We start from the raw sequence: 124,822 nt of genomic DNA, 5'->3' as shown, positions 1-124,822 counted from the left end.
TGTCTGCGGCCGGCGAAACACAAAACCCTTCTTTTTGCGCTTCTCGGAAAACGGTAATAAGGTTGAGAGATTGATGGAAGGCGGCGATGCTATTCTCCGTATCATTTCAAAAAGAAAAAAAAACTAACAGAAAACAAGAGTGGCTTTCATCATTTCGCAACTGTCAGAGTCTGATGGGTTGACCATGTGTGGACTCTCCGTCCATCCGTCACGCCTCCGTCTCACCGCGTCTGAAGTCCACGTCCACCTGCACGTAAAACTAACACGCTAAATCATCACGACTTGTCGCAAGGGAATCCACTTTGGACTCTTTTTTTTTGGGGGGGGGGGCGCCTTCTCCACCCATCCCGCTCAGCATCACGGCTTATCGTCTAAAAACGTAACTTCAAATCATGTAAACATTTTCACTTTTCTTGCCTCCAAATATGACAACATATTATTGAAAAAGAATTCAGAGGTTTTAAGACTTTTGGCAAACAATTTTTCTCGTCGCAAAAAAGACTGTTTGCGACCGTTAAAAAAGAAAAATCCGGTATGACCGCTTGCGATCTTGAACGAACCAAAATTACAACTTCAACATCATAACAAACATTTTCCTCATAACACGACGATGTTACTCTCTCTAATGACTGTTATTCTTTTGTGTAGGATTGAACGTTACCATAATTGTGAGGTAACAGCGGTGGTATTAAGCGGTGGATTAAGTCCCCACTGAATGCCGAGAAACTAAACGTACTGCCGACGACTGCTGAAATCCACCGGCACGTACAGTAGCTAGCTTGCCATACGTCTCTCTGGTAAAGGCATTAGCTTACGGCATGGCAGGAAGTGGCGAGTCAGTTCGGTCCGTAAAGGTAAAAACTGCTGAGCGGGCGCAACGTCTGCGCCTTCCCGCTCCTACGAAGCCGGCGTGGCATCTCCGATATCCTCACTTTAGCATATGTGGCTTTCGTCCTTCCTGATGAAAGACAAACTGTACGTGGCGCTAGCTTGTTTTTCGCCGTCATGAAAGGACCTGCTCCCACAGAGAAGAATGTGATCGCGATTACTAAACGAAGCCCACGAATGGAGCTGGACCGAACTGCTAGCCGCGCTTCAACTATTTGCCAAAAGTTGTTGACAACTTCGAATTTTAGGCATTTTAAAGTAACGGGGCAAATGATGGTGAGTCCACTGGATTTGTGGAGGTGGGCGGGCCCCACACAGACGTCCTGTAATACCAATAAATAAATGTACTTTGGCCGCGCCGATCACCTGCATGGCTTTCATGTAGACCACGTGCCACCTCCCCCGCTGAATTTAACGGAAATGGGTGGTTCAATTGGCCGCGAATCAAATCAGCTGTGTTCACTCCCACAATGGCGCAAACGCCTATTTCTAACTGCGCCCGACAACGAAATGACCAAAACAAACTCCTCTGCACGGCCAACAACTTTTCCATCCAGAAATTGCAGAACGTGACCTTTCGAGTCCAGTTTATTTGAAAGCCGCAAAAGTACTCCGATGTGCGTCTGTGAAGCACGTACAATAGCTGAAACCTCCCGAAAAAGTGCTTCCTGTTGCAGTGAAACGCGTCAGCTTGGGAATGTATGGTGGGAACGCGTGGAGAATGAAAACCAGGTGCTTGCTCACTCACCATGTTGTTGTTGTTGTTGTTGTTGTTTCATGGTCACCCAGAGGCCGAGACCCCGTACATGAAATGTCTGTAATGGCCGACGGACGTGTTCGGGCTTTGACCACAAAAGGTTGACACCCACACACCTGGACCTCCACTTTGACATGTTCACTGCTTTTCCGGGAAGCAATAAAAGAGTCCGATCCTCGTCTCTTGAGAGTACAAGCTGTTTTAATGGTGGCCTTTTAGCAGATTGTAACAATTTGCTTTGTTTGTCGAAATAAGGCGAACTTATTCCTGTAATACAATACTGTCTTCGCGGAATATTATGGAGTTTTTCCTGTGATAGCAGTTATTTTTTTCTCATAATAAAAAGGACTTATTTTTATAAATTTTTTAAAAAATGTTAATATTCTACATTCATACCAGTTTTTAAAACTACATTTTTGGTCATAATATTACAACATTATTTCCTCCATATTTTTTTTCACACAAGATTACGGTAGTATTCCTGGAAACACACTTTGTCAGAATATTGTGGCAATATTTTATATACAGTATATATTTTAAATTGTCATCTGACAGCATTATTCCTGGAATACTACCACTTAAAAAAAAAACAAAAAAAAAAAACGATTGCGTTAGTTTAGCAATAATCCAACCTTTTCTTGCAATATTCCAACTGTGATGTTGTAATCGCAACACCACATCTTACTTCTTAAAGTCTTACTGGAAGTGAATCATTTTAATTTCTTTGAGAAATGTCACTTGATTCTCCCAGGAAAGGTTTCTTGGGGTTTACGGGGAAGCAATAAAAGGCCCAATCCTTGTCTCGTCTGAGACAGAAGAAGCTTGTTAAAAAAAAAAAAAAGGAGGAGGCCTGAAGTGAGGGAAGGAATGACGAAGGCAGACGGCAATCACAACATTTGAAAAAACAATTAAGAAATGCAGAGAATATGCCCTGAGGCACTCCTAGTTCACCGTACGTGCATGACATTGCGTTGTTTTACTCAGGCAGATACCAAAATATATTTTCGCCTCCTGAATTGGTGTCTCAACATGCAAGTTGCTCTGGTTTACCAGATTTTTTTTTGTTCTCACGTACGAGAAAAAATGTTTTGTGACCGTGAACTCAACTCACTTCACGGAAAGTTAGCATTTATCATCTTATCAACTATGATACTCCACAGTGCTATTTTATTTGAAAAAAAAAAAATACACATTGAAACAATTTATGCTTTTTTGGGGGGTTGAGGGGGGGGTGCGAACAGATGTTTGGTATTTCAATAAGGAAATGATTTGAGATGAGGTTTCTCATTCGTGTTAATTCCCATGGAAAGTTTCCAATTCAAAATTTTTCAACTCCAAGTAGCAATTATGACAGGAACTGAATGAAAGAGCCAAAATGCACTCTAAGGGTTTGTAAGAGTGATATTTAATGGGATCATGATTGTCTTTGGGGGAGGTTAAACATTTAATTGGATTAGGGGACAAAAAAAGTACAAGCGCTCCTACATTGACTCCCAAAAACTACATACTGCTTTAAATACACGACAGAGGGAGGAGAAAAAAAATAGATTTTAGCTGTCACGACTTGTGACAAATGACAGATTTGTTTTTTCATCCCCAAGGTTGTCCGAAGGGCTGGCATATATTATACAGACATTGTGTCTTCTTTTTTTGTGTGTGTGTGTTCTCTTTTTTCCTTTTTCCCCTTGTATCATCTGGTCTTCTCACTGATTAGTCTTTAGAGGCTAAAGTGACCTCAGCATGACTCATTTTGCCAGCCTCCCCCGCACCCACCACCCCAACATCAAGCCCCCTTAAGGGCCCTAACAACATGGCTACACACACATACACGCACACGCACACACACGCACACACACAAATAAACACAAACGCAAACAGGCAAGGTACTATGGTTGTGACCTTACTGGGGAAGCGGCTAGGTTAGCTTGGAGCTAATGTCACAGCGAGCTAGTTGTGGAAGTGGCCAAACGTTTTCCAATGTAAATTCTAAAAGAGAAAAACAAAAAAGGAATGAGAGAAGGAGCGAGGAAACAAAAAAATGATTCTTAATATCACTGCCATAGAAGCTTTCTCGATTGAAATGAATTCAAATGTCAACCCGGCCACGCCGACAGGAAATGCAACCGCCTCGTAGCATCGGACGCTAAGGAAGTTGTGTCACGTTCGTACCCGATGCCCAGCGTGAGGAGATGCGAGGCCAGCAGCGAGGGGACGAGGACGAGGAGTACGTCGGACGAAAAGATCCCTCTCTTCTTCATCACCTCCGTCTTACGAATGCTGAGTGAACTCGATTGCTTTGGGTGCTGGAACACAAACTCCCTGCAGGATACCACCAAAATATCACGTCAACGTCAAGAGTGAGGAGAGCTGGCCATTGCATCACTGTCCAATGAAAAGAATGTATCGGCGTGGGTTGTGATTTTTAAACGGAGCACCTGACAAAAATGATTCAACTCAAACAAAAACAACTAGTTATAAATAAAATAAAAATAGTGTTAAATTATTACAACATTGAAATGAAATGCAAAACTGAACACAAAATGAAAAAAGCAACAACACTTTTTTAAAATCAAAAAGGTTTGTCACACTGTATTTTGTTTGTGTATTTCTGTGACCCAAAAAATGAATCCAAGTAAATAAAATGAAATAACTACAACCAATGCTTCTAGAGAAATAGATTATTACTTCCACAATATTTTGGATTTTGTTTTGAAGTGTTCTCTTACTTGGGTGGCATGTTTTCAGGCCTGCTGGACCAGTCCCACACCCAATCGGTGTCCACTCTCCTGTCATTCTCTTCCTGTTCACATCATCACAAAGGGATCAGATGAGCATTCCATCCATCCATCCATCCATCCAGCTCATGTCTATATCCCGCTGAGCCGCGAAGGTTCGTGAACGGAGCGAACATTGATGTTTCGTCAGGGTTCGTTTAAGGTCGCAAAGAGGAGAAATCAATATTCACTTTGTTTGCTAACACTTGCGAACCTTCACCGCTCAGTGGAAAACGGATGTGACAATATTTATCGAGCTAGCTAAAGTATCCAGTGAGCTACATACAGTACAGCTGTGTCCAAATTCACAAGGTTGGGTGTTCCAAAGGCCGCGTTTTTGACCGCATGATGTCACATCCGGTGCGACTCTACCGCAAGTGGTTTTACAAATTCCTAAAAGACAATTCATAGGCTTGTTCCTTCTCCTTCAAAGAACTTCATGGGCTCCACTTCATGTAGCCGCATAAACCTTGGTCAATTTGGATGGGCTTAATGTGAATGTGTGGTCGGGTCGCGCCGGAAGTGACGTAATGCGACCGGAAACGTGGCCTTTGGTGGACCCAACCCGTGAATTTGGAGACAATGTATGCTTACAACAGCTAGCTAGCTAGCTAGCTAAAAAGTGAAAGTCCATTCAACATCAACATTTTCAAATACGGGGCTGTGATTTGCACCTGTATGGTGATGCAGTCACTGTCTGGATCACTAGGAGGTCTGGGGGAGTCAGTCGTCTTTGGGGTCCCGACCTGCGGGGGACTGCAGTCAATGAGCAGACATTATTGTTCAGAATTTAGCCAATATCGACAACTAAGAATCACCCATGCATCAATTTTCTGTCGTGCTTGTTGCCTCATAAGTGTCATGGGCACTCTGGAGACCGACCCAAACTTTGTCTTGTGCTCACCCGCGCTTTGTTACTTCCCGTTTACCTCGTGTCTCATTACGTCTCATCGCCAGTTCATGGCACATTGTGGTCACTTTCTAGCGTTTGTTATTCACTGTGAGCTTTCAAACCGTATGACTTTTGACTTCTACTTTTTGTTTCACATTTTTGGCTACCTCTGCCTATGTTAGCTAACCAGCTAATGTCCTGAAAAGTGTTATTTATTTATTTTGTAATTGTTTTTGGTCTTCGAGTGAATTAACCAACACAAAAACTGAAGTACAGGTAAATAATACATATTGAAACAACCACAAAAAATACAAACTATCAGCTTTTAGAAAAGGAGTTGTATGTTTACATTCAACCATCAGCTGCTGGAGCCAACGGAAATGATGTCACGCACATCGTGATCGGGAGATTACAAATATCAACGTCCCGGTGAGGAACAAAAGGGGATAAAACTCTAAACCGCTTCTACTCTCAGCAATCGGACCACAAACTTGATACGCTTTGGGACCACCAACAGGTCACCGGTGGAGCAGCAGGCGGACTTTGAAACAAAGGCCTAAAGACACCGAGACTGCTAGGAGAATTTCAAGGTCACCAGCTGGTTTTTGATGGCAACGTCTGTGGTTGTACCTCATGGACATTTCTACTCAAACTATCGAGAGCGGGGGGGGGGGGGGGGGAATGTTTGACGACGTGCTTTGTAACGCGGGGCCGGCGTTGCTACCTGTCTCGGTTCCTCTCGCACTCCAGCTGCGCCTCCAGCAGGATCCTCTCCAGCTCCCCCTGCAGGGCAGATGAAATGCTGTCCTCCGGCCCCGTCAGACTCTCACTGCGGCTCACGGTGGCGATCAACTCCTCAAGTTCCACCCAGGAGCCTGCACGGGGGAAAATACACATAAGTCACCACATACTAAGATAAAAATGCTAAATTCTTGAAAAGTTATGAATTAATTTTTGTGAAAAAAAATTTTCAGACATTTTTTTGGAGACTATTACAAAATTCAACATGTTTTGCACATAAGAAGCTTTTTGTCATGAAAAAAAAAACGTGTTCCACTTACATCCGCTTATAAATACTTTTAAAAACATCAACCTTCTTCAACTGAAATTCACATTTCTTCCTCTTTTTTCTGACTGTGGCGTTAATGTCGCTCGGCCGCTTCGCAGATGCTTTTGAATGCATGCCGAGCCATTGAGAGCCATCAATGAAAATCAAATGAACACACGCAGCCATGAAAGGACTCAATGGACACAAAAGGTTCATGGGGTTCATACACACACACGTATAGAGACACACAACACACACACATGGACGGTGGTGTTGGCGCCCGACTCAACAGTAAGCAGGCCTGACAGCATGCTCGCTTACGTAAGATCTTATTTCTGTTGGGAGATTAGCCATTCACCCTCTTATGTCCGCCCTCTTGTTTGTGCACAACGTTTCCAGCCAATCGCAACCGTTCTCCACTTACGTGATGTCGTGTTTGTGTGTGTATATTCTGTGTGTGTGTGTGTGTGTGTGTGAGTGTCATGACTGCGCACATTGAGGGGAGGGAAGAGGAATCTGTGCCATTGCCCTAGTTTGGCTTTTTTTTTGTTTGGGTCCCGACAGAAGAGATTTATGACATAACTGCTTTGCTGATCTATCTGCAATGATTCTTGTGCTGCATTGCTGCGTTGTTGTGGGACATCAAAGACCTTATGCAACTCAATCAACACCGTTTAAAAATTATTTTTTTTTCTTTAGCTAATAATAAGATGGCAAATATAGACAACAACAAACAAACCGCCATGTGAGGCTCATCAAGAGAAAGTTAGCAACCTCGCCAAAATAGCATACTAGGTCCTAGTGTGTTATTTCGACTCATTTCTGTCTTGACCCGCTTGGGAGTTAAACCTTCCCTCGGAGGGCCGTCGAAACCGCAAACATTTTGTTAGCGTCTCGTCGCATGATTATTTGTACACAACAAATTATTGGATAAGTCCAATTATAATGTGAGTGTAAAACAGGATCACTTAAAAAAATCTCATTTCTTATTTATGACACATGGCGCACATTTTCGCAAGGATCATGCAAGTTGACACACGTGATTTGCTTTCGCGGGGCCACATAAAATGACGTGGCGGGCCAGATGTGGCCCCCGGGCCTCGAGTTTGACATCTGTGCACTGGGACGTACTTGTGGAATTCACATGTGACATACCGGCCAATTGGAATGGCCAGGGCTAGACTGTCCCCGCCCCCTCCCCAATAGAAAAATTAATAAAAATATTAATTAATAGCCTGATTTCGTTCAAACAACTGCGATAGGTGTTGGTCCGCGAGGTTGGAGCGCTCGCCTGCAAGCGAGCTATAAGCGTCAGGAAATCTGCTCCTCTCAATTGGCTTACTGAGATACACGCAGGTGAGTCAGCGAATCCGTTTAGACGACAACGGCGTCAGTGGTGGCAACAATAATAGTGGAGTTGTGATGTCATCATGAGGTCATTATTAATGAAAAAAAAAATGATATTGAGAGTAAGGCTAAATTGACTCCTTTTCAAGACGTGAACATTAAAATATATTCAAGAAAAAGATGCGCATGGTGTTGGTCGAGAACCAGCGGAAATTTGTTTCCGTGCCTAAGTATATTTTTCAGAAATCTGTACTGGACTTATTTTTTCGGATGACAATGACTTTTCACTCTGTACATTTGAAAAATTGACATTTACTTTTTGCTTCGTGACTTCAGCTCAGAAGTTAAAGCATCGGTGCATCTTTGTCGCATTTAAAAATATTTTTAAATTAATTAAAAATATATTTAAAATATTTCCCCCCAAAATGCACGACTCCACTCTCACCCTTTTACCAATTTCTTCTTGTAATTTCACAATGTTATATTTACATTTTATTGCCATGAAATGACATGAAAGATTTCTTTTCGGTTTTATCCCCGATAGGTAAAAAAAAAAAAATCTCATATTGTTATCACCCAAATGTTTTTCCACAAAATGTTCATTCATTAAAACAAAACAAAACTTTAGTCTATAAAATTCGGATAATTTTGGTGATATGACCAGACTCAAGTTGCAATCATTTAGGAAATGTTTACAGCAATGTGTCTCCACTTCATAATTTTACAATGACTCTTATTTATCCATAAGTGTTGCTGCCCTCTTCAAAGACGATAACGTGAAAGAGTAGCTAGGCAGTGGGGTGAGGGAAAGCATCACTCACCATAGAGACTGTCCTCTGGTGTCTGCTGGCCGGACATGTTTGGGTCTTGCTGGGACAGCGGGGGGCCTTCCTGGAGGAGGGCTTGCAAAAGACGGCGAGGAACGACTGATTCCCTCGGGGCAGCTTTGCGCCTGGTGGAAGCCTAAAAAGACCCAAAAAAAAAAGGCTGGACTAATCCACGCTGGCGATCGTGGCACCCTCCTCCCCCCTCCCCCTCTGGCCACGTGTCGGTTAAATGAAGCATCCCATTCAAATTTGAATCTAAGAATGAGCACAAGATGGACACCAGGCAAAATCCGCCGCTCATCAGTTATATAATTTATTTGGAGACAGATCAACGTAAGAGAGTTAGATAAGGAAAGGGTATTTTAAATTCTTTTTGCACAAGATTCTAAAAACCACAATATCAGGGTTCATCATTTGAAGACATAATTTTTTTTTTGCCAGACTGCAAATGAGATGAAAACAAATCAACAGCGCCTCTGCTGGTTGCAACCAAGTAGTGCACTCCATTTTGCATCCATTGCTTCAAGACGTGATTAATGAAACACCACTGCACAATCGACAGCATTTTTACCGGTCCATATTGATCAACGGCCCACGCATCAATCAGCGTGGCCCGCAATATTTTCCTTTTTTCAAAATAAGCCCCTTGGACGGTACTTTCGACTCACGCCAACAAGGTGATTGCCAGCCAAAGTTGCATTTGCCCCCCGGTGACATCATCAGGGAACAGCTCCCCCGCCTGCCATCCACGAATTGCTCTTTCACATTAGCATCAGATTGCATTTCATCATTTGGGGATTCATCATTTGATCTCGATTTTCTTTCACAGTTCCATTTTGAGTCTCTCTAGTCACCGGCGTATTAAATTAAATTACTTTGTTTGTATCTGCGCACATTTCGCCCCCAGCAATAAAGCCCATTCTGATGATTGTCGCGTTATATTCCTAATGGATTGCCATTTAGGCAACAGAGCACTTCTGCCCACTTTTTTTTTTCTTCTTCGCATCTCAAATTCCCTCAATTGATTATTACCAAAAAATGAGGCGCATGTGAAGTGTAAATGCGGAACGCCCGAGAGAGATGAAAACACAATCTACACAGGAATGTTAATGTCATTCCGGTGGTAGAGGAGGTGTGGGGGTGTGGGGGGGAGGAACAAGTGATGGTAGCTGATAAAAAAGGGGAATAAGATGTCTCACTTCTGGAGGCGTTTAGGGGAAGATGTTATCCGTCTATGTTAGCGTTGTCGCCGCACTCCTCGGGTGACGACGTGATGATGAAGAGGTCGACTGAACGCAACCAGGAAAGAAAATCAGAGGAAATCAGCTTGTCGTCAGAACTTCGGAAAAGAAAATTTGCTTCCCCGTCTAGTGGAACAAAAACTTCAACATCCAGAAACGGTACTTCGTTCTTTTCTTGTGGCCCCGTCAAAACGGCCAAATTTGGGGGAAAAAAAAATTAAAAATTGCAATGTATTTTCCAAAATCTCTTCAAAAGGAAAGACAAGTGCCATTGATTGCACCGAATCAATTCTCTTCTTCATTGCTGCCATCCTCAAGATCCCGTCGACACACTTGATTGCGCCGAACATTGGCAAAGGGCTCCTCGTAGTATCTGGAGACCTGATCATTAACGCCGATTTCTCTCGTGAACTGTTTCACGCAATCAACTGGAGGCAAAACAGATGAAGCCTCACCATACTTGACCCTCGCTTTCAAGCACAATCGAAGCTAATTTTGTTTTTGTTTTTTTCGAAGCGGCGAGTTCACCTGAAATCACTGGTGGAAGGAAGCCGTGTTTGAGAACGTACGTGATAACGTTAAATGTGTATCGGAATGTGATTGGCTTCAAAGGAGGTGGTGCTCGCTAGCAGTAAAATGTTCATGGAACATGACGGTTTCTGAAATCGAGCCTTTATTTTGAAAGCATTTTTTTTTACAAAGGAATGAGAGCGACTTAAACGTTCACTTTGGATCCAAATCGATTTTCGGACATTGAAAAAAAATTAATAAACAAGCACCGAGGACTTATTTGAATGGTCGTAACACAAACTGGCCAGGCCGAGTCACTACAGACAAACAAATTTAGTTGACCCCCCACCCCCCACCTTATCAGAACTTGGTTCACGTGAACACTACATTTGTTTTCATTCCACATCCGTACATCAAAACAACTAATATGAGAGCTGAAACAGTAAAGTGATGATTTCATGCGGCGGTTTAACCCCCCCCCCCACCCCTCCCACCCCGCATGTCTCTATTATCCTGCCGGTCACGCTTCCCTGCCACTGCTCCCGCTCATATGGGAGATATCTGTAAAAGAATCCCACCTGTCTGTTCCCATCTGTGTTCCCCCTCTCCCCTCGCATTATGCCCTGTCCAATATGGAACGAAAGTGATGTAACTAAAAATGGGGGGTCGGGGAACACATGATTTCATGAAAGTAATTTGAAAAGAATGAACTACAAGAAAAATTACATTTTTTGTATTCAAGGAAAGTTTAATTTAACCATAGTTTAAAAAACTAATAAAAATACTTTATATATATTATATATATACACAGTAATTACAGGTACATAGAGTATATATATTTTTGGGGGGGTCTTCTACTATGCAGCATAACACCTAAATGCCGCTTCATCTCTGGGCTCCACTAAATTGACACAAGGCACCCCACCCCCCCTGTCATACATTTTCAACATGATTTCTTCACATTGTCTTATGATTTTTTTTTCATACAATATCGTTTTCATTGAAAATTTTGACTTGGAAAATTGCTTTGATATTTAGCATGAGGACATTTGGTCATTTGTTCACAACCTTTGTGCTTTCCTCTGCCGTTGACCTTGGCGTCTTGCCAAGCTCCTCCCCCTCCACCCGCCTAAATTAAATGTCCTGCCCCTCATTTCCCCCATTTCACCCCCCCCCCCTCCCTACCCCCAACCCCCTCCCCGCAGCTCTACATACTCTGCTTTTTAATTCGACTCCACCTTCCCCCTTGCTTTAAAAGGACACAAGGGGGAGGTCGCATGGCGACACCCGAGAGGAGGTCACGACGGACGGAGCGATGCGAAGTGTGGCGAGGAGGGAAAGGGGGGCGCGGGAAGGGGGGGGGGAGTGTTGGGGTAACCACAGCGCCGCTGATGTAAGGAGGAGAGCAGGGGAGCTGAAACACATGAGAGGATAACTGCCTGTTTGCACACTCTTGTCGTCTTGCTCCCCCTCCTGTCCGTTTCACTTCCACTCGCAGCGCTCCAACCGCCAAGGAAGCCAGCTCCCAGGGATGCCCACCAAGGTCCCCACGTGAAGGGGAGACCGAAGCGGGGAGGGTGTGGGCGGGGGGAGGGGGGGAGCGGGGGACAGAGAGCGAAAGGGAGACGGGAGACATCCGGAGGAGGACGGAAGAAGGCGGCGGCGGGAATAACGAGCAACGCCGTGAGGGATGCGAGGACCGGAGAGAGATGCGGTACGTGCGACTCAGCTCTGCATCACCGTGGCGATATGCCCGGCTATACTAAATAGCCTCTTCTTTGGACATCTTTTACTCCCGCGTTGTGCGTGTGTGTGCCCCCCCTCCCCTCCATCATGTTTCGATTCAAAGACATCACTGATATTTTTTCTTTGTTGTTGCCACAAGAGGTGTCATGTGCTCAGAGCCTGGTTGCTTGGCTGCCTCGTGTTTGCTGGTGCGCGCAAAGATAACCGGAGGGGGGGGTGGGGGGGGGGGGTGGACTTTATTGCGGATGGGACTTATTTTCTGAGACTGTGCAGCTTTACGGGATGCTCCGGCGAGCAAGACGTTTCCGTTGGTGCGAGCGCTGCAGATTCCAGCACCGTGCTTCCTTTGCATATATGTCACTCCTTGCGTGTGGATTTAGAGAGGGGGTATCCACAAAGTTTCACGGGGGGACGCAGGGGGGGGCGGGGGGGGCAAGAAAACACTGACTGAGGGAATCCCATTAGTATAGTTACGATCGTGTGTGTGTGTCCGTCCGCGCACGCTACGCTAGGTGGTACCGAACAGTGCCTTTTGAATTGTGTTGTTTATTGTCAGATTGTAAACACACATTATCATCATATATTTTTAATTCCACATCTTATTTAAGAAATGTGTTGTTGCGTCATATAAAATTGGAAACATTTTTTTTCTCAACTTGATATAAAATTTTGAATTGGAACAGTTTAATGGGAAATACATTTTTAAAAAATATTTAGTATTCTTAAATGTAATTAACTTGTGGTTGATTGATATCTAATTTTACACCAAAACACTGGACAGTTACTCTTACTTTTTTAGTCTTTCAGTTTTGTTCATGCATCATTTTGTCCTACCATTTATCATTTCTTACTGATTTAATATAGTTATTTATTTAATTAATTATTTGGGTTCCTTAGTTTTTTAACTTAACACTAAATACTGTATCTCTTACTTTTTTGGGTGCTCTCTTATCACCTTTCAATTGGTTACCACGCGGTGTTTTAAACATTTTTTTATAATATTAAAATGTTCATGTAATTAATACTGTATTTTATTTAATGTGTTAAATTTCTTACCTGATATATTTTAATTTTTTTCAATTTCACACATTATTTCAAACGTATCTCTATTATTTTTTATCTCGTTTAAAAATGAAACTATTTTATTTTAGACAGGCAGCTGCTCACCTGAACATGGCGCTCAACATTCGAAGGATCGAGTACTCGCAGGGCCGTTTGGATGAGTGCCTCACGGGTCACAACAGTCGAACAGGAGCTAAAAATACAGCCGCTGTTTAACAATGCTCCGAGAAAAACAACAACGACAACAAAAAACAGCAATTAATATGTCGTCTAAGAAACGAATATGCTTACTTTGGATTCCCTTGGCACAAAATATTGACCGCTGTTGTCGAAGTGCGCTCGTCACAATCTATTAGCTTGCTTCGGATGGGATTTTCATCTGAAACACGCCGCTGTGGGTCCACGGCGGACAGATGGGACAAATCTATGCTGGCGCTCACGTCCCCCGGAAAAGTTGGAAGCAATCTGAACTTCCTTGGGGAAAAGCAGAGTGATTACAACTGCCACTCAAATCAACACAAATTCTCAGCTTAAAGTGTAAAGATGTGTGCCAGAGAGGTAAGATAAACAATCCGGCGTGTGTGGAAATGCTACAAAGACGTCGGAACCTCTTCAGCCAAATTGCGGTCGTGCCTTCCAGATATCCATTATTTGCAGGAATCCAAATTAAAATGCTATTTGAACTCCTTGGCAGCAAAACAATGCGCGTGTGGAACCATCTAATGATTTTTATCCGCTCTTATGTTCAAAGGCAAAGTTGAGCTCACAAACATTTGCCCGTGCCGACGCGCAGCAGACACGCGCCGTCATTAGCATTCACCCGGAGTGCTCCAATTATCACTCTCCTTACGCTTCTGTTTTTCTCTCCGTGACAAGCCCGAGGGAAACATTTAGTTTTTTCAGCAGCTAAATGCTCCGCTATGTTCCCATCGAGTTTCGCTAACTTTCCCCGGACTTCCTACGGTGGCGAGGAAATAACGCTCACAACGTCCAGATTGCCCTAAGCCACACCCCCTTATCAATTAACCAATCAGGTATTGAGTAGAGCCAGGTACAGTGTTCACTAGAGCGATTTCTGAGCAAGATGCTGCCAAAGTCTTGTCTGATAGTAAAGTAGAGCTTTGGCGCCATCCTGTGGCAAATTGGTGCCAAGGAACTTTGCATTGGAAATGTCACATCTCACGTTTTCTGGACGTGCTGCGGTGACATTCCGCAAGACATGACGACTTAATATAACAATAATCGCATGCATAGATTCTTTATCCACTGCAAAGTATGACGATCACATACTGCAGCCTAACGAGAGTTCTGATTGACTCCATGTAGTCATGTCTTTATTATACTGCCACCAAGTGGTCAAGGTGTGAAAATCAGAGGGCGCAGCGCAATACTCATTGAATTGAAGCAAAAAAAATGGCAAAAGTTGCTTAGATCTCAACAATAATCAATCATGTCATCACAAGTATAATATTGTCGGATGCTATTTTTCCTGTTAAAAAGAAATTGGGGGGTGTGGGGGGGGGGGCTGGAACAGATTAATGGCACTTCTTGTCATTTCAATGGGGAAAGATGATTTGAGATATAAGAGCATGTTGAGTTGCAAGTGTAATCACGGAAGAAACTAAAGTCGTGTCAAGCATCCCGAACGCCTCCTTGCTGTCCCCTTTGCGTGTTTTTTGCATTTCAACATCCTTGCCAGTTGCAGCGCGTCAAATAAAACAAGCCCACCTCCCCCACGAGGCTTCCCAATGCTGAGCTGACAAAATAACAATCTGCAAGCACATCTCGAAACGACGCAAAGGCTCGGTGTGCGTCGCGGTTGTAAATCCGTGCGACGGCGGCGTGTTTGCCGAGCCCAATCGCTGATGATTTCGCTTTTCTTAGTTCCTCTACAGTTCCTCCTTAAACGCCCTGACACGCTGATGCTCCTGATTTACCACTCCACTGAACCCGAGCCGTGACATTTCCTCTTTGTGCTCCCCACCCTCCCCTGGTTGCCTTGTCTTTTACCGCCTCCTCCATCACACTTGGTCGGACTTGTCTCGCTTGGTCTCGCAACGTCACTAAATATAACCGAGCGTGTCTACCTACTCTCCTTCAAACCTCTTCCGCTATTTGCCGCCTCCTCCGAATCTTCGCGCTGCGTGACAAATCAGACCATGTCCGGGCGATATGACAAGACTTTTTGTTGTTGTTGCTGTTGTAGCACAACAAAAGAACACACTGCACCTTCTAACCTGTGCCACAAAGGTCGTACTAGTTTTAGCTAGAACGGTGATTGCCACATTGGGGCTCCACAAATAATTTGCCATCAATTATGTCGCGTCATTTGGGTGAACGGAATAAATGTCATATTGGATTGGTGTGATCACACACGAATAAACTGCATATCCAAAGAAAATAACAAAAGGTCATTTGAAAGGTCAAACTGCCCAAAAACACGTGATGTTCACTGAAGACCAGATCGTGCCAAAGTATGAACGTGGGTGTGAATCGTTGTTTGAATATGTGCCAGAGAGAATGGCGAGCGACCAGTCAATGACGTACCGCGCCTCGAGGCTTCATGCTCACTCGTGAGGACAAGAGCTATATAAGAGGAATGAAGAAATTTATCGTCGTTATTACGAATTACTCGGGCCTGACTGATAAGTGATTTTGTAGGCCGACGCCAATTGCAATATTTGACAAAATTCCGATCAATTGAAAAAAACAAAACATGATGAGTAAAGTAATTCATTCTTTTTTTTGTGGTGCTTTAATGCTGGTGAAAACTGATTAACAGGAAGAAAAAAAATCAGACATGTTCATTCGGCATTTGCAAGTTTAAAGGAAGAGGAATTAAATTTTTTTTTAAAGGCCACTTGGATCAAATTCAAGACTACTAAATATGACCACTGAGAGTGGACAAATTACGGATTGACTGTCATTCGTAAGGATAATTAAGGACCTCATTTGGGAAAATAAAAATGAAGACTTTTTTTTTGAAGGATCGTCAGAAATCCTGGAAAACGTGTCCAATTCCCAAATCGTTTGAGTGCTGTCACCATAAATGCACAAGATGAGTCTTGTGCATTCAAGACTACTAAATATGACCACTGAGAGTGGACAAATTACGGATTGACTGTCATTCGTGAGGATAATTAAGGACCTCATTTGGGAAAATAAAAATGAAGACTTTTTTTTTTGAAGGATCATCAGAAATCCTGGAAAACGTGTACAATTCCCAAATCGTTTAAGCGCTGTCACCATAAATGCACAAGATGAGTCTTAAAAGCGAGATGAGACGAGACCTGATATCATCAGGAGCGGGAACGCTGACAGAAAAGCCTCCTGCGAATGGGTAAGCAGCCGGCGAGCAGGCTGTGGTGAAGCTTAAATAATAACCTCCGAGAGTTATGAGCCCAACTGTGGCATTATGCGCTCACACACCTTCTTCCTCTTGCCCGGTGATTTATCTCCAGCCTGCCAATAAACCTCAACATGAAAATGTCACATGTAGGGAAGGGCCGGCCTGGGCCGCGGGAGCCAGCCGGGGTATGCATTCATTAAATTGTCGGCGTAAATTTTTTGATCTGGAGGGGCGCAGGGGGGTGGAAGCGTGAGGTTCTAATGGTGGCGGTGGGTCCAATGTAAAATTGCGTTGTAGCGTCGGCGGGAGCGAGAGTGATACAAGTGGCATGGCATGATAAGAAGATGGAAGAAAGATAGAAGGGAGAGGATGAGGATGACACCGTGGGGGGAATGATGAAAGGGGGAACGGTCACGTGAATGGCGGGATGGAGCCTGAGAGGCAAATCTGTCAGGGTGAAGGTTGAAACGTATTTTTTTTCTTTTCGCCCTTACAAGAAAGCCAGACGACTTGAGAGATACGGGATGTTAATGAAAAATCAGAAGGACGGCAACATGGTTGAAGCCACGAAAGATTAAAGTAGAAAAATCCAAGGTCAGAATACGGTCTATTAAAGCAGCAGCCGCGAATAAGTGGCTTTGCCAGGCTCCACCGACAGAGAGGGAGTATTTTTATTTTTATTTTTATTTTTTTTACAAGGAGACCTTGGTTATTGATGGGAGTTGCGTCCGTCCCTACAGCGGTAACAAACCCAAATTTGTGCACAAGCTGGAACTTAAGCTTATGCAATAGGAAAGTGATAAGTACAGGAAAACTATTCATGGGGGTTGGGGACTGAGCAGGGAAATAACTATATGGCAAACTATGACTGAATAGAATTTCCAAATCATCTTACATTATGATCAAGCAAGAATCAAATGTCTTGATTTTTCAACAAAAAAAATGGACCCCCGCTATTCGCGGAGAATAGGGTGGAGGCTAGCGAAAAGTGGCATATAATTGATGCCCATCGGGGTGAGGTGTAACCCTTTCAACGCACCAAAAAAAAAAAAAAAAACCCTGTAACCTGATAACATGATAAGCTGTCCACTGTAGTAGCCGCTGTCCCTGAAAGGGTTCAAAAAACTAATTTTGAAAAACACTGATCAACTTCCACAAAATGAGGTTTGCTTCCCCGCTGGTAACCCTTTGCGTCAATCAGTACCCAAGAAGCAGCTCACAGTTTCGAAAAGGTTGGCGACCCCGATATGAACGTGAATCTTATGTAATATAATCGTAGTTCTATACTTTCGAAAATTCCCTCTTGCAGATAAAAACCATTCTGGCAGGATACGGTTCTCGACTCTGCATGACCACGTAGCCGTACAGCACGGCTAAAAAATAAAATCCATCCATCCATTTTCAACAGCGCTTATCCTGAAAAGTTGCTGGAGCCTATCCTAGCTGACTTTGGGCGGAAGGCAAACTAAGACTCCGAACCGGTCGCAGGGCACATAGAGAGACAAACGACCATTCACACCCACATCCACGCCGTGAACCGATCCCACGTCAGGCGAGTGGACCACCCCGAATTAAATACAACAAAAAAAAATCATTCCAAAGTTGGTGATCATTAAATATTTTCGATTCGGTCTCTGTGCACAGCCTGGTATCAAATAGCTCACGGACCGGTGCCGGTGCGTGGTCTGGGAGTTGGGGTTGCTGATCTTTTTTTTTTTGTTGCATTTGGAGGGAATTTCTGGTTTGAAAGATGAGACTCTTGAATGTCTATGGACAGATGGTCAAGTGTGCGTCACGTGTGCACTGGGTGCTCGCCATGCCCTTGTTGCATGGTCACAGAAGCCAGTCCTAAGTAAAGTATCACGTCCTCCAATCGGAAATTTGCACAAGCACCGCTCACGGCTCCAAAAGCTAACATCGCAGTGACGTCGGTGCAACATGAGAATCATTTCCTGCCGCTCTGCCAATATTACGGCCCATTAAGGTGGGTGATGCGGGGTCGCCATGGCAATGACAGAGCCTCCGTTCCCGTATCATGTCATCGAAACAATTGCGATGTTGCGATTCCAAGACGATATGACTCCTACCGCCATTAAACTGCTGTTGTTGCGTCGGAGCAGGTTGACCTTGTTAAGTATGCGCTCCCCCCGTATACTTTTGCCCTTGTACCCGGGGATGATTTAGTAGTCCAGGTGAATCATCGTAAGCGGCTCATCGCCGATAAGAACATAAAAATAAACAGGAATCACCGTCATTCATCCCTAAATCCATTAGCGTATACGAGCGTGCGCCGTTGATATTTGGCCTCGGGGCTAAGTCTTTAATCATTGTTCCTCCCAATAAGTGTGCTTTTGCGTGGATGTGACAAAGATGCTTCCCCCCCCCACCCCTTGCGAGCTGCAGAGAGAAAGAGAGAGGCGTAAATAAAAAGTGTCAGGCCCTCGGGTGTCGCTTCCTCGCTCGCTCTCGAAATGACCTGGAAGCTGCGAAGGCGTCACTAATTACCGCGGCCGCAGAGTATGAACGGTGGGGGGGAGGGAGTCAGTTAGGAGAGGTTATCGGATGGCAGAGGTGTCAAAAGTACTCACAAGTGGTATTTCAGTAAAAGTGTCTGTGAAATTAACTCCTTAAAAAAAAGTACAACCTGAAATGTTCCTGTCAGTTTCATATAATACAAGAAAAATTAGCTATGCCAATGGCTAACGTCAACTTGCTAACGGAAGTTAGCTAATGATGAAAACTGAAAAATAAAACTATGCATTACCTCCGTTTTGTTTTTTTAAACAGATACATGATTTTTGTAAACAGAGCGTGGCAATTTTGAGGCTGACAAAGGACAATGCAGACGCCGCAAATCATTCTTGGAAATGACAACATGGAGCAATTCCCTTCAAAAAGCCAATTGTAAAATGTGTTCGTGTGCCCTGGTTCACGTCGCCGCTGTCCCTATTTTGACGGGCTCACAATAGCCAAAGCTCTCAATCAATCAAGATCCCCATCGCCGTTAGCTGTAAGTTGTGCAGTCATCGGCCCTGGTGACAAAAAAATCTATTTTCGAGAAAACACAGACAATTATTTTTAAATGTAGGAAATAACGAAGTGCGTCAGAGAAAGGAATACTCCACTAAAGTACACATAACGTAACTGAATCGACTTCAGTTAACCGAGTCTTGGTCACACCCACCGAGTGTCAGCGGGACGGACGGAAAATTGGAGGGGGAGGGGGTGTCGCGGCTGACGCGGTGTCGAATTGTGAAGTGACGAGAGCACGGCCGAGCGTGGCGGACGGACTGTCACGCGGCGAGCAGATGAATCAGGGAAGGGTGGTGTCAACGCGGCGCATCATCAAGACGCCCGGAAACGCCGCCGCCGACTCCCAAACATGGCGGAAAGGAGAAATGACGTACGCACGCACGCATGTGAGGGATATGACGAGAGTCACAACATGCTGCGTTGAGTCACGTCGGTGCCGCCACGGTGACACGAGTCCACGTACATAAACGGCGTCGCCCGCAGTCTGCGTGAATGAGCTTTAATTACAATCTCCATTCCCTCGCGATTGTGTTCGTCAAGTCTTTTCTTTTGCCACCTCCACCCTGTCATTACATTGGCTGATTGATCTGTTCTTCCTCCATTCTGCGTTGACCCGGCTCCTCATGCATTTTTAAAACCGCAGCCTACCTTATCGCTTCTTCATTATGCCGAGGGAGAAGCGTGCTGTGTTTCAATGGAATCGCAATAATATGGGAACAATTACAGTCTCTCACACCTCCCCCTCTCTCTCTCTTTTTGTTTTTAATAGGAGGTTCTACTGTATTGAGCCACAAGGAAATGACTCGGTGAAAGAAGGGCCAAAAGAAGAAAAGAGTTTTGAAGGGGAGGGCAATAAAACCAAGAAAGCGAGAGCCACAAAAGCCGAATGACGCAGGGCGTGATGGAGAGCCGAGCGGGTCCGGTCTATAACTTGGCCGTCCTTCCTTCTGATGGCCCGGAGGACAACGCAATTGGAGAGGTCGAATAGCCAATGTGATGGACACAAAACCGAAGGACAGGTTGCATCCCCCATGCTTATTCGCTTGGAATCTTTCCCGCAGATGAATGGGGAGCGAGAGCAACAGGAGGCATGAGGCTGTTTGAAGAATATTTAGACTGCACGCATTTATTTTTATACAGGTAAAAGATAAAGGACTTTATCATCTCGACCTGTGAATATGACTTTTCCTTGGGTTAAAGACGAGGGATAACCTGTGCACGAGCCCCCCCAAAAAAACAGTTGTTATTCCATAGGCCGGTCAACACAAAGTCCAGATCTCTTGCTGTTTCAATGCCGATAAATCAAACGGAAATTCAATTTCCTTGGTGATGCACTGACACGCCGGGCCTTTTGCGTCAGATCCGCCTGCCCGCAGAGTTGTTGGATGTTGGGGGAGAGCGAGTGGACAAAGCAATGGTGAGCAAAGAGCCCAACCTCTTGCTGACGGGCCAAAGCAACGGCAAAAGTGCCCTGGTCGAAAAATCCGGGACAATGACCGTGCGTTCTGTGCTTCTCAATCGGGACTCCCCGGATATTGAGAGCCGCCTGAGGCGGCGCCGCAACCGCACCCACCAGGTCCGCTTCAAAGACCTGGAGGATGGCAGCAGCAGCAGCGGCAACAGCGGCACGGGTGAGAACAGCAGCCATCAGAAGCCGACGGCGGATTGCGACAGTCCTCATCCTCTGCACAAACACGGCAGCAAGTCCCCCAAGGGACCGTGGGGGGATCGGGATGGACCACGAACCGGCAGCCTACCAGGTCAGACCTCTGTGGTAGGGGCAGTGCGTGGTGACATGGCGAGTACAATAGAGGTTGTGGCCGCTTTCTTGGCCAGGGCCCCTCCCCATCCACTGACGCCAGGGCCCACACGTCGATGCTGGGCACCGCCGCAGACCAACTCCTTGACCTTGCCAATGACGCGCAAGCCAAGCACCAGCACAGCCATCCAGACCTCGCCATGCCTGAAAAAGTCTCTCTCCTCCACACACACCCGTAGTCACAGCGTGGGAGATTCTTTGGGCATAGACGGCGATGATGAACACGACTCCCAGGATGAGTACCTTTCACACAACCACGTGGCCCTCCTTGGCTCCAAGGATCTGAATTGTCCTGAAGGGCCTGTGGATCGAACTGGGCTTGAACGGAGGTCGAAATCCTCCAAGGTGGAAATGAAATCAACCGTCGCTGTCACAAAAAACTCCAGGCACAGTTGTCCTCCATCGGTCCTTCACAACACCGAGCCATTCCGTTGCACGACCCCATCCTGCCGAGATGGCCCCAAGCGGCAGGGCAGTGTTACTCCCTCGCTGGTCCGGAGGAGAAAGCGTCTGAATAGGACAACGAGCGATCCCGGAAAAGAAGTGCACTATTGCACCACCCCTACTCAGACTGAAAGCCCTCATTCAACACTGCCGGCTACAAACGCCAGACTTTGCGTTTCGCGAGTTCAAAACGAGTGCACGTCTGCCTGTTTAAAATATTGTACGACACAAAGTCAAACGGAGGACAGACAACAGTCTGAAGTCCAGATTCAAAACAGAGACTCCAATTCGACCATCCCTTTAGATATTGCTCAGCGCACCACTCGGATACAAACGGACTCTCTCTTGCCTTTGCCTCCAGACCATCAACCATCCCGGACACAAACCTCTTGCCCCGGTCCTTCTCCTCCTCCGCCACAATCGACAAACTCAGATCACTTTCAAGTTGTGAGTCCCGTGCCTCCGAATGGGATACAGGACCCTCCCCCCTCACAAATAACTACCGTGCCTTACTCGACATCTCCGCCCCCCGCAAGGGCACCAACACAGAGCCCCGATGAATGCAAAGAGCCATCAATCGAGCCGGCTCGCGTCCCCCCACCAACTCCCTCGGCACCCCTGCCCAGTTCTTGCTCCGCACCCACTGTGATCCCGCAGCCCATCTCATACTATACTCACGTCACCCCGTCGGCGTTTTCCAGTGCACCGTTCGTCCAGTCTGATCCATTGCCGGCTACACCGGCATGCCTGACTGCGAACTGCGCCTCCCCCGTCCCAAACATGACATCCCCAATTCCCCTCACCTGTCCGACCCCTTCTCCATGTGACTCCATAAACCAAACCAGTGCTCAACCACAGCCACCAAATGCCTCTCCGGCTCCAAATCAAACACCACTTACAATCGTGACACAAGCCGCTTTGTCTTGCACCTCCATCTCTTATTTCGCTGCAAGCCATGCAGCAGACCCTAACCAAAATCCTCCTAGCCCTATGCGTACCACCCTTATCCAAACTGTAGCTCACTGTAACATTCCATGTCAAGCTTTGCATCCCGCCTCCTCGGCCGGCATAGGCATAGCACCCTACTCCTCTTCGGTACCCAAACTAACAACAAGCACATTGCCGCTGCCACTGAGCAATCTTCCAAACGCGACACCAACAAAAGCCGTCCCTCTGTACTCGTTTCGAGCCGCACCGCCGTACACGCCTCCCTCTCAGGTGCCCTTGAATGCTCAGGATAAGAGGGGCATTCGACTACCACCTCCCGCACCGCCGCCGCCGCCCTACACGCCACGTAAAAAAGGAAATGACCCGCCGGAGGCTGCAGTCCGAGCGCCCGTGCTCAAGACAGAGAGCAAGGCCATCGAGAAGGAGAAAGAAGCTGCGAAATGCGCAGACACGCCCAAAGTCTGTGAGGGAGTCGGCTCTCCTAAGCACAGGGCTAAAACTCCACCAGTTTGTGCGGCAAAGGCAGAAAAGCCATCCACTCCCGCCAAGGCCTGTTTTAAGCCCAGCTGTCTCAGCTCAGCCCAGGCTCAGCTTGGGGTACTACACAAAATGCTCTGCGCGGGATCCAACGCTCCCTGCAGCCAACACGTTCTCCCTCCAAACCAGCAGGGATGTTCTGGGGCCAAGGGTTGCGTCGTGTCCGGGGAGAAAGCCCTGAGCCCCACCCAAGCTGACACGCTGAGACAGGTCAAGGAGATTCTGGGGGGTTTAATGTCCGGAGCCAGGTGTAAGTTGGACCCGGCCCGAGTTACAGAGAAGCTCTTGGGCCCCAACGGGCCCTTGCATGACATTCGCAGCCTGCAGAACCATCTCCACAGTCTGGAGGGCGTCCTGGAGACCAGCCAGAATACGATCAAGATCCTATTGGATGTCATTCAAGATTTGGAGAAGAAGGAGGCTGAGCGAGACGGGTGAGGCGAAAAATTATTATTTCTAGTCCGTATGTCTGCCTCACAGTTCTGAGGTTTGAGGTTCAGATCTTGGCTCCGGTAACATACATTGTTATGTGGCATTGGCATCAGCTCACTCATGGCCCGAATAACGATCGGCGTGAGAGAAAATGGATGGTTCACATGGACACAAGCATCACAGATGAAAGATATACTTGAGAAAAAATAAGACACCATTCTCGGTAAAGCCGTACTTTAAGGTAAACATGAATACGGTGAATTTAGCATCATCTATTTAAACCTAGGGAGAGACTTCAGTCAGATTGGATGATGAAACAATTATGACATCTACTTTACTGTCTTAACCTCCATTTTAGGCCAAAATAAATGAAGGCATATTTTCACAGAAGTTGGATTTACGATCCAGGATTGTTGTGTGTAATCCTCTAGAGATAAGAGCGTAAATTCAACAATAATGTCGAAGCTTACTAAACTGGAGGTTAAATCAAGCCGCTAGTCTGGGTTTAAGCATTGAAGCTTGAGGTCAAATGGGAGCTTAGCCATATTTCAACGTGTAAATATATGACCAGACGCTTCGGGCTAATAGAGCTGTAAACCCGAGCTAGGCGGGGGCCTCTACGGGACCGGGTGTTGGGCGAGGGAGCCATCTGGTCGTCTGCAGCCTGACGTGAAGAAGACTCAGTAGGAATATATAAGTGATGAAGGACTGCTCGTGTGCAAAGTCAATGCCAGCGTGACATGAGAGTACCTGCCGTTTTATTCCGTGACAGCTAATATTGCACGCTCAAGGAGACAGACGCTCAAATGTAAAAATCTAATATTGACTCTTAGGTGAACCAAACAGCGGGATTTTGAAACTTCGATGGCAATTGCACATTTTTGTCCTTGAAGGGTTTGCATTCTCCAAGCAGACCAGGAGAAGCTTATCTGTCATTTTATCTCCGTTGGACTTGATTGCAATGGTCTTCTGACTGGATTAAAATAACATCTCTAAAGGGCTAATCGTTTATTGAAATAAACATAGATTAAGTTGATAATCAATTAGTTATGGATTCATCAATGCACCTCAAACTGAACCGTCTTATGAGTAGTAAAAGGATAACCTAGCACAGGGACCTTGAGCCGGATATCGACGATATCCAATAAACGATCAAACAGCTTTACATCGACGATCCCGCTCAACTATTTATACCTCAGACAACTTTTAACCGAGCACAAAGTAAACATGGCGAGCCCCCCTCCCCCCCGAAGGCAAACACCGCGTTGGAGCAGATTGAGCGTCAAGAGGAGGAACATGAAATATCGCCTGGCAGGAGGCACGGAGGGTTGGGGGCGGAGGGAGCATCTGTAGTTATTTTGACGAGCTCTCATGTCAGTCATGCCACAGAAAGTATTCCTGACGCATCAGTCAAAACGTCAGACTTTTTGATCGACGGACCGCCGCGCTGCCGTGAGGGTGGGGGGGGGGGGATAAATAAATAAATACATCGGCGTCTCCATCTCACGTCGGCGGTTTGGGATGTCGCTAAAACTCTCATTTTCGTTTAATAAATCTTCTTAGTCATCTCTGACGCCTTATCGCCGCAACGCGATGAGAGATACGGTTGGCGTCTGAGGCGTGTAATCCCAAGGGCGCATCGATGCCGACGCGACGCGGACTTTGGCGGTTTCTCGCCGCCGTTTTGCGTGCTCCGGCATCGGAACGCGGTGATGGGGCTCGGTATAATGCACGCAGACTTTTACCTCATAAGCATTATTTTATGCCTGGAGTGATGTAGTGACTCATGAGTTACATAACAGTTGGAGGAGGAAGGGTAGGAGATATGGTTGGGCTGAGTAGCGCTCATTAAAAAATGATCAGGGGATTGATAAAAAAAAATTTTGTGTGTTCGCTCAGTAGAGAGATAAAAACACGCTTGCACGCTCACGCATACGCACGTACGCGATCATTCACACACTCTCAGCCACTCTCACGGGCCCTCTCACTTAAACACACACTCAGCCCCCCCCTCCGTGCACAAGCTCGGTTCTCCCGCACACGCACAAATATGCATGCACACACTAACATCCTTTTGCCCCCTGATATGTCATCTCAATGCTTTTCCATAGAAGACATTCATACCGAACCGGTCAGGACATTGAGAACTGCGGGACCTGCAGAGACTGCGCGTGCATCATCTACAGGTATGGGAATGCAAGGTTTAAGTGACACAATTCGGATTATTTGTTTTTGCTCTCAAGTGTCAAATTTCGGATATGCGTCATGATCCCATAGACAGAACCCCCCCCCCCCCCCCCCCCCAAACCAAAACACACGGGCTTGGATATCTTCAGATCGGATTCACCTGCAAATGTGGATAAAAATCCAAAATTTAAAGAATATCTGTTCTTTGGGGTGCTGGAACGGATTAATGGCATTATAATTCATTTCGATAGGGAAAATGTATTTGGTTCTTGGTCAGATAAATAATTAAAAGCCCTTTGTGCATGCAGATTGTTTCATGCAATATATGGGATACGTATGACTTGACATGGACAAGAAACAGTCAATCGCCCCCAAAATAAAATAAAAATCGGACGCACACATTCGGTTGAAACTCCGCACTTGGACCTGCAGTGTAAAAATCAACCTTCGTGTGGTTATTTGCCGCGTCCCTCGTATTATATGTTCAGGCAACGAGAGCACATTGCGTGTCTCGGCGCGCAGTTATTGTGCATCGCGCTGTCATTGCGGATCACATCACGTTTGGGGAATTTGGTCGTATGGTTTCATTGCCGCGACGGGCGCGGAGTCGCTTCTCCGAGTCACGGCGCGCTTGAGTGTCCGTGGTGAAACCTGCAACGTAGCGTGCGGAATTATAATTTAATGAAAGGAAAATGCCTTATAAACTGGTAGGCAAAATGGTTGACAAGCCAGGACGGTTCTGGGAGAAAATCTTTTGGACAGATAAGGCAAAAGTGGGGCATTTGAATTAGCATGGAGGAAGCTCGGTTATGATCTGGGGCTGCTTTGCCACATCCAGCACAGGATGTCTTGAATCTTTGCAAGGTGCAGTAAAATGTCTAAACTCTCAAAGACATTCTGGGGCAAAACGGCCAGAGTCAGGAAGCTTGCTCATGCGTCCTGTAATGCAGTGGTCCCCAACCACCGAGGCATTTGCTACCTGGCCAAAAATCCGCAGTCTTTCTTTGTTTCTTTTTGTAGCGGAGCATGTAGGTCCAAAATGTCCATCGTCATCCAAAATACTTTCCGCCCGTTTCGCAAAAACTTTCAGATCAGGAATATTAATCTTCCTAACCGCTTGATCCTCACTAGGGTCGCGGGGGGTGCTGGAGCCTATCCCAGCCGTCTTCGGGCAGTAGGCGGGGGACACCCTGGATCAGTTGCCAGCCAATCGCAGGGCACACATAAACGAACAACCATCCACGCTCACACTCACACCTAGGGACAATTTAGAGTGTTCAATCAGCCTGCCACGCATGTTTTTGGAATGTGGGAGGAAACCGGAGCACCCGGAGAAAACCCACGCAGGCCCGGGGAGAACATGCAAACTCCACACAGGGAGGCCGGAGCTGGAATCGAACCCGGTACCTCTGCACTGTGAAGCCGACGTGCTAACCACAGGATTACCGGGCCGCCCAGATCAGGAATACACAACAGCTATTTTTGTTGGAGCCTTTCTGTTTAACAACCAAACCAAAATAGGGTTATTAGTGCGGGAGCAAGCAGCGCAGGGGAAAGAGAGCCGACGCGCACATGACTAGCAGCAACAAATCTCATTTTAATTGCGATGGAGGTGATTTAGGCTTTCACCTCGACATCTCAGAGCGGAAACATGTCAGGCAAACAATGTCATACCTCTTCGGCAACCGAAACATAATGAACAGCTTCGGGTTGGTCATCCATCCTCTTAAGTGAGAGTCTGGGGGAAGGTGGCAGGTACACGAGTTGGACTGATGGCGTAACGCAATTAGATTTAGAGGCGCGTTCATCGCCTCATTATCCAGGCAGGCTAAAAGAAATGGTTCCCATGGCTATGCGAGATAATTGACATTAGTCTGATTGGCAAACAAATGCAATCATTCCCCAAGTCAACCTACTACATGATCACAACATTGTTCGGGATCTACGCAATGATTTGTTTGTGTCCCCCAACCTATTTTTGTGCCACAGACACGTTTCACGTCAACCAATGGTATGACGATCTGGCATCAAGATATAGAAAAATGTCCGATTGTAGCGAATATAGTTGCTGTAATTACTGGGAGCCTCAAAATAGCATGTCAATAATGTACTAATATACAAAATGTAAAACTAAATAGTAAAAATGAAATTTTACTCATCTACTGTCTATGACTCAGTAATTTGATTACTTGTGCTGCTGCACCATTTGTGTTCAGATATCGGTTCCTTACAACGTGACAACACAGCCACATAGATGCCATTCATTTGCCTTTCACATTAAGTGGTATTTAAGATAGTGGACATTAAAAGATTGTGATACCCCCCCCCCCTAATTCTCTTTGTTTTACGTTTAGCTGGACAGTAAATTTCTATTGGGAGTGGTGTAAGACTACTTGAAGCCTCTTTTTTTCCCCCCCAGCTTAGGTTTCACTGATGAAGTTCAGTGTCACCACACAGGGCTCGTATCTCAAATTTTTGCTCACAAGTCAAAGTCAAAGGCATCATCCGAACGCCGATTTGCGATACATTAGCAATGCCAGCTTGAAGTCATTGAAATTAATGATTGTGTTGTCACTGCCTAGTGTGGAGCGTCAGTGTAAATACAGCCATATTAGATAGGCAACTCTAAAATATATAGATTTTTTTTCCCATTATAACCACAAATATACTCCAGCTTTCCAAATTTGACACTCAGTGTGGGGTTAAAAGAATGGAGTTCGTCGAAAGAGTCATATAGTAGTAGTCGAGAGCTCTCAGCTTGAAAGTAAATTGACATTCATCCGGGCAGATGGAACCCATACAGAGCAGGAGCACCCACTTTTTAGGAAGTGATCATACACGCACGCGGATTTGAAATGATTCGGGGGCATTTCTTGCGCTCCCTTAATCAGACATTAGTCATCATCGACACACCGCGCTTTCACGGATCAGATGAGACGATTGCGCCGGGGTCGTCTCATCTGTCAAGCCTCCTGCTAATGCATGATGGGGTGGATTGTCTGCTTGGCCAAGACGATGGGGGAAGAAAAAAGCAGAGTGGTAGTTGGGGTGGGGTGGTGGTGGTAAATGAGCAGTGTGATGGAGAAGCCGTATCATTTGACAGGACAGATTCCATCAATCCCCCCCCCACAAAAAAAAGAGAGAAGAAGAGGAGCTTGAGCACATTACATCAGTGGAGATGAAACGGAGGAGGGGAAAAAAAAAGAGTTTGGAGGAATGCGAGTGATTTCAGAGCAGAATGTTGCCTTCACCCCGCTTTGACCCAGCTGGAACATCAAATGCAACACAACTTTTTTTTTGAAAGCTCCCGAAACACATCAATCCTTTCGCTATCTTTACGGCTTATCCTTTGTGAGCTTTGGAAACGCATTTCAGCAACCATTTTGCATCCTGCACAGGCCGTGCCTTCCTTATTTATACAAAAGCAGCATTTTGGGATTGCCCAAAAAACTATACAGTGGTCACTTGACTTTACTTCGTTTCATCAATCAGTTCACTTAGTCGCCGGAACTAAGTATCGGCGCAGGTAACGTGACTTCATAATAACGTTTATTTTTCGTCGGCAGACATTTTACTGAACACGTCCCATGATGCATTGTGTTGAAGTGTGTGCGTGGCTTTGTTCTCTCAACTTCTTTCCAGGGCAGAACTTATGTAAACTGCTGATGCCACTTTGCATGCAAATGCAACTTGCAACAGAACATTACATTTTGAACACTTTGTACTGTGGGGGTGTGGGGATCCCCTCGCGACGTAATTAAACATTTGATTCGTTCAGGCTTCGAAAATAAATAAATAAATAAAAGCGTCTTATTACGGCGAGAATAATGCACGGCACGTCCAACACTATTTATCGGGCATCGGTGGCGCATTAATCGCGTATTAATATGTAGAATCCGATCGTGTGACCATGCAGGAGAGTTAATTAGCAACCCCCCCACCCCACCACACCCCACCCCCTCGGTGTCATCATTCTTGTTACTAATGGCCCAACGTGAGAGTAAAGTGGATCCTAACAAGGAGCTGTTGTGCTTAATCCCTGTGGAGTGCGGCCTAATCAGATCTGTACTCTGCTGCTTTATCTCTGCTCCTTCTCACTCGGTTGCTCCATCACGCATTTGGCTGGGGGGGGGGGGGGGGAATGAGGGGGTATTCCAACAAGCGAACCGCTTGCACCTCGATTAATGACTCTCAGGACCCGACGTTTGCGGCCAAAGTCAAAGTCCAGCCGGTGTTTTGCCTTTTTTTCCACAGGCAATCCCTCATCGCCCACGTTGAGAGGTAGATAATTGAGAAAAGGCTTCAGCGGGGGCGATTCCAGAACATTTTTTTTTTTTTTTAAATCACAACACACGCTGCACAAATAAACCGCCCACGACGTTAAGTCAAAGCTAACAACTTGACTGCTCACGCTGTACAAGCGGGCATTGTGGGTCGGTAGCGACTATTCTGCATAAATCCCGATGCTGATGGTCGTGCATACGTAAAATAAAATTAAAAATGAATAAAAATCAAAATTTCGGATATAAAAGTCCGAAAGAAAAATCTAAACTGGTGCGACTGGGCTGAGTTTTTAATCGTGGCCTGGGGCTGTGAATCTGAACACACCCGTCGGGAAAGAGGAAAAGTAAATCTATTCAAAACGATGCATCAGTCCACAAACACGGATGATGACGATGACACGTCCGGCGATAAGCGAGCGTGCCGTTTTGGGCCGCGCGCTGACAGTCTTACGCCGCTGCGCAAATTAAGTTCATTGCCTCAGTGCACTGCATGTCCCAAACGGAAGATAACGCGTATTGACTTTTTGTTTTTGTTACATCATGAAACAAAACTGTCTGCCCTCGGTTTAAGGGTCTATTTTGCACGCGTAGATACAAAATGGACTGTTCTGGCCCCAGATCTGACTCCTTCGTCCAAGTGCAACGACGGCGAGCCGATTTTCGTACCGTTTCAGTTGCGCGCTGTCATTTACAGTGTCTGATTCTCAATATTGTCATTTGTCCGCACCGCCATTTGCAGGCGATCAGATTGCATTCCTCTACATACCCATAACCTGTATTCGATTGGGTTGCCGTGGTAACTCTATTCCTTCTATACCAGGGGTGTCAAACATACGGCCCGCGGGCCGGAACCGGCCCCCAAGGAGGTTCAATCCGGCCTGCGGGATGATTTAAAAGTGAAAAAAAAAATGCATAAAAGACACAGAATGAATATTTTAAATAAAATGCAATTCGTGGATTATCCACTAGGGAGCAAACTGTTTTGATCACATTAGAAGACAACATTGTTTTGATCGGGGAAGAAAACAGCGGTCTGTCACCGTCGGTGATAGACCCAACGCAGCAAATGATATGAAAGCGCCAATCAATGCTTCTTGAGACCAAAACAAAGGAAAAAGATGATATTATGGTGATTCATAGCACAGTATGGTATAATGTTAATGGTTCGGCCCATTTGACATCTACCGAGTCCGTATGTGGCCCACAATGTGAAATGAGTTTGACACCCCTGTTCTAAACACTTGACACGACCAGTTGCTCCACCGTTCGCCTCCGCCGTACCTCACTTCAAAAGTCTCATTTCTGGTTTTTATTGAGAAACTATTCCTTGTCTTTGTGCAACACAAGTTCGAAGTCGACAGGTCTTCTCAGCCTCTCACAAGTACTCGGGAACAAGTTCCGAAGCGTGTCTCATTTGTCGAGTGCAGCTCTGATAAGCATATGCGTGCCAGGCACAGCAGCGCTACGCCAGAGGACTCCTTCACCGGGGCCTTCCAACACACGTAGGACCGGAGCTTTTTTTTGACTCACGCGAAATCGACGGGGAGTGATGTCGATGAACAATTTGTGACAGCGCCTACAGTAGCGACTCATCTCCCCGCCACTCTTACCGCGCACCCGTCATGAATCAGCTCTCCCTGACGCACATCCGCACTGACACGACATTCCTTCCTCGCACGCTGCCCTTCGATTGCCATCGACCAGAAAAGGCAGTTTGAGGAAGCGCGGCCGGGAAATTGGGTTAACTCTCCAGAGCTCAACTTTTTTCCTCTCTACACGCAGTCTTCTATTCACCGTAGCCCCCTTTTCAGATAACTAACGGAGTCAAATACTCGGGCGGCGTTAAAACCTAATTACATCGGCTTCCGGGCTTTAAAAAGTAATAATGAAGTGGGGAGGGATGACACCTGGGTCGAGGATGGACGGATGGATTTGACAAAGTGCTTTATCGATACGTCAATGACTGATTGTAAGAATTACTGACAGATGGAGAGTGTGGCACTTTGATTTGCGAGCGGGGCAATTGACGGGGTTTTCATAATTACAGACAACCGCATAAGCAGAGTGATGGATGGCAGCCGGATGGATGAATGGACGACGGGCGAACGGATGGCCCGAATTGGGCGATCGTCGGGTTGATCGCGCCTCTCGCATCACCATTCGTTCACTTCGCAAAGTGGCCCAGGGAGGCGTTTCAGGCGTCAACCGGCTCTCCACCGTTGTTACAACATTTTGCCCGCAGCTGCTGACAGCTCCCTCATTGTCTGAGATTCATCCAGGGGAACGCCGCATTTCACACAACGCAAAGGAGCGGACCGTCCCCGGTCCAATAGATAGCTTTCGGTCTCGCATCCTTCACACACCAAATGCGCTTTCGACTTCTTGCGCCTTCGCTATAAGTCTATTTCACACCCAAAGGCTGCGGTGGGAAGGTGGCGGGGGGGAGTGAGGATCCAAAGCCCCGTCTGCTGGAACGGGAGCAGCATGTGAGGGGAGAGGAAAAGGCAGCTACCTGCAGTTTGCCCGCCTTCCATCAAAGCCAAAAGGAAACGGGAACACGAGGCAAGCTTTATTCAGGGGAAACCCACACGTGCGCTATAAATAACGGGCATGCAAATGAGCGGCAGCCGCGTCATTTAGACAAGCGCAAGCAAATTACCAGATGAAGCCATACGCCGTGTTCACGGTCACCGGGATATTTCGGAAGCACAATCCCGCCTCGGGCCGTTCATTAAACATTGACAATCCTCTGACATTACCATAACCGCCAGTGAAAAGAGCCCACTTCCTGGGAGATAAGATGAATTCCCAAGAAAGTAGCAAGGTTAAAAGGGAGGAGGAGACGGCGAACGGCGTTTCTGTATTTGAAGAGGCAATGAGGCGAAGCGAATAGAACCGAGATGAATTTTAAGAGGCAACTCTTTCGGGGGACCGACCGGGCTCTCTTTCCGAAGAATGACATTCATATTTGAATATTATGCAAATCGCCGAGTACGTCCAATGCAAACACGCGGCATCCGTGTAGAAAGTCGGAGTTGATAAATGGGAGAGCTGGTTTCTTATCGTCTGCAATCAATCTACCGTTTTTTTTTTGCAGTGTCATCGCGTGATTTGATTTGATTATATATATATCATTCATTCATTCATTCATCTTCCGAGCCGCTTGATCCCCACTCGGGTCGCGGGGGGTGCTGGAGCCTATCCCAGCCGTCTCCGGGCAGTAGGCGGGGGACACCCTGAATCGGTTGCCAGCCAATCGCAGGGCACACAGAAACGAACAACCATCCGCTCTCACACTCACACCTAGGGACAATTTAGAGTGTTCAGTCAGCCTGCCACGCATGTTTTTGGAATGTGGGAGGAAACCGGAGCACCCGGAGAAAACCCACGCAGGCCCGGGGAGAACATGCAAACTCCACACAGGGAGGCCGGAACTGGAATTGAACCCGGTACCTCTGCACAGTGAAGCCGACGTGCTAACCACTGGACTACCAGGCCGCCCATATATCATTCAGTACCAACCAATTCTGGACCAAGTCTGAAAAGACGTTTAAAAACGTCTTTGAGAGTGAATGAGTTTTAAGCACACAAACTTTTCCCAACACGCTTAACCTATTGCAAGTAGGAACAAATCGAAAAGCAGCTTGCTCGATTTGACTTATTCTCTGCCCTGTGTTGGAAGCCAAAGTTAGTTTCAATTCAACTCGTATGTCTACTGTCATTCAAACAAAACCGTTTCACCCCAACCAAGTCTTTTTTTCGTGCCCACTCTTCTCTCGTTGTGCTTTGTACGTCGAACAAGTCATGCCCCCCTCCCTCCCTCCGGCCCGTCAAATCCCCCCGACGGCTGCTGGTTGATTTCACCCTCGCAGTTCAGAACGAGGCTGACGCCTTGGGTGCATATCCTCGTCCCCTTGCGAGGCGCCTGTTGCGCGGCGGCTCAGCCCTGAAGTGAAGATGGATTACTGCAGAAGAACTGCCTGGCCTGCCCTTTTACACGTTGCTCCCACACACACACACACACACACACACACACACACCGCTTCTCCATTATCCGCCTCATCCGCGGTGCAGCGCACGCACGCACGCACACAAAGCAGCAGGTCTGGAAGCTCTGACAGAGTCGTTAGAGAAAGGTCAAAGTCAAGAATCTGACAAATCTTTCTTCAGAGAGTGAAAATACGTCTCTCACATTCATTTATACTGAAAGCGCAGCAGCTTGTAGGTGTTGGGTTTCTATTCCTTTCTATTTATCTCGTCTTCACTCGGCCGCCTCCGCGTGTTATTGGTCGGAGGAGGCCATGCGTAGTTGTCGGATGATCAATGTCCCGTCCGATATAGACGGACGGCGTGTTGGAAAGAGCAAAACAAATCCCAAAGATTGCCTCCGTGTCAAGCGGCTCCGGGGACTTAACCTTGTTCATCGAAAGGTGGGTCGGTCGGCATCAGGATGCTCAACTAAAGAGCCTTTGATTTTCATTGCGCGTAATGTAGCAACTAGCATGTATGTATATGGACGCAGGAAGGAATTAAAATCTCTTTTCCGCCACTTCAGTTTATCGGCACGGAAAGCGCAGCAATGTCACTGGATCGGAATGATTCAACTTTAACCCCACTGCCAAATTTCCCCTTTTGGATGCAAATCCGACATTTCATTGTAGTTAACCCCACTTTCCGCATCTCAACCCCTCTACCTAGCAACCAATCGCACTGCTGTCGAGAATGACTTTGTGCCAAACAACAAATCTTCAAGATAGATTACACATCTGTCGACAATTCCGTACGGATCACCGGATGGAACCCTCCCGCCAGCAAATTGACAGAAAAATAACAACCCCCCCTCGACGAGTTCACCGAACGCCCGATTGCACCGTCCCATCAAACAACCAAGTGCAAAAAAAAACGATTGACAGCCTCGCACCAAACAACCTATTGGAGCGATGTCAACAATTCTCCCCGGAACGAACTTATCACGCCAACGTATCAACCCTACCATGACGCTAACTCGGTGGCAAACAATCAACTGCATCAGTTATCATACCTCCCTCACTGACAACATCCCCCGCAGGAAGAAAAAAACAAAACAAAACAAACGATCTGATAGCCTGCCTGCAAATTTGCCGAAATGATCCACCTGCACAGGACCAATTCCGCTCCTCATCAACAAGTTTGGCCGGACAACCTATCGCCCCCTACGCGTCATCAACAATTGATTGTGCCACCTGCCAACAGTTTGACACCAAACAATCGATGGCGTCACCGTCTGACGGGATTCTATTTTACCTCATGAAGTGCGCATATACAGTATTCGTAAAAAAAAAATACCGGGCGGCCCGGTAGTCCAGTGGTTAGCACGTCGGCTTCACAGTGCAGAGGTACCGGGTTCGATTCCAGCTCCGGCCTCCCTGTGTGGAGTTTGCATGTTCTCCCCGGGCCTGCGTGGGTTTTCTCCGGGTGCTCCGGTTTCCTCCCACATTCCAAAGACGTGCGTGGCAGGCTGATTGAACACTCTAAATTGTCCCTAGGTGTGAGTGTGAGTGCGAATGGTTGTTCGTCTCTGTGTGCCCTGCGATTGGCTGGCAACCGATTCAGGGTGTCCCCCGCCTACTGCCCGGAGACAGCTGGGATAGGCTCCAGCACCCCCCGCGACCCTAGTGAGGATCAAGCGGCTCGGAAGATGAATGAATGAATGAATGAATGAATAAAAAAAAAAAATCTCATTCACTCCCAAAGACGTTTTTAAACAAACCCTGACTGTGGAAGTTATGATAAACAATGACAACTCGGCCTAGTATGCAGTTTGCCAAGGTGTGGAAGTGATAACTGTTAATTCAAGTCATCTAGATATCGCGATTGTGATGACGGGGTCAATAGTAGCTCAGTAGTACCAACGTATGTTAAAGTGGATTCATTTGAATGCGTGGAACTGGCGGTAAGACGAAAGTCATTCATGTTACCACGGAATCACGTTGATCAAACTGCGGTGGCCACGTAGTTCCGCCCCGGCGCGGTTCTTTGTCTTATATGTGAGTTTTCAGGATCGCTTGTGCGAGCGAGGCTGATGAAAGCACAACGACAATGTAGTAACTCTACAGTTTCATCAACCGTTAAATCCTTTTCGTCCGACGGGGACTCTAAATAAAACAGTGACCGGTGTTGAGCACACTTGAAAAATCTCCACTGCCGGGCAAACGACTATAAATCCAATCTATCCCGGTGAGGTTACAATAATCCTTTCACAAAATGGTGCAGCCGCCATGTCCGGTGTTTGTTTTATGTGACAGATGTACTGCCGGGCTTGAAAAACATGAGCGGCCAAGAGGTGCGAGGGGAGGGAGGACTAAAAAAAAAATAAAGGGAGCGCTTGTTTTGTCGTAATCACAGAGCTCCCAACTGGCGCCGACGCCGGGAGCCAGATGGTGCCCATCACCGTGAGGAGGTGGGACGAGGGGGGCACTGCCTCATGTGGATGATGTGTCATATAAATACTAATCACGCTTGAAACCCGCCCACTGCTAAACGAGATCCCGAAAGCTCCTCTACTCGCACCCGCTCACTCCTGACGCTCGACAGTGGTGGGAAACGAGTACAAATACTTCATTAATGTAACTAAGTAGATTTCTCTTTCACTGAATTTTCACGAAACAGATACCTGTACTCTGGACTTCTCATTTTGTTGTTAAAACAAAAAAGGTTGCGATTCACTTCAAGTTCATTTGACTAATTTTCATAAATTGTACTAGATTTGTACACATTTATTATTTGAACCCTTTCAGAGACAGAGGTTACGACAGTGGACAGTTTATCATGTAATGAGGTTATAGGAGGCATCTATTTGAGAGGAGGCCTTCATTTAATACCCTTGACTGAGGCTGAAATCGAAAGTACAACAATGACAATAAATAAATAAATAATAACTTCTTCAGAATGCGATTTCCTTCGTGTCTGGTTTTCTCCCCGTCTATTCTCGGCTGCGTGACACAGCAGCTCCCCCTCGAGCGCCAATGAAACACTCAGCTGTCAAATCTTTCCCATTTAAGCAGTGATCAGTCAATACCTCAATAATGCACGCGCCGCATCATTTAGCAGCCATTTTATCATCCTCATACCCGCGCCATGCAAAAAAATAAAACAGACCCCAGTCGGAGAACGCGCGGCGTTTCCATCACAGCAACGTGGGGATAAATCACTTCAGTGGGCGCCTGCTGGCTTGACTTGTTAGGACAGACTGTGTGTCAGCACACCTCAACGCATATGTTGCACTAAATTTGTCCCACAATAGAGACGGCCGGCCGAGAGGCTGAAATAGTAGATTTCGCTCCGGTTTCCTCAATAGCAGCAATCCTGGCAAGAAGTGCCACTTCAATGCCTTTGTACACACGTACAAAATCTCACACTTTGTTAAAGTTACATCCCGTGTAAGATTCTATCCACTTGCACCGTAACGACTGCACTTGAAAATGCAGGAATAATGCAGACCGCATTGCTCATTGAAAACCAGCAAGGTATCCGAGAAGCGCTACAAAAAGGTGGCAAGCGGCGAGCTAACGGTGCACTTTGGGGTTGCGGGCGGAAATATTCCCCGGGAGTGCAACCAAACAAGCCAGACCTAAAATAATAATTGCTAATATGAGACTCGCCAGGAAAGGGAACACCAAATGAATGCTAATGTGACACCGGAATGTTTATATCAGTGGTCGCCACCAAATAGCCCCTCAGGCTACTTGGAGAGTCGGCACTTGTAAATTGAAGCCGATTTACACGGTACAGGAGAAGTGAACCAATTTCTTTTTTTTCCCCCATCAATGGACACTACAGCTTCTTGTATACTTTCACAACTTAGCTCCTGGCAGACGTGTGCACATTTTGAGCATGACATCTCTGATCCACTGGTGAAAGGACACATGGATTTGCTCCTCTTTCATTGATAGCTGCTTCAAACATCACGACGTGTGCTGGAATATGGTCATGATTGCTCAACTGTCAATGTTTTAGGTTACATGTCGTGTTAAATTCCCATATTTCGCTGTTGTGAAAGCGCTATATAAATAAAGATGTACTGTATTTTACATAAATGCTAATTGTTAGCATGTCAAGAAGGCGCATTCCGACGAATGTTAGCATTAAGATGGCGGGGTTATTTTTCGATAGTTGTTTGGCTGCTTGACATACACGACGTTTAATTGTTTTTGTTTTATGTTTAGTTTGACAGAAACCTCTACAGGGAATGACATGACACAGCTTGAGGCCCAAAGATGGCTCTTATCTTGAAAAACATGAACGTGGGATCACTTGTGTTTCAAGGCACGATAGAGCGCCCGAAATGCAGTTCCTGAAACGTTTGGCTTTGCCAGATATCACTAAGCGCTCTCATCTTTTAACACTTAGCTGTTTGTCCAAACTCGAGCTTTGTCGGGTGATCTTCGCCGCCACTCGTTCCCGCGTGACACAATTCACTAAACGGGTCGCCCCGAGCAGTCGGCGACAGATGCCTGGCGCGTCAGCTGGGACTCCTCCCAAAGTAAACCAAAGCGGTGAGCGGAAATTTGAGGGGGAACAGATTCCCCCCCCCCACGGAGCGGCTGGATCACAGCTGCCAGTCTCGCTTTTGGCTGCTGTCGTCGTGTATTGGACCTTGGTTCATTTATACACTTTGCACAGCATCCACCCCGTCGCAAATAGAGTCCACAGAGTAATCGAGGACAGGACCACAATGGCGGGTTTTCAGCTGGAACCCCCGACTGCGTTTATTTCCTTACGTTTCCTCGGCAATCAATCATCCTTTCGCTCGCTCTTTGCAAAGCTATTTGACGCGGCGCCTGATCTTTAACCCGCACCATTATTCATCAGCTGTCAGTAAACAACTTTTTTTTGGGGGGGGGGTCCTATTTATTCATCGACACTTCAGTGTCAGTGTGTCTGTGCTTGCTCTGAAAACATTCCAGAAAGGGTCTCGAAGTTGCTAATAAGGTCATAGGCAATATACAGATATAAATACTTGGATACAACCCTGAGGTGGCCATTTTGAAGTAAGGAGCAAAAATTCATAAATCGAGTAAACCACAGATACTGAAAAAAAAAAATGCATTTGCATTTGCATTTGTGATCTACCACTGACGAAACCATGATGAAAAGACAATGAGAGGGATGGACACAAAGGTTTTTGGATATACTCTGACACAAAGCCTGGACCATCAACAACTGCTTGGACGGCCTCCAAATATTCTCAACAATAACGCATTGCTGTCTCAAGCCGTGATACGTTGAGGCGTAATACAATCCGACTGCGTTTAGCATCCGGCGATTCGCTAGAATTAAAAGATGAATTCCACTGCTACCTTCGATGACTGGATGATGGGTTCCCGAGGGATTATTTATACGCGTGGAGGCCTTTTCCTTGTTCAGTCGCCTCGTCCTCTCATTCCGCCTCGTTGTTGCCGTTGCGTGTTCTGTTCTTCAAGTTTCACTTCATTTCAATTTTCTCCAATCCTCCGGGGGATTTGATCAGTGGCTCGATGCAACGGTGATGGTTTTGCTGTGAAAGAACAAGAAAGCACCTCAGTGTTCATGGCAGGGTGATGCAGTCCCTTTTATTGCAGCAGGAATAACACCTGCTACACAAAGCACCCGCAACAAAAAATGCGTCCAAATTTAATCTGTGTATGTTGCACAAACAGCACATTTGATATTAAGTTGTACTTGATTTGACTTTTACTCCCTTACAAAAATGCTTGCATACTATTAAGCAATGCTGGATGGGTAATTTTGACAAATGAGGTTAGACTGGAATCCCCAATGACAATCATGTTGGCAGATCATTTGATCCGCGGTGAACGCTAAGAGCAGGTGGAGGTATGCGCTGGAGAGGAGGGAAATCAAGAGTGAGACAGGACATATGTGCTTGAATGAGAGGAGTGGAGGGGGAAGAATAATGACCCCCAGTGAGTTAAAAAAAAAAGTGTTGGGTTGTTGATTTCCGGCCTTGCGGGAATAAACCTGAGCATCCTCCACCAGGCCCTGCATCGCCTCAACATGTCCTTGTATTTATTCCCAGCATCTGCTGCTGCTGCCGTGTGATGAGAAACACTCGCTAACTAGGCCACCGCATAATAATAAGTGAGAATAGCAGCAAAGGAACGGTTTGAAAAAAAAGAGAGAGAGAGAGAGAGAGAGAAAGTGGGTGCACAGCAGGAAGCAGCTCACCGCAAGCTGATATTGGTCACATGACTGAGCAACATCCAGTGGCCGTTATTTCTTGTCTTTTCAATCCATGAGTTTATGCCGTCTGAAGTGTTAGCGAGTATGCGTGCTTCAATGTTAGCTTTCAATGCCGTTTGGTTACCTCTAATTTAATCATGCTGTTACAGATTGTCTTATCCAAGTTATTAACTTTCTGTTTTTTGTTAGCTTGATAGCAGTCTGAGCCGGTATTAACCAACATTTAGTAAACAAAGGACTCTGTGTGACCGACCGCTGCCTTAGCTTCTGGTGCTAGCTTCATTAGTCGCCCTATGCTTGACATTAGCAACACATGATGGTTAAAGTTTATTATATGCATTTATTTCTTTGTGTGTAGAATTCTACATTCTCTTTTTGTATCAAATCCCTTCAACTCGATAGGACTCCACGCCAATTGACCATTTGCAGCTGTTTGATGAGGAGCGCTGAGTGATAACGTAGACTGCTAGCTTAGCTTCGTGTGTTAGCTCCAACGTCCATATGCTAAACCAATAGCAAGTAGTGATACTCCAAGCATATTGACATATTTGTCTCATTTTTCCATGTTCAACATACCGATTATCAAAAGATATTCAGATACTGTACGTATTAGAATTCATCAATATGTCTGTAAGGGTCATTTCCTGTATTTGCATTTAATGGTCACATTACGCTCAGGGGATTGTTTTTCTTTCCCTGGAACTGTGGCCTTAGACAAGGGGCAATGAATTTTCAACAATTTGAAATACCAATCACTGTTCAGACAAAAGCTCCAGGCTTCTGCCAGAGAGCAAAAAAAAAAAAAAAAAAAAAAAAAAAAGAAAATCGACTCGACTACACTTTACATTTGGTTGGGGTTAATCAGTGACACTTTTAAATGGTGGCCTATTTAAAGTGATCGGTGAATTCCCAACACTGCCACATCCCAGTTAAAAGATTTTGAGCACACTTGTGCAACCGCATTACTTCAGTTACTACTTCCTGTTGCAAAAATATTTTCATGAAAAATTCAATTTAAGGCGGGCAGGTTCTTGGTGGTATTACGAACTGGGGTGTGTAGACTTTTTATATGCAACGCATCAACACTTGTGTGACTGACCAACAATATTTTTATGCCACTCCAGCGTCGAACACGACTTTCGTCTTCAGGAAGGGCAGGTGGTCCGCACGTGGAAGGTGGGCGATCCTCCCGAGGGTTCGCCGCAGACTTCATCCCCTCCATCCAGCACGCCCAGCCAACAGGACTCGCCCCAGGCCGTGCGCCCCGTTGCACCCACCAAGAAGAACAGGAAAAAATGCTTCTGGTTCCTCTGAAAAAAAAAAAGGAGACTTTTGCAACTGCAATACTCCCGTGGACGGCTGATTTCATGAGCGGAGAGGACGATGACATGCCGATACACAAAAGGGAAACAAAAAACAGTGGGACGACGAAACAAAGGTTGAGATTTGAGCGCCTTTTTGTTGGGTGGTGACGACAAACTGACAATGCCCCGATGTGCTTTTAGAGCTCTCCAAAAAAAAAAAAAAAAAGGCCTCTTCAGCTTTGTTATGGCGCGGGACGGTCGCTTCAAGTGCAATATGACTAAGCAATGATGAGATGTCAAGAGGATGAAAACAGATGATCGACACGACACACAAAAAATTAGGGATAGTCGGATTTCAGGTGAGATGTCAGAATGAACCTAAAATGCGCCAGAACATGTTGAGATGAACTTCATTTGACCTTCTCTTCATGCTTGATGGCACACGTCCAACTGCGGAGTGCTTCGGTAGTTTTTGAACAACTTGCTGTTCTCTAACCAGGAGCCGAAGTGCAAAATGACAAGTCGACCAATTCATTTCCAAGAACGTCCACTTGCGGTCTTTGTCGTCGCAACCTGCTGATGACACACAAAGCTCATGAATGTTGTCTCGGTCTTGTGATGACAACATTTGCATTTTGCCCTTCAACTGCGTGGTTAGAAAACAGCAAGTGTTGCTCAAAGTACACAAACACTGCAACATGCGCCGTCAAAATTTAGACAATGAAATTCACATATAAAGGTCATGGTGCATTAAAGTTCATCCTGAAATTTCCGGAAAGAAAGTCAACGTCCCCAATTTTCTTTGTGTATTAAAAAAAAAAAATCTATATATCCAGTCAAATATTTAAAAAAGAATTTGGAGTCATCATCATTATGGACTAATGAGGGTCAGAACACCAGCTTTTATATTCAGACATTGAATATATAACATCAAAGACTTGTGTTTAAATATTTAAAAAAAAAATATATATATATATATACATCTTTTACTATTCAAATTGTGGGAGAAACCATTGTGCATTTCCAAATGAGCAATCACTCACTTGCCCTTGCCACACTCCACACGTTATAAGCAAAGTACATTTCCATGAAAAAGTATTTAAGAGGCTCCTGTGCACATTCTGCCATGTTATATTTCAGATATGGATTAATGCTCTATTAAAAAAAAAAAAGTATTTTACCACAGCTGCTCAGGGGTGTGGCCTCATTCTTTCACCCTTTGACGCTGGTAGCACAAGTACTGTTTATGCACGTCGGCGTAGGTTACGAAAACCACGTGGCGTTAAATGTTTCACTCTGGATTCATTTCGGAAGACTCGATTGATCAGATTGGCGAATGCTTTGCTGCATCAAAATGGAGAGTGAGGAGTCATGGTTGGCAGTGGAAAGGTTAGCTAGAATTTTTGTTTTTTTGTGACTTTCACAATTATCACCTCCTACGCCCACCCCCAAAAAAATGTTCATGTTCATTGGGGGGTTTCCAAAAATATTCAAAACATGAATTAGGCGACGATGCTGTCACACGAATGATTTTATGAAATGACAACTTTTGGGCCATTATACTGAAATAATGTACCGGTAGTTCATTATTCACACAATTTTTGCCGGTACAGTATCGTAAACCGAGGACCCCCCCAAACTAAGTTCACAGGAAATAATTTGTGGGTCATCGTGGACAGCATTTTTTTTAAGTGGGCTTTCCTTTGGCAAATAAACATGTCAAAACATGAAGAAAAATGGCCGTTTCTAAAGATGAAATGTCCATGCGGCTGCGCTCTGAACCAGACCAGCTCTAAATGATTTTCTGTCCTTTTCACTCACACAGCCTACTTTCCTGGACACTGCAGGGCAACACGAAGGAAATTAAGCCTCAGCTGTTTGACGGCTGTGAGAAGTCCCAAATATTACTACTTAGTGATTCATGACACACATAAGCTGCTTTTCGCGATGCTCCGAGGTGCTGTGACCTTATGGCCTCCTTTTAGTTTGAGGGAAAGCAAAAAAACTTTGTGGAACTCGTTTTGTGGCTAATTTTTGTGATTGGCTCAAACTAAGTTTTGTCTTTTGCCAAATCAAAGGGATTCGGACTTTATTTTTTGTGCTAGCCCTGCCTGAACACAAACATCAATAGAAGTTTGTTGGACAAAACATACGTACGACCACCTCCATTCAAACCAGGGGTATCGCACTTCAACCTTGTCGCAGCGTCGTCAGGACACCACGTGCCATCTCCTGTGCAGCAGGCCACGTTCACAGGGCCGCGGACTTGTCAGTCATTAATCTGCCACCATGTAGCCTGTAATCCTCCCGACAGAGTGCAGTGCGCTTACAGCAGGCGGCGAGAATCTGAGCCCAGCCTGGAGTGCTGAACAAAAGGAAGGCAAGAGAAAAAGAGTGCTTCAGAATCCGTACATGCACGTGGCGGGATGGCGTGTGTGTGTGTGCTAATTATTTTATCGGCAATCCAGCTCTTCAGCATCGCAGTGGGGGAAGAAGAGTCACATTGGCGACACGTTTTATTTTTGAGGCCTCCATCGACGACGAGTAAGAGTATCAACGTCGGAGCGGTACAATTCGGCGTGACGTCAGGAGGAGTGTGCCGAACAAGCACGCCCCCGGGCGTCAACAAGTGTGCACAATGACTGTGTGAAAACCACAAGTGGCCCAGTATGCTGAGGAGAAGTTAATACATGTAGCCAGTGGCGTTTTTATGTTTGGATTATGACAATACAGCAGCGCAGCGCATTAGGGCCACACTGTACAACAAACAAACAAAAAAAATACGCTGAGAAATCAGAATGTAATTTGACAAGCATATTGCTTTATACTTTCTTTTTATTCGGAAAAAAAAGTGTATACAGCGGACTCGACGAAAATTAAAATAGGGCCGCCAAAAACAACACTAGCAAAAATGCACATAATTGACACCCATTATAAATGCAATAAAAGTAAATAAGTACAAATTTTAATGCCCCCCCCCCCAAAAAAAACAATTAAATGAACATTTAATCCATCTGTATGGGGTTAAAGCATGTGGTATGGGCAAAAAATAAAATAAAAGTAAAAAAATGTTTTTTAAATTGCCTGTCTACAGTATATAGCCAATTAAGTACAAATATTAAATGAGATTGTTAAAAAAAAAAAAGTTTAAAAGCGCAAGAGATCCATGCCAACATTTGATGCAATTTAAAGCAATAAATGATGCGACGCAAACGTCTCTTCTGCGGCAATCGGCAATGACGCTCATAAACAAACCCTCGAGTCACACTTGAAAGAACCCTTTCGTCTTTCAACTCGGATCGGAGACTCATTAGTGACAGACTGAAAAGGAGAAATGTGGACGGAATGCACTCGCTCGCACCACGCGGGGATGTTCAATACAGGACCGCATTCAAAAGTACCCGCTGCGAGATGGCCTGCCAAACCTCCTGATGCGTTGCTTCAACCCTTTCAAGCACCCTGTAACCTGACAACGTGATAGGATGTCCACTGTAGTCACCACTGTCCCTGAAAGGGTTAAACAAACAAAACATGAGAAGAATTCTCCTCTTAACAGACACACACACACACACAATAGTATATTAAATATGTACATTTGTTAGAAAATGTGATTTTTTTTGGGTGCCTGTGTAATCAAGCTAGCAGTTAGCATGGCTGTCTCACAAGTCAGATATGTGCTGCTCGAGGCTACAAAAGCAATCCAGTTGTGCAAGGGATTAAAGCTGTTTTTATAACAGTGGATTGAAGAGGACGATATGAAAAATAAGATACAGTCGACTCCCGTATGTGTCTGACTTTTTGGCGTTTAAAACTCTTATCTGCCATGACACTTTGAACAAAGCATATGTGGTAGTGAGGTGGTTCTTATATACGGGAAGGTCTCCGACAATTATTTCCATTGGAAAGTGTCACCGCTTGAAAGCGAGCGCTCCTCTTGAACATCAAAACGTATCGGCGTCTCTCTGAAGACGCCTTGGCCAACTTCAAAGTTTTTTTCGCTTCGTTTACGTTCCGCCGAGCCGGCTGAGAGCCGCGTTGCATCACAAACCCGCTCGCTGTCGATCACAGCTTGGCAGTAATGGCTCGCATCCATGTCGGGTGTCTGGGGAAGACGCTTGCTGAAGGAACAAACAAAACAAGAGGGTAGGTCATCGCAAACCTGCTCCTTTAATGACCCTCCTCTGACTGGTTGCCGGATTTATCCTCATTAAAAATGAATCCTTTTTCCTCAAAGCGCTTTATTCCCTGCTCGGATCAGGACAAGACGACTTGTGCTGGCTTGTAGTCTTGTTGCGGTGCTTTTAATTTAAATGATTGTGTACATTTTGTATTGTTACAGCAGTTCACATCTCCATGCTTTAATCCTTCCAGGGACCGCGGTAGCGGTTATTATGTGTTTGTTACGTGTTGTCAGGTTACATTGTGCAGGAAAGGGTTAAAAATGTACCATATTTCCACAGATAGGATATTGATGAGTGACATTTGGGGAAAAAGAACACCTCCCTCAAGTTTCAATGAACACTTCGGGGCACATTTCGACGAACAACTAAAGGCCGATGAAGCAATCAATCGACAACAAATCGATCATCAAATTCATCAAAAATTATTTCGATTCATCATTTAGAGCAGGGATGGGCATAAATGATTTCAAAATATTTGTAAAATATTGAGAAAAAAAAATCTGTAAGATTCTCACCTATGAGAAAATGGCGGAACGTCACATGACCGAAGACGAAAAACAAGTTAGCGAAATCCCCGTGAATGGCGCGATAGTTAGCATAACTACAGGCTGACGGCGTGATGATGTAAACTCAAAAATTGAGTTTTATTGATATCTGCTGAAAATGTTTTTCGGTGCGTGTTCAAATAAGCTGACAATATGTTCAAAAAGGTGTGGTGAAAATTTGCTGAAGCCGTGTGGGAGGGGTATTTTTAGATTGTTTTGTTTTCATATGATCTCGCTACATCATCGCCATGAAGCTATCTCGGGGGCGGGCGGGGGGGGGGGGGTGTCTAGGATGGAACTCCAGCGGCGAATGTGCAAATCGGAGCATTGGGAATATGGTGTAGATGACTCCAAAACAATTGTCGGTTATCTCTGTAGGCGTCCCTGATCGAGTCCTTTCTACAGGACAGGAGATGATAAAATGATGGAAAGAGGCTTAGAGCGTGCACAAAATGTGAGCAGCGGTTGGTGATTAGAGCTCATCAGAATGATTTAAGACGGGTTAGTCACGCTGGGAGCCGCACGTTGAAAAAGAAATATCAGCAGATGAAGGCCACACGTTGATGGAAATAACCGTGAAGAGGCTCTCTCGTTTCTAAATACTTAAAAAAAAGCTTTCACCCTGAAATTATGACAGAATTCAAAGTATATCCTTTATTATGGGGAAATACTTGGGATTAATCCTTAAATCCTTTTATCAACCCTACACCCCATTCAAAGCACACCATGTTTGCTTAAGTGTTCACACAAAACGGACAAAACTCCTCCGTCATGCCTGTAACTGCGCAAAGTTACAGGCATGAACTGAGTTCAGAACAGTCAGAGATTTGTGGCGGTGGGAAAGGGGATAGCGGAAACCAGGACAAGGGGTGCCAGGCAAAATGATTGGACATCAAAGTTAAATGCAACAGAACAGGAATGAAATTTGAAGAAATAAGGTGAAGCCAGAGTGGTGTAACATGATGCACGATTTGACATTGAAGTACCAGTGGAAATATCAAATCTACCGTTGGGGATGCTACAAAGAAATGGAAATCTGTCCATGATTATTGGGCCAAGTGACATCGTTTGAGGCGGGAACACAGCTGACATTGTGTGTGTGAGAGATGATACCTGCCATCCATGTTGGGCCAGCCACCTGAAACCTTCTTCATCCTTGTGAAGCACCAGTCCAGTCCAGTGCAGTCCAGTCTGGTTAGCCCGCTGAGAAGCGCAAGCGATTCCACCTGGTCATGAAAAAAAAAAGACAACTTTACACAATGACAAACGCTAGCGGGGAAAGTGCGTGAGCGTGGAATACTTGAGCCGAAATGGAGCTTTTCTTTGCATTGTGGATCGGAAACTTTCTGCACTTTTGCCAAGCCGCCATCTACACTAACGACTGGGCCTTGCGGATAAAAGGAGGTGCTAAATCTGCGACGGGGATAGCAGAGAAATATGGATTCGCAAATATGGGACAGGTACCGTAAGTCACCGCCAAACTAGCTAGCTATAACAAGCTACTTAGCTAGCTATACATTTATAAAATGCTAAAAAAATAAATAAAAGGAAAACTTGAAGTTATATTGTGCTGTTGAAGTGTTCCCTTGATTTTCTGAGATAGATAGAAAAATAGTGGGGGTCCACTGTACATACAGTCCATATACAGCTCTTACATTGGATCCTACTACATTGTTTCCAATGAGGTGGCCTGCTGAGTATAGTGAACCCAAACACTGCAAAGCCATATATAAAACAGCATTCATTATACGAGAGGCAACCATAAATTGTACTTTGGGAAGGGGCGCAGTAAATGAAAATGTATTCTACGCAATTTGCTGTGCAACATCTGCCTGGGCAGGGTGATATTTATGATCCTGGTGCGGGGCAGCGATGGTGGTGGGGAGAGCGCGGGAGGGATTTAGGTATCAAGTATTAAAACATTGATCAAACGTGACAGTCAAAGCTGCCGCGTTCAGTCGCAGTAAAGCAGCGGATGACAAAATATATAAATAAAGCGAGAGGTAATGAAGTGTCGCTGTAAGCTGCGGCGGATTTCAGTTAAAATATTAGTTTAATTACGTCAACGGCAACGCTTGTGTCGGGTTTAATTTACGCCGTCTTTCACCCCGCGCGGCCATTTAATTTGCCTTAGCCATATAATATTCATTATCGGAGCGGTTAACCTCGAAGCAGCAGGCCCGCCACTGTTTTAATCATATAGGAATTTGCCTCCCTCCGCCCACCCCACCGTCTGGGAACAGTGCAATATCCGAAAAGTGCGTTAAAAGGGAGTGCATTAATCACTGAGGACAAAATGGAAATAATCACGCTTTTAACACGTAAAACAGATGGGAGTTACGATATCATTTGAAAACATTTGAGAGAATAAGTCAATGTGTGGCTGATATGAAGGACACGAGGTCAGGAATCGATATTAAACATCCTTAATAGGAGCTCGATTTTATTCTTGTCACCCGCCTTATTATTATCATCCATTGAGCGCGTTTCCATGAAATGATCTTGCTGAGCGGCTCGAAATAAAAGCTGCTTATGAGATGACGTCTTGAGGCGACTAACGTTTCGCGGCTTGAAAAACGACTCTCAGGTGTACGGTTACCACGCGATTGTTAATTTATCAGCTGTTGAGTGTCGTATGAGTCACCTGGAGACTAAATTATGCATTTTCTATTACGATTTGGAAACTGGTCCCAGGTGTCTTATTAACTGATTTTTGTGAAAGGATCGAGAATTACTGCATATATATATATATACTGTATATATGATTTTTTTTTCGGCATCTGTGCACCGAGATCGGACAGCTGAGGAGTCATTACATCTTTCGCCACCACGAAACGGCGGCGCGGTCCACGGCGCCCAATGATACGTTGACAGCACGTGTCGCCATGGAGATCAAGGTATAGTAACGGATTGCTGACAGATGATTGAATTGAAAATTAGTCTGGTTATTATTTATTTTTCAGGCTCCTGCCTTCCTGTGTGGAGTTTGCATGTTCTCCCCGTGCCTGAGTGGGTTTTCTCTGGGTGTCTCTAAATCCAGTTTGAGTTATCTTTGATTGAATTTGATTCTTGGATATTTTCGGTCATGATAGAGAGAAATCTTTCAAATCTGGGAATCAAACTCTCACAATGGGGTCACAGATTTCATCGCAGATATCCAAATTTCACAAGCGCATGTTGGCCGCAGAGTTGTAGACTTCTTTCACTATACTAATCACAATAGTATAATAATCACAATAGTTACAGATATCTTAAATTATAATTAAAGCTAGCAAAATATGTAATTATGGGCAGCAATAACAAAGTTACAAAAAAAAAAAAAACGACCCTGATAACATAAGCTGTCCACTGTAGTAACCGCTGTCCCTGAATGGGTTCAACCCTACTTTGAAACCTGAACTACATATGCAAGCATTTTTTTCACCAGAGTGGATTGAAGCGTGGCTCAAAATATCAACGCGGTCCATTTTGGGCAATATTCTCATACCTTACATGTTCGCACGTTTTTAAGGTGGAATGGCTGCAACAGCAGGTGATCCAGAAAAGAGTCAAAAGAACTTTGTACTCCTTCAGCAAAAAGAGCTCCCAAAGTGGAGATGCGCTTCATCAGCACCTCGACTCCCACTTGAAACACTTCAAGGAGCACAAGCCCTGGTACAATGTGAGTTGATTGTATAGTGGTGCCATCTGGCCTTGGGCTTCAGTATTTATTTTTTTCGGACAGCTTTTTACATTTTCAGCCTGCATTAGAAACTAGTTTTCTACCGTCTACTCCCAACTTTGTCAAGCACAGATTGTAACTTTTTTAACCTGTCCACTGCAACCGCTGCCCCTAAAATGATTTCTACTCTTTTTCTACACCCCAGCCACTAATTTGGATGTGCCTCCATTTACTATGCAGCTCTGCGGTGAGGACTCCAAAGGCTGCCGGCCTCCCATGAACATTGTCGGGGCCTGGGGGAGGGGCTACACCGGCAGGGGGGTGGTGGTCTCCATCTTAGATGATGGAATCGATGGAGAGCATCCAGAGCTGAAACCGAATTACGTAAGTACCCCCGGGATGGGATGTGAGGCTTTCGGCATTGAGGGGTTTGGGGGGTGTACATTAATCATGATCAATTTAGCACAGCGCTTAGTGTAAGAGCGCATAACAGAGACAGATACAGCAGCCATGCTGTAGCTTTTGGGCCAAAATGCTTGGAGAGGACTATTGGAATGGACATGAGATGTCTGATCCACTTAGGAGTTGGGCGGACTGTTGCACAATGCTCTTTGTGATTGTTTTGATGAAACGGAGACAGATAGCTACTGGCATCTGGTTATACATACGTGCTGCTGCTCATAATCGAATCTCGTTCAGGATGCTCTCGCCAGCTTTGAAGTCAACGGACAAGAAGGACATCCGACTTATTCGGAGACGGCTGCCAACTAGTGAGAACTCCTTGATACTCGGCTGTCCTCTGCAACCCCCACCCCCTCCGAACATTGACCCTTCCTTTAATTCGTGCTCCATTTTCCCCGATTCTCCTGTAATTGCATGCATAAATGAATATGCAAATTCCCCGCTCCGTTTAGACTTCGGTCTTCTCGTTGGTTTGATGTAACGGAAATAGCCGCCCTCATACAATATGCATCCAGGCTCGTGTTCTGATGTTTCTCCGCAGTCATGGGACTCGGTGTGCAGGAATGGTAGCTGCCGCCATGATGGCAAACCACTCCACGTGCACAGTGGGAGTAGCTTTCCACGCAAGGATTGGAGGTGAGTCCACCAAGAGGTTTTGGAAGTGATCCCAACCCACTGGGCCGTCTCACCCGTAGGCGTTCGGATACTGGGTGGACTGGACGGAGAAGTGACAGACATAGCTGAGGCACAAGCGCTGAGCTTCAAACCGCAGCATGTGGATGTCTACTTGGCCAGCTGGGGGCCGGAAGATGACGGCGCCACTCTGGGTGGACCTGGAACTCTGACTCGCCTCGCTTTGGAGAACGGCATCCGAACTGTGAGATTATACCACATTTCCTGACAGTCTGGCTGGTTTGGTCACTCAGTACTCTATTGCCATTTCATTGGAGGTGGGGAAAAAAAAAAAAAAAAAAGAAGCAATCAACTCTGAGTGCCATTGACGTCAATTGCCGTCAAATACGTTTTTTATGAATATCAGCGGAGAAAAGACTTGGCCGACTCAGATTTTCTCGGTCATACAAAATGACATCACTCACAAGGATGCCCAGACACCAACCCGACCGACTATAGCTCCTAACACAAGTCCCTGCTGCATTTTTCTGTCATGAGCCACACAGCTTCAGTGGAAACCCGCTGATTAAAAGAGGAGCGGTAGCCACTATTGGAGCACGGCTTGTAAAAAGTTTCAAGGACGTTTCCCTTGTCGTTAACGAGGCTCACGCTTGATGAATGGCCTCGGTCTGCCGCTCTAATTAACAACAGGGTCGACACGGGAAAGGCTCTGTTTATGTCTGGGCAGCGGGAAGCGGTGCAAGTAGAGGTGACCACTGCTCGTGTGACGGCTACAGCAACAGCATCTACACCATCTCCATTAGCAGCGGCGCCGGCGGCCAGAGCCAGCCGAGCCACCAGGAAAGCTGCTCATCCATACTGGCTGCAGCCTCCACTGCAGACGACATTGTGAGTGGAGGGTGTAAAGAATGTTGAAAAAAAAAAAAGCCGCATTGGGCAGGTATTGCGCATGGAAGGGCGGATGCAAATTTTTCAAAAGCAATAAAAAGTACACAGTCAGATAGGAATTTTTTTTTAAATGGAGGGATTTTGTTTTGTTTTTTGATAGGCCACTTTTGAGATCCTGCAGGGCAAAAAGGGAACCATTTCTCCTTATGGGGCAAGTTGCACATACATTTTTTTTTTGAAAAGAAAAGTAAGTTAGGTGGTAGTTAGTAGGGTGGTTGCAGTTTGTTGAAGGATGATGGGACCATACCAGTTTTGATTCTGGGTAAGGAGGAGCCAATGTGATTTTTAAGAAAAAAATTTTAAAAAAGGAGGAAACAATTTCCCAAACAAAAGAGGGAGATTTTTTTTCCACCATTAGATACTGTTATAAGTGGTGCCCTGCCATGTCAATGCCAAGGCAATTTCCTAATGACAGGGGTGGACTTCAGCGGTGCACATGAGGACTGGAAATAGAATATTCCGCTCCAGTTGAAGTCCGTCACTGTACTTTTGCGCACTAATATCTCGCATCTTAGTCAGTCAGCTTGACTGAGGTCATTTGATGACCAACGTCTAAAACTCACGTCACGTGCTTCACAGTCACAACAGAGCTGCGCCTTGGATAAATGGGGCGCGGCCCTTTCGGTCTCGGCGGCGGCGGGCGTCATCGCGCTCACCCTGGAGGCCAAGTACGCTCGCCGCTATCCATCCTAACTAAGACATGAAATTAATTGCGTTGATGAGTTTATGTCCGACCTGTTCTCAGTCCTCTGCTCACGTGGAGAGACGTCCAGCACATCATTGTTCGCACGTCAGATACTCGCCAGCTCGCCGCGGAGGACTGGCAAAGGAATGGGGCAGGACACAAAGGTAATACACCACTGGAAAGGTAAAGAAGAAAATGGATCTTGATATCATATTAGATATGACATTGAAAATGTCCATACAAGTAAAAAAACGGTCATATTTAACCATAATGGAATCCATCGTAACAAATTCTGTCATGTCAATGTGACGGCTTGTCAGCCTCCAACAAGTCCCCTTTGCTAATAATTAGCTACAACCTTAATTGAATGAACCCTTTGCTGGCATTCCTAACTCGTTTCATTACTTGACTTTAATTACATTTTTAATCATACACCATCGGTGGAGGTAAGGACTTGCAATGTTTAATGACTTTAGTTGGCCTTTTAGCATGGCAATTACTTTACATAACATCAAAAAAAAAAAAAAAGATTTTCACACAATAGAAAATCACAAATGAATGCAATGTTTTGCTAAAAAAATTTTTGTCCAGAAACAAGTGAAAAAGCAAGCATTATGCACGAATGAAACATTGTGTGTACGTGGCAGAGATAAATGCCTACAAACTCCTGGGAGTGTGTGCAATGTGAAACTAGAGCACCTTTTATGTGTCATCTAATGACATGCGTGCATGTGCATGTGTGTGTGTGTCTCTTAGTGAGCCACCTGTACGGCTTCGGCCTACTGGATGCAGAGAGGATGGTATTGCAGGCAAAGCGATGGCGGCGGGTCCCCCCGCAGCGTGCTTGCACAGTGGAGGCGTCCCCTCCGTCGAAGCGGTACGATGACATCACGCGGCCACATCAGTCCTTCCCAACCTTAATTGAGTCAAGACATATTACATCACCCCTTTGAACTGAGCCGGGACATTTCCGATCGAATCAGAACCCCACTGATTCGTCCCACTTTTAAACCGAACCGTCCTTGAAGTGCACCCACTCGCACTCTCTTATTGAAGAGTTGCACAGCCCTGCTAATTAGCTCAAAGTCCAAACGGATTGCTCTGACGCCATCCCCGATACTACCGCCAGTCACAAGGGGCGATATTAGCTGGGATCTAGTAATTGGTATTGTAATGGGTGGCAGCTATCTTAGTGGTGCAAAAGTCCATTGAGTAAACCTCATTCAAGTGCTGATTTAACAGCCGCCACAATTATCCGTGTGATGGCATGAATTTCGTCATTATTATGACTTCAAGATGGCGCCGCGAGAGTGGCCTCCTTGACAGCAGCTCCAATACTTTTTGTTCTTCTATTTTCTTCCTTTCATAACTTTGCTGCTGTAAATTGGGAATTTTCTCCATTGTGAGACGAATTCACGTTTTCTTATTCTTATATTGGATATCGGGTGAGATTATGTACCTGGTGAAGTGTCTGACCATTTTCCTCCCTTTACCCAACAGAAGCTTGAATAGGGGAGGCGCACTGACATCGGTGCTGCAGACGTCCGTCTGCTCGGCCTCATCCCGAAGGCGGCAGCACGTGGCCTTCGTGGAGCACGTGGTGGTGCGTGTCACGGCGGCTTGCAGTCGCCGTGGCGACCTTTCCATTACGCTCACGTCGCCCTCGGGCACCGTGTCACAGCTTCTCGATAAAAGGTAGCATCTCTGGCTCACTCCTCATGCTGTGTCATCCATTACCGCCATCCTGCAGCACTTAGCCCTGCTGTGCTAAATCCTTCAATTTGAGGGGTGGGGATTTTCCCGTGCTTCTGATATTTTAGTGTAGCTTAAATTTTGGTTGTACATACGTGTAATATGCAGTAGAACCTCCAAAGTCAAATATCTTCCCTCTAAAGTCAACGACTAACTAACTGACTGACAAAATAGTAACTCACTAATTGAACTTGCTCACAGTTTAAACAAGCTTGTTTGGTAACTTAGCAGCTACAGAATAGATAACTATCTCACTGACAATTACGCTATCTCATCCATACTGACAAAACCAGCTAACAAGTGAAACTAGCATGATAGCTAACTAATAAATGAATGTTGCTAACATTTTTAAACCAATATCAAAAGATAAATATGCAGTTACCTAAGTAACTAACCAGACCTGTTTCACTGTTTGTCTCATGTGGGACAGCGACTGTGAAATACAGTGATCCCCCCCCCCCATCCCCCCTTCGACAATTTGTATGAAGCTGTCATAGTATCCGTGTGGTGACGATGATTTTTCATTTAGGCCTCATGACAACGCCTCTGAGGGCTTTCGCCAGTGGGAATTCATGACGACTCACTGCTGGGGGGAGAAAGCGGTCGGGGAATGGACCTTGAGCATCCGCGATTCGCCCTCTGAAGGGAGGGAAAACTCGCAAGCGGGTGAGCTCGTTAGCTTCTTTGAAAATAAAAAAAGTGAGGTGACAGATCACTACGGGCGTGGTTTTCATCTCTGCGCTCTTGTGTTTGTTGCACAGGTACACTAGAAAAGTGGTCACTGGTGATTTACGGCACCGCATGGCCGCCGTATCCCACTCGGCGAAGGTTTGCGCGTTCGGCCGAGATTCCGAAGGAAGCCGATTTTGCTGAGGAATACACAGGTGTGTGTTCGCCACTAGTGATCGAAATGGATAACTTTCTAATTACTGTCCAGAAGCTCTGAATCAACATCAAATACTGTATTGGCCCAAATATAAGACAGTGTTTTTTTGCATTGAAATAAGACTGAAAAAGTGGGGGTCGTCTTATATTCGGGGTCTAGACATTATACCCATTCACGACGCTAGATGGCGCCAGATATCAGTGAAGCGAATGTTGAACTTGAGTCCCCAGGCTAAAGTGAACCCCAGTCACGAAGAATAAAAATAAAAATAGCGGGAGTCTTTTATGAATGTGACTGCACTTTAGTTTACATATTCAAATGTTCAGATATTAAGATTTGAATGAGGCAAAATAACATGCTTTTTCTCTCAAATATTTTGTTAGAATCATTTGTTTCAGATGTATTGTAATTGTTTTCTGGATGAAAATTAATTTGATGATCAAAATGTCTTTTTTCAAACTTGAGTCTTGAAAAAGGGGGTCGTCTTATATTCGGGCCAATACGGTACATAACTATTTATGTAGCATGCAGTTGTCAACGTCTCTTTAATTTCTGTTGAAAATTTACAAAGCTTCACCCGTGCACTTTTCTGCATCTTTGCCCTTTCCAGGACCCTGCGACTCAGAGTGCACCGACGATGGCTGCGAGGGTCCCGGCCCGTGGCAGTGTGTCACATGTGCCCATTTTTTCCTTAAGTTCAAGAACAACACAAGGTAGTACCGGATGACCAGCTTTACCTCAAGCAAGCTTTTCACATGACTCCCATGTCTCCAACAGAATTTGCGTGTCCACGTGTCCGCGGGGATTCTGGGGTGACAGGCGGCGTTGCAAGCGCTGCTTCGCCACCTGTGAGAGTTGCACGGGAAGCCGCAGTGACCAGTGCACTTCCTGTCAAGCCGGGCATCACTTGACCGAGGGGACCGATACCTGCACCGCCGGCTGCGAGGAGGGCTACTTCCTGGACCACGGTGGGCTTTCTGGCTAACGAGAATGAGAAAATGCGGTTCTGTCATGAACGGCACGTGGCAAAATACCAGCCCCAATTGCGAGTGTGTGTGAGAATGTGAGAAAGAGCGCGAAAGAGTGCGCGAGTAAGACGGCGAGCTCACCGGGCCGTATTGTTTGAATTATCCCTGTAGATGCAAAGATGTGCAGGAAGTGCGGCGAGAACTGCTCGAGGTGCACGTCCTCCAGCGTCTGCAGGGAATGCAAAGCAGACACAAGGTGAGCCGAGCATCTGATGAGGCCGCCGAGAAGCGTTGGGTAAACAACTTGCACGTCTCCCGCGATACTCTTCGGCATCGCAACAATGGGCAAAGAGCCACGTTATGTTCTGCATCGCAGACGGGCTGATCAAACGCTATTTGCATTTTGCACTCAGGGAAGGACAAAACAAATCATGTGCAAATTTTTTGGAACACATGCAATTTACATGAACGGGATCGAAGTATAGTTAGGGGTGTTGGCTCATCATCATTTTTAGGCTATACGTTTGTTTTTTGCCTATACTTGTCGAACGGTACCATGTATAACTCATGATATTAATTATATTTAGCATACTCAAAATCTGAATTTGATATTGAATTATTATAATAATCGATTAATCTGCCAATTATTTTGTCAAATAAGTGAGAGGGGGAAAAGTTCTTTTTTCAAGTCAAGTCAGGTCAAGTACAACTTTATTGTCAAATGTGCACATACGGCACAGATGAAATTTCTTCTCTCTCAACCAGACAACAAGAAGAGCCGCTGCGGGTGGCCGCGCCACCATTTTCCATCCTTATATTGAAAAACAGGATCCAATAGCTCTAAAAACCTGACATGATTCCGAAAAAATGAGATCAGTCGAGGGATTCTGCACCCCAACATGAGTGAAAAACAGCTGCCAGCTCAAACGCAACTAAAATTGTGTACCCTCAACAATGATTTCACCAAGTCGGAACACTCGGCAAGCATTTTCATTTTGACTTGTTGACAGTGTTCAAGGAAATTACAAACTCCGATCACTGCTAGGCTATTTTAAGAACAGGCCTGCAGGCATCACTGTGGTGACCCCTGCTTTAGTTTCAAGTTTGCAGACGAGATCTTTAATGTGCACTTAAGCCAAGCTGACCTCGTGTCCGTTGCGTTCGCGGGGCTCTCGTCGAGTGAGTCACCCTGACGCCATCGCGTGATTGGCTGCGGGTGTCACGCCGCTGCATAATGTCTCTCTTCTCCCCGTCTCTCTTTTCCTTTCTTCCTCTTTTTCCGGCCTCGCTCCAGTCTGCATGGGAACCGCTGCCAGCGGAGTTGCGGGCCGGGAATGTACTACGACGAGGTAGAGGGCCTGTGCAAAGCTTGCCACCGGGTGTGCGCCACCTGTGCAGGTGAGACGTCAAAGCAGCCGCCAATTAAATACTTAAAAAAAAAAGAATTAAAAAAAATTTGCAGGTAAAATGAAGTTATTAAAAAACATTTCGCAGATCCTCAAGTTACGGCTCGTAGAAGCCCAATGCACTAAATGTGGTCAGGTTTGGAGAGACATGCTCTTATCTTCCCATTTTCTGGCTCATCAGGCGCCGGCGTGGAGGCGTGCACCCGGTGCGCCGACGGCTACCTGACGGAGGACTGGAGGTGCGTCTCCTCCTGCAGCAGCGGCTTTTTCGCCGTAATTCCCGAGATAGCCGACGGGCGTCGGATGTGTAGGAGGTGAGCGCACTGGTGTGTGCTCAGGTGTGGGCGGCTTGTTTATCTGCTGATGGCAGACCTCGTTCCCGTTTGGTGCTCCTGCAGGTGCGACGCCAGCTGCCTCACCTGTGTCGGGCCGAGCCGGGCCAGCTGCAGCAGCTGTTCCAGCGGTCGCGGCCTGCAGGAGGGCGAGTGTGTTCTCCAAACGCCGTGCGCAGATGGTCAGCGTCTGCCCGCTTTTTTTATTGGCTCGCGTCATTTCGCGTCTAAATAAACACAACAGAAAGCAGCACGCGCTCGTTCCGCTAGTTGCCGTCACACTTGAAACGCTCGCTCGTTGCTTTGACAGCAGCTTGTCAAATGCGGCTTGCTCGCCACACTTTCTGGGCATCAAATATGATTACATATTCCACCCAACAAATATTGGGATACGTAATATTATTCATTAGGTTGTCCAGCCATGACTCAAATATTTAATTAAATGAGATCTAATTTGAATTGAAGCCTTTCATGCACCCTGTAACATGATAAGCTCTCCACTGTCGTCACCGCTGTCCCCGAAAGGACTAATATAAATCTTTCCATTTACAAATTAAGAAACGAAATGTAATTTTTATTAAAGTGCCAATGAATTAATCTGACTTCAATCTGAATTGTACTGAACCTACAACAAATGGATATATTGCATGACCCCCCCCCCCCCCACCCTACATACATGGCCAGTCAACCAATCAGATCATGGATCTCGCCCACTACTTAACGTTTCGATGTCACTTTTCAATGCATCGTCAAATAAAACATTTCAAAAACAGCAATTACATTCTTGAAATTGCCAGTTGATCAGACGCTTTGTTAAATCATGAAATAATCCGTTAAATAACACAACTCACGTTAATAACAGATCATGGAATACAGTCTATTAAAAAAGGTTCAATGTCAATAATTAAAATTCAATTTCACACACGACCAAGTCAATCGTATTTTGATATTTTACATTTGATCCACATTGAATTTGACATTTAATTCATGAACCCTTGGCAGAAACAGATACTCAAGATATTTTTTTGATGGCAGGAGAGTACCAGGACAACGATGGGACGTGCCACACATGTCACCCGACATGCTTGAATTGCTCGGGGCCGCGGCATCATGACTGCACCGGCTGTGGCGCCTCACAGTCAGTTTGACTCGCTCAATATAATGCTGAGTCGCATTGTTTTCTAATACTGTACAATTGTGATCAATAAGCCAAAGTGCTGAGGAGCACTTGAAACTGATGTGTGTGTGTGTGGGGGGGGGGGGGGGGGGGGGCATTGTAAATTTCGGTCCAGATTCTGTTCCGAAAGGTTACAGCATCGTGCCAATTGAGTGGGGAATTGAACCAAAAAAAAATTCAAGTTACTGACTGGCATAATTGAAATGAACAGAATTTGAATGTGTGGTGATTTTTGGTTTGGTCATTGCAGCGCTCTGGACGAGGGCCGCTGCCTGGCCGAGTGCGCCCGCGGCAAGTACCAATCGGGTGGGCGCTGCCACCTGTGTGACCACACCTGTGCCACTTGTGTGGAGGCGGGGCCTAACAACTGCACCAGTTGCGATAAAGGCGAGGACCCACTGTCTCTTTTCATTCATTCATCTTCCGAGCCGCTTGATCCTCACTAGGGTCGCGGGGGGTGCTGGAGCCTATCCCAGCTGTCTTCGAGCAGTAGGCGGGGGACACCCTGAATCGGTTGCCAGCCAATCGCAGGGCACACAGAAACGAACAACCATTCGCACTCACACCTAGGGACAATTTAGAGTGTTCAATCAGCCTGCCACGCATGTTTTCGGAATGTGGGAGGAAACCGGAGCACCCGGAGAAAACCCACGCAGGCCCGGGGAGAACATGCAAACTCCACACAGGGAGGCCGGAGCTGGAATCGAACCCGGTACCTCTGCACTGTGAAGCCGACGTGCTAACCACTGGACTACCGGGCCGCCCCCACTGTGTCTTGTTACCTTTCATTAGCTCTGTCTGCTTGTCCTTTTTTTTTTTTTTTAACACCGTCAAATGAATGAATGAATTAAGTGACACTTCTTAACTAAGAGACGCGCTTTGTATGTTAGAACCGAGTTTAGCCTGGGTTGCTAGTGGAAGTTTCGGAGCGTCTTCACCACATGTGCATGCATTACATCATCTATATGAAAAAAAAAAAAATCACAAAAATTAGGGCAAATGTTGTTGTAGTTTGAAATTACGTGAAATGTGGTAGTTTGTAGTGTATTTAAAGTTTAGATTAATTGTATAGAAAAATTAAACATTTTTAGGAGGGTGCCAATTACTCACGTTTTTTTCAGCGGGGCTCTGCTTCGTCTTGATTACGATTCCTGTACTCGGCTGCAACCAGCAGTGGCGGTTTTGATCCACTCAACTTTCTTGTGGACTAAAAAAAAAAAAAACAACATGACATCACCTATTTTGCTTCATACGTAGCATTTAATGTTTTAGATGACAATTGAACAATGAGCGAGCGTTTGTAAACTCCCGCAGATAAGTTCAGAATGGAGCGTTATCTCCACCGAGGCCGCTGCGTGGACGCCTGCCCCGAGGCGTTCTACCACACCAAGGAGCGGAGCTGCGAGGCCTGCTCGCACCGCTGTATCCTTTGCACAAGCTCCGCCCACTGCCTGAGGTGCGACTCCTCCTACTACGTGTCGGATGGCACCTGCGTCAAACTGGAGTGCGGCGAAGGCAAGCCAAGTCTCGCTGGCCCCACTGGCCTTCTGCACTTCGACCCCCCCCCCCCCCACTCCCCCAAAAAAGTGCATTTCCTGCTTATCTTGCAGGCGAAGTCGAGGATCCCGATTACAGCGACTGCATGGCCTGTGAGGAGGGCTGCAGGCAGTGTGTCCTATGTGAGATCACACAAACTACTTCCCCCATCACGGGCTGAGCCCTCCTGACCACACTGTCGGCAACACTCAAAATAGATCAAAGTTGTCTCGCACTTTTGAAAAAAAAAAAGTACTCACACTCTGTACTTTTAAGCAGAAGTACAGATATGTGGGTTAAAAAAAAGACACAGTTTATAACAGCCAAGATGATTCAAGCAAAGCTCTTTTTGTAATCATGACCTCATTATCATAAAATGACTTAAAAAAATAATGTATTCTCGTAAAATGACAGTTTGACTGTTTTTCTTACGAATTCTTCTTACGTTTCCGACAGATAACCCCCGGCATTGCCTGTCCTGCAAAGAAGGCTTTTACAAGTAAAGCCTTGTGTGATCTCGCCTTCGTCTCTCCTCGCTCAGCCTCTCGCTTTACTGATCTTGACCAACGTTTCGGCCTTGAAGAGTGAAATGGACGAAGGCAGGAGTAAAAGGGAGCTCATCGACTGCTGCCGTTTTTGTCTTCAGCTTCCAGGATGGCTGCTACAAAAACTGCCCCGCCAAGACGTACGGCGTAGACGAGGAGATGACTTGCTTCCCGTGCGAGGACAACTGCGCGAGCTGCGACCAGCACGAGTGCTACTGGTGCGAAACGGACCTCTTCCTGTCAGGTAGCGCCTCTCCTACTAATCTGGCACTCTTGAAAGCATATAAGTGATATTTCTTTTTTTTTGGGTGTGGGGCTGCAATAAGTCTGTTCTAAGTTTTGAGAGACTTTATAGGTGCTACCGTTTTCGTTTGCAATCCGGCGGGCTCAGTAGTCAACTCTTCTAAGATATCGTAGTAATTCCATTCGTTAATTTCTACTTGCCGATTTTATGATGGGAAAGAGGGGAGTGGAGGTTAGCACATTTGCCCCAGATTTCTGAGGTTTGAATTTAAGTGTAAAGTGACATGGCCAACTAGTAGCGTGGCATGCATATTTTGTTCCCTCAGAGGGAAAGTGTGTTTCCGTATGCCCCGAGGGTTATTACGGCGACGAGGACACCAATGACTGTGAGGAGTGCCACGTCGACTGCATGTCCTGCAGTGGCCCCGGACGTGACGACTGCGTGTCGTGCCGCGATGGCGCAACGCTGGAAAACGGACGGTGCGTGACAGACGAAGACGACGTCTGTCCCGTGCTGTCCTTTCGCAGTGGTGAGAATCACAATTCAACAGTTTCTTCTCCAAAATTAATAAACAATTTCAGCTTACGGACTCAATCAGCATGAATGCATCTCTGCCAGAAAGACTTTGTGGTGATTGTGTGCGTGGATTATTTAGTCCTCTTTCCAAGACTTTCAGAAACCTCTAGGCAGCCACTTGTATTTTGGGGGGAGGCAAGTCATGCAATTCTAGGAATTAAAAAATAATAACAACAAAACAATTTTTGGGGTAGGTGTATTCTAATATTCGTTTATAAGATGTGGATATTACAATTACTCATTTTATCTGTATGGGAAATACAATTTGTGTATTTAACCAGTTTTTATAACTGAAAACGAGTGGTATGTTTAAAAATAAAAGGTCTCTAGAGCAAAAAAGTAGATCAAAATAAATCTGTTTCCATGGATATGAATACACACCAAGTTAGATATTAGGTGAAAAACAAGATTGGATTATAAGAAGTGTCTTTAAGTACTTGAGGATGAGTTAAAATTTGACCCACTAATACTAAAGATGTGCTATCCAACACAATACAAAGGTTAAATCACTTGAAGAGGCTAAAACGAACATTGGAAATGAAAAAAAGGGTCATCTAACAATCCTAAGAATAAAAATACAAGCTAGTTTACGACCTAAACAACACTAGCCAAGCGTAAATTGGCATTTTTTTGTGTTGATCTATATGGTTTTATACCGCAAATTTATGTCACATTTGTGTCACTAAATTCAATCAGTTGTCACCTAGCTTTAGCTTCACAGTTAGCACCGTTGTTGAGCCAAAAATTGTAACGAGACCCAAATATCTGTGTCTAAACAATTTAATTCAAAAGTTGAATTTACATGCTGTGACTGCTTTCGGATTTGGAGTGGTACTCTCAAAATTACACAACGCATTTTCATGTAACTTTGTATTAAATTCGGGGTGTCTGAGAGGGAAAACCTACTTTATCGAGCGATGGAGAACAGGTCAAGGCAGCGTGCTCTTTGAAAAGCAATTCGTTTGTTTGCAATGTCAATATAACTAATTTTGATCGGAACATTTCTGGGGTGTAACGGGTAGTCACCTGTTGCTTCAGGTTTCCAGGCTGTCATGATCGCATGTGTGTTTGGTCCTGCAGGTGATGGCGAATGTGCACCGTGCCATCCATCGTGCGAGTCCTGCTCGGGAAAAAACAAGAACCAGTGTACCAAATGCACAAATGGTGTGTGGGAATCTCACTCACAAGCTTTTTTTAAAAAGCATTATTAACAATGTCTCTACCACAAACAAAAATGTAATCTATACCACGAGTGGTGCTCTTCCAGGACGCTTCCTAAGCCCTCAACAAACGTGCGTGACAAAATGTCCGCCGGGTTCGTTTGGCGACCGGCTGAGCGGCGAGTGCGAGATGTGCCCCGCCGGGTGTTTGGACTGCGTGGACCTTAAGCGCTGCACCCGCTGCCTGAGCCATTCCACCGCGATTTTGTTCCTGCAGGACGGCCAATGCGTCCAGCAGTGCGTCAGGTGAGATTTTAATTAATCCCGCTCTTATCGGGAGTTCCAAAGAGCACATGCATACGATGTACGCTTCCAAAATGTTATTCCAAATGTCGTATAATTGAAGAATATAACTTGCTTGCTTTCGGAACTGCGTAAAACTTACTCATGATTATTTTTTAATTACTCCCATGAGTTATTGTTATGTCTCCTCGGGTCCCTTGAAAAAGTCAAGTTTATTTTCCATATTACGTCCATAATGTTCACATAAATGAAAACACTGCTAGAGGCATCCTGAAGACTCTTAAAAAAATAAAGTCTCATCCTTGACATATTCACTGGCCATCATTTTGACTTTTCTTCCTTGACATTTATGAGCAATTAAATCCACACTGCCTGAGCGTCATGTCCTTGCACGCCATATCCTTGGGTGTCCATTAGCGCTCAGATAACGGGGATGAGAGTCGGCCCAACTTGGCTTTATTACCTCCGCCAAGGAGCTTATTGCTGCATGCCAGTCACAAAATTATGACCTCAGACCAGGAAAAACACATTGAAACGTCGTTGGAGTTCTTACTTAGAAAATTGATGGACGGTACAGTACTTTGACTTCAATGAGAAGCGGAAATCTGTAGACAAAGGGGGACTGTATAAACTACGTTTATGTGGATTTGGGGGGGTTTTACGAGATATTGCCTTTTTTTTACGCAACAGGTTTAATGTGAAAATTGGCATGCAGAGATGTGGCAGTATCGTCTCTATGCAGTTATTAGGCCGAAAAGAGTCATCATTTCGTTCAGGACAATGTTGATATGTAAATTCCCCATGTGTTATATACACTTATGTCACTTACCGATAACCTCGGAATGTCAATCCGTCTTCAAAGTACACCAAGTTGTATTCATCTGGAGCAAATGATCTCGACAGAGGCTACCCGGTCGGTCAGGTGTGTCGAAGCTGCGCGTCGGGCTGCGCGTCCTGCATGAACGCCACCTCCTGCCAGAGCTGTGAAGAACCTGCGCTGCTGCTCAATCACCAGTGCGTGCGGGAATGTCCCGCGGGCCACGCGGTCCACATCTGGGAATGCCGACGCTGCCCTCCGGCCTGTGAAGAGTGCAACCCTTTTGGAGAGTGCACAGGTGAAGGAAAATGTTTGTCAACTAAGGTTCATAATTCATTTTTAAAACAGACACGTGGGTGAGATGAGGTTAAAATGTGTGAGCTCAATTCATCTGTCACTATTGAATCGCTTCAGAATCAATTTTCGTATTGACTATTCCATTGAGTACTCAAGGAATCGGATGGTTTTACATCCCCTATTTTTCTGGTCGACCCCCCCCCCTCCCCCCCGCCCCACTCCACACCCCCAGCTCTATCGACAAACATAACGGCACTCACAGTCATGTATTCTATGTCTTCTGCCAAGAATGATATAAGTGCCATACTGATGAGCTGAGAGAGGAGCTGAGATGTCTCAGTGAGGTGTTATTATGTCCGTATCATCCGGGCAGGAGTGGAATTCAAAACACCTCAATGACCAAAATAGTTGCAAAAGGCATGCAGGGACACCACAGGGTGCAGAATTCAACAGAGGAGACAGAAAAAAATGACCATTCATTCATTCATTCATTCATCCATCTTCCTAACCGCTTGATCCTCACTAGGGTCGCGGGGGGTGCTGGACCCTATCCCAGCTGTCTCCGGGCAGTAGGCAAGGGACACCCTGGATCGGTTGCCAGCCAATCGCAGGGCACACAGAGACGAACAACCATTCGCACTCACACTCACACCTAGGGACAATTTAGAGCGTTCAATCAGCCTGCCATGCATATTTTTGGAATGTGGGAGGAAACCGGAGCACCCGGAGAAAACCCACGCAGGCCCGGGGAGAACATGCAAACTCCACACAGGGAGGCCGGAGCTGGAATCGAACCCGGTACCTCTGCACTGTGAAGCCGACGTGCTAACCACTGGACTACCGGGCCGCCCAAAAATGACCATATTATTTATATTTATGATATTATGGGGTGCCATTTTTGCCTATTAAAATACACCTTACAAAAAAATGTTGTTCTGGGGGAGTGCGGGCTGGAATGGATGAACGGCTTTTCCATTTATTTCATGGAAAGATTATTTTGAGTCTGCCACGAAAAAATGTTTCCTTTTCGCAGCCTGCGAGGAGTATCACTTCCTCCACGAGGGCACGTGCGTGCTCGACTGCCCCGACCGCTTCTTTGGCGATAACGAGCGACGGGAGTGCCTGCGCTGTCACCCTGACTGCCGCTTGTGTGACGGCCCCAGAAGCGACGACTGCGATGCTTGTGTGGACTCCCGGGCCACAATGCGCAACGGAAAGTGCCTGACGGCGTGTCCCGCTCGGACCTTCATGGACAGTGCGACGGGAGAATGTCAAGGTACGTACACGCACACACACACACAGACTTCTCACCTCACTCACGAGCTTTCCCTCTTTTCACACAAACATGCACTCTGTCTCACACTACTGTGCATGTGAGACAATGCGTGAGTGTGTGTGTGAGAGTGAAAGACAGCAAAAGTGTTTAAAAGGGCGTGGGAGTATGCATGTGTGTATGTCTGTGTGTGAGAGGGAAATAATGTGTGAGATAGCGTGTGTGTGTGTGTGGATTTGAGTTTGCATTTGTGTTAGACGGCACTCCCAAACTCTCTTTCACGGCCAGTCGCACGCATACACAGTTAGTTACACTTACTCTCACGCAAACTCTCACGCCATTCCAACAATCTCACACTGTCTTGCTCTCTGACACACGGTCACACACGTAGACCTTTTCACTCACGCTTGCTCTCCATCGCAGTCACTCTCACACACTTTCTCTGACTCACGGCACACTCACACTGCCTCACATCTTGCCCACTAACACTCTCACACAAATTCTCTCAAACAAAAACAAGGGAGCCTCACATCTTGCCCACTATCACTCTCACACTCATTCTCGCAAACACAAGCAAGGGAGCCTCACAAGCACAGTCTCACACAAACTTTCTCTCTCTCACACACATACACACACTACTTTCTCTCTCTCTCTTGATTATGCATGTGACCTCACCTCTCACACTATCTTGCTGGCTTTCTCCAGCTCACAAGCACTCATAGAACCCTCCAGCTCGCATGTATCGAGAGTCTCTCGCAGCCACACTTTTGCGTACTTTCTCACATAAATGCTCCCACTCGCTCTCTCTCACTCACACATATTCACACATTCTCTCTCGCACTTACTAAATGTAACAAAGTCTCACTCACTGTCACACACACACACATTCTCCCACTCTCACACACGCACAAACCCCTTCAACTTCCTCAGTTGACTTGCATCTCATTTTTTAGTCAACATTAAGAAGTTCTCCCTCTGAGCTCACTGAATAATTTTAGTGCAGATTAAAATAGCAGTGACACTCCTCAGAAGTTAGGCAGCTGTCACATCGCCTCCAGATAGAAACTCGACTGCTTTCATAACCCCCCGTGACCCCGCTGCAAAATTGCTTCTCATTGCATCCGGCGCCAGTATTTTTTACTTTATTTTTTTAAACTTTCCCTTTGTAATTACAATGACTTTTTTCTTGTAACATTAAAACTTTTGGTTTTTGTACAATGCATTTTTTTCCTCTTTCCCCTCACAGCCCTGAAAAAAATGTTTTCATAATGTTGTTGCTTTTTATGTTTTTTTCCCCCCTCTTATATAGTTAAAAATTTATTTCCTGAACTTACAATTTTTTTTCTTGTAAATTCCGATCCTATTTTGATTTTTATTTACTAAAAACATGACTTGTGCATTCCTATAGCGCGACCTTTTATATTATTATCATATGTGATGCTAATATAACTATTTCATTCCATGTCATGCATCGTGAATTTTTAATGTGACTAATTATATTTTATTCTGCGACTAAATCGTCCCAAATTTGGTTTTGCTTTTGGTTTTAGAGTGTGACGTCTCCTGCCTCACCTGCGTCGGGCCCCTGGCCGGCTCCTGTTCTGGCTGCGGAGAAGGCCACAGACTGGAGAGCCACACGGAGGAGGCCCACGGTCGCTGCGTGCCGTCGGATGTTGAGTGTTCGCCACACGAGTACGTCGACGAGCGCGGGGGTTGCCGGCCTTGTCACAATAACTGCCGCCGCTGCTCCGGCCCGGGAAAGAACCGCTGCGTGAGCTGCAGGCAGAGACACCTTCTGCTCAGTGAGTTCAATCTTTAAAAGGTCCTGTTAGTGATTACAGCGTTATTTAGGGAAACCTTTAAGTGTACATTTTATTCCTCTTTCATGTTTTTTTCGTCTTAAATAAAAGACAGTAACCTAGTTCTGCATTTCATTAAATATAGCAAGTGCATGCGTGTAGAAAGTGGACCAAAACAACAAAAGAAATCCATCCCCTCACCACTAGATGGCAGCTGCGTGGACGTATGCCCACCAGGTTTCTACACTGACGAGTCGTGGCAGAAATGTGAAGCGTGCCACCCGACTTGTCAGTCCTGTGTCGGGAAACACGGCCACGAGTGTCTGGCCTGCAAGGACCGGCTCTTTCGACACGGGTAACCTTCATTCTTTTACTATCTGATCTGAATCAAGGTTAGTATTGTTAAAAAATTGTAAAAAGAGCTTAATCATAAAACTAAGCATAAAATAAAAGTAAACCTTTTTTTTTTTTAACATGGATTCAAAAGCATTTGCACTTTAGGCAAAACAGTTCTATTGGCAGCCTGCAGCATAACACCTTAATGCTTATGCACCATGTTTGCTTTGAGTTCTGCGCTCCACTAATTGACCTGAGAACCATCCTGGTTTATATTCATCAGAATTTCTCAAATGGATTCAGAACCAAAGCCATTAGATTTATAATTCATAAAAGATAAACTAAAATGAAGCAGTTTTGAAAAAACAAAAGTCCTTTTTTAAAAAACTTATAATCTCGCTCTAAAAACGAATCAAATCAAAACAACAAAAAAATCCTGAAAAATCCCAAACTATTTTAACCTTGATCTGATTTCACAAACCGGTATCGTTTTACAATCGCAGAATTGACTGTTGCAATACGCAATGACGCAATATTAAGTTTCTATATGATGTCATCATTAAACAACGTTGCTATTGGATGAAATCGCAATTCTAATCAACATGTGATGTCGTCGCGATTTGATTTCAACATGTTAAGATATTGGTGATCCGACGACTATGATGACACAGTTCAATGGCCCTGAAACGTTTTTCGGGGGCGGGGCACAAATGTGACATACAGTGCGTGCATTAATGAAGGTTTTTAATCCATAGTCAAACATGTGGCAACATCTTCAGGAATTTCCAGTCCCTGTTAAGAAAAAAAAAAAAAAGCCCACTATCAGCAAGCTCCTAACTTTCCGCGTGGCGTCGTTTCTTTGAAGCAAATTACATTGTAGATTCACTTCACACGGCTGTAAAATGCTAATTGCTGCTGATGTTTAATTGGTGGACGGCGATGGAGAAAATTAAATTAATGTGGCGCTAAATTGCAATTAAATCCTGACCAGTTTATTCAGATGACTTGTATAGCAAGTGTGCAAATGAAGCCTTCATACTTTGTTTAATGGAGCGCCATCGCCATACACTGACCTCTGCATCTTCTTTGTCACAGTCACTATGGCAACCAGGGCTCCGGGACATGCGAGCCGTGCGACCCCACTTGCGTCGAGTGCTCGGCGGACGGGCGCTGCCTTAGCTGCACGTCGGGACTGGTTTTCATGCCGCGGGAAGGCCGCTGCCTCCACGCCTGCCCTCGCGGCTTCTACCGCCGCCAAGTTGACGATGACACATACGCTACGTGCGAGCGTTGCCATGGCAACTGCGCAACCTGCTCAGGTCAACATGACATTGATTACAAAGCAGAAATGGGAAATGAACAGATACAGCGGAGCCATCAGAGACGGGGGTCAAGATTTTCAAAGAACCACATAAATTTGCCTAATGCTAATGCAAAATGCCATAGACGGGCGAACGAACAGCAACAGTATTTGGTATTGTAACAAACGCAAAAATGCATATTGGTACACAAACGGTGGCGCAACATGTCAACAGACAATATAACCATACTCACGGGCATACGTAAATTCTTTATTCTGCGGAAAACGGAGCTTTAACCCGTAACCACATAAGGGGCATCATTTGGTGAGCTACTGTCAAGTTGTTCCAATGTTAAACCATCATAGCTTATACTTTATGATAATATATTTTGCAGGAAAAATCTCTCACTCCTGTGACTCGTGTGGCCCTGGTTACCTCCTGTCAGGCAGTACGTGCGTGTCTTTGTGCCAGACGGCCGAGTACGTGCGAATTCAGGTACAGTACAATCGGCCAGATTCGAAGAACGTTCCTGTTGACCAATGAATGTATTTTATGTTTTTTTAAATCATTACAATAAAGAATAATCCTTTTTTCCACATAATAATTCTAATAATGACAAATGTTTATCTCCCTCCATTGTCTGTCAGGGTTCCGGTCACATCTGCGAGGACTGCGACGCCTCCTGCCTGCGCTGTGAGGGTCCCGGCCCGGCCAACTGCAGCGCGTGCCCCCCACACGCTATCCTTGAAGTCGGGGGGCGCTGTCTCCCTTGCTGCCACACTGCTGCCGCCGCCCACAGACAGGATTGTTGCAACTGCACGGAAACGACAGGTAGGCGGCATTAGTCAATTTTTGTATTCTAATAGACCTTAATTATAATATGTATTTAGTATTTTGAACTTGTGAATATTAATGTAGTTATTCACTCATGTTTTTTAAACCTTTAAAACATCTTACATTTTTAATATAGAGTTGTTATTTTTTCCAGGGGCGTGTGTCCTCAGTACCAACCTGGCGTTCAGGAACGAGGAAGAGGAAGTGGAGGAAGAGGAGACGAGAGGCAACCTGGTGGTCTTCATCATGGCGTGCATCCTTCTAGTGGGCGGACTCGCCGGCGGCGCCGCCATCTTCCTAATCCAGCGCTTTCGCTCCAAGAGGACTCCTACGGAAGGGACCCCGCACGGCTACGAGAAGTTGGGTTCCAGTTCCGGCTCCATTTCCGCCGGCAACTGCTCATCCTCGTCTTACTACAAAGGTACGCAGATGGTGGACTTGGGAGAAAGCTATTCGGTCGCAAAAGGGGATGAAGATGAGGACGAGGAGGACATTGTGTATATGAGTCAGGACGGGACCGTCTACAGGAAGTTCCGCTACGGACAACTGGGAGACGATGATTTGGAGTACGACGACGAGAGCTACACATCCATGAATCGGGTTTTTGTTTCCCACCTAAAATAAGGATGAGAAATATCCAAATTATTTTGATGACTTCTTCATTATTGATACAACTCTATAAAAGTGTGCAACTGTCATCATTTGTTCTTTCTCAACCATGAATGTTGGTCGAACTTAAATTTACTTTAAATTTTCTTGAGATATAAAACAAAACTCAATTTTAAGGGCAGGAATTAATAGAGGAAAGTTACAGAAATTCCGATATTTTTCACGGTTAATTGGGACCTGAACCAGCCGAGCAAAGTGAATAACCGTGAAGTAGGATTTGCCGCCCACCTAGGCTGTTTCACAGTATGTTAGCACCCTCTGTTGGTGAAAGTCAGAGACCACAAGCAGTTGACAACAGACCAGTTACGTCTATGGACATGTGGGAGTAAACTGGATGGGGAGAGCCGCTGTCCACGATGTCGGTGAAACACTGAAGCTGCAAAACTTGAAGCACAAAGTATATCTTTCAGATGAATAATGGTTTAACTCAGAGACGGGCAACTGGTTGTTTGGAGGCCACAGTTTGAGTGACCCCTTGATTAAAAACAAAAACCCCAATGGATTTCATGCAGGGTTTAAGTTGTAGTATCAACAATCACCACTAGATGGCAAACATGCCCTATATTTTTGGGGGGTGCATGTGGAATATGCAGAGCAATCATAGTACCTCAATAATAACATTCTTGAGCGAGTTGATTTTTGTGAAGAAATGTAGAAAATGAGTTCCTGCACTTAATGTTGATTTGATGGTCAGCAGTTTTGTGCCATCCTCGAATGGTAATTTTTCTGCAAGAAGGCTCTTTGCACCGGGGGGAGGAATTGCTGTTTGCATTGGAATAGTGGATCTTTACATGCAGTGAAAAATTTATGATCTAAAAATGAAAAATTTTTCGGGCACATATTCATTTCCCCCCACCCCATACATCTAGTTAGGAAGTATGTTGCATGGTCCCTCCCCCCTGGTAGCACAGATGAAAAATTGTTACACCTCCCCGCCCGTTCATTCAAGTTCCCCGTCTGTGGTCTAACTTCCAGTTTTGATAAATAGAACGGGCACGAACTCGCTCCACTTCAGGAAAGTTCAAAGTGAAAGCCACGGGAGCGTACGTGCTTTGTGCTGACAAAGAATCAGACGGAAGCCATCGCTCAGACACGAGTCTATGGTTTATTGAACAACAAGTGCGTTTGTGTGACTCGAAGGCTACATGCACGGCTATGCACAAAAGGCACGCGCACACACAAACACACACACACGATCATAAGACAGGTTGTGCTTATTCGTCATCAAGATTTGATTTGTCTTTACGTGACCACTCGTCATTAGGACGTGCTCGTTGTCATTATTGATTGACTTTGTGAAGCTAAAATCATCTCTAAGAGGACGGACACTTCATTGGGGACAACAGATATTTATTAAAAATGGATGGAGTTTGCTTCAAATATTTTATTTCTAATATTTTAGATCTGTAGCTTAATGAGACAACCCTAACAGTACAAACAGCTCTGATATTTTTAAAAATAAAAAGCAATGGATTTTTTAAAATAAAATATTGGAAACTTTCTCATGTATTTTTATTTATTTTTTTAATATTCTGTGTTAAAAGTTTTTTTTAATATACTGCACCATTTTTTATGATAAAACATCTCTGATATTTATGATAAATTGACGTCATTATTAGGCAAGTCCCGTGTACCCAATGAAGTATCCAGCATGCGCCTACCATCACGCATTCAAGTCCACTTGTGACAGTGGTGAAGCACACCTGAAGCCTTTTACTTTGAAAGCACACGTCTTACTCTGAAATACTGATATGTGGGAGCAGTGGGACATTATTATTGCTTCACTTCCTGTCTCGTGCACAAGTGGATGACATCACTCCATGCGCGCACCCGCACGCGCGCACTCACCGGTGACCGCCTGCTGGGTACGTGTACCAGTCCAACTCATTCAAGTTGTGTTGTCATAAGAAGAAGTACACACACACACACACACACACACGTTGATTTCCAAGTTTAAGGAGCGCTGGAACCTGCCTCGTTTTCTCTGCTGGGAACACAAATTGAGTGTTACATAAGAGAATGTGCGCGCGCACACACAGACACACACACACACACACAACATGGACAAACAGACCCTTACACACATGCCATCCCTTGCGTGCTCTCTATCACGCACCCACATTTTGATACATTCGCTCTCATGCGCAGACGCTCCCCCCTCTAATTTTGCGACACACACACTCGCACGGTATCTCACACTCATGCGTGCTCTCACATTAACACAGGGTGACCCGCAACACAATCTCACTCGCTCACACACACTGACCGTGTTGGCTCGTTTCCAAGCAGAAAACTATTCACTCTGCAATGAAAGACACAAAACATAATGGAGTGCTTCTCTTTCCAGCAGAGCGTGACTGGTGATTTATGGAGGCCGGGATTTTCTCCGGCGTGATTCATCAGCCGCACATTTTTTATTTGCGGCCGTAAATCGTACAAGGAGGCAAAGAGATGCCTCGTTTGCTTTTGTTAGCGCCGTCGTACATCAGCCGGTAAACCACCGCATCTTCGCAACGCCGGACACCACACAAGTTGTTCGCTGAGATTAGCACCGGCACACTCTTGGTCTGCACAAGTGAGATAATTCAGCGCACTAGTCGAACTAACTAACTAGTAATGTTTTTTTTCCACTGCGGTATCACAGTTTTTTCAATATAAATAATACAATAACCTTTTTTTAAAGTTATTTGAAGAATTGTCTCAAAACAATTGATGAAGTGGTAGTGGTTGTGTGTTACTCACTTGGAATTCTCTCCGGCTTCTTTGAGTTCTTGGTCCAGTCTGGAAGGTGCAAAGATGAATGGAGTTATGGTTAGGGGTCTGGTGAAGGTGATTTGTGCGTGGCCGTGCCTGTGAAGTTCTCACCTAATGATGCACTCTGGGATGTGGACACTGTCCATGGGGATGAGCTCCTGCAGCTCGTCCAAGCTGCTCACGTACTTGATCTTGCTGCTGAATTTGGTGCTGCGATACGGCGTCAGGGGCGTCAACACGACACGGGCAAGACAACAGACAGCATCAAAGACACCTCCAAGTTTCATGACTCGAACAAAACAAATGAACTTTCAAGTGCAAAGGCGTGGACAAGATACCTCAGAAGTTCAATCGTTTGGACAAACTAAAGAACGATATCGTTTACGCAAACAGAATGGCACCATCATGGCCAACTGTTCACAAAATGTAAAAAAGGGGAAACATCAAAGACACCTCTAAAGGGAAAAAAGCCTCCAACAAACAAAGTGCACATTAAAGACACCAACATTTCAAAGCCTTGCGCAGATCTGCAACATCAATAACATGCAACAAAAGTCTTCACAAAAAAAAAAACATCAAAGACACCTCACCCAAACAAAACTGCCAAGAGATAACTCAGGCTCAGTGCTTCAAATCAAAACCAACAACATCAAAAGACAACTCTCAAGTCAAATGACTTGCACAAAAAAAACCCGGCAATATCAAAACAAATACAACAACAAAAGCAAAGATCCTATCATCAAAGACACTTCAATGATCAACATGACACCATCAGGGATAACTCTGCGTACCTGATGAATGGCTTCGTGATGGCCAGGATGGTCCTGATAAACCACGACGGGTGCAGGATGATGAACGACTTCAAGTTCTTCCTGAGCCTGAGTGACGACAAAGCACACGTTAGCGTTTTTTTGTGTCCAACTTGACCTTCAAAGGCGTTCAAAAGTTCACCTTCTGTCAATCATCTGGTAGCACTTCTTCAGCCAACCCAGGCCGGGCATTCTTCTGTGGGGCGTGGCCCCGTTGAGGTACACGATCATGTAGTCCTCTGCCACCATCAGCTCCAAAGTGCTAATCACGTAGCTGAACACACGCGCACAATGCTAAAATGCTAAGTGTTTGTGTGGTAGGAGTTGGCGGAATAGGAGGCGTACTACTACGCCAACTCCTACCACACCAACAAAACAAAATCAAAAGGCACAGAGTGTCCATTTCGCCGGGCACGTGTCAAAACGTGTATGAAGCCACACGCTAACTCCAAAAACTGTGCTCGTGGACATTAGCGACCTAGCTCGACTTATTTGGTTGCACGCTTTGTTTATTTATTTCCCCAACTTCCTTCCGGCAGGCTAGCTGTCATCCGGTGTTAAGTGACGCCGTGCTGAGAGAAGAAAGGTGCGAGCGCAGAACTGTTTGTTAGCTGCAAGGGGGAAAAAAACTCAGCAAGCAGTGTCTGCTCATTTTATTTTTTTTTCTGAATGTAGATTTACTTAATTTTTCATGACAGCACTGTCGGTGGCATGCTAAAAATGGACGGGCGTCGATTGACCATCTTTTAACTAGCTCACATTTGCGCACGTGCTAATTAGTGATGCTATTGCTAACTATTATGTCGTGTTATCGTAGCAGTCGCAGTGTAAATAGTAGTGATAGTTCTGAGAGTGATTATCGGTGATGTGGTATCGGTAGTAATACAGAAGTGTACGCTCGATTCAAAACGCAACGAACGCTGCAGTGGAAATGTTGGTCGTGCACTCACAGGAAAAGGTTCTCCATGATGTCGTGGTAGTCGTCTCGGTCACTGTCTGGCAGGAAACAAGCGGCAAACACGATGATGGCATTCACGCCATTGCTGTAATACCCTAAATGGATTTTTTTTAACATAAGAAAAATAGGTTAATGTCATCAATTTGTGTTTTTAAAAAAAGAATTTGCTGTGGAATATTCCTTCCTCTGGGGAAATATACAAAGTGCATGCAGAGGGCATTATACATGGGGGGTTTTTTGCGCAAAAATGAACAAACATGTTTTAAGTTCAACAAAAAATGAGAAGCAAAAGTATTTTTTTTGTTTATTTGGTTTTTGTTCGAAATTTAATTACACACTTCTAGGCTATATAGATCAGAATGTATTTTATACTTAAAAAGCAGTACGATTATGGAGTTACCTTGACTTTTTTTTTCCGACAAACGACAACATTATTGCATGTGGACAAAGTTCAATGTTCATATTTTGGATGACGGACCTCCGTGGGAGATGACTCGCATGTAGGGCTCGATGATCTTCATGTTGATGCGATGCTCTTGCTCGCCGATGACCACCGTCCGCCACAGCTTGATATCCTGACGCTCGTCCTCGGCGCCGTACGTCGGGATGGGTTCGTACGACTCGCTCATACGACCCCGGCTCTCCGCTTTGGGATCTGAAAACACATCCAAGTGTCACAATTGTCGGATTTCCGTCCCGATTTTTGTCCTTCCGACTTACCGTCCCAGTCCATCTCGTGGTCCGTGTAGTCCAGGTAATCGCCCTCATCCGGAGTGTCGAGGTCATCGACGTTGATGTCAAGGTCGTCAGGTGTCTCGCCCAAGTCGTCCTCGCTCTGGTCCAGCGAGAGGCTGATGCGGGGGGCCGACAGTTTCTTCCGCTGAGTGCCGCCTCCTTGGAGGGGCAACGAGGTGGGCGGCACTGAAACAACGGCGAAAATAGTCAATGCTGATTTTATTAGAGGGATGGAGAAATGTATAGTCTTGTGGCGTGTTAGGGCATTTCAGGAAGAGCACAAAATTATAATCTGTGAATCTGTTCCACAAAAAACAAACTAAAAAATATAAAAAAACGGATGCATTTCTGAGTGATGACCATTTTTAATATGTGACATTTGAAATATGTTTCGAATCCGCATTTACCAGGTCGACTGTCACTCCCCTCTGAGTTCATTTTGATCTGTGATGCCAGGAGGACCTAGAAACAACAAAAATACCAAACCTTAATCACCCAAATTTCACACAGCAATCAACAAAATAAGATTTCAAATGGAGCTCACGCTGCCGTGCGAACGCGAAGACTTATTACGTCACAACAACCCCCGCATCCGTCGCCTCGAGTGAGAGGACCGCACGATCACAGGCATGCAAATAACACATACGTAATCAATAAAACATCAAATGGAAATATGCTACTTCCTGCTATGGCTACAAACAGTCAAATCCTAGCGGTGCTGTAAAGATGGAGAAACAAGATGCAAGGAGTGAGCATCCTGAATGGAGGACGCTGAGCTGCCGTTTCTCCCCCCCCCATCACATCCCCATTTTGATTCCCTCATTTTGCTATCTACTCACCGCTGCCGGGAAGAAGAAGCAGCTCCCGTTGCCTACTTCCTGCTCCCAGCCTCCTCCTCTTCCTCCACCTCGGGAGATGCTGAGCTCGCAGGCGCCCAGTGGCTTCCGCCATTTTCTGGTCACGTGAGTGGGGCTGTGCCCAAATAAGGGCGACCACCTGCTCCGGGAACAGCCCACCATCACCCCATCCCCCTCTCCAAGGCAGCGCGCCTAACTGGAAAGGCAGGATGTGTTTGTGTGTGGCTGACAGGAGGTTTGGTATTCCTTTTTTTTTTTTTTTTTTTTAAATCAGCTCCAGTGCGCGTGTGCTGGAGCTGATCCGGCTGTCTTCGGGCAGTAGGCAGGGAACACCCTGAACTGGTTGCCAGCCAATCGCAGGGCACACATAAACAAACAACCACTCGCTCTCAGAATCTCATCAAGGTACAATTAAGAGTGTTCCATTAACCTGCCATGCATTTTTTTTGGAATGTGGGAGGAAACTGGAGTACTCGAAGAAAACCCACACAGGCACGGACGGGGAGAACATGCAAACTCCTCAAAGGAAGGCCGGAGCCGGAATTGGACCCGACACCTCTGCACTGCGAGACATAACTCACGAGTGAAAAAAATATCTATATATATCAATAGAACTACGGAGAACCTAAGCGATGAAACACTTTGCTACTCATCTATTTTATGTTAGAAAATGCAGCCTTGCTATAAAAAGTGTAATATACCGGTAAGTGTCCAGCACTAGAGTACCTGAGTAACTCCGGAACTACCTCATCATGTGATAAAATTAACAAAGATTGATGAGGTCAAATGATCAGAAAGTAAGCCATTTTTTAAAAGAGCAATCTTGTGCTTGATGCCGATTAAAAAAAAAAAAAAATCATATTTAAGGCCACAAAATCTACCACACATTTTCATCACGAGGCACACAAAATTCCGAACAATGAAATGATCAGATAGTGAGCTATTTTGGTTCTTGCTGCTTGAAAATATGAGCATTGAGCACTGCTGTGTAGGATTGACGGAATTCGGCACACGTTTATCACGAGTGAAAATCAATAAAGAACCCATGTAGTGAAATGGTCACGTTGTTTGAAAGTACTGGCTACTTGTAAAATACTGTATATATATGTATAGTAAAAAAGGAAACAAATCCGGCACAGTTGTTTGTCCTGGACGGATGCACTTCCATCAGTCAGAACCTTTTCAACTTTTAGGGCCATTATGATTCAAAGGTGACATGTTGTTCGACAAAAATGTGCTGTTCGAAAAGGTTTGCACCAGTGGGTCCAATTGTCGCATGTTTCTTTCTTCGACAATTTGCAATGTGTGCTTTCACTTACCGGGTCGCTGCTTGGTGCAAAGGTTGCCACCACACCTTCAGTGTGATGCACCGCCGGAGCATCCACCAGTTAAACAGCAGCTTAACCTCACATCAGGTACTGTGGCTACATTTGACTTCAATGAGACTTTGAATCAACAGCCAAGTGGCAAAGAGCCAATTTGCGCACTCCCTTTGGTCTGATTCTCCTCGATGCCTAAATCAATTCCGCACTGTTGGCTGAAAAGTGAGCACTTTGACAATTAATACCTACGGTTCCCAATCGCTTCTTGGGCGTTGTTAAAAAAGAAAGGCGATGTAACACTGTGGTAAACATGCCCCCCTCACCCAGATTTTGGAGAATATGTTGCAGGCATCAAATATTAAATGATCGAACATTTGAAGAAGAAAAAAAAAAAACATAGTAAAGTTTATCAGTTGGAACATGATATAATTTAATTATGGTGTATTCAATTGCATACAGGTAGAAAAGGATTTTCAAATCATTGTACTCCGTTTTAATTTACACAACATCACAAGTTCATTGGAATTGGGGACTCTGCCAAACAAAAACTGAAGCGCAGCAAACAAGTCGACATTTTTACTGTTGACTCGCAGTTTAGAATTTGCATAACCAGCTTTTTGGTAATTATTTGGTAATAGTTAATAGGACATCATTGATATTTTTCTAGGGCCCGTCAGATAGATTTTTTTAGGCCAATTCTGATACGTGGCAGGATAAAATTCAGATAAGCAATAAACATAACAAATATACAATGAATAAAATAACCGAATAGGTTTTTGGTCCCTTTACGCTTAAAATAAGAACATTGTGACTGACAGCTGAAGCAGGATCATTTGTCTGTCACATCGGTCGCTTTTGCACTTACTCCTCCCACAGCCACAAGTCCGGTTGCAATTCAACATTAATGACTTTTCCCGAACCAGTTTTGATAATGTTGCACCAACATCAGCACAAAAAAAGAAAATGTTTTTTAACAACCCAACAACAAGTAAGAAAATGTGCAGTACCTTCCCTTTTTCTTTTTTTAAATGGGCTGGCTTCAAGCGTCAACATTACATAAAGTACCTTCCGGCCAAAATATGGCTAAAGCGGATTGAAGTTAATGAATTCTGTGAAGACGGTGTTCTTGACGTCGTTGAAGACCATTTTAGCGTTGTTGGTGTCAGTGGCGCAGGTGTAGTGCTTGAACATAGGCCTCTCGTGGCCCTTGTGCAAAGCCTTGTAAAGTTCCAGGAAGAATTCGCGGGCGTGTTTGGCATCTTGCCGAGGCCCTGGTGGCATAAGTGGGTGTATCGGGTCATAAAACAAAACTGAACTCGAACAATATGACAATAACAAGTCTTGCCTGTTCACGTGTGAAGATCTGCTATTTCCACACAGTGCTATTAGTTTGCTTTCAATTTCTTTGGATGATGACACGCACGACAGAACACAACTAGTTCATGGTATTGTTTGTCAAGCTTTTGGAATGACTTTGAATACAGAAGAGGGTAGGACTTGAAAGTTGTCATTGGCATGCAGTGAAAAAAAAAAAAGTGTTGAGGAGGAAGGCGAAAGAGCGGGAGTACGTACCCCGGTACTGAGGGAAGTAGGTGGCCACGTCCGAATACAGGACTTTCTCCTCCAGAAGGTCTTTCTTGTTCAGGAAAAGGATGAATGAGGTGTTCTTAAACCACGGGTACTTGATGATGGTCTCAAACAAAGCCAGGCTCTCTTCCAATCGATTCTGGCGGGCCGAGAGGGAAGACACTGAGTAAGAAACACAATAAACAAAGACAAAATATGCATCCATCCATCCATCGAATTTCAAATCCGCTCATCCTCAAAGGTCGCGGGCGACAAAATATGCAGATCAAATTGTAACAAAGCCAAAAAGGCAAAAAAAAAAAAAAAAAGGGGAGGTTTGAAGATTACATGCGTGGGGTTCTCAAGCATGACGCTGTCGTACTCGTTGAGGGCGGCCAGGAAGATGATGGACATGACATTGTCCATGCAGTGGATCCACTTCTTCCTTTCAGAACGCTGACCGCCCACATCCACCATCCTACACACCAATCAGCACCTCATGTTATAACAGTTTGATTTTTCTTTCTTCTTGTGAGCATAATCTGTATATCAATACACTTTTTTAAAGTTATTAAACTTTATTAAAGTTATTTTGTAATTGGGCCTGTACTTTTTGTAGACCCAATAAATTTTTTTTTAATTAAATAAATAAATAAAACATGTGCTAATATTTAGCAAGCTGGCAAAAGCGAAATACCATAAATGCTAATATTCTCACAGGCGGTATGGTAAGATATACAAAGATAGCAACTTGAGTACAAAAATGCTTCTTTGTCAAAGTTAATATCAATCTTTTTTCATAGGACAGAAAAATGATTGCAAAATGTGTGAGTCCAACAAACAAAAACAAACAAACAAAAAACTGCAGTGTCATCCTTAACCTGAAGACAACATCCTTTACATGAAAAGGGTACTCAATTATGCCAGTGGTGGGGACGCGGACTCTCAAGATATCCTGCAAATTAGGGATGTAACCCGGGGCGGTGATCCGGTCCATCTCGCTGAAGTAACTGTAACACCATGGGATCAATATGTTGTGTTATTTCGCTTTTATCACATAAGAGCAGATTAAAAAGAAGAACAAACAACGTACTATTTGGCCGAATCGGACAACTCAAATTCGCGTCTTCGTTCGTAGCAACGCTGAAGGCCGCGATCGCTCCACAACATCTTGACGGCCTTCACCTGCCACTCCTCCAACCTTTGCACCTTTTCGGACTCCACTTGGCTCAGTTGTTTCGCCAGGTCCTAGAACGCCCATAAGAGATGGCTACTATTAGCTTAGCATATGAGCAATGCTTATTAGAAGTGGTACCTGACTATAAGGCATGATGTCAAATCCTAGTCTGTCATCTTTTTTTTTTTTAACTTTGTTTTTGTTTTGTTGCGACCAAAACAATGGTTGCCACATTCGCATTTTAGCACTGCCTCCCAGAACATTGCCACTCATGAAAGTCGAGTTAGCGCGTCAGACTGAATTTCTGAACACGCCCTAGGTCTAATTAAAAATGTTACCCGACTCATGGGCCCGAAGTCAAATCTTCAACCAAGTACCTTGTTACTTTTTTTTCGACTCGGGTTGCTATTTTAGCATGTTAATTGTCACCGTTTACCTATTCTGATTAAATATCGCACCAGAATCCTTAGCACTCTTCCTCTGCTTTGGAAAAACGATCAACATTTTTGGCTATTCTCTGACATGTTACGGACCAAACTATCGAGCGGATCTTGTCACAGTGCAGAAAATGCACCAGTCTTATTCGATCTGCCTCCGAGCGTTCGATATGCAGGCTTGCTGTATGTTAACATGGTCATCCCAATTCCAATGCAATCCCAAATGAGACGCGCTACTATGACAGCACTCTAGAATGGAATGCCGAAGAGCAAGGTACGGTTCGCAGCTAGCGCGGCATACGGGGTGGAGTTCACTCACAAGATTTCCGGCATCCTCAAAGTCCACGCGGAGGACCTCCATGGCTTCGATGAGGTGCTGGATGGCTGTGATAATGTTCTGGCACACCAAGCGAATGAAGGTCATCCTTTGGGTTTCTGTGTAGCCTTTGCCATGGAGGATACGGATCTGCTTGAGAAAAGTGCTCTTGCCGCTCTCCGCTGTCCCTGGAAGGCAATAAAAAAGCTATTTTAAAAAATAAATCAACCCCAAGCATCATAAGACACTTTTTTGTAATATACAATGTGCTGAATGACAGTTTGACTCATGCATCACTTTCAAAACTCATTAATTAGCCGAGATAGTGAAACAAAGATTATTTCTCTCTGAGAAACAGCACGAACTGGATGGGACTGTTTTTAAACCGAAACACACATACAGAAGGAGGTCCTTTCACGGGGTTCTAAAAAAAAAGTTTTATGATTTTTGGGAGGAGGGTGGGGGCTATCTGAAAAACAATGACTATGAATTCCCAAAACATCCCAAAAGACACAAATCAGGGATACATGATTTATTTGGGAAAACAACCAAAATGAAAGTGAAAGTAAAAACTAAGGGACTACTAGAATTTTATCACAGAATTGACATGCGTGGTTTATAATCTGGAAGGACAAACAAACAAAGAAAACTTTTTTTTAATCTGAAAAAGAAAAGAATGGAACAAAATTTCAGGATACGTGCTTTTCATTGCACAGTGAATGCTTCCATCGCCAGATATTTTTGTGCTGATCATTTAAAATAGGAATATTTGTACAAGATACTTTACACTGCAAAAACACATGCTTTATATCTCAAGATTGTTATGTGATGCAATTGCCTTTACTTCCATATATTTATTTAAATGTGATTTCTTTTAACAAACAACTTGGTTTTTCATTAGAAAAGCTACCAAAAAAGAAAATACATTACATTGCAGGATTGTTATGCTCACAATATTTGGGTGCAACATAAAAGAAACTATTTGAATCGGGGAATTGGTTTTCATTGAAAAGATTTGACCGCATTACATATAACAGAATGGACTCATTCCACTTTAAAATCTGTGGAGAAACTTATGAAATGTCTTTTATTGAAGCGATATTACGCTTGAAGTTCATTAATAAGGTAAAATGACAAGAAACTCATGGCATCCTACCCTCTAAAACTCAGACAGACCATATCGGACCGAATCGCAATGCCATGTATTAGCCAAATGCGCGGATTGCTAAATATTTTTATGCATTTGTCATTTTACAGAGGGGAAAAAAATACGTTTTTTTGGGCGGCCATTTTTTAATGGAACCCCCCAAATTGCTTTCTTTAATTCGAAGATATTAAACTAAATCTAATCCAAATTACAATTTTACGACGTTGAAGGCAAAGTCTCACCCAAAAAGAGGAGTTTGATGGACCGTTGGTTCTGTTTCTTGTCAACTTCCAGTTGTCTCTCAATAGCCAAGTTGATTCTGCGCCTCTCGGCCTCTTCGGGGCTCAGGCAAAGTGCCGGGCAACAGTCCATGGCGACACCAGCAGCCTCAAAGTGTCGATGTAGCCTGCTACTCTTTTGGCCTCCGCTCAGATGTGGAGCCACATTCCTGTCGGGTGGGTGAGGCAGCGGAGAAGGACACACGGCTCCAGACAGGGACCTCGACAACGGATGTCTGTTTCGCCTGCTCAAATAACACGCTGTCAAATGTTTCATAATTTGTATTGGCGGGCCTCCAGAAAGGAAGTTTAATTATGGGTGTCCTGAAGAATGAAGGCGTATCACCAAATGGGGCGGGAGCCAATTTCTCGGATTTAATCACGCTACTTCCTCTTCCTCGCAAAAATTCTGTATACACGTCCATCTGTTCAATGTTTCGTGACTTTTAGCATAGTTGGTGTGCAACGTGGGAAAAAAATTACCCAAGAAAATATGTTGTGCTTTCAGACGCAGAGGTCCTAAATTTGGTTACAAAATGGACGATTATTATTATTATTGCGTTTTGGGATATGTATTAAGAAGCAAAAATTCACTCGTTTTTGTTCATCTCGGAGGGCGGCCATTCTGCCACTTGCTGTCGACTGAAAATGACATCACAGTTGCTCAGGTAAGGACTAAGGAGCAATCACAGCTCACCTGTTTTCTGGATTTGGTCATGTGACCGTGGGAAGATGAGACCATGGCACAGATTATAGAGGGCTCCGTCCTTTTAGCAATTACCCACAATGCACTACCGGCGCCCATATTGGAGGGCTGTTATAAACAAGCCAATACGAAGTCTATACGTGGCCGCCGGTAGTGCATTGTGGGTAATTGCTAAAAGGACAGAGCCCTCTCTATATAGGAATGGAATACCAAATTAGCGCCTCGTGGCTAAAACCAGACGACAGCCACCTTACTGTTACAAAAAGAGTAGTACTGCAGTTTTATTCATTCGGATTTTTTTTAATTAATCAGAGGTTCTGAATTCACAGCGCCATCCTGATGCTATTCATTAGCGCCTCTATGGTGATTTGCATTGATTGTTAGCATCAAGCTAGCTGTTTTTATTTTTAAAGGCAAAGATATGCGGTTGTTTCCTTACACATCATTACTTCCTGTGGACAAAATATCAGCGCTGAGCATCAACAAAAAAACTCGTCATGGTGAAACTTGATGCTACACCGTTTGCAAACACACAAATACACCAGCCACGACCAACATTTTGACTTTATTCGAATCATCTCACAGACGCTCACACGGATGCTGCATAAAACATCAATTGCAGTGAGTGAAATTCAAGCATAAATTAGACAGAAATTATTTTTAATAAGAAGACAAGAGGTCATGTCAACACCGGTGCAACCCTATCTGCTCGAATTAGGCTTTTATTCATTGACTTCAACAATTTAAACAGCGCTTCAACTGAGATCAAGACTCATTTAATGCCTGAGAGGTTATCTAACACACATTTAACACTTTTCTCTCGACGTTTAGTTTCTTGTGAATGCGATTGCCATACCATGTCATATTTAGAGTGCGCATTGCCAAAAAAACTATTGGCCCACTTCTAAAGCCAGTTTGGCAGGTTACAAATTACATGACTGCAGCTTGATACAATCATTTGCCCCCCCCCCCCACCCTGCAAAAAAAAAAAAAGTAACCCGGTATTATTCCCTTTGAAATGTGTTATTGTGCGTGAAAGTGAACTATAAGGGACACACTGAAAATAAGTAAAAAAACAAAGTCATAAAAAATGCGAACAATGACAATTAAGGAAAACTCATAATTGACAAGATTCATCATGGCAGGCCTTTTCTGTGTGGAGTTTGCATTTTCTCCTCGTACCTGCGCGAATTTCCTCTGGGTACTCCAGTGTCCGCCCACATTCCAAAAACATGCATGGCAGGTTAATGGAACACTCTAAATTGTCACTCGGCGTGACTATGAGTGCAGAGGGTTGTTTTTCTATGTGTGCCCTGTGATTGGCTGCCAACCAGTTCAGGATGTTCCCCGCCTAGTGCCCGAAGACAGCTGGAATAGGCTCCAGCACACGGCGCGACCCTTGTGAGGAGAAGCGGATTCGTAAATGGATGGATGTTTTGATATTAACTTTTCTATTTCATTGTTTAAAATTCACCACTTTTTTCCCACTGACTATTACAGTTTTTTTTTGTCAAATTGCAATTTTATTCGCATGGAATTTCATCTGCTCTGACTAAATTATGAGCCCATGAACAAAGTTTTGACTTTTTGTCTAATATAACTTTATTCATCATGTCACAACTTTTTTTATGGGTCAAACATTCTGACTATTATTGTCACAATTTTACAATTGATGATGATTTTTTTCCCCCAGGTGTGGCTAACAGTTAAACGTTATATTTTAAGAAAAATGGCAAATTTCACTCGAATAAAAGTGGTAAGTCCCAATTTTACAAGAAAGAGATGTACGATGGGGAAAAAAAGTTGAAATTTAACAAGTAGAACTGTACAGGAAAGTCATAACTATTAGCTGATGAAATCATCATTTCATAAAAATAAGAAGTGGAACGTTACGAGAATAAGGTTGTAAATAGTGTACAAGGATATAGTTCACAAAGTAATGGTACTTTTTTTTCACAAAAAAAAATCTTGTGATAGACTATTCTCTTTGCATGAGGACTTAAAACATGAAAAAAAATGTAAGCGAGAAATTGCAACGGCATTCTTTTTGCAACTGTTACCAGTGTTTTCTCACAATAGTACTGTACTTTTTTGTTGTTGTTGTTTTAAGTCTTTTTTAGTACAATGTTAAAGTTAGGACTTCCCCCATTAAAAAGGAGCCCCCAAATCTTGCCATCTTATTCACAGAAAATTACCACTTTGTCATTCTTATTTGGATTTTCACAACTTTACAACTGTTTTCCGGCATTTCCACAAAAAAAAACATTAAAAAGGTAAAACAAAACAACAGGATTCCGCCTCACAACTAAGTGTTCCAAAATGGTGACATGTTACTCAAGTGTGCAAACGCGTGAAGGCCTAAAAGGTAAATGTGCAATTAGTGTTGATTACTACTGGCTTATGGCAATCCGTTTGAGCATCTATTCCCTATCCTTGATATATATATGCACATATGCAGTATAACATATACAGTGCCGTGAAAAACAATTTGCCCCCTCCCTGATTTCTGTGGCCTTGGCATATTTATCATCCGCAAAGATTTCAGTTCACCAAACCAATTTTTTTGGTCACTTGGGTGCTCGTTGACGTCAATTTCTGTCGACCGCAAGTTGCAGTAGAATGTCAAAATAACTGTGCCTATTAATAGATGAAAATGCATTGCATTTATTCTTATTTCATCAATGCAATATTAATCAGAAAACCCTGTCAGACTCATCGAAAATAATTTTGGGGGTACTTGACCTTCCCCTTTCATATCAACTTGATATTAAGGATATGGAATGAATGCTCAAATGGCTTTCCATACTGGCTTCTCTTTAGTACACACGAGCTATAACACGGATTTTCCACTTCAAAGTGAAACAGACTCGCACCCGCGCAAAAAGTAGTCCCTCCGTGACCACACGCAGTCATCCGCTGACGCGTGATCGGTGAGATTCCTGTACGCTTCCTCCCCTCGGGCAGCAGTTTAGTGACCAAAGGTTTGAATACATCAGTAGTACCGTCATTGGTTGCTCCGTTGCCGCCATCTTGCGTCATAGTGATCAAATAGCGAGGGCTTTCAGGCATCCCCCCCACCCCAACGCCTCGCCACACGGCCGACCCCCGACGCCATACCTCCGCTTCACACCAGGTTGTAGTCTTCAAGGTTGCCTTGCAGGATATGGTCCTTGACGGCGTGGAAGACGAAGCGGATGTTGTCCGTGTCAGTGGCGCAGGTGAAGTGATAGTAGATGAGCTTCTTGCGGTTGGGGTGCAGGTTGACGAACATGTTCAGGATGAACTCCTGGCCCGCCTTCACATCCCGCTGCGGACCTGCACGGGGGGAGGGGGGGGGGGCACACAAGAAGCCATCAATCACACAAAAAAAGCACCTTAAAGGCGACATTTTTACGCCTCTTTCACATTGTAAATTTGGAATTTCTCCATTGTGACACGAATAAAGGTTTTTTCTTCTTATTATTATTATTTTCACGCCGTCAACATGTAAGGGGAAACAAAGTCACCAATGTAATGTTGTAATTTCTGAGGGAGCATAAGAATGTTCTTCAAACGAGCAACTTCTACACTGTCATTCACTGCCGCCCACGTCACTCACCAGACATGACGGCGTCTTTTAAAAGGTATACACACTCAAAGTCACAAATACTACAGGAGAATGTTAGGTTGGGGACCCCTATGGGGTCAAATAATCCCTGCACATCCCAATCAAGTTACTAGCTTTACTAATGCATAATATCCGATGAGTAGATAGATCAATGGGTTCATTGGTGGAATGCTTTACTTTTAATACGCCTCACATTAAGGTTTGAGGGGCTCCAAACGTTTGAGTACAAAACATCCGGTTTTGGTTCAAAACCAGCATCCATAGCATAGTACCGGTACTTGATGAAGAATTAAACAGTTGGTGGGTCATGATTTATTATTTGCGGGTTCTTGTGGTGTAAGCAACTTGGCCACCGGGCGGTAGTCGTGCTGACCAATGAAAACGAGTTTCACTCAACGACACGAAGTTGCTCAGAAAGATGCAATAATAATCCTTTTTTTTCACAGAGGATAAATATCAGAGACAGAGGTTTTATTACTCCAAAGTATCGAAAATATTTTTTAACATAGTGTGAAATCATGCACAGTGTCAACCCTTAGGCTGCATTTACATAAAGGACAAAATAAAAACAAATTAATGGAAAAAAAAAAGACCACCAAAAAAGTTCTATTTAAATAACTACATTACAACAACTACATTGAAATGGAGTGGGGACAAAGTTGACTTGGTAACCTTTTCACTTCCTGAGCTGTAACAATATATTAAATCACTTTTGTGTGATGAAAATGCAAGCTTGACCAATTTTATACACTGTCTTGTTCATATGATGTCATAGAATGTACCAGAACTAGACATAATTTTGACTTAAATGTCTCCCATTTATATTAAGTAGTTATTAAAAAACACATACATGTTTTTTTAATCATAGTGCTTCCTCCTTCACTTTCGAAAGTGAAGGTATCAGATGAGTAGTGCAAAAATGAACGCCGGCCCTCATCCTCTGCTCACCGTTATATTCCGGAAAGTAGTCGACCAAATGCGAGTGCATGATTTTCTCCTCCAGCAAATCAATCTTGTTGAGGAACAAGATGACCGAGGACTCTTCGAACCACTCGTAGGTGATGATTGTCCGGAACAAGGCCATGCTCTCCTCCATGCGATTCTTCAAAAAGAGAACATTGTGAAATAAAGCAGGAGGGAGCTGTAAACAGGCCGAAAGAGAGTAACTAAAGAGCTCCCCCTGCAGGCCAATGAAGCGCACGGCTGGGCGTCACCTCATGTGCCGACTCCACCAGCACTTGGTCGTACTCGCTGAGCGCCACCAGGAACATGATGGATGTCACTTTCTCAAAACAGTGGATCCACTTCCTCCTCTCCGAGCGCTGCCCGCCCACGTCCACCATCCTGCGACGGAGACAAAAGCTTTGTGGGCAACCCCGCTTATTCACCCCCCCTGACAGCGGAGGGCGGCGCACTCACCTGAACACCATGTTCTCCAGGTCGAAGGGGTATTCGATGATGCCCGTGGTGGGTACCCTGACCCGCAGCACGTCCTGCTGCGACGGCAGGTACGCGGCGTCGGCGATGCGGTCCAAGTCGTTCAGGTAGCTGCAGATGTGCGTCAGGGGAAAAAGTTTAGCTTAAACCAGAGTGCCGACATGCTGATATATGAGATTAATTTTTTTTCCCAAGGTGCTCTTTCTGTGTATTTAATTTACTTTTTTGCTTAAACACTTTATTGCTTAAACACAAGCAATAAAATCTGTATTAAAAAAAAGATTCATTATACATAGCGGTAAATGGTTTGGTTTTATAGGTACGGCTCACACTAAAATAAAAGTAAATGCACCGTGGATTATTATTAAAAAATATAAATATATAAATATATTTTATAAATAAATATATACCGGTAAATATAAAAAATAATTAAAAAAATAATAATAATTAATTGACTTGGGGTAGAGTGGTTCACACTTTGTCATGATATAAAGAAATTAGAGACACTGATTACTCAAATAAATTGAGTAAACACAGAAGGCATGCAGGCGGCTGGCGTGCAAAACAATGGAAAGTATTCGGCACGTATCCCCCGACTGTTTACAGTACACTCACTATTTGGCCGAGTCGGAGAGCTGGTATTCTCTTTTGCGACTGTAACATTCTTGGATCCCCGGGTCGGCCCACAGGCTCCTGATGGCGTCCACGTACGCTTTTGTGAACGTCGTCACCGTCTCCACGTTCACGTCGCTGACAGTACTGGCGTTGGCCTGAACAAAAGCACATAACGAGCAAAGCGTATCATTGATTTGTTATAAATAATGAAAACAAGTGTGGACCCGAAAACCGGTCGTCTGAGTTTGTTTGTTTTGAATGAAGATGCCCCCTTTAAATTAGATGAATTCCAATGGGCTTGCAAAAAATTGTGTGTGTGTGGGGGGGGGGGGGTTCTTTATGTCTGTACAGATTCTACTTACGAAATTAATTGGTTCTGGAAGAAATTTCTTAACTAGAAAATGGAGAAAAAAAGCTGAGACGCTTTTTCCATGTAAATGCCCTAATTTGTTCCAAGGCCCCCCAAAACTCAGCCATAAATTTTTCCAAAAGCACAAAAATGCATCAAAATACATAACAAATAAATTAGACTTCTGCATAATGTTAAAAAACAAAGAATAAAGAATTAAAATGATGCTCATTTAACTTTTAACTTATTTATTTGCCCTCCTTCATTCATGTTCTCTCTCAGAAGTGGATTTTGCCTGGCGTTTTGTAAAGCACTGACCCAAGGATGTTTGCTTTTGTTGGGTTCCAACTATCCTTAGAAAATGTGCAAGGCAAACATCAGCATGGTAAAACTATCGGAACACCTCAATGACGAGGACGCTACGTAGACATTTCTATTTATCTACACACAGACAAATACAGTAGCGGTCCCTCTTAGCCAATGGGATGCCAGGATGATGTTAGGTAATAGCCAATGGCAGAGCAGCTATAAGTATGTTGCGTTCAGGAAACTCGGAGCTGCGAGTAGCAGGCCATCATGTATTTTTTACCTTTCGTATCTTGAAATTTCTTTTGTAACAAGTGGCAATATTTTGCTGTTGAGACGTTTCGTAACTTGAAAATTTCGTATGGAGAGACGTTCATAAGTACTGAATTAGAATTAGGAGTACTGTATTACAATTAAGCACGCGGACTAAAGGCTGAGCTATGCATTTGTTTGAAAAACACAACCTGGGTTGCTCTCTCGGTTTATATTGAGTCTGACAGTTAATTTCAACCGGGCTTGGCATTCAACCGACAGTTAAGAGAAACACAAGCTGGATGTTTCCTTTGCCGACATTAACTATTTATTTGATTGAATATGAGTCTGCTTGTGCATTGGTTTTCACAGATGCCTTTTTCCATGGGGGCGGGGGAGTGGGGGGGGGGGTAGCACTTGTGCTTCTGGTATATATGAGGATAAACTTTCATATTTTTAAAGTGACCTGAATATCAGTCTCACTTTTGGGGAAAATATTACCCCACGCTTGAGGCACGTGTTGTTGCCAAAACATGTGACCGGCGATTAATTGACCTCAAGATAGAATTGTCATTACGGCATGATAAAGTCGACACATCCACTACTCAGTTCAACCCGCACTTAATAATTCTTCTAATTGCCAACATAAAAAAAAAAAATCAATAAATAAATCTCTTGAATAAAGCCATGGATGGGGGACCGTGCGTCTCCCGATCGATTGCGTCATCGTCATTAAGACTAACTCGTTCTCTGCCCTCCATTTTTTTTTTTACATCATTATAAATCCTCAGGATCTCAATCAATCAAGATACAACTCCCAGTTGAGGTCATTAGACCAAAAAAACAAATTTGAAATATTTCTCCACTCGCACCGGCGGTGTAAATTCAGTTGTGTCAATAACACACTGTAACCGCGGTATACGCTGTATTTATATTCGCAGTTGTTATGCAATGAATTGTTGTGTGTGTGTGTGTGTGGTTCTGCCGCAACCTGTCTGTGTATTGTGTCGCTGCTTTTGCGAGGTAGCAAACCAATTCAATCATGAGCAAGACCGCACATGTCAAAACTACATTTGACCTCCTTTTTCTCTCATGACAAAAACTTCCGCACAACTTGACTCAACACATCCAGTGAAGTTCCCCCGTAAACAACAGACTTAGAGCAGGACTACCACAGAACACACACTGTCTCTCTTTCTCTCTCTCCGTGTGTGTCTTTGATGTTTGGCGTCTAATTGTTGCAGGAGTACATCGAGCGCTTCCGTTGAAATGCATTTAGCGGGCAGCCTAAGTGCCGCCGCTGCAGAGTTCCGGGTAAAATCTTGTTGAGATAATCTACCCGAGCTTGGCCGACGGATGTCTTCCTGGAATCTTGGGCCGCCCTTAATGCTCTGCCTCTCCGCCTGGCAGCCAAATACTTCCCGTCAACGCACAAGGGCCAGGTGGACGCCATTTTACACCGGCACTGAAAGAGGATATTCTGGAGCTATTTTGTGCCTCTTGTGCGGGCTTGACTGAAGGCGAACCGTTCGTAATTTGGATTCTTGGAGCTTTCACGGACGGTCCAGCTTTTGTTTTGCAAGCCGAGAGAAAAATTCGGAAAAAAATGTGGTGCAGCTAAGCTATCCACAGCCTCTTTCAAACAGATCTGGCTCAACTGCCAGGCTCCACCACTTGCTGGGCTTTTATTCAGAAAGCAGTGACTGGTGGATTTGATACTTTAGTCCTCTTTGTAACATTTCACAACCCTTGTCTTGATTTAAGAAAAACGTTAGGGTGTATTAGTACAAGAGCTGGACGAGTATGATTCCGAATATCGGTATTGGGCCGATACCGGCCTTAATGGAGGGGATCTATATCGTGGAGGCTGCCGACACCATCCACCGATACTTAAGAGAGCTGACATCAAGTAATTCCTCCCGGGCAGTAGTTGGCGCTATTCTGCGGGAGTTTGACACATCGATGAATCATCATCGGACATTTTATATGATCATAAATATTAGCGGTATCGCTACTCGGTGTCGGTGTGCAGTCAAAGAGAAAAAGCACTCAAACTGTCTGAAAACAAGTAGTATCAAAAATCCCTAATTACAATTTTAGCTAGCTCAACTTTGGACTACGTCTGTAATGACTTACCAAATGACTCAAACTGGCAATAACAAACAGTGACGAAGGAACAAAATGACAACTGCCAAAACTGGATTGAGATATTAATAATATTAAACTACACACTCGTTCCACTCACATGTCAAGGGACTTTTTCACGGACGGCTCATTTCGCGTAATAATTAGCGACTTTGCTTTTAGTTAAGGTTAGCCAAGCGCTCATCCAGCCGCGCGCAGATGATGTGCGCCCGTCCTCTGTGTTTTCCTATATGATTTCACTTCAACAACACACACGTGCTAACTCGGAATCAGCTACGGTGACGTGACAAAACACACACACACACACACACACACGCCTATTAAAGCGAAACATTCTCCCCTGGGGACTTTCCTGATGTCTACCTGGAACTCGGTGCTCTGTGTGCTTATGTGGGTGAGCTAATTGGAGTCACTAATCAGCCGCTGTCGCCTCCATTAAACAGCCACGTGTCTCTCACATGTGAGAGTAAAGTCATCGGGTTGGAAAAAAAACAGTTGCCATTTCACCGGGGAAAACAGGTAACCATTCGATGAGAATAATGTAACGTCATCGAATGAAGCGTCTCAGTCCAAAAAGGTTTTTACAGTGAGAAAAAAAACGTTTTTGTACGGCAAAATCGATTATGACAAGAAACAATGAAGTTGCACTGGGCACTTATTCAATTACATTAATTTTTTTTTAATGTTTAGGAAAATAGTTGTAATTTTTAAGAGAAAGGTCAATCATAAGATAAAAAGTCTCCTTTGTGAGAAAAGTTGGAATAAAGTTTTTTTTTTTAATATGAAAAAGACTTTGGATGTTGTCATTTTATGAATAAATTGTAATTTAGGGACTTTTTGAAGTAAAATTACAACTTTTCAACCATTTTTTCACATTTTACGTGGGACAAGAAAAGTGTAATATAAGTATAGAAGTCATACAAAACTTAAGTTCAATGTAGATTTCAACAGAATAACAATCATATGGGAGTAGGCTGAATGTTGTTGCTCCTCAGTGAAATTTTGGGGTCCCCAATTAAGCTGCAATAATAATTGTTCCCCACAGAGCAGAAAAATAATCTGAATTGATTCAATTGCACCGTGTATGTTTACAAAGTAAAACAACTCCCTAGCTTAGCCTTTCAGTCCGCTACTGTATCTCAATGCTAACGCTGAATAGCATCTATGCTGCAACGCTATAACCAGTTAACCGACAGACTGTGCACAAACAGTGCAACAACACACACACACACAGAAAATGAACAGTCCTCGGTCATACATTCTTTATCCTCTGCGAAAAAACACTAGAATTGGTGTCACACTGATTTGCCTTCGGGTGGCCGCCACACCATAAGGAGCAGCACAACAGCCATTTGGTTCAGTGTGACAAAAAAATGTTTCAGTGTAATAGATATACATTAAAAAATAAATGGGGTTTGACTGGAGAAAAAAAAATATGGTTGTCAGTGTAAACATGACAACCATATTTTTTTTCACACAGTGCAACAGGACCAAGCTTGTTCCCTGCGTGTATCTGGCACCAGAACTACAAAAATAAACATGGCCGCATATAACCAAAGTGCTCCACTGGGCCGTTAAAAGCATGCAGCAATCGCCGCCCCCCTTTCGATTATATAAACTGACAATAAAAGCTCCCAAGTATGTGTGTGCTTCTTGTACCTTGTTGTATTGGTACTTGTAGGGGATCCGGAGTGTCTTCATGGCCTGAATCATTGCCTGCATGGCAGTGAAAATGTTCTGGTACACCAGCTTGGTGAAGGCCCGTTTGTCCTCGTCAGAATAACCTCGGCCGTGGATGATCCTCATTTGCTTGATGAATGTGCTCTTACCGCTCTCGCCGGTCCCTGGAAAATAAAAAATACAGTTCGAAACATTTTTTTTAAATTGTTGGCCCAACAGGAGGGCTCCATAAATGATCAAATGAAATGCTTTACTTACAAGAAGCATACTGTTACAGTTGGTGCCTGGATAGTAGCGTTATAAAAATTGTAAAGTTGTAAACATCAGTCAATTTTACTCGTGTAACACGTGTGTGAAGAATGTTATTGTATCCTCCCTGAGCGTATCAGAAGTTATTTAATGAGTTTCGAGTGTACTCCGCCTACTGTTCCAAGTCAGCTGCCTCCAGCACACCCGCAACCCTCGTGAAGTTCAGCTATTTGTGTAGTGAACTCCACCTGTTAGGTGCTGTGCTGCCTCTAGTACCCAAGGTTGGTACCTCAAGGAAAAGGGTTCCAAAAAAAGTACAGATCAGCTGTTTTATACTTTGCACATCTGTTGATTCCAGAACTTGATTTTTGTGGATGTCAATCTTCAGGTACCATCCCCACCCTAAACCTAATAGGAGTGTTCCAAAAATGGTTTTAATACAGTACCTTCTGCGGCGTTTGATACCAATCTCTAAATCTAGTGAACTTCATATTTGAAAGGATTCCAAAATTGGTCGGGGGTCATTTAGCTTGGTGCCCTGGAAGTAGCAATAGTATCAACTACTATATGATTAGTACTTCTCAACGGCACAGTATCAAAATTTATCTTTCGAAAAAACAAGTTAAATTGTAATAGATGTGTTTACATTATGTAGCTGGATGCTATATGGTGCTCAACATTTGACTTGTGAATTTGTAAGTAACTGGTGTTTAACTTTGAAAGCACTGATTTTATTTTCAAGTCCAGTCCAAAAACACGTCAATACCTAGAAATGTCACACCCGGAGGGGACAAATAGTTTTTTTCACTTGAATATTTTGCACTCGCAGCGGCTCTTCAGTCTCGTCCGTCAAGCACACATGACATTTATGAACGATTGTGTAACCATAGACATTGCAGCAGATCACAAAGATGTAATTATATGCCTCACAACATTGCGTAAAGACACAACCGTGTGCACATATATTGATTCGTTATGTTTTGAAGTGCGGGATTGACTTCATTTACCGAGCAAGAGGAGCTTGTATTCCCGTCTCGAGTCTCTCTTGTCTCGGCGGAGTTGCCTCTCGATCTCGTCGTTGATCCTCCGAGCCTCTTTGGCCTCCGGGCTGAGGCAGCAAGCCCCCGCCGCCATCAGGGTCATCGTGCCCGGCTTCAGGCGTCGCCTCCCTGGGCACGGACAAAAACATGATGCCGTTTAGGCGAAGAGGGAGTTCGGGATAAGGTGGTAGGGGTGGAGGGAGGGGACGCTCGGGGCACAACAACCACTCGGCTCTCGAAGAAGCACAGCATAACTCACGAAAGTTGACTTTTTACCTTATTATAACACTTTAAGTGCTAAATGAAGTGAAGCGAAGAAGTTTTTAGGACGGCCGGCGGGCGTGGTGGATGTGCCGAATATGGCGGAGTTTCACTTCATGGCCACATGAAATCCATTTTTTAACTCGAAAAGACGACGAAAAGTAGGGCAAGTCTCGTCGGCGAGGAGGGGGGGGGGAACTCTGCAGCCGGTTTTCAAACCCGGATTGTGGGTCTCTGTCCTATCGCTGCGACCCCCCTCGGTGTGCGCTGGTTCACTGAGCCCTGTGCGGATGGTGCATGTGACGGGGAGAAGAGGGGACTGCGCCTCGCTCTCTCTCCAGTGGGGGGGGGGGAAGCGTGTGAGTTCTCGTCGATTACTGTAACTCGTTTCCTGTAATAAAGGAGTGCACGCTGTGGATGGTTGTGACACATGTGACACGAGAATATCGCGATATTTTAACAACCAGACCAAATTGTATCGCGAGGCAGATACGAATCGATATAGGACTATGTTAAGAAAATCAATACCAGCAGTTTTCTTGCACACGTTAAGTGCACACAAATATTTTTTTGAATGTTTAACATTTTAAAATGGCTTAAAAGCAGACGTTTACAATAATAAGTATATTCTGGCGAAAAGCGGGTTTGTAAACAAATCATTGTTGCTGTGCAATTAAAAAAAATATTTAGTCATCGTCAAAATCACAAGAATAAACATACACACGCAAATATATTTCATATTTTCATCGAGTATAAAAAACATTCAAAAGACAGGGTGGAACCTTTGGATTTATATTCTGGATCATTGTCACTCTTTTCAGCGTCAGCTGTTGGACAGATCGCTTTAAATTCTTCTGCAAAATGTTATTTTTCCATTGATGATATATGTCCAGTAGCAAGGTTCACACGTACCATGATGCTCTTACCACCAAGCTTCACAGCTGGCATAAGGTTTTGACGTTAGTGTGCTGTGGCATTTTCCGTTTTTGAGGGTTTTTTTTATTTTTTGGGAGAGAATGAGAAGATTTTAAAAAACAGACACTTTATTCAGAGAGAGGGGTACAAATCTAATCACTTGCCACCCAAAGTTATTTTTTCCTCCAATTATTGCACTACCATAGAAGTCAGCAAAAGTGATGTCTGGAAAAAAAACAACTTTATTTGGCAATTACCTGCGAGATACCAATCACAGATACACAGAAAGCGTGACAATTCTGAATGATTTACAAATGGCTATAAACCACCAAAATGAATAATGCAAAACCACAATGAACACTTAAAAATAAACAAAAGAACGACATATCAAAGCATTCATTTGGCGAGAGAGGAAAAAACAGATATTATATACACAATTTATACAGCGTCTCGCCTTCTTTGAAAAGAAGAAATGTAGAAATCTCTTTAAAAGTATCAAACATTCATCAAACTTCAAAGCAATTGTGTGACATCTTTTTAGTGTTATGTTAAGACGTGTACATTAAACTGTGAGCTGAAGACACGGACAACTGCAAGCCTCTGAAGAAAACATTCACAGTTCACCATTTCAGCTTTGAAGTTGGCAACAAATAGAAGATGCTCGGCAGCTCTGTCAATGATGCTAAGCTAAATGCTGTTCATTCCGTTGGACAGAAAATATGAGCGTGTGAAACTTCATTTAAAAACAAACAACAAAAAACCTGCATGCTCCACGGCAATCCAAACACCAAAAATTATTTAATGACATCATGTCCTTGAAAATAATCAACACTGGCACAGAAATACATTTGGGATTGTTTTTTTTTGTGTGTGGGGGGGGCGGGGGGTTCCAGTAGCTTTTTTGGATACGATAGAATTTGATCCATCCACGACAGAGGAATGTCGGCACTGGAGCAAACAGTACACAAAGGGCATGGCTTCGCTCGTCTCCGTTTTAGAAGAATCGACCGGAATACTGCTTCACGCTAGGGGGGAAAACAGAAACGGCAGTTGTTGTTTGTTTGTTTTTTTGACACAGTACATTCTCTTAAATATTGTTTATGTACCAGTTTATAACAAGCAACTAGCCAGCTGTGTCGAAACTTGCTGTTCAGGAATAATAGATATTTTTTTCCTCCGCAAAATTCTACACGCAGCAAGCACGCCATAATGATTTCTTTTTTTTTTGGGGGGGGGGTGCTAAAAATAAAGTAAGACACTGCATGTCCATAAGTCCTGCATTCACAGCGTTTGCTCAATCTTTTGTTGATGCACGTCTGGCAAAAATTACAGCCTCTAGTCTTTTTTTGAAGATGATGCCATAAGCATGGCACACCAAATTTCGGGCCGTTTCGGCCATTCCTCTTTGCAGCACGTCTGAAGCTCTATCGGATTGGATGGGGAGCGTCGGTGTGCAGCCATTTACAAATCTTTTTAGAGATGTTTGATCAGATCAAGTCTGGGCTCTGGCTGGGCCACACTCACAGAGTTGTCCTGAAGCCACTCACACACATTATTTTGGCTGGGTGCTTACGGTCGTCACCCCGTTGGAAGATAACCTTTGCCTACTCTAAAGGTCGGATTGGTGGAGCGTTGTAGAGATGGTGGTCCTTCTTGGAGGTTCTCCTCTCTCCACAGAAGACATTCTGGGTACACTATACCTGTAGGTGGATGCTAAAGGTAACGTGGGGAATCAGTCACCTGTTCTGCAGTAGGTACTGGGCGTTCTGGATCTGGTCTTGCGTTCCAATGATGGTAATAATGCGGTCCTCCGAGCCCTCAAGGGGCTCGTCAATCTTGATGGACGCCCCGGACTCATGGCGGATCTGCTTGATCCTTTGACCTCCCTTGCCAATGATGGAGCCAGCGAGCTGTGAAACGGCCACCAAATTTCACCAGAAGTGTCTTTTGCACTCCCCCACCCCCCCTTTTTTTCAACGCTTACGTCTTTGGGGATGGTGACCTGTGTTGTGATGACGGGCCCTCCGATGTCGCTATACGAGCCTCTGCCACCTGGGAAGCCAATCACGAAGCGTCTTGAATTGTGAATTACCAGACTGGAAAAAAGTGTTCCCCTCCACTCACCAGAATGAAAGTGATCCCAGGAATTGTTGTCTTGAAGAGACAAGAAGACAATTACCCAAAATTAGCCATCATTCATTTCAAAGCCAACCGCAATTGGTTAAAATAGTTTTCATGCGTGCGGGATTAACACAAAGGATGAGACTCACCATAGCCGCCTCCACTCTGAATTTCATCAACAGGAGAGAAGAAAAAAAAATCTGGTTTAGTGTCAGAGTACAGCTCACAGTGGTAACTTACAAGGCTTATCATCTTAATATTCATTCTATGTATCAATTCTGAAAAGCAGCCGAGATTTAATAACTCTACCAAGTGAGGCTCTGGAAATGTTCCAGGTGGATGCGAGCGCACACATATTATTAATGTTTCACACGTTGTTGACCTGAAATGTCACACCTGCAGTCTCTCTGGCACAACTTGAACTTTGGAACCAAGTCTCCCGCCGCATAAGCATGTCCCCGTTATTGTATAACTTATAATATACACACTGTAAGTGGGTCAAGCCTCAACTTTTATGATCTTGGAACCGTCCTTTGGTTGATGGCCACTTGGCTGAAAATGGCGTTCGACTTGGAAGTCGTGCGATCGAGTCAACCGGGACATGTCAATTCATCTCGCAATGTGTTGCATCACAACTGTCAATTTTCCAAATCCCATCAGATTGGCTTTTACAGAGATGGGCATTTCATTGCATATCTTATCTTGACTGTGGGGAAAATTCCGATTAATGATTAGTTCAATTCTATTTTTTTATTTTTACAAAAATATGTTACGGCTAACGGTCATGAAGATTCTTCCACCTTATCAATTAGATTATGTCCCCACCTTGATCATGAAATGTTATCGCTATCACGATACAGTTCTTGTACTCATAACGTTATCACCTGTTAATTTTCAAACGGATTTAAAGAATCTCTGGCAGACTGTTCGGAATTACTGATTTGGATTATTGAGCCGAATAATTTCTAAACCTCCCCCGGCTGACGTCACGTTATTATAGTTGCGAGTGAGTCAATGGCGGATCTGACAGTCACATTTGGCCTCCGTCTGACGGCATTAATCCACAAAATCCAATTACGAACAACCACGTCGCGGATTAATTATTATAAATTTGAAGGGATGCTGGAAAGGATCGACAGTGCTTGCTTGCCCGGCGGATCTCCGGACGGCGTAGTCTGCTTGCCGTGAGGCAAGCAAGGAGACGACCGTTGCCGGGCAACCACGGGCCTCCGGAAGAAAAAAAAACCTGCGTCAGCGTTCGTGGCCGCTGTGGTTGCACTATGCTCGGATGAGGAATTCCGATCGCCTCCTGTTGTCGGAAAAGAACCTCGCAGACGGCAACACTCACCATGCTGTCGTAGCGCTCTCCTCCGCGACTTCTTCGGTCACTACACACATGAACAGGATTAGCATTCACATGATTCAATGATGCTGAAGGCGCAAGAGGACATTTTTGGCCTCACCTTGGTCTGTCGTCATGATAACTGCCGTGGGAGAATCTATCACTGCGTGTCATTCGGGAAAAAAAAAAGCTCATAAAATAAATGCCTTGTTCATAAATAAATCAAAAGACGGAATCAATTAAAACTATTAAATAAAACAAAATATTCCAAATAACATCAAAATGAGATTAAATCGAAGGATTAGATCAAAAAGAGCATATTGTGAAGGAAATAAAATCAAAAGAATAAATTAGAACTGCACAAAAATGTCCCGTATATCCAATAAAAATCAAATTGAAATGATACATTTTAGATCAAATGTCATCAAGTTAGCTGCCCATGGAGAATAACGCCGTAAACGAAGCACACCCTCCTCACCTTCCTCGCGGCAGCGGCGGTGGGAGCGGCAGGTTGCGCGCACGGCTGCCCACGCGTCCCCGGCTCAGCGGCGGTGGCGGGCCACGGCGGGGGCTCAGGTCGTCGTAATCCCGGCGAGAGGGAAGTGGCGGGCGGCTGCTGCGTGCGGGTGGCAGGCGGTCGAAGCCTCCTCGCACCCGGACAGGGAAGCTGCCGCCGGGCCGCCGCCCACGCTCCTCAAACATGACGGTGAAGCCGCCGTAGTCGTACGTTTCGTCATAGAAGTTGGGGTCGTAAGGCTGGGAACGGCCTTTGATTGGCGCCTGCAACATATCGACGAGCATTGTCATTTTAGTAGCGACTTTACAGGGTATGTTTGGAGCATGGCGTTTGCAATTTGACAAATGAACGAACAATAAAGTAGCCTTATTTTTTGCAGATAATGAATACAATGCTTGCCCATCATTACTTGATTTGCCTTCGATCTGTACTCCATGCAGATATCTGGAGAAGTGTCGAAACAAGGTCAAGACTCACCTCAGCGACCAGCTCAAGGATGACTTTGATGCATTCGACGACTCGCTCCGGCTTCCCGCCCACAGAGACAACTCTGTCGGTAGAATGCGGACAACAGTCTTGGAACAGCTTGATGGTCGTCAGGGTATTCTGTGGGGGGGGTCAACATCATAAAAGTGCTACTACGGCAAGCATGTAGGCATTGGGTCATTTCTGAGCAGAAACTCCTCAAGACTCTGCCCAACCTCTCGGAGCTCCTTAATCTTGCTGCCTTTCACGCCGATGATGCCGCCCGCCAAGCTCTGATGGATCAACAGGCGGAGCTCGCAGTCAAAGTCGATGCCGCTGTAATGCTGGTACTTGTGACACAAACACAAAAATTGAGGGGAACTAGTTAAGTGCCTTGCGGCATTGTATATCGCCGAGCTCCATCTGAAATGTTGCCATCTATTCTTATACACAAGTACACATGGAGCTACTTTTTATTCATTTCATTTACAAGAATACTTTCTCGACAACTAAAGCATACAGTACAATTATAACAAATAAATTACATAAATAAAATATTGATTATATTTAAAATCTAAATATGCTAAAAAGCAGCAGTTCTCGAACTTTTTATAATTACCACCTAAATAAAATAGTATAAATAAATATCTAAGTACCATATTATAAATACTAGAATTTAAATAAAGATTACAAAAATAAGAATGTGGATAATTTAAATGAACAGATAGATTCTATCAAACTAAAATATTCCATACGAAATGACAACTGTAACTTGATTTTTCATTGATATTTAATGTTGGCCAGCAAACATCCTGAAGAACAGCCATTTTATTTTGGAAAACATGATTCCCAAAAGGAAATTAAGGCTTTTTACCTCCTCTAAGGTGGGTATGATCTTCAGCAGAATGTCTCCGATGGTGTCGATGTTGGCGCTGACGCTCAGGATCCTGTCGAGAAAGCCAAAATGAAAAGCCAGGCATTACAGGAAATAGACGCAAAAATGAAATACCACAATCGCGAAGGACAGAAAATACGTTGTCAGGGAAACCCATCTAAAGGCTTGGTCGAGGAGGCATCGAACTTGGAAAAGAGGAAACGAAGACTAACATGCACTGAGATAAGAGTATCGTGGAAGGACGGTTGGCTTTCATACGGCTACAATTAACAAGAGATCATATCAGTGTCGGGGGAGGGGACCGGGACAGTTTAGATAAAATTACTTCAACACAAAGTGGGAAACTTAACTGAAGCGAGACCTCACTACACAACGTCTCATTGGAAAGGGGGGGAAGGGGGAGGAAGGAGAACGGGCAGGGTGGGTTATTGACCAGTGATTCTCAACTGGTGGATATATTGCAGCCAAAAACTATTGTTTGTGTTAGCTCATAATTTCAATCGACTGACAAATATCTAATAATTTTTTTTTGCTGAAAGGGAAAGTCAATTCAAAAAATGTCTTGACGGCAAAATGTTTTATGCGGGCCCCACTGCTTAAACATGGTATTCTGATACATAATGCATGTGTGGAATATGAACTAAGCAGCAAAATAGAGTTGTTTTTATCCATCTCAGGGGGCGGGGGGCATTTTGCCACTTGTTGTTGAATGAAAATGACATCACAGTTGCTCAGAGCTCAGGCAACGACCAATCATTTCGGAGTTTGGTTTGGGATGTCTGCAAGCCGTGATTGGTCGTTACCTGAGCCCTGAGCAACTGTGAGAAAAAAAAAATCTGCATTCACGAATTATTGGATACACGGGAAAATGAGACCAGTTGAGAAGTCCTGTCATAGACGGCGCGGACAAGGGGGGGTGGGGGGGAAGCGAGTGGTTACCCACTGCAAGGTGGCACAGGACAGAAAGTGAGGTGCAAGAAAGGATGAGGTGTTTGTGGCCACGTTCAGCAGCGGAAGGGAGGGTTACACCTGTTATTAACATTGTGGATGCCTCAAATAAATCAGGGTGAAAAGAGGTTGAAGCAAAATCTTTGCCTCAAAGCTTCCCAAAGAGTATTTCCCTACACGGACTAATGTTACTGTAGTCCATGGCTCCACTCCATGTAGATGTAAGTTGGTGCAATTTGTTTCTCATTAAAAAAAAACAAAAAAAACAATGTGCAGGGTGGGGCCCTAGGTTTACAACCACACTGACAGACGTTTCTAAGATAACGAATGTTACTACCCCATTAGTGTAGGTTGGTGGAGATGACAGCCAGTACTGGGACTTGGTTACCATACTTGGATATTTCTGCTATCTGTACGTCTGAAGGGCCCCTTTATTTCGTTAAAAAAAAACAAAAAACATATTCTTGTGTATTTTTGTACATAACAGCAGTGACAAAGAAATAGAACTGGACTGTCATTTCATTATCAAGTGCTCCTATTGGCCCAGCGGTGCAAAGTATCATGGTCTATGTAGTTCACAAAGCTGTGTTTGAAGGGAATACTGTGGTGATAATTTGAGATACTTTTTTTTTCATTGAAACATTAATAGCAGGTGAGGGTGGGTTGTTACGAAGCAACAATGCATGGATGAGGGAATATCACGGGTGGCAATGCGGGAAAATGGAAGGGGGGGAAAAGAGGAGAGGGGGGATTTTCGATGGGTGGGGCTTCTGTAAAAAGATGCCTGCCTGCCTTGCGCATCTTGAAATCGGACAGCTGGCATTTCACCAAATATCATGGTTAGAGTGGCAAAGAGATTTAGGAATGGACAGAAACATCAAGAGGACATGTGGAAGGGTTTGGGAAGGTGGGTAAAGGCGATTTGGCAGTTGGAACGGGGAGGGCAAGGGGGTGGGGGTTAACTTTCATTATTTGTATAAAATATAAACGTAGCAGTTAAAAAAAACAAAAGGCAGCTTATTCATGACCTTGTCATCAGGCAGTGAGGCAATAATTGGTGGGACATACCGCTCTGGGCCACTGCTGTCTGGGACTGATACACTGGCATTGTACTGCATGGAGGTGATGGTGGAGGTGGTTGGAGAGCATTGGGCGGGGGAGTGGGGGTGGGGGCGTTCAATCACGTGTTAGGGGCGCGGGTTATTGGCATGGTCCACCAGGGGGTGGCAGGTGGGCGGGCATTCGGGGGTTGGGTTGGGCCAACGCAGGAGGGGCATGTCGGTCCAAACATGGGCAACGGGCAGAAGGTGGCCAAAACATTCACCCAAAAACATAAATTAAAAAAATAAAATCAACCAAAGAAAGGACAAGGGGAAAGAGGGGGGGAGAAGGAATACATTTTTAATTGAATGCACGCTCAATGTTTGTCTTTTTTAGGCAAAATGTGAGAGAACGGTCAGACACGACCACAATGTGCCCCAGTGGATTTTATCATGTGTCATAGTAAGCAGGTCGATGGCGTTTACACAAAACATGAGGGAGATACGATTTTTGGCAAACATTAAACCTTAGGAATAAAACGTGTAGGGATGGGCTTAACCACCGATTCCTCCAGGTATTTCCCCAATTGGGGTGCGCAGTTCCCTTCAGGTGGTGCGTGAGACCCTGCAAACGCTATGACACTGCAACGCGTCGTTAACGTCATCATAATAATTAACACGTGTTGGAATACAAACGGATACGGCTTGCTGACGTGTGGCAGTGGTGATATTTTGAATAATTTCTTATTTTGGTCCTTGAAAATGTTTTCATGTGAAAATGACCATTGGTACTACAAAAAAAATCATTTTTAAAAATAAGATTATTGGATCATGAAGAATTCTACGTGGAATTCAACATGGAGGACACTGTGCTAAAGTCAATGTTCAGAACATTCAGGGACAGTTCCTGTCATCATATTGAAACGAATTGATTGTTATTTTGCCCATCCCTACATTTAAACAGAAAAAATGTGAACGCAATTCTGAATAAAATAAAAAAAAATATCGAGGAAATACAACAAGGTGTTAGAATAGGCACTAGCTGTTCTGATACTTTAAAAAGCATTCATTGAATATTTACTCACATCGGTGCGAAGCGCTTTTATGTTCTTGCCACCCTTTCCGATAACGGCGCCGGCGTTCTGTGAAGCAGTCAGGAGGGGGCGCGGCAGGGTAGGATTATTCTCAGAAAACAGGGAGACAAATCAAGACAAACAAAAGTGACAGGTGGCCTCCTCACTTTGCTCTGGAGCAGCACACGCAGCTCTAACATCTCGTCGGCGTTGCGCGAGCGCTTGAAGGCGTGCTCTTCATCCATGTCCTCTGCTGGACGCTTGCCTGGCGGGGAAGATCGCAGGGCACACATTGTAGTGAATAACGCCATCTTTGAATGGTCAATAATCTATTCTTAATTTATGGCTACAACCTAACTGCTTAAACAGAGGCATATTTGAGATATTAAGGAGAACTGACTTCGTTTTTTAGAACAGCAACCTAATTGCTCCCCCCCCCCCCCCCCCATGTCACTAAAACAAACAGAAAATGGACCAAGGGACGATTAGTATCTAAACTCAAGCAATCCTAAAATCACTGTACCGCTGTATTTGCTTTCAGTAGCGGGGTAAACGCTAATTGGGCTAATTTGGCCAAATGTGAGCAGCACTGGGTTTCACTGTGCATCAGTTGGCAGCTAAGCACGGACTGGAAACCACTCAGATGCACCGTGTTCCCTTCCTGAATTAAAAAAAATGTGCTTGGAAGCCAGAAAACAGCAGTATTCCTCCACCATCTGCTGTGTAGCTCCAGCCAGGAATGATCTATTTTGCCTCAAGTGAGCCAGTTCAGCTACATGCTTTGAAGCTGTCAGGATAACTAAAAATATTGTGTATGAAACGATCCCTCGCTGATTTGCAAACTCTCCTATTTGTGATTTTGCCTATGCAATACAATACAATACAATACAATACATGCTGACTTATATAGCGCTTTCACAACAGCGGCAGCTGTAACAAAGCGCTTAACAAAACAGTTTACATAAAGTAAAATAAACACAACACATAACATAAAACACGGACAGTCGTGCAGTTCTAACCACTTTTCCATCACACGCTTTGTTGTTTGAAGCAGTTTGAGATGAAAGAGGACAGAATCAAAGAGTCCTTTAACCAGTGGATCAGAGACGTCATGCTCAAAATGTGCACATTTTTATTATTATTATGCAACATAAAATGATGCTTTAAAGGTCCCATTCCGTCTAAATCCAACCTTTTCCACTGTCTTGTGGATAACAGGTCAAAATCGCTACTTGTAATTCAAGTAGCTACTCACTTCAGGGTTGCTACACTCCCACTCAATTCAGGAAAAAAATGGGGGAACAGCGGCATATCTTCGTGTGATCCAAAGCTAAAACTTTGCATTACCTGACAAAATCAGAGCAGTTGCGGAATGATCAACCAATTTATTTTAGCCGATAATAATCCATTATTGCAGTCAACTAACATTGGACGCTAACGTATGAACTAACGTCAGTAGCTAACATTGATCATCTTTTGCTCTGTTAGAAGAAATATTAAAAGCTAACCCGAGAAAAACATGGGAAGCTAACTTCAGAAGCTAAAGCTTGGGAAACAACACTGGAAGCTAGTGTTAGAAGCTAATACATAAAGATAAATTTAAAAGAAACAGAGAAGTGCATTTTATTCAAAATCAAATGATCTGTAAACCATTTTTAATGGGTAATTTCCGATGAGTTTGAAATAAGTTTTAATTTAAAATTTTGCCATCACAGTGTGGGGTATTTAAAGTGTAAACTACAGGGAGTTATTTAATGTTCTATTTATTATTATGTCTAAAATGATCTTACCATTGGTATCCGTGGTGCCAAATGTGAGATCTTCATCCTGCTGTTCAATTTGCACCTCCATTGTCTTTTAAACCTGCAGGGCTGAACAAAAAGTGAATGCTAAGACGTACAAAGTTCAAATGTTTTATTTTATGTGTTCGGTAACATTATTTTGTTATTTTACGTCAGATGAATCGTACCCAGGAGCTGACCAACAGAGTCCAGCTCGTGACGTCACAAATTACGCCACGCCTGTTAAAGTCCTATGTCCACACGTAAATACTACAATGCGAACAATAATTACACATGATTAAGTCTGTGCGTTTATTAACATTATTTAATAGTGCTTTTAAACGATTTAACACTGTTCTTAGCTTTTTTTCTTTATTAAACCCGAACAAATGATGTTGTCCCGCCCCTCCCGAAATCATCGCTCACTTGTGGATTCAAAACAAGCGCAACCCTCAACAATGTACCGAGCTACAGATATAACAACGCATACGGGTGTCAGTTGATGGCGTTAAGAATGGTTTGCGACTTTACAGACACTCAAAAGTTGCCCTTGATAGACGTCAGGGCGAGTGGCAGTAAGCTTGTCACTCCCAGCGGCTAAGTTGACGTGACTTTGCGACGTTAACCGCTAAGCTAAGTGCTCGTGAGGCGTGTCCGTCACGACGTGACGGCGTACAACGGTTGCGACCGCGCAGCGAGCTAAATGTGCACATTAGTGTTCTTCCTATACGCCTGTAAATGGCTACAACCAATATCATGGACCGCGAAATTATTAAAAGACGTCAATACTTGCGACTAATCGCCGTCCGCCACGCTATTCTGTTGCCTTGGAACGAATGCAAGATTTTAGAGCATGGAGGCGAGGTGAAACGGGGGTTTGCTTGTAGCGAAAGTAAATGGCAGCGCCGACGGGCGGGGACGCACAGCTCCGAGCGCATTACCGCCCAATCTGACTACGCGTGGTTTCCGATCAAACTGCTTTTCGAATATGAAGCCTTCTCCCTGGTTTTCAATACTCATTTACGATACACATTTTAAACCTCAACGATGACTGTCAGGGTGAATTCGGACAAGTCACTTGAATTCGAATTCGTACATGCATTTTTACAATCTCTTGTATAGTTTTTCACAGCATGAAACCAGAGAGGAATTGGGTGGTGATAATAAACCAAGAACTGGAAATCGACTGAAGGTAAAATGCATATGGGAAAGAGAAGCCTATTTACAACATGCTTTCAGACGAGCAAAAAGATAAACCAAAATAACACATCCAAGATGCTGCAATATGATGTCACTCGGTCGCGCCCCTGAAAGGCACACATCCAAACATATGACTACTTCCGTAAAACAATGTTTTATGATGGCCACAGTTTGACCCCGATACGGATTAATTGCCTTTACATTATTTCCTACTGATCAAAATCCTGCCACCTAATTTTGCACGGCAGCCTCCATTTTGGATCCAATCAAACAGTCTCCTCGCACCTTTACATACGCAGGCTTTTGTCTCTCCCCCTACTCGCCTGTATTCTGATGTTACCATGGCGACAGTTTAATTTGGTTCTTGATGTTTCTCAGAAATGGGTGGATGGTGATAGGGTTGGTGGGGGAAGGGGGGGGCGGAATGTACATATTTTCAGTCGCAACCATCGCGACACTTGACATTGTCCGCAATTTTTGTAAAAAAAAAAAAGTTGCCATAATGATCCTGGTGTGTGCGTGTGCGTGTGCGTGCGCGTGCGTGTCCGTGTGTATGCCACACGTCCACCAATCTGCTACGGTCCGATATTGTCATGGCAGCCGACAGGACAGGATTTACTGTGTGTTTTTTTTTTTTTTTTTAGGAAACATTTCCCATCAATAAAAGTGGAGATAATTGGTTTTATTATAATTGCTTTTTATATAAATTGCTTTTTATATTTTGATAGTTTAACATAATTTATGTATTATATTTAAGTATATTTGTGTAATATAAAATATATTTTTTAAATATCTGTTGTATTTACTGTCACTATACTCCTACAATACTATTTACAATGTATTTTTAAAATAATATTTATTATATTCATAAAATCTTTTTTAGATATTTGAATCATTATCATATTTACACGTTTACATGTTATATTTAGATAATACATTTTATTTGTAAGCGCCTTTCACAACACTCAAGGACACAACCAAGAGCAAATAATAAAACCACAGATAAAATTATAAACAAAAGAAGAGAAAGATTCAAGGTGGATATGCAAGTCTGAATAGGTGGGGTTTGAGCCTGGTTTTGAATGTGGGAAGAGAGTCAGTATTACAAATATTGGGTGTAAGTGAGTTCCAGAGTTTGGGGGCAGAGCGGCTGAAGGCTCTGCGCCCTATCATACTGAGATGGGCAGAGGGTAGAGGTGGATGGAGGATGAGGACCTGAGTGAGCGAGAGGGAATGGAAATGTGAAGATCTGACAGATAGGGTGGGGGGGGGGGGGGGGTCATTAGGGATGTAACAAAAGCAGTTCTGAACCAGAACCGTTTTTTGATTGAAAAGATGGAAGTGCATATGTCAAATAAGAAAAAAAGTATTTGCATCATACCCTCTCTAAATTAGTCGTATCATATTGAATGGAATCGTAATCCCACTCAATTGAAACAAATCAAATCTTTACACTTTCAAATCAAACCGTCCATGAATCGTTCCGCACGCCACGTATCGAAACGCATATCAAATCGTCTTTTGTGGAGAGATGCACACCCCTTATATTCAGATATATTAATAGTGTGTAAACACTTGCCGTCATCAAACATCCATCAACTGCGCAGGCAGTGCTTTTAATTCCAGTGCAGGTTTAACAAGGAGGGACCCAACGTAAAATCAATACAATTAAAATAGAGTAAAACTACTCAATCTTTCACGGTGGAAAGGGAATAGAAAGGTGTTTGCAGAATGACACTGCCACCCAGTGGAGCCTAAAAGACATTGATGGGATGAAATAATAGGGGGATTTGTCAGCATCTGCTGGCTCATATTACATTTTTAGCATGTGAAAGACGTTTATTTCATTATATTACTGCAGATTGTACGGGCAAACCCTTGCCTGTTTCTTTGTGACGTTTCCTCTTCAGGTATCATCGCAGTCTTGTCACTGGTTCCCAAACTCAAAATTGCAATTTATGTGGAATATATAATCCTTTAGTGGTTCGAAGCTAACTTAGTTGATGGCTCTGGCTAGTAAAGAGGAATAATTATCATTATCCACAAATTAGTAGCAGTAGAATTTTTCATGGGGACATCTGGTCTCGTGCGTCAACCGTGGACGTCACACTGTGTGTGTGTGTGTTTGTTTGTTGGCCAAGTGTGTTGTGTGTAGTAGAATAATTTAGTCTGAATGTTGGTAAGCGTTGGGAGTGAAGGAAGAAGGCATAAAGGAAGAATTAAGAAGGAGGCGGCAAAAAGGAAGGAAGGCAGAAAAGTATGTCTGACCAAAGGAAGGAAGGAATGACTTCAAACTGGTCTGAGGAGAGATGACGGCAAGAAAGTCAACAAGTAGGTGGAAGTGAAGAGAGGAAGCAAGGAGGTAAGGAAAGAAGGAAGGAAAAAACAGGAGGTAAGGAAGGATGGAAGGACAAGAATGGATGGAAGGCAAAAGCAGGTCTAAGAGAAGGAAGACAGGATGTATGAAAGAAGGAAGGGAAAGGAGTGAAGGAAGAAAAGATTGGTCTTTGTCAGAAGGTAAGGAAGGAGGACAGAAAGGAAGGTTAGTCAGTAGGAAATAATTAAAATGATGTCTGACGCAGGAAGGCAATGAGGTAGGAAAGAGGTCAAGAAGGGATGAAGTAAAGGTCTGAAGGGGGGAGGAAAGAGGACACACAAACGGGTGACACAGACACTAAGGAAATCAAGGAAGGATGAAAAGAAGGAAATTAAAAAAATGTAAAGAGGAAAACAAAGAAAGGAAGAGGGAACAGAAAGTAGGTTTGAGGTGGAAGGAAGGCAGGAGGACAGCAAGGAAGGACGGAAGGAAATCATTTTTAAAAAGTTTGGGGGGGAAAGGGAAAAAAGGAGGGAGGATAGATGCAAGAGTTAAAAAAAACAACCTTAAGGGAGGAAGGAAGGAAAGATGGAAAAAGAAGACAAGAAATAGCTGTAAATAAACATGTTTTTAATCGGGCACTTACTTTTGGCTCACCCTGGGGTAGGTAATTGATGCAGGTGGTCGTCGTCCTCCCTGCATCACTTCGCGTGTGGGGAGGAGGGGACAGCAAAAGGACGGCGGCGAAGGAAGGAAGTTAGGAAGGAAGGAGGGGGTCCGTCCATCCAGCCTTCCTGCCTGCCTATTGATCTCCAAACATCTGGAACACGTCATATTTGTTTTTACAAGGCAAAAAAAAAAAAAAAAGAGTGAAGGGGGTGGGGGGAGGCACGCTGGCTCCGGAGGAGTGAGACGGCGGCATCATCATCATCATCACCACCATCATCACCATCATCTGCTGCTGCTGCTGCTGGAACACTTGACAACTCCACGAACGGCGGTGAGCGTGTCGTGCGCGATCGCGGCTCTGCAGACACGCCAAGGCCGCTCCATGGCGCCCTGATATCCCCCGTCCCCCCCACCCCCCACCTCCTCCTACCTCCGACAAGCCCTCCGTGCGGATCGCGATTTAATAGAGGAGAGGGATTTAATTCCACTGAGACATTTTCCATCTAAACGGGGGGTGGGTGGGTTGAAGGGGTAGGGGGGGGGGGGGTTGCAAGACAAGAGGTGTGTTAAGGATTTTGGTTTCCCGGATTTTTTGCGTTTGTTTTTTTGGGTTTTTTTTTTTTTTTTTGCGATGGACTGGCATGGCATGGCCCGGCTAGGATTCCTCCTGCTGGCTCTGCGCACACTGCGGGGGCTGAGCGCCGCCTGCCCCGCCGCCTGCACCTGCACGGTAACGCGGATCGCGTGCGTCGACGGAGCGGCGCGGAGCATCGAGGATTTCCCGCTGCTCACGCTGGACGACATGGAAAACATCACCGACATGTAAGGGCGTGCGTGCGCGCGCGCGTGTATCAACCTGACGATGAGATGTTAGGATGAAGGTGATCATGTTCACGCACACGCACACATCCCCCTTCAATATCATCGCGTCTCATTTCATCATAACAATCAAATCGCGCTGCTGCGTGTGCGTGCACGCGCACGTTTCGACGTGTCACTAACACCGAGCCGCGCGTGCGTAATCCTCGTTCGTGCACGTTTATTTGGATTTACACAGCATTCCATGAAATGTAGCGCGCGCGCACACACACACACACACACACACACACACACACGCACTAGCCCAGCTTTAAGGAAGCTGTGTCCATAAAGAGTCGACAACGTGACAACCAGACCCCCCCCCCCCCCCACACACACACACACTTTCCCTGATTAGATTGTTGAAAGATTACACACATGCAGATTAAGTGTGTTGGCCAACATTAAAAATTACATATATTTTTTAAAAATGTGGTAAAACCTTTTTTTTCATATAGAAAAAATAAATATAGCCTTAGCAACATTTGGTGTGAATAGATGATTGACTGTCCTGCGATTAGCTGGCAACCGGTCCATCCCGTATGCGATTTCTCCCGCCAGAAATTCATCTTAGGCAGGCTGTTTTTCGTCCTGAGGTGTGTTAAAAGTGGATTCGTCCCAACAATGTAGTCCAAAACAAGTCAGGTCTGACAATCTTAAATATTAAATGTGTTCAATATTTATGACTGATTGATGACCATGGAAGTGGTTAGAAATAAAACTAAATATGTCAGACACTATTTTTTTGTCTAAAAGTGGGTTGCCAGACAACAGTATGTATTTTCCAAAGCAACCAACCTATCCCAGCCAATCATAAGGCCCATATGAAGCCCAAAAAAATCATCTATAATGTTTTGTATTATCTGTTCCCTAACAGATACATTGCAAATCAAAACAGACTGTTTGAGCTCAACGACAACAGTCTGAGGCACTACATAAACCTTCGAAACCTGTAAGTATCCCACGTGTTTGTCGTATAAGCGCTGTTTCAGAGTAACGCTTCACATCTGTGTTGCATGGAGTTCACCACCTGTTAACTGCTATTCAACTCAGGGTGACATAACTAGCTTCTGCAATTTTTTAAAAGCTCAAACAAACAAAAAACCTTGACCTCTGCCTTACATGGGGTCGACCTGCTATTCCAACCCGAGACGATTGGACACAACAATAGGCCAAGATAATTAGATGTTGTGTTTTGAAAACAATCAAACAGCAATGTCTTAAGAACAGCAGCTGCTAGCTCAATGCTAACACATAATGGAAAATCCCACAGACATGCTAATGGTTAGTATTGATAGCTGCGGTTTTACAACGCTTTAAGTAGAGGCCTATATTCTTTATTCTCTGTGGAAAAGAACTCATATGACAGCAGGTTACTGTGTTGTAGAAGTAGAAGAAGTCTATTCTGCTTCTTTTGTGTTTACACAGCTCTATTACACGGTACTGCCTCCCAGTGGTTAAGGCAGGCACACAAGAAGGAAAAGCACACTGAATTGGATTGCAACGTTGCACACTGTTTTTTATTAAGTACAATATTATATAGATATTTTTACTCCAAAGAAAAAGAAAGAATCTTTATATCAAGGTATTGCTATATTCTGAAACAGTACGTGATGATTATGCTATCATGCCACTTCGTTGGGCTCATCTGACGAAAACTCTGATTTCCCACAGAACAGTAACCAGGACCAGGTTGACGTCCATATCCCCAGATGCCTTTTACAACAATACAAGACTGCAATACGTGTGAGAAGCCTTTCACTTCATTTCAACACAACATATCCTCCTACTACTAGTAATAAATTTGTTGTTGTCCACTCTGGATAGACACAGACAGGAAAATAGCTAGTTAGCTAGCTAGCTAGATCATTTTTAATTTAATGCTTCATATTGGTGGCCTAATGTTTTTTTTTGTTGTTGTTGTCTTTTAGGAATTTGCGAGACAATAACCTGTCGATGCTGTCATGGAGGACCTTTCAGAATTATAACATCTCCTATTCGTAAGGCCCGCTCTTCAAACGCTAGCTGTTGGGTTTGCATCTCATCCAACTTTTTTGTCCATTGGCTCCAGGGTCTGTTGGTTCTGGGTCCACTAAATTGAGATTCTTTTGTACGCACAAAAGGCGCCATCTTGAGAATCACTGATCCAACTAACATGATTCTTTTAGTCTCCTGCTCTCTGGAAACCCTCTGGACTGCATCTGCGAGAACCTCTGGATCAAACTGAGGAGCCAAGAGGAACCTGACAACCAAGATCTGCAATGCAAGGACGAGCAAGGAGCAACACAAGTCTTTGCCACGCTCACGCCGCCTGACTGCGGTAACGTGAAACCACGTTAAAATAAGCAACGCTGCACAAGCTTCCTGAAAGTCCTGAGAGCGATCGATGGGGGGTTTAAAGTTCCAACCCCGCCACACACACACACACACACACACACACACACCTCATACTCGGTTACTTAAGACCATCTCTTTGCGTCCCCAACAGTGGTTCCTCAAGTAGAGGTCACCCCTACGACGGTGACCGAGATGCAGGGCGCCGATGTCAAAGCTTTGTGCAGCGCCTCGGGCATGCCACCTCCGGAAATCTTGTGGAACCTGGACATGATCTTCTCTCACTATGAGGTGAGCCGGTCTAAACTGATTTGCCAAAGAGCTCCAATGAGGCTTCACGTTCATTTCTCAAAGGTGTAAGGTTTCATTCTCCAGGGTCTACATTACAGTCCTGCACGTGTCTAATTTTTCAAGATCCGTCTTCGACCCGGAGACATTCAACACCCCATCAACTACCGCACAAATGAGATCCACAAGCCCACCTGAAACCCACTGAAGCTTTTAGTGATCAAAACTAAAACGTCTACAAAGCTTTGAGTGGATATGGATCACCGTTGAGAAGTGCGCAAAGTCTTTTGCTTAAAAAGATTGCGAAAAGCTATTCTATAAAGAGAGCTACAGGCTAAAGGATGTTTAATGTTTTGGTGGGTAATGCTATGTACTGAATGAGGTTTGTTTTGATTTTTGGGTCAACTGTGAGGACAGATCTGGGGATTGTTCATTTCTGTCAAGGGGTTGACGGGTGTGCGTTGCCTAGAAGGTTTGGAAGAGGCAGTTGTACAACAATTTCATACTGGTTACAATATAAATAATAAACGGGGTTTACTTATTCATCAAATTTTTATTTACAGACCAAGGGAATGCTGGGGAAAGAGGTGCTGCATTAGACAGACTGCAACCTAGTGACATAAATACGAAGCAGGGCATCAAACTGCGTATAAATCCACTAGTAAAAATAGTCCAGGCTAATTTGGCCTATTTAAAAATGGGGTCTTTGCTGAAAAGTTGTCGGTGTTTAAAAAAAAGAGAGACAAATTCTACATAGTGACATGCTAAACAACATTTGTTTTGCTTCTTTGGGGGTTGACTGAGCTAGAGGTGCACTAAATATGCCACGGTGTTGATGTCCAACCACTTGAAGCTAACGAGTATAGTTTTGGTTGTTGTTTACCGACGGACCGCAGGATAGTGTTAGCAACCATGCTATGCTGTGCTATGTGGACAGTTTGACCGGATGAAGATGGAGAGCGACGCTGATGCTACAATTTCATCTTTAATTAAAGGCGGGGGGGGGGGGGGGGGTTGATTGAAAGCGTTAGCATTTTAACCTAGCCAAAGTCACATTACTACGGCAAGAGGCTAACTGGTGTCCTCTTTGATTGTTGTTGACTAGCCACCATGTCATCCTGTGTGTCCAGATTGACCCCACGGAGACTGAGAGCAGGCTCACCTTAACCAACCTCTCTCCCGAGGACAACGGGCTGGTGATCACATGCACTGCCGAGAACATGGTGGGTCAGACTGAGGCCACGCTACAGCTCAACATCCTCTGTAAGCACGCATTAGCACACGAGCATTTACAAATGTGGTTGTTTGGTTTTTCCGAGTGGAAGCAGCAGAAGCTGGTCACTTTGTTTTCATTACTGCCTCCGTTGATCTTATTGACTTGTTGGTGTGGTTTCCTGTCCATAACTCTTCCTCCTGTAAAGCCACGCCGTCCTCTGCTTCAACGCGTTTCCTCTCCCATTGTTCACCGTAAAGATGTTTGTCGCCATGCTCAGTAACAAAGCTACCGGTAGCTGATGCTAACGTTTGTCTTGATTGCCTGTTTTCACCAGACGTCACACAAATAGTACCTCAGGGTGACAAAAGTTTAAATGGCACCACAAATTAAGAAATAATTCTGTGTTAGAGGTACGCTAACTCTATCGGGGTGTTGATGTCCAACCACTTGAATAATTCCTTATCATTTGACCAAAGTAGCGCAATTGAGAAAACTGGGTAAACGGTCTAAATGATGATTTTAGCTTTTCTTCTTCAATGTGTGAAGTATCAATCCCAAATTAGATGTTCCATGCGGTAAATTGCTTCCAAGGGAGACAGAATTCCGGCTCTAGATTATATTTCAACAGGTAAGTGGATTATATAAATAGACGTGGTGGAAACAGACATAGTTAACATGATGTTAACATAATGCTAATTTCGACGTCTCTGTTCGTGGCAGGCAGTGACGTAATCTTCTCTGCACAACTACTTATAACATTGACTTGATTTATCCTCCACGGATACAAATTCCGCTCGCTCAATTTTTGTATTACGGTATTTTTTTTTTAAAGGAAATCGAAAATTACCGTAACCTTTTAGTGTCTGTGTCTGTGGCAGTCCAATGGACGCACTTGAGGTTTGGCACCCAGAAGTATCTGTTGTTCACAACCATTATGAAATCGTTGTTGAAAAGGTTTTGCTAGTGCCAATATTTGTCTCCATACTCGGTAACCACCATAACCACCCCGAACATTGCCACTATCAACAAAGGCTAATCCCCGAACATTGCCACTATCAACTAAGGCTAATGTTTGTCTCCGTCTTCAATCATCCAAACAACAAAGCCACTTTTAGCATAGGATGATTTTTCCCTCTTTACTCAATGACAACAACATTTCATAATCTACCGTAATACTTGTTTCCATCTTGGCTAACCATCAATGACATAGCCACCGTTAGCGAGTGCTAATATTTGTCGCCATAGTCTGTAGTAACCTTCCAAAACTGCCAATCATCTAAGTAACTTGCTCGGGTGACCTCGAATGGGACACCTCAAAAGCGTTATTTCCACTCTTGGCCAATGCTAATGTTTGTACCAATCGACATCCCCCAAAAGTTCATCTTAGCTGGTGCTAATGTCGGCCTCCATTTCAGCTGTATTGTTTGTCTCCATTTTTGACACCCCCTCCCCACCCCCAAAACAAAACATCCTCTCTCAGCCTTTCAATGTTGTTTTTCCTTTCGGACGGCTCCTCCCTCCCTGGTCGTTGACTTGCCAACCACTCCCCACCCCTGTGCGACCGCTCATCCCGTCAGTCGCCCCCATCATCCAGCAGCTGCTGGAACCGGAGCAGGGCCACCACTGGTGCATCCCCTTCAGCATGACGGGCAACCCCAAACCGGAGCTGCAGTGGTACTTTGAGAACGTGACGCTGGAGGAGCAGGACTATATCCGGACCAGGATTCACCAGTCCACCAAGAGCGAGTACCACGGCTGTCTGCAACTGGTCAACCCGACGCACATCCACAATGGCGTCTACCGGCTGGTGGCCAAAAACCAGTACGGCCGTGACGAGAAAATGGTGGCGGCGCAGTTCATCGACCCGCCCTACAACCACACAGGTGTGCCCACATTTCGCTCTCTTGCGACTTATCGTCGTATCGCATCCACACCACCACTAACATCGGTTTTGTCTCTCCTCCTGTAGAAGATCTTTTCTACGACTGTGAGTGACCACGCCGGCTGCATGTTTCTAGTCTAGTGTGTGATTGTTTTGAATTCATGATGCTGTATACCTTCACTTCTGCTGCTGCCTGTCCTCATCTGTCCAGACACCACCGGTAAGCCATTTATTATTTTCATATTTTTGTATTGTAGCCCATGTAAAGTTATGCAAAGCCACAAACACTACGTAGACCATAATATTCAAATAAATGTTTGAAAAGTAACAGTTTAAAAGTCAGATTACAAATTGGATTGGTAATTAAAAGTCAAATAGAACTGAACAGTACAAAATACGTTCTAGATTTTTTAAAAAATTGTTTTAAGCCTCACCGACATTGTGCACAATTTGAAAAATTTATTTGGTGATTGTTTCTCGTACCGCTAGAGGGACAATTACTTTAAAAAAAAACATCCAAAGTATGAATGAGTAAACTCAGGAGGTCAAAAATCCATCATGGGAGCCCTTTTGAGGCCGGCAGCCTATTTTTAAAAAAAGAAAAAAAGTCTTCAATGGGTTCTCTTTATTTTTCTCAAGATGCCGTGTCATGTCCAACAACTTTCAAACGAGCTCAGCTAATTTTAGTTACATAGCTAAATACTAATTTAGTTTTTGGAACAACCCTTACACCCATTTTAAACATACAAAAAATTATTTTAAATATTTCTTTTTTGTGTGTTTTACCTTTTCTCACATTTAAACACACACACACCTGATATGATGTGACTTTTCATGACTCACAATGGAGTTCTGCTCCCTTCCAGACTCGCCATTGCCGCCAATGGATGACAGCATTGCTGTAAGTGAGAAACAAGGCATTACAAATGATTGCATTACACTAATTTAACGCAGTGGGCCATCAGTGACGTTTTGTCAAATGGCCATCCCCCGTGATGTATTGACTTTGTATGTATTAACCCCCACACCCCCTCTCCCACTCCCTCAGGTTTACATGGTTGTGGGAATTGCCGGTGTGGCTTTGATGGGCTGCGTTTTCATGGTGATCATTCTCAAATATGGAAGGAACTCCAAATTTGGAATTAAAGGTTAGCCAAGTTCAAATGCGTTCAGTTGTGTTTTCTTTATTTTTCTCAAACTTCTATACCACCTCCAAGCAGGCGCTGCAGCAATAAAAATACAATAAACACATTTATTTGAGTGTTAACACCATTTTTGGAGACGTTACATCTGACATATTCTGTGGTTTCATTGCTCATGTTTTTGTGATTATTTTTGGGACTTGCTCTTGCATGCGAGTGCATGTAGAGGATGATATAATATGTAAAGTTGTATTTAAATTGATTGTTCAGAAGAACATTTGTTCACACTCACCCTCCTCTTTGCCCTCGTGTCGCCAGGCTCGTCGTCGGTCATCAGCAACGATGACGACTCGGCCAGCCCCCTCCACCACGTCTCCAACGGCAATAACACGCCATCGTCCTCCGAGATGGCACCCGACGCCGTCATCATCGGCATGACCAAGATCCCCGTCATTGAGAATCCGCAATACTTTGGCAACTCCGGCAGCATGCTGAAACCAGACACATGTGAGTTACCGCCTGATCCGGTAATCCGCTACCTTTTCACATAAATCCATTTTGGCGCAGTGGGAATAGATACCGGTCATAGGAGATGACAAAAAAAACTGGAATTAAATTCTGTGCAGTGGTGGTTATAAACATTACCACCTGAAGTACCACCGTTATGACCAACATAAAAATACAGCAGCATTATAGTACTAAAACTGTACATTGAAACAAAAGAGAGATTGTATTTCTAAAACTAGATTGAATACTATTGCTTTTTATTCGGCCACAGCTCCCCAAAATGGGCCTCACGAGAATTTGTTTTGTTGTTTTTATACAGTATAATGTTACACAGTGCTAGGTTTCTGATTTAAAAAAAAATAAAAAAAATTGCTGGGTTTTCGAGAAGGTCGGAACAGATTAATAGTATTTCTATTCATTTCAATGGGGAAAGATTATTTGAGTGTCGAACGGTATTGATTATACCGTTAATAATATTTGTACATTACATGGCCTCCCCGCAGTCGTGCAACACATCAAGAGACACAACATCGTGCTGAAGCGCGAGCTGGGCGAGGGCGCCTTTGGCAAGGTCTTCTTGGCCGAGTGCTACAACCTGACACCCGACCACGACAAGATCCATGTGGCCGTCAAGGTACAGGAAGCGTCTCGGGTAAGGATCGATTATCAATATGTTGCGCGTCCTTATGGATTTCTGCTTATGCGTGCACTGACAGACCCTGAAGGAGGCCAGCGAGAGCGGGCGTGCCGACTTCTACCGGGAGGCAGAGCTACTCACTAACCTGCAGCACGAGCACATTGTCACCTTCTACGGCGTGTGCGTGGACAGTGACCCCCTCATCATGGTCTTTGAGTACATGAAGCATGGAGACCTCAACAAGTTCCTCAGGTAAGAGCGCAAGTTTAACCATATGCTGAAAAAATATTAAAAGGCTTCCCTACAACACATCTGATCAGTTTTAAGTTGCAAATAACATTCACTACTCAATGGCAGATATCACTCAGTAGGATTTTAGGGGCACCTTATAGTGCGGAAAATACGGTACATATATTTTTGTTTTTTACTTACCGACCATCATCGGATTACGCAGGTCCCACGGTCCGGACGCAGTGCTGATGGCGGACGGGCAGCACAGTATCCTGGTGGAGCTGACGCAGTCGCAGATGCTGCACATCGCGCAGCAGATCGCGGCCGGCATGGTCTACCTCGCATCGCAGCATTTTGTGCACAGAGACCTGGCCACCAGGAACTGCCTGGTGGGTGAGAACCTACTGGTCAAGATCGGAGACTTTGGCATGTCCAGAGATGTCTACAGCACCGACTACTACAGAGTCAGTACATTTAAATTCCCCGTCGTTCATTTCATTCCGCTGCCATTTATATGCAAATGAAAACGCTTTGCATATATGGATTAGTCTCTATGGTAATGAGGGCCAATAGAGCAAAAAAAAATTGAGCGGATTCTTCTTTTTTTTTCTTCATATTCTTAAGATGTCTTCATAGAGAGTGCTGATTATCCTCTGTGGCTGTAAGGCCATGAAGGGATTACACTTCCTTTAGATCAGCTTCTAATATAGGAAAGTGTTTCCCAACCTGTATTGAGCCACGGCTGATTTTCTTTTTTTGGGTGGGGGGGATCTATCCTGTTATTCACTGAAAATGTGGTCTTTTTTTGCGCCCGGGCCAAAGCCATGCCTCAAAAAATTGCAGTTGCACCCTCTGGTGGCAGTTTGGTGCCAAGCACAAGCATGTCCAACTGAGGGTAGCCAACCCTTTGATGATAGTTGACTCAATTGAAATGATGATGATGATGATGATGATGATGATGCCAGGAGCATGTGGCAGAGTTGCGTTTTTGTATCTTTTCTAATTCGCTTGCTGTCGTGGTCTCGGGGGCGGCGCAGGTGGGCGGCCACACGATGCTGCCCATACGCTGGATGCCCCCGGAGAGCATCATGTATCGACGCTTCACCACCGAGAGCGACGTGTGGAGCCTGGGCGTGGTCCTCTGGGAGATCTTCACCTACGGCAAGCAGCCATGGTACCAGCTCTCCAACAACGAGGTCAGTTCCACCTTCTGATATCATCTTTTGTAAACGAAATAGCATAGAAGGCTTCGTATAGTTTTTCGTTGCCGTCATTTTATCGACGCCATCCTCCAGGTACCAGAAAGTGAACATCCAGTTTCACCGCCGCCCCTTAATTTATTTTATTTTTTTGAGTACAGGTGATCGAGTGCATCACGCAGGGCCGTGTGCTCCAGCGGCCGCGCACTTGCCCCAAGGAGGTTTACGACCTGATGCTGGGCTGCTGGCAGAGGGAACCCTACATGAGGCTCAACATCAAGGAGATACACGCTATGCTCCAGAGTCTTGCTAAGGCCTCCCCCGTCTACCTGGACATCCTGGGCTGAGGTGATTGCTACTAAGCCCTGCTGTACAGTTACGTGTGTGTGTGTGTGTGTGTGTGAGAGAGAGGCAGGGAGGAAGGCGTGCGGCCGTGTACAGTTGGTGGACGTGTAAATGTCCCCTGTAAATGTTACCTGTCATCAGTGCGTTGAGAAAAAGCCTTAAATTCGGGACTTATATTTGCTTTAACGTCCCTCGCTGTGCATCCAGTCGCGGGCCGGTTTCAACTGGGGGGCAGCCGGAATGCATTCTGGGTCATATACACAGCCCGTGTGTTCAAATCTGGAGAAAAATAAAGTGGACATTGAAAATGAAACCTATCAAAAATATTGCGATATACTGAAAGATATTTTTAAATATTGTTGCGTATTCAATTACATAATTTTATTATTTTTTCCCCTTTTATTTTACCAACAAGTCCTCTTGCTTCTACTTGAATCCATATAGTATATATAATTGGTGTCTATTTATTTATTTGTAATTTTTTTAATCCTTTAGAAATCTAATCTTGTATACAAGAATATAAAAAACATTTTATAGCGCACCATATATAGCAGGTTAAAACGGAGTCCAGTCACCTTGGCAAATACCATGAAAAATCATTAAATATAACGGAAAATTAGATAATATACAATCATGTAGAGAATGATTATTCTTTCAAATTTGGAATAAATGAACAAAGCCACTAAATTATTTTAAAAAATAATTAAAAATAAAAAAATAAACCCCATTTTGTGTACTGAACCATATTTGTCAAAATGGACCCCACGCACCATGACTTCAAGACAAAGATATAATCATTATAAATCGATAAATGTGGGAAGAGTTGCCAAAGTAAAAGAAAGTTTTGTCATGTACTCCAAGAAAAAGAATACATACACTCAACGGCCTCGACTTGAGCAAGGAGACGACTGCGTTTATTAGCGTTTGATCCCCTCCCAGTCAATGATGTCATATTTTCTGTAAATAGGTTCCCACGGACTGGCCATACATATACGACGACCGTGTGGTGTTTTCAATGTTGTCGGGAGTGCTTTCAGCAATTGTATTATTCCATGTACTTCAAAAGCACACATGTTGAGCTGTGCCCCCCCCCCCCCCCCCCAAACCAGAAACATAAGAAGAGCACAGTTTATTTTACATCTTTTCTGATTTTTTTTAATCCGCCAGCAGCATCACCATTTTTGGTGGATCTGTGTCGTCCACTTGATAAGAAAAATCCAAATAAAAAAATAATCGCTTTTTTTAATGAGAGACGATTCTAACAATGACGTGTTAGTGACGCGCCGGCATGGCCTCGGAGCATGAAGTTATGAGCAAGCATCTGGGCGGATTGCTCTGATGTCATCCCAATTATGAAGGCGTCGCGAGATGGTTGTGACACACTGCGGTGGCTTGGCCAATGTCGAGGGGTTGGGGATTGACGAATAACTCCCGATACGTACGGTATTGCCAACGGTAAACGGTATCCTAATACAGAAAATGATGTCACTCAAACGATGTGAATCGCAGAGTAACTTGTGATACGGTATCGTGATATTTAACAGGTACACAATCTCATGTGATAACCAATGTATTGTATGACTCCTCGGGGGGGGGGGCGGCATGTTTGATATATAGCAGGGCTGAGAAAATAATTTAGCTATCTTAGAATATCGAATAAAATGCTGGGCGCGGCAGGGGGGGGGGGGGGGTCTTAACTGGGGCTACACGTATTTTTGACAGGGCTATCAACCTCCTTAGCCCCGCTATAGCGCCATTCCCCCTTGTGAGGGACAACCCACCTCCCCCCTAGACAATTGCAAATACTTGATAGATGTAATTTAGCTCGCAATATGGTTACGCAACTAATAACATTTGCTCGTAATTTATATGTATATGATATTGCTGGATGGATACTGTACCGTATTGCGATATTTTGTCCCACCGGAGCTGTTTTCAAATTTTCAGAATGTCGAAAGTCCGTGTTCGATTCATTTTTAAAAAAAATGATGTTAAGCAGCTATTTAATAAGACAAAAAGATAGCAGAATCACCTTTAATTTGGTTTTTATGACGTCTGCTGTAGATATAGGCTACGTTACACACTAGTATACCCGTGCGGGTATTACGCATTCTGGGCCACTGACAATACATACTTCATGTACTGTAAATAACATGTGTATTTTCTTTGTGCTCGTGGGAAAAATAATCCAGGTGAATATACAATCTTTTTCATTTTAATGTTCACTCTTAATTTCGGGGGCGCAGAGAAGTTTGTATTAATAAATAATCATTTTAAAAAAGGCTTCTGACTGACTGTAGCCTCGGGATCCTCTTACAGATGAATAACTGTGACTTTGCATCATGAATAGTATATTATTTTGAATGTAATCCAGAAGGCCGGGGAACCTCTTTTGAATGTAATCAATCACGTAGGATTGGGTGGAGGAGGATAATAATTGTTTTTGTAAATATGTGATTTTAAAAAAAGGGACGAAAAGGACCTTGATTAATGTGCAAATTATACGACTGTGCGTGTGTCTGAGATGATGTGTGTGCGTTGCCACGTACACTCGGATGCAAGACTGTGCGTGTGTGTGGGGCAGATTTAACCTTGCTTTAACCAATCAATCAATCAATCAATGAACCCAATGCTTTGTGCATCATGTGAGTAGCTTAACCACAATTAATGGAAATGTTCCTTGTGATACTGTGCATTTAATAAAAAGTGGTATGTCTTACACGACGTGCACGCTTCATCTTTTACACGTCTTCCACCAACCCAAGGTGACACAAAAAATACCTGGAAAAGAAGTAAGACACCGTTTTCCAATGACGGGCCATCAACTCAAGTTTAAAAACCGCATGACAATCCCTTCCAAACGATGTTTGACATATGTGAGCGAACCAAAACAAACCAAAGGCATTCCTCTGACCACCATTTTGT

General features: G+C 44.4%; 8 protein-coding genes and 1 long non-coding RNA gene across 15 annotated transcripts; 3 read left to right on the top strand and 6 right to left on the bottom strand.

Moving 5' to 3' along the window:
* Positions 1–328: 328 nt before the first annotated feature.
* On the bottom strand, positions 329–41,589 carry zgc:73226 (uncharacterized protein LOC402792 homolog). Of its 2 annotated transcripts, XM_052050928.1 has the most exons (10): positions 41,442–41,589; positions 39,463–39,659; positions 13,384–13,566; positions 13,198–13,285; positions 8,528–8,669; positions 6,036–6,186; positions 5,094–5,175; positions 4,372–4,445; positions 3,815–3,964; positions 329–3,631 (listed from the first exon to the last, which is right to left on the bottom strand). In XM_052050928.1, exons 5-10 carry the CDS (start codon positions 8,562–8,564, stop codon positions 3,583–3,585), a joined length of 543 nt encoding a protein of 180 aa, XP_051906888.1. In that variant the 5' UTR covers positions 8,565–8,669; positions 13,198–13,285; positions 13,384–13,566; positions 39,463–39,659; positions 41,442–41,589; the 3' UTR covers positions 329–3,582. The 2 variants fall into 2 exon arrangements, with proteins under 2 accessions (XP_051906888.1, XP_051906889.1); XM_052050929.1 differs by lacking the exons at positions 13,198–13,285; positions 13,384–13,566.
* LOC127590942 (mucin-2) lies at positions 19,701–43,091 on the top strand. Of its 2 annotated transcripts, none has more exons than XM_052050603.1 (3): positions 19,701–23,656; positions 25,766–25,840; positions 41,467–43,091. In XM_052050603.1, the coding sequence occupies exons 1-3, from the start codon at positions 20,889–20,891 to the stop codon at positions 41,654–41,656; spliced, it is 3,033 nt and encodes a 1,010-aa protein (XP_051906563.1). In that variant the 5' UTR covers positions 19,701–20,888; the 3' UTR covers positions 41,657–43,091. The 2 variants fall into 2 exon arrangements, with proteins under 2 accessions (XP_051906563.1, XP_051906565.1); XM_052050605.1 differs by having other exon boundaries at positions 19,702–23,656; positions 25,769–25,840.
* A 4,591-nt stretch (positions 43,092–47,682) lies between these two features.
* On the top strand, positions 47,683–70,948 carry LOC127591131 (proprotein convertase subtilisin/kexin type 5-like). The gene is made up of 37 exons (XM_052050974.1): positions 47,683–47,832; positions 49,165–49,269; positions 49,884–50,033; positions 50,274–50,417; positions 50,733–50,803; positions 51,037–51,131; positions 51,191–51,372; positions 51,819–52,016; positions 52,656–52,744; positions 52,822–52,925; positions 53,518–53,638; positions 54,262–54,456; positions 55,043–55,179; positions 55,275–55,397; positions 56,010–56,112; positions 56,177–56,367; positions 56,539–56,623; positions 57,662–57,765; positions 57,955–58,087; positions 58,172–58,287; positions 59,141–59,243; positions 59,533–59,669; positions 60,597–60,797; positions 60,893–60,961; positions 61,275–61,317; positions 61,465–61,607; positions 61,933–62,136; positions 63,264–63,347; positions 63,451–63,649; positions 64,550–64,761; positions 65,794–66,036; positions 67,584–67,835; positions 68,040–68,187; positions 69,264–69,487; positions 69,864–69,964; positions 70,117–70,300; positions 70,458–70,948. The coding sequence occupies exons 1-37, from the start codon at positions 47,683–47,685 to the stop codon at positions 70,925–70,927; spliced, it is 5,613 nt and encodes a 1,870-aa protein (XP_051906934.1). The 3' UTR covers positions 70,928–70,948.
* LOC127591141 (uncharacterized) lies at positions 63,555–70,628 on the bottom strand. Its single transcript, XR_007959811.1, has 5 exons — positions 70,481–70,628; positions 69,242–70,283; positions 67,606–67,809; positions 64,476–64,743; positions 63,555–64,251 (listed from the first exon to the last, which is right to left on the bottom strand). It is a non-coding gene; the product is annotated as an uncharacterized LOC127591141 (long non-coding RNA).
* Positions 70,949–72,058: 1,110 nt separating the features above from the next.
* Positions 72,059–77,306, bottom strand: prune2 (prune homolog 2 with BCH domain). Of its 3 annotated transcripts, none has more exons than XM_052050807.1 (11): positions 77,068–77,306; positions 76,636–76,690; positions 76,214–76,414; positions 75,972–76,148; positions 75,486–75,588; positions 74,678–74,809; positions 74,518–74,604; positions 73,838–73,936; positions 73,715–73,753; positions 73,239–73,274; positions 72,059–72,956 (listed from the first exon to the last, which is right to left on the bottom strand). In XM_052050807.1, exons 1-11 carry the CDS (start codon positions 77,245–77,247, stop codon positions 72,926–72,928), a joined length of 1,140 nt encoding a protein of 379 aa, XP_051906767.1. In that variant the 5' UTR covers positions 77,248–77,306; the 3' UTR covers positions 72,059–72,925. The 3 variants fall into 3 exon arrangements, with proteins under 3 accessions (XP_051906767.1, XP_051906766.1, XP_051906768.1); XM_052050806.1 differs by having other exon boundaries at positions 72,059–72,959; positions 77,068–77,305; XM_052050808.1 differs by lacking the exon at positions 77,068–77,306 and adding an exon at positions 76,929–77,049 and having other exon boundaries at positions 72,059–72,959.
* A 2,114-nt stretch (positions 77,307–79,420) lies between these two features.
* LOC127591020 (guanine nucleotide-binding protein subunit alpha-14-like) lies at positions 79,421–83,994 on the bottom strand. Of its 2 annotated transcripts, none has more exons than XR_007959807.1 (7): positions 83,293–83,994; positions 81,907–82,091; positions 81,067–81,221; positions 80,855–80,983; positions 80,322–80,451; positions 79,980–80,156; positions 79,421–79,678 (listed from the first exon to the last, which is right to left on the bottom strand). XR_007959807.1 is itself a non-coding variant. In XM_052050785.1 (7 exons), the coding sequence occupies exons 1-7, from the start codon at positions 83,603–83,605 to the stop codon at positions 79,491–79,493; spliced, it is 1,254 nt and encodes a 417-aa protein (XP_051906745.1). In that variant the 5' UTR covers positions 83,606–83,988; the 3' UTR covers positions 79,421–79,490. The 2 variants fall into 2 exon arrangements, 1 of the variants encoding a protein (XP_051906745.1); XM_052050785.1 differs by having other exon boundaries at positions 79,980–80,133; positions 83,293–83,988.
* Positions 83,995–84,580: 586 nt separating this feature from the next.
* LOC127591038 (guanine nucleotide-binding protein G(q) subunit alpha-like) lies at positions 84,581–96,370 on the bottom strand. The gene is made up of 8 exons (XM_052050817.1): positions 95,991–96,370; positions 95,682–95,843; positions 94,405–94,589; positions 89,694–89,848; positions 89,061–89,189; positions 88,856–88,985; positions 88,590–88,743; positions 84,581–87,349 (listed from the first exon to the last, which is right to left on the bottom strand). The coding sequence occupies exons 2-8, from the start codon at positions 95,815–95,817 to the stop codon at positions 87,159–87,161; spliced, it is 1,080 nt and encodes a 359-aa protein (XP_051906777.1). The 5' UTR covers positions 95,818–95,843; positions 95,991–96,370; the 3' UTR covers positions 84,581–87,158.
* Positions 96,371–97,116: 746 nt separating this feature from the next.
* Positions 97,117–111,389, bottom strand: hnrpkl (heterogeneous nuclear ribonucleoprotein K, like). Of its 2 annotated transcripts, none has more exons than XM_052050781.1 (16): positions 111,236–111,389; positions 107,082–107,154; positions 105,459–105,556; positions 105,304–105,360; positions 104,247–104,290; positions 102,210–102,282; positions 101,572–101,685; positions 101,348–101,476; positions 100,832–101,133; positions 100,475–100,516; positions 100,360–100,399; positions 99,161–99,176; positions 99,015–99,044; positions 98,875–98,942; positions 98,631–98,800; positions 97,117–97,915 (listed from the first exon to the last, which is right to left on the bottom strand). In XM_052050781.1, the coding sequence occupies exons 2-16, from the start codon at positions 107,140–107,142 to the stop codon at positions 97,885–97,887; spliced, it is 1,275 nt and encodes a 424-aa protein (XP_051906741.1). In that variant the 5' UTR covers positions 107,143–107,154; positions 111,236–111,389; the 3' UTR covers positions 97,117–97,884. The 2 variants fall into 2 exon arrangements, with proteins under 2 accessions (XP_051906741.1, XP_051906740.1); XM_052050780.1 differs by lacking the exon at positions 111,236–111,389 and adding an exon at positions 107,862–108,018.
* Positions 111,390–111,568: 179 nt separating this feature from the next.
* Positions 111,569–124,616, top strand: ntrk2b (neurotrophic tyrosine kinase, receptor, type 2b). Its single transcript, XM_052050631.1, has 18 exons — positions 111,569–112,080; positions 112,994–113,068; positions 113,791–113,862; positions 114,048–114,116; positions 114,285–114,436; positions 114,605–114,741; positions 115,869–116,001; positions 117,532–117,837; positions 117,924–117,941; positions 118,048–118,056; positions 118,703–118,737; positions 118,885–118,984; positions 119,297–119,485; positions 119,989–120,119; positions 120,202–120,374; positions 120,577–120,817; positions 121,391–121,549; positions 121,714–124,616. The coding sequence occupies exons 1-18, from the start codon at positions 111,890–111,892 to the stop codon at positions 121,897–121,899; spliced, it is 2,376 nt and encodes a 791-aa protein (XP_051906591.1). The 5' UTR covers positions 111,569–111,889; the 3' UTR covers positions 121,900–124,616.
* Positions 124,617–124,822: the final 206 nt, after the last annotated feature.

The sequence above is a fragment of the Hippocampus zosterae genome, chromosome 18 (genome assembly GCF_025434085.1).
Source record: "Hippocampus zosterae strain Florida chromosome 18, ASM2543408v3, whole genome shotgun sequence".
NCBI lineage: Eukaryota > Metazoa > Chordata > Actinopteri > Syngnathiformes > Syngnathidae > Hippocampus > Hippocampus zosterae.
The sequence above is the reverse complement of the archived record's forward strand: the minus strand, read 5'-3'. Positions and strand labels throughout refer to the sequence as shown.

Coding starts and splice junctions, on each gene's coding strand:
- ntrk2b (XM_052050631.1), top strand. CDS start 111,890: ATGGACTGGCATGGCATGGCCCGGCTAGGATTCCTCCTGCTGGCTCTG. Junction 114,437..114,604: donor GCTCACGCCGCCTGACTGCG/GTAACGTGAAAC, acceptor CGTCCCCAACAG/TGGTTCCTCAAGTAGAGGTC. Junction 114,742..115,868: donor TGATCTTCTCTCACTATGAG/GTGAGCCGGTCT, acceptor CTGTGTGTCCAG/ATTGACCCCACGGAGACTGA.
- LOC127590942 (XM_052050603.1), top strand. CDS start 20,889: ATGGTGAGCAAAGAGCCCAACCTCTTGCTGACGGGCCAAAGCAACGGC. Junction 23,657..25,765: donor AAGGAGGCTGAGCGAGACGG/GTGAGGCGAAAA, acceptor GCTTTTCCATAG/AAGACATTCATACCGAACCG. Junction 25,841..41,466: donor TGCGCGTGCATCATCTACAG/GTATGGGAATGC, acceptor ATGCCACTCCAG/CGTCGAACACGACTTTCGTC.
- zgc:73226 (XM_052050928.1), bottom strand. CDS start 8,564: ATGTCCGGCCAGCAGACACCAGAGGACAGTCTCTATG. Junction 5,176..6,035: donor TGCGAGAGGAACCGAGACAG/GTAGCAACGCCG, acceptor CATTGACTGCAG/TCCCCCGCAGGTCGGGACCC. Junction 3,965..4,371: donor CCTGAAAACATGCCACCCAA/GTAAGAGAACAC, acceptor GGTATCCTGCAG/GGAGTTTGTGTTCCAGCACC.
- LOC127591131 (XM_052050974.1), top strand. CDS start 47,683: ATGGAGCTTTTCTTTGCATTGTGGATCGGAAACTTTCTGCACTTTTGC. Junction 53,639..54,261: donor GCGTCCCCTCCGTCGAAGCG/GTACGATGACAT, acceptor TTTACCCAACAG/AAGCTTGAATAGGGGAGGCG. Junction 61,608..61,932: donor AACGGACCTCTTCCTGTCAG/GTAGCGCCTCTC, acceptor TTGTTCCCTCAG/AGGGAAAGTGTGTTTCCGTA.
- hnrpkl (XM_052050781.1), bottom strand. CDS start 107,142: ATGGAGGTGCAAATTGAACAGCAGGATGAAGATCTCACATTTGGCACC. Junction 101,686..102,209: donor TCATACCCACCTTAGAGGAG/GTAAAAAGCCTT, acceptor TTGTGTCACAAG/TACCAGCATTACAGCGGCAT. Junction 101,477..101,571: donor AGATTAAGGAGCTCCGAGAG/GTTGGGCAGAGT, acceptor CCCCCCCCACAG/AATACCCTGACGACCATCAA.
- LOC127591038 (XM_052050817.1), bottom strand. CDS start 95,817: ATGACCCTGATGGCGGCGGGGGCTTGCTGCCTCAGCCCGGAGGCCAAA. Junction 94,590..95,681: donor ATACAAGCTCCTCTTGCTCG/GTAAATGAAGTC, acceptor TTTATTTTCCAG/GGACCGGCGAGAGCGGTAAG. Junction 88,986..89,060: donor CTGGAGAACATGGTGTTCAG/GTGAGTGCGCCG, acceptor TCTCCGTCGCAG/GATGGTGGACGTGGGCGGGC.
- prune2 (XM_052050806.1), bottom strand. CDS start 77,247: ATGGTGGGCTGTTCCCGGAGCAGGTGGTCGCCCTTATTTGGGCACAGC. Junction 76,691..77,067: donor GCTTCTTCTTCCCGGCAGCG/GTGAGTAGATAG, acceptor TGTTGTTTCTAG/GTCCTCCTGGCATCACAGAT. Junction 74,605..74,677: donor TACCAGATGATTGACAGAAG/GTGAACTTTTGA, acceptor GTCGTCACTCAG/GCTCAGGAAGAACTTGAAGT.
- LOC127591020 (XM_052050785.1), bottom strand. CDS start 83,605: ATGAAACATTTGACAGCGTGTTATTTGAGCAGGCGAAACAGACATCCG. Junction 80,984..81,066: donor TTGTCCGATTCGGCCAAATA/GTACGTTGTTTG, acceptor ATGGTGTTACAG/TTACTTCAGCGAGATGGACC. Junction 79,679..79,979: donor CTACTTCCCTCAGTACCGGG/GTACGTACTCCC, acceptor TTATGCCACCAG/GGCCTCGGCAAGATGCCAAA.